This window comes from Heptranchias perlo, unplaced genomic scaffold, assembly GCF_035084215.1.
Source record: "Heptranchias perlo isolate sHepPer1 unplaced genomic scaffold, sHepPer1.hap1 HAP1_SCAFFOLD_360, whole genome shotgun sequence".
In the NCBI taxonomy this organism is placed as follows: domain Eukaryota; kingdom Metazoa; phylum Chordata; class Chondrichthyes; order Hexanchiformes; family Hexanchidae; genus Heptranchias; species Heptranchias perlo.
The window spans coordinates 1-144,179 of NW_027139372.1; the positions used below are offsets into that span (position 1 = coordinate 1).

The 144,179-nt window shown below is 48.5% G+C and overlaps 2 protein-coding genes across 2 annotated transcripts in view; one reads left to right on the forward strand and one right to left on the reverse strand.

Moving 5' to 3' along the window:
• Window positions 1-3,816: 3,816 nt before the first annotated feature.
• LOC137311571 (oxysterols receptor LXR-alpha-like) lies at window positions 3,817-98,259 on the forward strand (the record flags this gene model as incomplete). Its single annotated transcript, XM_067978703.1, has 6 exons — window positions 3,817-4,022; window positions 16,732-16,911; window positions 22,894-22,993; window positions 79,036-79,149; window positions 96,164-96,258; window positions 97,398-98,259. Coding segments are annotated over 6 exons (842 nt in total), but the record flags the coding sequence as incomplete, so codon positions are not given.
• A 14,416-nt stretch (window positions 98,260-112,675) lies between these two features.
• The window catches only part of LOC137311569 (MAP kinase-activating death domain protein-like), a 150,407-nt gene continuing 118,903 nt past the window's right edge, over window positions 112,676-144,179 (reverse strand). The window contains 1 exon segment of the mRNA XM_067978700.1: window positions 112,676-112,830. Within this exon segment, the coding sequence (XP_067834801.1) occupies window positions 112,676-112,830 (155 nt within the window).

Sequence of the window (144,179 nt, forward strand, 5' to 3'; positions counted from 1 at the left end):
TATCTGTGATGTGATTAATGAGTGACTGTATTATACAGGCTGTGTGTCTGTCTGTGATGAGATTCATGAGTGTCTGTATTATACAGGCTGTGTGTCCATCTGTGATGTGATTATTGAGTGTCTGTATTATACAGGGCTGTGTGTCTATCTGTGATGTGATTAATGAGCGTCTGTATTATACAGGGCTGTGTGTCTATCTGTGATGAGATTAATGAGTGTCTGTATTATCCAGGGCTGTGTGTCTGTCTGTGATGATATTAATGAGTGTCTGTATTATACAGGGCTGTGTGTCTATCTGTGATGAGATTAATGAGTGCCTGTATTATACAGGCTGTGTGTCTATCTATGATGTGATTAATGAGTGACTGTATTATACAGGGCTGTGTGTCTATCTGTGACGTGATTATTGAGTGTCTGTATTATACAGGGCTGTGTGTCTATCTGTGATGAGATTAATGAGTGTCTGTATTATACAGGGCTGTGTGTCGATCTGTGATGTGATTATTGAGTGTCTGTATTATACAGGGCTGTGTGTCTATCTGTGCTGAGATTAATGAGTGACTTTATTATACAGGGCTGTGTGTCTATCTGTGATGAGATTAATGAGTGTCTGTATTATACAGGCTGTGTGTCTATCTGTGATGAGATTAATGAGTGTCTGTATTATACAGGCTGTGTGTCTATCTGTGATGTGATTAATGAGTGTCTGTATTATACAGGCTGTGTGTCTATCTGTGATGAGATTAATGAGTGTCTGTATTATACAGGCTGTGTGTCTATCTGTGATGTGATTAATGAGTGTCTGTATTATACAGGCTGTGTGTCTATCTGTGATGAGATTAATGAGTGTCTGTATTATACAGGCTGTGTGTCTATCTGTGATGTGATTAATGAGTGACTGTATTATACAGGGCTGTGTGTCTATCTGTGATGAGATTAATGAGTGTCTGTATTGTACAGGAATTTGTGTCTATCTGTGATGTGATTAATGAGTGTCTGTATCATACAGGGCTGTGTGTCTATCTGTGATGTGATTAATGCGTGTCTGTATTATACAGGCTGTGTGTCTATCTGTAATGAGATTAATGAGTGACTGTATTATGCAGGGCTGTGTGTCTATCTGTGATGAGATTAATGAGTGTCTGTATTATACAGGGCTGTGTGTCTATCTGTGCTGTGATTAATGAGTGTCTGTATTATACAGGCTGTGTGTCTATCTGTGATGTGATTAATGAGTGACTGTATTATACAGGGCTGTGTGTCTATCTGTGATGAGATTAATGAGTGTCTGTATTATACAGGGCTGTGTGTCTATCTGTGATGAGATTAATGAGTGACTGTATTATACAGGCTGTGTGTCTATCTGTGATGTGATTCATGAGTGACTGTATTATACAGGGCTGTGTGTCTATCTGTGATGAGATTAATGAGTGACTGTATTATACAGGCTGTGTGTCTATCTGTGATGTGATTCATGAGTGACTGTATTATACAGGGCTGTGTGTCTATCTGTGATGTGATTCATGAGTGACTGTATTATACAGGGCTGTGTGTCTATCTGTGATGAGATTAATGAGTGACTGTATTATACAGGCTGTTTGTCTATCTGTGATGAGATTATTGAGTGTCTGTATTATACAGGGCTGTGTGTCTATCTGTGATGTGATTATTGAGTGTCTGTATTATACAGGGCTGTGTGTCTATCTGTGATGTGATTAATGAGTGTCTGTATTATACAGGGCTGTGTGTCTATCTGTGATGAGATTAATGAGTGACTGTATTATACAGGGCTGTGTGTCTATCTGTGATGTGATTCATGAGTGACTGTATTATACAGGCTGTGTGTCTATCTGTAATGAGATTAATGAGTGACTGTATTATACAGGCTGTGTGTCTATCTGTGATGAGATTAATGAGTGACTGTATTATACAGGCTGTGTGTCTATCTGTGATGTGATTAACGAGTGTCTGTATTATACAGGGCTGTGTGTCTATCTGTGATGAGATTAATGAGTGACTGTATTATACAGGGCTGTGTGTCTATCTGTGATGTGATTCATGAGTGACTGTATTATACAGGCTGTGTGTCTATCTGTGATGACATTAATGAGTGACTGTATTATACAGGCTGTGTGTCTATCTGTGATGAGATTAATGAGTGACTGTATTATACAGGCTGTGTGTCTATCTGTGATGTGATTAATGAGTGTCTGTATTATACAGGGCTGTGTGTCTATCTGTGCTGAGATTAATGAGTGAATGTATTATACAGGGCTGTGTGTCTATCTGTGATGAGTTTAATGAGTGTCTGTATTATAAAGGCTGTGTGTCTGTCTGTGATGTGATTATTGAGTGTCTGTATTTCCAGGGCTGTGTGTCTATCTGTGATGTGATTAATGAGTGTCTGTATTATACAGGCTGTGTGTCTGTCTCTGATGAGATTAATGAATGTCTGTATTATAAAGGCTGTGTGTCTATCTGTGATGTGATTAATGAGTGTCTGTATTATACAGGCTGTGTGTCTGTCTGTGATGAGATTAATGAGTGACTGTATTATACAGGCTGTGTGTCTATCTGTGATGTGATTATTGAGTGACTGTTTTATGCAGGGCTGTGTGTCTATCTGTGATGTGATTAATGAGTGACTGTATTATACAGGGCTGTGTGTCTATCTGTGATGTGATTAATGAGTGACTGTATTATACAGGGCTGTGTGTCTATCTGTGATGTGATTAATGAGTGACTGTATTATACAGGGCTGTGTGTCTATCTGTGATGTGATTAATGAGTGATTGTATTATACAGGGCTGTGTGTCTATCTGTGATGTGATTAATGAGTGACTGTATTATACAGGGCTGTGTGTCTATCTGTGATGAGATTATTGAGTGACTGTATTATACAGGCTGTGTGTCTATCTGTGATGAGATTATTGAGTGACTGTATTATACAGGCAGTGTGTCTATCTGTGATGTGATTAATGAGTGTCTGTATCATACAGGCTGTGTGTCTATCTGTGCTGAGATTAATGAGTGTCTGTATTGTACAGGCTGTGTGTCTATCTGTGCTGAGATTAATGAGTGTCTGTATTATGCAGGGCTGTGTGTCTCTCTGTGCTGAGATTAATGCGTGTCTGTATTATACAGGGCTGTGTGTCTATCTGTGATGAGATTAATGCGCGTCTGTATTATACAGGGCTGTGTGTCTATCTGTGATGAGATTATTGAGTGACTGTATTATACAGGCTGTGTGTCTATCTGTGATGAGATTATTGAGTGACTGTATTATACAGGGCTGTGTGTCTATCTGTGATGAGATTATTGAGTGTCTGTATTATACAGGGCTGTGTGTCTCTCTGTGATGAGATTATTGAGTGTCTGTATTATACAGGGCTGTGTGTCTATCTGTGATGAGATTATTGAGTGTCTGTATTATGCAGGCTGTGTGTCTATCTGTGATGAGATTAATGCGTGTCTGTATTATACAGGGCTGTGTGTCTATCTGTGCTGAGATTAATGAGTGACTGTATTATCCAGGCTGTGTGTCTATCTGTGATGTGATTAATGAGTGTCTGTATTATACAGGCTGTGTGTCTATCTGTGATGTGATTAATGAGTGTCTGTATTATACAGGCTGTGTGTCGATCTGTGCTGAGATTAATGAGTGACTGTATTATCCGGGCTGTGTGTCTATCTGTGCTGAGTTTAATGAGTGACTGTATTATACAGGCTGTGTGTCTATCTGTGATGTGATTAATGAGTGTCTGTATTATACAGGCTGTGTGTCTATCTGTGATGTGATTAATGCGTGTGTTCCAGGTGTCCTCTCAGAGGAACAGATCCGACTGAAGAAGATGAAGAAGCTGGAGGAAGAGGTGACGAAGACAGTCAGGCTGACCCCAAGTGCCCTGTCTGACTGGGCGATTCCCAGACTCAATGGGGCACAGGTTGAGATGATCAGAATGCTGGTGGTTGCTCAGCAACAGTGTAACAAGCGGTCACTGAGTGACCGATTGAAAGTGACGGTTAGTGTTTCGGTTGACGACCTCTGAACTGAACCCAGCAAAGACAGTCAGGCGTACACTGTCACTGGGCTCACAGGACGGGCGATACACCGACACCAAAATTCAGCTTCCTCCAGTTTAGACTTCAAAGAACTACTTGGACATACTTCACTGGTCATTGTCGCTGTCGCTCACGGTTATCATCCTCACCTCTGAGGCAGAAAGGACAAGCTCCACTCCAGAGATATGAGCACAAAATCTAGGTTGACACTGGAGCAGTCCTGAGGGAGCGCTGCACTGTCGGAGGGTCAGTCCTGAGGGAGCGCTGCACTGTCGGAGGGTCAGTACTGAGGGAGCGCTGCACTGTCGGAGGGTCAGTACTGAGGGAGCGCTGCACTGTCGGAGGGTCAGTACTGAGGGAGGGCTGCACTGTCGGAGGGTCAGTACTGAGGGAGTGCTGCACTGTCGGAGGGTCAGTACTGAGGGAGTGCTGCACTGTCGGAGGGTCAGTACTGAGGGAGTGCTGCACTGTCGGAGGGTCAGTACTGAGGGAGAGCTGCACTGTCGGAGGGTCAGTACTGAGGGAGCGCTGCACTGTCGGAGGGTCAGTACTGAGGGAGTGCTGCACTGTCGGAGGGTCAGTACTGAGGGAGTGCTGCACTGTCGGAGGGTCAGTACTGAGGGAGTGCTGCACTGTCGGAGGGTCAGTACTGAGGGAGGGCTGCACTGTCGGAGGGGCAGTACTGAGGGAGCGCTGCACTGTCGGAGGGGCAGTACTGAGGGAGCGCTGCACTGTCGGAGGGTCAGTACTGAGGGAGCGCTGCACTGTCGGAGGGTCAGTACTGGGGGAGCGCTGCACTGTCGGAGGGTCAGTCCTGAGGGAGCGCTGCACTGTCGGAGGGTCAGTACTGAGGGAGCGCTGCACTGTCGGAGGGTCAGTACTGAGGGAGCGCTGCACTGTCGGAGGGTCAGTACTGAGGGAGCACTGCACTGTCGGAGGGTCAGTACTGAGGGAGCGCTGCACTGTCGGAGGGTTAGTACTGAGGGAGTGCTGCACTGTCGGAGGGTCAGTACTCGGGGAGCGCTGCACTGTCGGAGGGTCAGTACTGAGGGAGCGCTGCACTGTCGGAGGGGCAGTACTGAGGGAGCGCTGCACTGTCGGAGGGTCAGTACTGAGGGAGCGCTGCACTGTCGGAGGGGCAGTACTGAGGGAGCGCTGCACTGTCGGAGGGTCAGTACAGGGGGAGCGCTGCACTGTCGGAGGGTCAGTACTGAGGGAGCGCTGCACTGTCGGAGGGTCAGTACTGAGGGAGCACTGCACTGTCGGAGGGTCAGTACTGAGGGAGGGCTGCACTGTCAGAGGGTCTGTACTGAGGGAGCGCTGCACTGTCGGAGGGTCAGTACTGAGGGAGCGCTGCACTGTCGGAGGGTCAGTACTGAGGGAGCGCTGCACTGTCGGAGGGCCAGTGCTGGGGGAGCGCTGCACTGTCGGAGGGTCAGTACTGAGGGAGCGCTGCACTGTCGGAGGGTCAGTACTGAGGGAGCGCTGCACTGTCGGAGGGTCAGTACTGAGGGAGTGCTGCACTGTCGGAGGGTCAGTACTGAGGGAGAGCTGCACTGTCGGAGGGTCAGTACTCAGGGAGAGCTGCACTGTCGGAGGGTCAGTACTGAGGGAGAGCTGCACTGTCGGAGAGTCAGTACTGGGGGAGCGCTGCACTGTCGGAGGGTCAGTACTGAGGGAGCGCTGCACTGTCGGAGGGTCAGTACTGAGGGAGGGCTGCACTGTCGGAGGGTCAGTACTGAGGGAGTGCTGCACTGTCGGAGGGTCAGTACTGAGGGAGTGCTGCACTGTCGGAGGGTCAGTACTGAGGGAGTGCTGCACTGTCGGAGGGTCAGTACTGAGGGAGAGCTGCACTGTCGGAGGGTCAGTACTGAGGGAGCGCTGCACTGTCGGAGGGTCAGTACTGAGGGAGTGCTGCACTGTCGGAGGGTCAGTACTGAGGGAGTGCTGCACTGTCGGAGGGTCAGTACTGAGGGAGTGCTGCACTGTCGGAGGGTCAGTACTGAGGGAGGGCTGCACTGTCGGAGGGGCAGTACTGAGGGAGCGCTGCACTGTCGGAGGGGCAGTACTGAGGGAGCGCTGCACTGTCGGAGGGTCAGTACTGAGGGAGCGCTGCACTGTCGGAGGGTCAGTACTGGGGGAGCGCTGCACTGTCGGAGGGTCAGTCCTGAGGGAGCGCTGCACTGTCGGAGGGTCAGTACTGAGGGAGCGCTGCACTGTCGGAGGGTCAGTACTGAGGGAGCGCTGCACTGTCGGAGGGTCAGTACTGAGGGAGCACTGCACTGTCGGAGGGTCAGTACTGAGGGAGCGCTGCACTGTCGGAGGGTTAGTACTGAGGGAGTGCTGCACTGTCGGAGGGTCAGTACTCGGGGAGCGCTGCACTGTCGGAGGGTCAGTACTGAGGGAGCGCTGCACTGTCGGAGGGGCAGTACTGAGGGAGCGCTGCACTGTCGGAGGGTCAGTACTGAGGGAGCGCTGCACTGTCGGAGGGGCAGTACTGAGGGAGCGCTGCACTGTCGGAGGGTCAGTACAGGGGGAGCGCTGCACTGTCGGAGGGTCAGTACTGAGCGAGCGCTGCACTGTCGGAGGGTCAGTACTGAGGGAGCACTGCACTGTCGGAGGGTCAGTACTGAGGGAGGGCTGCACTGTCAGAGGGTCTGTACTGAGGGAGCGCTGCACTGTCGGAGGGTCAGTACTGAGGGAGCGCTGCACTGTCGGAGGGTCAGTACTGAGGGAGCGCTGCACTGTCGGAGGGCCAGTGCTGGGGGAGCGCTGCACTGTCGGAGGGTCAGTACTGAGGGAGCGCTGCACTGTCGGAGGGTCAGTACTGAGGGAGCGCTGCACTGTCGGAGGGTCAGTACTGAGGGAGTGCTGCACTGTCGGAGGGTCAGTACTGAGGGAGAGCTGCACTGTCGGAGGGTCAGTACTCAGGGAGAGCTGCACTGTCGGAGGGTCAGTACTGAGGGAGAGCTGCACTGTCGGAGAGTCAGTACTGAGGGAGCGCTGCACTGTCGGAGGGTCAGTACTGAGGGAGCGCTGCACTGTCGGAGGGTCAGTACTGAGGGAGAGCTGCACTATCGGAGGGTCAGTACTGAGGGAGCGCTGCACTGTCAGAGGGTCAGTACTGGGGGAGCGCTGCACTATCGGAGGTATCGTCTTTTGGATGAGATGTTAAACCGAGGCCCCGTCTGCCCTTTCAGGTGGATGTAAAAGATCCCACAGCACTATTGTAAAAAGAGCAGGGCAGTACTGTCCTTTGATCTGGTCAATATTTATCCATCAGCCAACTTCACGAAAATAAATTACCCCTGTCCTGCTTGTGGGATCTTGCTGTGTGTAAATTCCCTGCCCTGTTTGCCTGCATTACAACAGTGACCGGTGAGGTGCCACTGGGGCCGTGCCCGTAGCTCGCCCGTGCTCTCCTGATGGGGCCGGTGGACCAGCTAGCCGCGATCCTGCCGCCTCCAGCTTCATTCGGGGCGAGCCCAGCGTTCACTGCACCAGAATCGGGGCCCCAACTCGGGCAGCGTCCAATTTGTCGGCCCTGGTGTCGGGGTGTCGTGGATTGGACTGATTTGTTTGCCCTGCCTGTCCTGTCCCGAAGATTGCCGACTCTGACCGGGGCAACCGTCCCACAGCTTCGAGTGGTTCATCTTGATGTGCGAGCCGAGATGGTGACTCTCGCTGGACATGTTCCTCCTCACCCAGCACCCACACTCGCCAGATGTGGGAATCCAGGCTGATTTCCCCATCTCCCCTCTGATCCAGGGGTACTGAGGTCGATTGTCGCCCTCCTGTTGTTACCCTGGTGAGTCCAACTAACTCAGACCAGGGCTGAAGCCTGCGGCCTTTTGATCTGGCCATTTCCAGTCTGACGTGGGCCGTGATGTCATCACCGAGCCTTCGATGGGTGCGGATACTGTTTTGCTTTTGATGATCATTCGATCATTTCCTGACCGTCCAGCTTCGTCTCCCTCGCCGATAAAGAGTTTTTCTCTTTTTCCATTGTTCACCAATCACATTCCTCAATATCTTTCTCTCCTCTCAGTCCAATAAAAATACTTCTTTCCAGTCATATTGGAGGAAAAGAAAAATCTGTCCATTCACATTGGAGAATGAAATTTCTACCCAATCATATTAGGGGAAAAAATGTCTCCCCACTCGCATCATCCAAACCAATTCTTGGTGATCCAGTTATCACAGTTCGTCAAGATAAACACACAGAAATAACACCCATTCAAAAATTCATCAATTCACAGATAAATGAATTACAAACCAAGTTACGTGCAGCATTATTGAGGAACTGGCTGGTAGCTGGTCTGAAGTCATTTCACGTAGGTCCTTACAGCCAGGAGATACTGGGCATTCCATCCCATCACTCTGCGCTGGATTTGAACCCAAGTCCCAGAGGTGAAAGGCCAGTGTCCAACCTAAAGCACGAGCAACCCATACATTAAAATTACTCACCGAATGGACACGCCAAAGGTCAGCGGATCAAATCCCAACCAATGGCCAGATGCCAACTGGAAGATAACAAAGTCAGGGAAGAGAAACAAAACAGTGCTGTAAATACCAAGGCAGAGCTGAAGATTCCAAGCAAAACCATCGAGCCAGCCATGTGAACAAAGAAACCAACGCCCTCCCCAACACAGCTCGCGAGCCGTGAACACAGGAGGAGAGCTTGGCGGCTGCCATGTTGGTGTTGCATGGTCACACACAAAGTTTCTGAGATGGATGAGTTCAGTGTCTTACGTCCTTTATCCTATTGGTGGATTCAGTGTTATACATCCTTTATCACATAAGAACATAAGATCATAAGAAATAGGAGCAGGAGTGGGCCATTCGGCCCCTCGAGCCTGCTCCGCCATTCAATCAGATCATGGCTGATCTTCAACCTCAACTCCACTTTCCTGCCTGATCCCCATATCCCTTGATTCCCCGAGAGTCCAAAAATCTATCAATCTCAGCCTTGAATATACTCAGTGACTCAGCATCCACAGCCCTCTGGGGTTGAGAATTCCAAAGATTCACAACCCTCTGAGTGAAGAAATTCCTCCTCATCTCAGTCTTAAATGTCCGACCCCTTATCCTAAGACTATGCCCCCGAGTTCCAGACTCTCCAACCAGGGGAAACATCCTCTCAGCATCTACCCTGTCAAGCCCCCTCATAATCTTATATGTTTCAATGAGATCACCTCTCATTCTTCTAAACTCCAGAGAGTATAGGCCCATTCTACTCAATCTCTCCTCATAGGACAACCCTCTCATCCCAGGAATCAATCTAGTGAACCTTTGTTGCACTCCCTCTAAGGCAAGTATATCCTTCCCTAGATAAGGAGATCAAAACTGTACACAGTACTCCAGGTGAGGTCTCACCAAAGCCCTGTACAATTGTAGTAAGACTTCCTTACTCTTGTACTCCAACCCCTTTGCAATAAAGGCCAAGATGCCATTTCCCTTCCTAATTGCTTGCTGTACCTGCATGTTAACTTTCTGTGTTCCTTGTACAAAGACACCCAAATCTCTCTGAATACCAACATTTAATAATTTCTCACCATTTAAAAAATGTTCTGTTTTTCTATTCTTCCTACCAAAGTGAATAACCTCACATTTCCCCACATTATACTCCATCTGCCACCTTCTTGCCCACTCACTTAACCTGACTCTATCCCTTTGCAGACTCTTTGTGTCCTCCTCACAGCTTATTTTCCCACCTAGCTTTGTATCGTCAGCAAACTTGGATACATTACACTCGGTCCCTTCATCTAAGTCATTAATATAGATTGTAAATAGCTGAGGCCCAAGCACTGATCCCTGCGGCACCCCACTAGTTACTGCCTGCCATCCTGAAAATGACCCATTTATTCCTACTCTCTCTTTTCTGTCTGTTATCCAATCCTCTATCCATGCTGATTTATTACCCCCAACCCCATGAGCCCTTATCTTGTGTAACCACCTTATCGAATGCATTTTGAAAATCCAAATATACTACATCCACTGGTTCCCCTTTATCTACCCTGCTAGTTACACCCTCAAAAGACTCCCATAAATTTGTCATACACGATTTCCCTTTCATAAAACTATGTTGACTCTGCCTAATCATATTATGATTTTCGAAGTGCCCTGTTACCACTTCCTTAACAATGGATTCCAGCATTTTCCTGATGACTGATGTCAGGCTAACTGACCTATAGTTCCCTGTTTTCTCTCTCCCTCCTTTCTTGAATCTCATCACATTGATGGATTCAAATCTTACGTTCTCTCTCCCATTGACGTGTTCAGTATCTTACGTCCTTTATCCTATTAGAATCATGGAAAGTTACGGCACAGAAGGAGGCCATTCGGCCCATTGTGTCCGTGCCGGCCGAAAAAGAGCTATCCAACTTAATCCCACTTGCCAGCACTTGGTCTGTAGCCCTGTAGGTTTCGGCTCTTCAGGTGCACATCCAAGTACTTTTTAAATGAGTTGAGGGTTTCTGCCTCTCCCACCCTCTCAGGCAGTGAGTTCCAGACCCCCACCACCCTCTGGGTGAAAAAAATCTCTCCTCAGCTCCCCTCTAATCCTTCTACCAATTACTTTAAATCTATGCCCCCCGGTCACTGACCCCTCCGCAAAGGGAAATAGGTCCTCCCTATCCTAATCCCATCATAATTTTATATACCTCATTTAAATCTCCCCTCAGCCTCCTTTGTTCCAAGGAAAACAACCCCAGCCTATCCAATCTTTCCTCATAGCTAAAATTCTCCAGCCCTGGCAACATCCTCGTAAATCTCCTCTGTACCCTCTCTCGTGCAATCACATCTTTCCTGTAATGTGGTGACCAGAACTGTACACTGTACTCAAGCTGTGGCCTAACTAGTGTTTTATACTGTTCCAGCATAACCTCCCTGCTCTTATATTCTATGCCTCAGCTAATAAAGGAAAATATTCCCTATGCCTTCTTAACCACCTTATCTACCTGTCCTGCTACCTTCAGGGATCTGTGGACATACACTCCAAGGTCCCTCACTTTCTCTACACCTCTCAGTATCCTCCCATTTATTGTGTATTCCCTTGCCTTGTTTGCCCTCCCCAAATGCATCACCTCACACTTCTGTGGATTGAATTCCATTTCCCACTTTTCTGCCCATCTGACCAGCCCATTGATATCTTCCTGCAGTCTACAGCTTTCCTCCTCACTATCAACCACATGGCTAATTTTTGTATCATCTGCAAACTTCTTGATTAAGTCCTCCACATTCAAGTCCAAATCATTAATATATATATCACAAAAAGCAAGTGATCTAGTACTGAGCCCTGCGGTACCCCACTGGAAACAGCCTTCCAGTTGCAAAAACACCCGTCGACCATTACCCTTTGCTTCCTGCCACTGAGCCAATTTTGGATCCAACTTGCCACTCTCCCTTGGATCCCATGGACCTTAACTTTTCTGATCAGTCTGACATGTGGGACCTTGTCAAATGCGTTACCATCATTGATCCTCCTCAAAAAATTCAATCAAGTTAGTCAGACACGACCTCCCCTTAACAAATCCATGCTGACTGCCCTTGATTAACCTGTGCCTTTCTAAATGACGATTTATGCTGTCCCTCAGAATTGTTTCCAATAATTTGCCCACCACCGAGGTTAGACTGACTGGCCTGTAATTACTCGGTCTATCCCTTTCTCCCTTTTTAAACAACGGTACGTTAGCAGTCCTCCAATCCACCGGCACCACGCCTGTAGCCAGGGAGGATTGGAAAATGATGGTCAGAGCCTCCGCTATTTCATCCCTGGCTTCTCTTAACAGCTGGGATACAATTCATCTGGACCTGGTGACGGATTCAGTGTCTTACATCCGTTATCCTATTGGTGGATTCAGTGTCTTACGTCCTTTATCCTATTGGTGGATTCAGTGTCTTACGTCCTTTATCCTATTGGTGGATTCAGTGTCTTACGTCCTTTCTCCTATTGGTGGATTCAGTGTCTTACATCCGTTATCCTATTGGTGGATTCAGTGTCTTACGTCCTTTATCCTATTGGTGGATTCAGTGTCTTACGTCCTTTATCCGATTGGTGGATTCAGTGTCTTACGTCCTTTCTCCTATTGGTGGATTCAGTGTCTTACGTCCTTTCTCCTATTGGTGGATTCAGTGTCTTACGTCCTTTATCCTATTGGTGGATTCAGTGTCTTACGTCCTTTATCCTATTGGTGGATTCAGTGTCTTACGTCCTTTGTCCTATTGGTGGATTCAGTGTCTTACGTCCTTTATCCTATTGGTGGATTCAGTGTCTTACGTCCTTTATCCTATTGGTGGATTCAGTGTCTTACGTCCTTTATCCTATTGGTGGATTCAGTGTCTTACGTCCTTTATCCTATTGGTGGATTCAGTGTCTTACGTCCTTTCTCCTATTGGTGGATTCAGTGTCTTACGTCCTTTGTCCTATTGGTGGATTCAGTGTCTTACGTCCTTTGTCCTATTGGTGGATTCAGTGTCTTACGTCCTTTATCCTATTGGTGGATTCAGTGTCTTACGTCCTTTCTCCTATTGGTGGATTCAGTGTCTTACGTCCTTTACCCTATTGGTGGATTCAGTGTCTTACGTCCTTTCTCCTATTGGTGGATTCAGTGTCTTACGTCCTTTACCCTATTGGTGGATTCAGTGTCTTACGTCCTTTCTCCTATTGGTGGATTCAGTGTCTTACGTCCTTTCTCCTATTGGTGGATTCAGTGTCTTACGTCCTTTATCCTATTGGTGGATTCAGTGTCTTACGTCCTTTTTCCTATTGGTGGATTCAGTGTCTTACGTCCTTTCTCCTATTGGTGGATTCAGTGTCTTACGTCCTTTATCCTATTGGTGGATTCAGTGTCTTACGTCCTTTCTCCTATTGGTGGATTCAGTGTCTTACATCCTTTATCCTATTGGTGGATTCAGTGTCTTACATCCTTTATCCTATTGGTGGATTCAGTGTCTTACGTCCTTTCTCCTATTGGTGGATTCAGTGTCTTACGTCCTTTATCCTATTGGTGGATTCAGTGTCTTACGTCCTTTCTCCTATTGGTGGATTCAGTGTCTTACGTCCTTTATCCTATTGGTGGATTCAGTGTCTTACATCCTTTATCCTATTGGTGGATTCAGTGTCTTACGTCCTTTCTCCTATTGGTGGATTCAGTGTCTTACATCCTTTATCCTATTGGTGGATTCAGTGTCTTACATCCTTTACCCTATTGGTGGATTCAGTGTCTTACGTCCTTTCTCCTATTGGTGGATTCAGTGTCTTACGTCCTTTCTCCTATTGGTGGATTCAGTGTCTTACGTCCTTTATCCTATTGGTGGATTCAGTGTCTTACGTCCTTTCTCCTATTGGTGGATTCAGTGTCTTACGTCCTTTCTCCTATTGGTGGATTCAGTGTCTTACGTCCTTTATCCTATTGGTGGATTCAGTGTCTTACGTCCTTTCTCCTATTGGTGGATTCAGTGTCTTACATCCTTTATCCTATTGGTGGATTCAGTGTCTTACATCCTTTATCCTATTGGTGGATTCAGTGTCTTACGTCCTTTCTCCTATTGGTGGATTCAGTGTCTTACGTCCTTTATCCTATTGGTGGATTCAGTGTCTTACGTCCTTTCTCCTATTGGTGGATTCAGTGTCTTACATCCTTTATCCTATTGGTGGATTCAGTGTCTTACATCCTTTATCCTATTGGTGGATTCAGTGTCTTACGTCCTTTATCCTATTGGTGGATTCAGTGTCTTACATCCTTTATCCTATTGGTGGATTCAGTGTCTTACATCCTTTATCCTATTGGTGGATTCAGTGTCTTACGTCCTTTATCCTATTGGTGGATTCAGTGTCTTACGTCCTTTATCCTATTGGTGGATTCAGTGTCTTACGTCCTTTATCCTATTGGTGGATTCAGTGTCTTACGTCCTTTCTCCTATTGGTGGATTCAGTGTCTTACGTCCTTTCTCCTATTGGTGGATTCAGTGTCTTACGTCCTTTGTCCTATTGGTGGATTCAGTGTCTTACGTCCTTTCTCCTATTGGTGGATTCAGTGTCTTACGTCCTTTATCCTATTGGTGGATTCAGTGTCTTACGTCCTTTGTCCTATTGGTGGATTCAGTGTCTTACGTCCTTTCTCCTATTGGTGGATTCAGTGTCTTACGTCCTTTCTCCTATTGGTGGATTCAGTGTCTTACGTCCTTTCTCCTATTGGTGGATTCAGTGTCTTACGTCCGTTATCCTATTGGTGGATTCAGTGTCTTACGTCCTTTCTCCTATTGGTGGATTCAGTGTCTTACGTCCTTTGTCCTATTGGTGGATTCAGTGTCTTACGTCCTTTATCCTATTGGTGGATTCAGTGTCTTACGTCCTTTGTCCTATTGGTGGATTCAGTGTCTTACGTCCTTTCTCCTATTGGTGGATTCAGTGTCTTACGTCCTTTACCCTATTGGTGGATTCAGTGTCTTACGTCCTTTATCCTATTGGTGGATTCAGTGTCTTACGTCCTTTCTCCTATTGGTGGATTCAGTGTCTTACGTCCTTTATCCTATTGGTGGATTCAGTGTCTTACGTCCTTTCTCCTATTGGTGGATTCAGTGTCTTACGTCCTTTATCCTATTGGTGGATTCAGTGTCTTACGTCCTTTCTCCTATTGGTGGATTCAGTGTCTTACGTCCTTTATCCTATTGGTGGATTCAGTGTCTTACGTCCTTTATCCTATTGGTGGATTCAGTGTCTTACGTCCTTTCTCCTATTGGTGGATTCAGTGTCTTACGTCCTTTCTCCTATTGGTGGATTCAGTGTCTTACGTCCTTTATCCTATTGGTGGATTCAGTGTCTTACGTCCTTTATCCGATTGGTGGATTCAGTGTCTTACGTCCTTTCTCCTATTGGTGGATTCAGTGTCTTACATCCTTTATCCTATTGGTGGATTCAGTGTCTTACGTCCTTTATCCTATTGGTGGATTCAGTGTCTTACGTCCTTTCTCCTATTGGTGGATTCAGTGTCTTACGTCCTTTCTCCTATTGGTGGATTCAGTGCCTTACGTCCTTTATCCTATTGGTGGATTCAGTGTCTTACGTCCTTTGTCCTATTGGTGGATTCAGTGTCTTACGTCCTTTACCCTATTGGTGGATTCAGTGTCTTACGTCCTTTGTCCTATTGGTGGATTCAGTGTCTTACGTCCTTTACCCTATTGGTGGATTCAGTGTCTTACGTCCTTTCTCCTATTGGTGGATTCAGTGTCTTACGTCCTTTGTCCTATTGGTGGATTCAGTGTCTTACGTCCTTTATCCTATTGGTGGATTCAGTGTCTTACGTCCTTTCTCCTATTGGTGGATTCAGTGTCTTACGTCCTTTATCCTATTGGTGGATTCAGTGTCTTACGTCCTTTACCCTATTGGTGGATTCAGTGTCTTACGTCCTTTCTCCTATTGGTGGATTCAGTGTCTTACGTCCTTTATCCTATTGGTGGATTCAGTGTCTTACGTCCTTTATCCTATTGGTGGATTCAGTGTCTTACGTCCTTTGTCCTATTGGTGGATTCAGTGTCTTACGTCCTTTATCCTATTGGTGGATTCAGTGTCTTACATCCTTTGTCCTATTGGTGGATTCAGTGTCTTACGTCCTTTATCCTATTGGTGGATTCAGTGTCTTACGTCCTTTATCCTATTGGTGGATTCTGTGTCTTACATCCTTTGTCCTATTGGTGGATTCAGTGTCTTACGTCCTTTGTCCTATTGGTGGATTCAGTGTCTTACGTCCTTTGTCCTATTGGTGGATTCAGTGTCTTACGTCCTTTGTCCTATTGGTGGATTCAGTGTCTTACGTCCTTTACCCTATTGGTGGATTCAGTGTCTTACGTCCTTTGTCCTATTGGTGGATTCAGTGTCTTACGTCCTTTATCCTATTGGTGGATTCAGTGTCTTACGTCCTTTATCCTATTGGTGGATTCAGTGTCTTACATCCTTTATCCTATTGGTGGATTCAGTGTCTTACATCCTTTCTCCTATTGGTGGATTCAGTGTCTTACGTCCTTTATCCTATTGGTGGATTCAGTGTCTTACGTCCTTTATCCTATTGGTGGATTCAGTGTCTTACGTCCTTTCTCCTATTGGTGGATTCAGTGTCTTACGTCCTTTATCCTATTGGTGGATTCAGTGTCTTACGTCCGTTATCCTATTGGTGGATTCAGTGTCTTACGTCCTTTATCCTATTGGTGGATTCAGTGTCTTACGTCCGTTATCCTATTGATGAATTCAGGGGGAAAAATTCGATACGGGTCCGTTTTTGGGCGGTGGTAACGCGATGCGCTCACACCCCTGATCCGACGGACCCTGCACAGGCAAGACCCTAGTTTGGACCCGAGGGAGCTCTTCCCTGCAATCAGCGTCCCATTCCAGGCCTTGCACATGGAATCAATGTAATTCACACTTTCCACCACCAGGGGGAGCTCAATCTCTTAAAGGGAGGAGGTTTCTTCGAAATCTCTTTAAGGTAGCTGGTACCCGTTATTTGCTGAAAATAACAGTCCACTGTCTGCACGGAGTCTGAACAGAGATCAGACATCGCACACATAAAACACAGAAGCAGGTCCCATCCTTATGTTTACACACTGATGAGTTATGTTAAAACATTGAATAAAGGTTGCACACTACTAAATCCCACCTCCTTTCTCCCACAGCCGTGGCCACAGAGTGTCGATTCACACAATCGAGAAATGAGGCAGCAGAGGTTTGCACACTTCACCGAACTGGCTATTATTTCCGTCCAGGAAATTGTTGACTTCGCAAAACTGGTGCCGGGTTTCCTGGACCTCACCCGTGAAGATCAGATCGCTCTGCTGAAGACTTCGACCATTGAGGTACGATCCCAATTCTAATTCCAGCAGCACTCGTTAGTACTGCCGATAAAGATCCCGATTGGCCGAGAATCGACAAAAATGCTCAGTTTGCAAATCTCTTTCATTCACTGAACCACATCCAGAACTGAGCACAAAGCGAGAATATAAACTGGGAACTGGCACATGGGTGAGTGTGTTTAACACTGGGATTATCACTGTGTCCTGACACGTGGGTGAGTGTGTTTAACACTGGGATTATCACTGTGTCCTGACACGTGGGTGACTGTGTTTAACACTGGTATTATCACTGTGTCCTGACACGTGGGTGAGTGTGTTTAACACTGGGATTATTACTGTGTCCTGACACGTGGTGACTGTGTTTAACACTGGGATTGTCACTGTGTCCTGACACGTGGGTTAGTGTGTTTAACACTGGGATTATCACTGTGTCCTGACACGTGGTGACTGTGTTTAACACTGGGATTGTCACTGTGTCCTGACACGTGGGTTAGTGTGTTTAACACTGGGATTATCACTGTGTCCTGACACGTGGGGGAGTGTGTTTAACACTGGGATTATCACTGTGTCCTGACACGTGGGTGAGTGTGTTTAACACTGGGATTATCACTGTGTCCTGACACGTGGGTGAGTGTGTTTAACACTGGGATTATCACTGTGTCCTGACACGTGGGTGAGTGTGTTTAACACTGGGATTATCACTGTGTCCTGACACGTGGGTGAGTGTGTTTAACACTGGGATTATCACTGTGTCCTGACACGTGGGTGAGTGTGTTTAACACTGGGATTATCACTGTGTCCTGACACGTGGTGACTGTGTTTAACACTGGTATTGTCACTGTGTCCTGACACGTGGGGGAGTGTGTTTAACACTGGGATTATCACTGTGTCCTGACACGTGGGTGAGTGTGTTTAACACTGGGATTATCACTGTGTCCTGACACGTGGGTGAGTGTGTTTAACACTGGTATTATCACTGTGTCCTGACACGTGGGTGAGTGTGTTTAACACTGGGATTATTACTGTGTCCTGACACGTGGTGACTGTGTTTAACACTGGGATTGTCACTGTGTCCTGACACGTGGGTTAGTGTGTTTAACACTGGGATTATCACTGTGTCCTGACACGTGGTGACTGTGTTTAACACTGGGATTGTCACTGTGTCCTGACACGTGGGTTAGTGTGTTTAACACTGGGATTATCACTGTGTCCTGACACGTGGGTGAGTGTGTTTAACACTGGGATTATCACTGTGTCCTGACACGTGGGTGAGTGTGTTTAACACTGGGATTATCACTGTGTCCTGACACGTGGGTGAGTGTGTTTAACACTGGGATTATCACTGTGTCCTGACACATGGGTGACTGTGTTTAACACTGGGATTATCACTGTGTCCTGACACGTGGGTGAGTGTGTTTAACACTGGGATTATCACTGTGTCCTGACACGTGGGTGAGTGTGTTTAACACTGGGATTATCACTGTGTCCTGACACGTGGGTGACTGTGTTTAACACTGGTATTGTCACTGTGTCCTGACACGTGGGTGAGTGTGTTTAACACTGGGATTATCACTGTGTTCTGACACGTGGGTGAGTGTGTTTAACACTGGGATTATCACTGTGTCCTGACACGTGGGTGAGTGTGTTTAACACTGGGATTATCACTGTGTCCTGACACGTGGGTGAGTGTGTTTAACACTGGGATTATCACTGTGTCCTGACACGTGGGTGAGTGTGTTTAACACTGGGATTATCACTGTGTCCTGACATGTGGGTGAGTGTGTTTCACACTGAGATTATCACTGTGTCCTGACACGTGGGTGAGTGTGTTTAACACTGGGATTATCACTGTGTCCTGACACGTGGGTGAGTGTGTTTAACACTGAGATTATCACTGTGTCCTGACACGTGGGTGACTGTGTTTAACACTGGGATTATCACTGTGTCCTGACACGTGGGTGGGCGTGTTTAACACTGGGATTATCACTGTGTCCTGACACGTGGGGGAGTGTGTTTAACACTGGTATTGTCACTGTGTCCTGACATGTGGGTGAGTGTGTTTAACACTGGGATTATCACTGTGTCCTGACACATGGGGGAGTGTGTTTAACACTGGGATTATCACTGTGTCCTGACACGTGGGGGAGTGTGTTTAACACTGGTATTGTCACTGTGTCCTGACATGTGGGTGAGTGTGTTTAACACTGGGATTATCACTGTGTCCTGACACGTGGGTGAGTGTGTTTAACACTGGGATTATCACTGTGTCCTGACACGTGGGTGGGCGTGTTTAACACTGGGATTATCACTGTGTCCTGACATGTGGGTGAGTGTGTTTAACACTGGTATTGTCACTGTGTCCTGACATGTGGGTGAGTGTGTTTAACACTGGGATTATCACTGTGTCCTGACACGTGGGTGACTGTGTTTAACACTGGTATTGTCACTGTGTCCTGACACGTGGGTGAGTGTGTTTAACACTTGGATTATCACTGTGTCTTGACACGTGGGTGAGTGTGTTTAACACTGGGATTATCACTGTGTCCTGACACGTGGGTGAGTGTGTTTAACACTGGGATTATCACTGTGTCCTGACACGTGGTGACTGTGTTTAACACTGGGATTATCACTGTGTCCTGACACGTGGGGGAGTGTGTTTAACACTGGGATTGTTACTGTGTCCTGACACGTGGGTGAGTGTGTTTAACACTGGGATTATCACTGTGTCCTGACACGTGGTGACTGTGTTTAACACTGGGATTATCACTGTGTCCTGACACGTGGGTGAGTGTGTTTAACACTGGTATTGTAACTGTGTCCTGACACGTGGGTGAGTGTGTTTAACACTGGGATTATCACTGTGTCCTGACACGTGGGTGACAGTGTTTAACACTGGGATTATCACTGTGTCCTGACACGTGGGTGAGTGTGTTTAACACTGGGATTTTTACTGTGTCCTGACACGTGGGTGAGTGTGTTTAACACTGGTATTGTCACTGTGTCCTGACACGTGGGTGAGTGTGTTTAACACTGGGATTATCACTGTGTCCTGACACGTGGGTGAGTGTGTTTAACACTGGGATTATCACTGTGTCTTGACACGTAGGTGAGTGTGTTTAACACTGGTATTGTCACTGTGTCCTGACACGTGGGTGAGTGTGTTTAACACTGGGATTATCACTGTCTCCTGACACGTGGGTGACTGTGTTTAACACTGATATTGTCACTGTGTCCTGACATGTGGGTGAGTGTGTTTAACACTGGGATTATCACTGTGTCCTGACACGTGGGTGAGTGTGTTTAACACTGGGATTATCACTGTGTCCTGACACGTGGGTGACTGTGTTTAACACTGGTATTGTCACTGTGTCCTGACACGTGGGTGAGTGTGTTTAACACTGGGATTATCACTGTGTTCTGACACGTGGGTGAGTGTGTTTAACACTGGGATTATCACTGTGTCCTGACACGTGGGTGAGTGTGTTTAACACTGGGATTATCACTGTGTCCTGACATGTGGGTGAGTGTGTTTAACACTGGGATTATCACTGTGTCCTGACACGTGGGTGAGTGTGTTTAACACTGGGATTATCACTGTGTCCTGACATGTGGGTGAGTGTGTTTCACACTGAGATTATCACTGTGTCCTGACACGTGGGTGAGTGTGTTTAACACTGGGATTATCACTGTGTCCTGACACGTGGGTGAGTGTGTTTAACACTGGGATTATCACTGTGTCCTGACACGTGGGTGAGTGTGTTTAACACTGGGATTATCACTGTGTCCTGACATGTGGGTGAGTGTGTTTAACACTGGGATTATCACTGTGTCCTGACACGTGGGTGAGTGTGTTTAACACTGGGATTATCACTGTGTCCTGACACGTGGGTGAGTGTGTTTAACACTGGTATTGTCACTGTGTCCTGACATGTGGGTGAGTGTGTTTAACACTGGGATTATCACTGTGTCCTGACACATGGGTGACTGTGTTTAACACTGGGATTATCACTGTGTCCTGACATGTGGGTGAGTGTGTTAAACACTGGGATTATCACTGTGTCCTGACACGTGGGGGAGTGTGTTTAACACTGGGATTATCACTGTGTCCTGACACGTGGGTGAGTGTCTTTAACACTGGTATTGTCACTGTGTCCTGACATGTGGGTGAGTGTGTTTAACACTGGGATTATCACTGTGTCCTGACACGTGGGTGTGTGTGTTTAACACTGGTATTGTCACTGTGTCCTGACACGTGGGTGAGTGTGTTTAACACTGGGATTATCACTGTGTCCTGACATGTGGGTGAGTGTGTTTAACACTGGTATTGTCACTGTGTCCTGACACGTGGGTGACGGTGTTTAACACTGGGATTATCACTGTGTCCTGACACGTGGGTGAGTGTGTTTAACACTGGTATTGTCACTGTGTCCTGACACGTGGGTGAGTGTGTTTAACACTGGGATTATCACTGTGTCTTGGCACGTGGGTGAGTGTGTTTAACACTGGGATTATCACTGTGTCCTGACACGTGGGTAAGTGTGTTTAACACTGGGATTATCACTGTGTCCTGACACGTGGGTGAGTGTGTTTAACACTGGGATTATCACTGTGTCCTGACACGTGGGTGAGTGTTTTTAACACTGGTATTGTCACTGTGTCCTGACATGTGGGTGAGTGTGTTTAACACTGGGATTATCACTGTGTCCTGACACGTGGGTGACTGTGTTTAACACTGGGATTATCACTGTGTCCTGACACGTGGGTGACTGTGTTTAACACTGGGATTATCACTGTGTCCTGACACGTGGGTGAGTTTGTTTAACACTGGGATTATCACTGTGTCCTGACACGTGGGTGAGTGTGTTTAACACTGGGATTATTACTGTGTCCTGACACGTGGGTGAGTGTGTTTAACACTGGGATTATCACTGTGTCCTGACACGTGGGTGAGTGTGTTTAACACTGGGATTATCACTGTGTCCTGACACGTGGGTGAGTGTGTTTAACACTGGGATTATCACTGTGTCCTGACACGTGGGTGAGTGTGTTTAACACTGGGATTATCACTGTGTCTTGGCACGTGGGTGAGTGTGTTTAACACTGGGATTATCACTCTATCCTGACAGCTAGTTAGGGGTCCAAAAATGAGATTATCACTTGGGAGGATACTGAGAGGTGTAGAGAAAGTGAGGGACCTTGGAGTGCATGTCCACAGATCCCTGAAGGTAGCAGGACAGGTAGATAAGGTGGTTAAAAAGGCATACGGGATACTTTCCTTTATTAGCTGAGGCATAGAATATAAGAGCGGGGAGGTTATGCTGGAACTGTATAAAACATTAGTTAGGCCACAGCTTGAGTACTGCGTACAGTTCTGGTCACCACATTACAGGAAAGATGTGATTGCACTAGAGAGGGTACAGAGGAGATTTACGAGGATGTTGCCAGGACTGGAGAATTTTAGCTATGAGGAAAGATTGGATAGACTGGGGTTGTTTTCCTTGGAACAAAGGAGGCTGAGGGGAGATTTAATTGAGGTGTATAAAATTATGAGGGGCCCAGATAGAATGGATAGCGAGGACCTATTTCCCTTAGCAGAGGGGTCAGTGACCGGGGGGCATAGATTTAACGTAATTGGTAGAAGGATTAGAGGGGAGCTGAGGAGAGATTTTTTTCACCCAGAGGGTGGTGGGGGTCTGGAACTCACTGCCTGAGAGGGTGGGAGAGGCAGAAACCCTCAACTCATTTAAAAAGTACCTGGATGTGCCCCAGAAGAGCCGAAACCTACAGGGCTACGGACCAAGTGCTGGAAAGTGGGATTAGGCTGGGTGGCTCATTTTCGGCCGGCACGGACACGATGGGCCGAATGGCCTCCTTCTGTGTCGCAAATTTTCTCTGACTCTTGTCTCCTCACTTATGTCCTAACGTAAATTTCTGTTGATAAACTTTGATATATCTTTGTGATTTGATTTTTCTCCTCTTTCTAAGATCATGCTGCTGGAAACATCGCGAAGGTATGACCCACGGATAGAGGGCATCACCTTTCTCAAGGACTTCAGTTACACCAGGGACGACTTTGCCAGGGCGGGTGTGTACTTATTGTAGTGTCACAATGCCTTGTTACTGTCATGGCGTATCCTAACTCACACCATGTCCCGTTCACCCATCACCCCCCGTGCTCGCTGACCCACATTGGCTCCCGGTCCGGGAACGCCTCGATTTTAAAATTCTCATCCTTGTTTTCAAATCCCTCCGTGGCCTCGCCCCTTCCTATCTCTGTAACCTCCTCCAGCCCTACGACCCTCCGAGATCTCTGTAACCTCCTCCAGCCCTACAACCCTCCGAGATCTCTGTAACCTTCTCCAGCCCTACAACCCTCCGAGATCTCTGTAACCTCCTCCAGCCCTACAACCCTCCGAGATCTCTGTCACCTCCTCCAGCCCTACAACCCTCAGAGATCTCTGTAACCTCCTCCAGCCCTACGACCCTCCGAGATCTCTGTAACCTCCTCCAGCCCTACGACCCTCCGAGATCTCTGTAACCTCCTCCAGCCCTACGACCCTCCGAGATCTCTGTAACCTCCTCCAGCCCTACAACCCCCCGAGATCTCTGTAACCTCCTCCAGCCCTACAACCCTCCGAGATCTCTGTAACCTCCTCCAGCCCTACAACCCTCCGAGATCTCTGTAACCTCCTCCAGCCCTATGACCCGAGATCTCTGTAACCTCCTCAAGCCCTACAACCCTCCGAGATCTCTGTAACCTCCTCCAGCCCTACAACCCTCCGAGATCTCTGTAACCTCCTCCAGCCCTACAACCCTCCGAGATCTCTGTAACCTCCTCCAGCCCTACAACCCCCCGAGATCTCTGTAACCTCCTCCAGCCCTACGACCCTCCGAGATCTCTGTAACCTCCTCCAGCCCTACAACCCTCCGAGATCTCTGTAACCTCCTCCAGCCCCACAACCCTCAGAGATCTCTGTAACCTCCTCCAGCCCTACAACCCTCCGAGATCTCTGTAACCTCCTCCAGCCCTACGACCCTCAGAGATCTCTGTAACCTCCTCCAGCCCTACGACCCTCCGAGATCTCTGTAACCTCCTCCAGCCCTACGACCCTCCGAGATCTCTGTAACCTCCTCCAGCCCTACGACCCTCCGAGATCTCTGTAACCTCCTCCAGCCCTACGACCCTCCGAGATCTCTGTAACCTCCTCCAGCCCTACGACCCTCCGAGATCTCTGTAACCTCCTCCAGCCCTACGACCCTCCGAGATCTCTGTAACCTCCTCCAGCCCTACGACCCTCCGAGATCTCTGTAACCTCCTCCAGCCCTATGACCCGAGATCTCTGTAACCTCCTCCAGCCCTACAACCCTCCGAGATCTCTGTAACCTCCTCCAGCCCTATGACCCGAGATCTCTGTAACCTCCTCCAGCCCTACGACCCTCCGAGATCTCTGTAACCTCCTCCAGCCCTACGACCCTCCGAGATCTCTGTAACTTCCTCCAGCCCTACAACCCTCCGAGATCTCTGTAACCTCCTCCAGCCCTATGACCCGAGATCTCTGTAACCTCCTCCAGCCCTACAACCCTCCGAGATCTCTGTAACCTCCTCCAGCCCTATGACCCGAGATCTCTGTAACCTCCTCCAGCCCTACGACCCTCCGAGATCTCTGTAACCTCCTCCAGCCCTACGACCCTCCAAGATCTCTGCAACCTCCTCCAATTCAGGCCTCTTGTACATCCCCCATTTCCTTCGCTCCACCATTGGCGGCCGTGCCTTCAGCTGCCTGGGCCCTAAGCTCTGGAATTCCCTCCCTAAACCTCTCCACTTCCCTCACTCTCTCTCTTCCTTTAAGACGCTCCTTAAAACCTACCTCTTTGACCAAGCTTTTGGTCACCTGTCCTAATATCTCCTTATGTGGCTCGGTGTCAAATTTAGTTTGGTAATCGCTCCTGTGAAGCACCTTGGGACGTTTTACTACATTAAAGACGCTGTATAAATGGGAGTTGTTGTAATGTTCTATCATTGTTGGGGTGTTACTGACAGGAGGAGTCCCCCTGTTGTAATGTTCTATCATTGTCATTTTTTTACACAGTGAGTTGTGATGATCTGGAACTCACTGCCTGAACGGGCGGTGGAAGCAGATTCAATAATAACTTTCAAAAGGGAATTGGATAAATACTTGAAGGGAAAAAATTTACAGGGTTAAGGGGAAAGAGGAGGGGAATGGGACTAATTGGATAGCTCTTTCAAAGAGCTGGCACAGGCACGATGGGCCGAATGGCCTCTTTCTGTGCAGTAAGATTGTATGATTCTATTGGTGAAAGAAACGAGGTTAGTATTTATAAACCTGGCAAGTTTTTCAGAGCACTTGATATAATATAAATCAGGTCTGTAGTGAAAAATAAGAAGCATTTCAGCAAAGTGCTGCGTTAAAAGGAATCTCAGTGAACACAAAGGATCTGTACTTTGTAAACAGCAGTGAATAATGGGACCTGCTCATCAGGGAATTGAAATGTGGTTAAACCTGCCAAAGGCACTTGTTCTCACTGGGATCCACACAATAGAATAGGAGCCTCTCGGCTGTTGTCTTGGGTCCAGTGGGAGCCAGGCAGCACCGAGGACAATCGAGTGGATATGGTCTTTGTACAATGAGGGGCCGCACACTCACTCACTCACATTCCCACTGTGGTTTAACACTCTCAGTACTTCAAAACTGTACCTTCCCCGGCACAGAGGTACCCAGTCAAGCTTACCATTGGTGAACAAGTACTGAGGCACACTGTGCAGGTACGCTCTGTCCAGTCTCTCCTCAGACCACAGGTGTCCAACCCAGGCCGAAATCACCCTCTCCCCAGTCCCCACATATCCCACCCAGGCCGAAGTCACCCTCTCCCCAGTCCCCACATATCCCACCCAGGCCGAAGTCACCCTCTCCCCAGTCCCCACATATCCCACCCAGTCCGAAGTCACCCTCTCCCCAGTCCCCACATATCCCACCCAGTCCCAACTCACTCTCCTCAGTCCCCAAATATCCCACCCAGTCCGGAGTCACCCTCTCCCCAGTCCCCACATAGCCCACCCAGTCCAAAGTCACCCTCTCCCCAGTCCCCACATATCCCACCCAGTCCCAACTCACTCTCCTCAGTCCCCAAATATCCCACCCAGTCCGGAGTCACCCTCTCCCCAGTCCCCACATAGCCCACCCAGTCCAAAGTCACCCTCTCCCCAGTCCCCACATATCCCACCCAGTCCCAACTCTCTCTCCTCAGTCCCCAAATATCCCACCCAGTCCCAACTCTCTCTCCTCAGTCCCCACATATCCCACCCAGTCCCAACTCTCTCTCCTCAGTCCCCACATATCCCACCCAGTCCCAGCTCACTCTCCTCAGTCCCCACATATCCCACCCAGTCCCAACTCTCTCTCTTCAGTCGCCACATATCCCACCCAGTCCCAACTCTCTCTCCTCAGTCCCCACATATCCCACCCAGTCCCAACTCTCTCTCCTCAGTCCCCACATATCCCACCCAGTCCCAACTCTCTCTCCTCAGTCCCCACATATCCCACCCAGTCCCAACTCTCTCTCCTCAGTCCCCACATATCCCACCCAGTCCCAACTCTCTCTCCCCATCCCCACATATCCCACCCAGTCCCAACTCTCTCTCCTCAGTCCCCACATATCCCACCCAGTCCCACTCTCTCTCCCCATCCCCACATATCCCACCCAGTCCCAACTCTCTCTCCTCAGTCCCCACATATCCCACCCAGTCCCAACTCTCTCTCCTCAGTCCCCACATATCCCACCCAGTCCCAACTCTCTCTCCTCAGTCCCCACATATCCCACCCAGTCCCAACTCTCTCTCCCCATCCCCACATATCCCACCCAGTCCCAACTCTCTCTCCTCAGTCCCCACATATCCCACCCAGTCCCACTCTCTCTCCTCAGTCCCCACATATCCCACCCAGTCCCAACTCTCTCTCCTCAGTCCCCACATATCCCACCCAGTCCCAACTCTCTCTCCTCAGTCCCCACATATCCCACCCAGTCCCAACTCTCTCTCCTCAGTCCCCACATATCCCACCCAGTCCCAACTCTCTCTCCCCATCCCCACATATCCCACCCAGTCCCAACTCTCTCTCCCCATCCCCACATATCCCACCCAGTCCCAACTCTCTCTCCCCATCCCCACATATCCCACCCAGTCCCAACTCTCTCTCCCCATCCCCACATATCCCACCCAGTCCCAACTCTCTCTCCTCAGTCCCCACATATCCCACCCAGTCCCAACTCTCTCTCCCCATCCCCACATATCCCACCCAGTCCCAACTCTCTCTCCCCATCCCCACATATCCCACCCAGTCCCAACTCTCTCTCCCCATCCCCACATATCCCACCCAGTCCCAACTCTCTCTCCCCATCCCCACATATCCCACCCAGTCCCAACTCTCTCTCCTCAGTCCCCACATATCCCACCCAGTCCCAACTCTCTCTCCTCAGTCCCCACATATCCCACCCAGTCCCAACTCTCTCTCCTCAGTCCCCACATATCCCACCCAGTCCCAACTCTCTCTCCTCAGTCCCCACATATCCCACCCAGTCCCAACTCTCTCTCCTCAGTCCCCACATATCCCACCCAGTCCCAACTCTCTCTCCCCATCCCCACATATCCCACCCAGTCCCAACTCTCTCTCCTCAGTCCCCACATATCCCACCCAGTCCCAACTCTCTCTCCTCAGTCCCCACATATCCCACCCAGTCCCAACTCTCTCTCCTCAGTCCCCACATATCCCACCCAGTCACAACTCTCTCTCCCCATCCCCACATATCCCACCCAGTCCCAACTCTCTCTCCCCATCCCCACATATCCCACCCAGTCCCAACTCTCTCTCCCCATCCCCACATATCCCACCCAGTCCCAACTCTCTCTCCTCAGTCCCCACATATCCCACCCAGTCCCAACTCTCTCTCCCCATCCCCACATATCCCACCCAGTCCCAACTCTCTCTCCCCATCCCCACATATCCCACCCAGTCCCAACTCTCTCTCCTCAGTCCCCACATATCCCACCCAGTCCCAACTCTCTCTCCTCAGTCCCCACATATCCCACCCAGTCCCAACTCTCTCTCCCCATCCCCACATATCCCACCCAGTCCCAACTCTCTCTCCTCAGTCCCCACATATCCCACCCAGTCCCAACTCTCTCTCCTCAGTCCCCACATATCCCACCCAGTCCCAACTCTCTCTCCTCAGTCCCCACATATCCCACCCAGTCCCAACTCTCTCTCCTCAGTCCCCACATATCCCACCCAGTCCCAACTCTCTCTCCCCATCCCCACATATCCCACCCAGTCCCAACTCTCTCTCCTCAGTCCCCACATATCCCACCCAGTCCCAACTCTCTCTCCCCATCCCCACATATCCCACCCAGTCCCAACTCTCTCTCCCCATCCCCACATATCCCACCCAGTCCCAACTCTCTCTCCCCATCCCCACATATCCCACCCAGTCCCAACTCTCTCTCCTCAGTCCCCACATATCCCACCCAGTCCCAACTCTCTCTCCCCATCCCCACATATCCCACCCAGTCCCAACTCTCTCTCCTCAGTCCCCACATATCCCACCCAGTCCCAACTCTCTCTCCTCAGTCCCCACATATCCCACCCAGTCCCAACTCTCTCTCCTCAGTCCCCACATATCCCACCCAGTCCCAACTCTCTCTCCTCAGTCCCCACATATCCCACCCAGTCCCAACTCTCTCTCCTCAGTCCCCACATATCCCACCCAGTCCCAACTCTCTCTCCTCAGTCCCCACATATCCCACCCAGTCCCAACTCTCTCTCCCCATCCCCACATATCCCACCCAGTCCCAACTCTCTCTCCTCAGTCCCCACATATCCCACCCAGTCCCAACTCTCTCTCCTCAGTCCCCACATATCCCACCCAGTCCCAACTCTCTCTCCTCAGTCCCCACATATCCCACCCAGTCCCAACTCTCTCTCCCCATCCCCACATATCCCACCCAGTCCCAACTCTCTCTCCCCATCCCCACATATCCCACCCAGTCCCAACTCTCTCTCCCCATCCCCACATATCCCACCCAGTCCCAACTCTCTCTCCTCAGTCCCCACATATCCCACCCAGTCCCAACTCTCTCTCCCCATCCCCACATATCCCACCCAGTCCCAACTCTCTCTCCCCATCCCCACATATCCCACCCAGTCCCAACTCTCTCTCCTCAGTCCCCACATATCCCACCCAGTCCCAACTCTCTCTCCTCAGTCCCCACATATCCCACCCAGTCCCAACTCTCTCTCCCCATCCCCACATATCCCACCCAGTCCCAACTCTCTCTCCTCAGTCCCCACATATCCCACCCAGTCCCAACTCTCTCTCCTCAGTCCCCACATATCCCACCCAGTCCCAACTCTCTCTCCTCAGTCCCCACATATCCCACCCAGTCCCAACTCTCTCTCCTCAGTCCCCACATATCCCACCCAGTCCCAACTCTCTCTCCCCATCCCCACATATCCCACCCAGTCCCAACTCTCTCTCCTCAGTCCCCACATATCCCACCCAGTCCCAACTCTCTCTCCCCATCCCCACATATCCCACCCAGTCCCAACTCTCTCTCCCCATCCCCACATATCCCACCCAGTCCCAACTCTCTCTCCCCATCCCCACATATCCCACCCAGTCCCAACTCTCTCTCCTCAGTCCCCACATATCCCACCCAGTCCCAACTCTCTCTCCCCATCCCCACATATCCCACCCAGTCCCAACTCTCTCTCCCCATCCCCACATATCCCACCCAGTCCCAACTCTCTCTCCTCAGTCCCCACATATCCCACCCAGTCCCAACTCTCTCTCCTCAGTCCCCACATATCCCACCCAGTCCCAACTCTCTCTCCTCAGTCCCCACATATCCCACCCAGTCCCAACTCTCTCTCCTCAGTCCCCACATATCCCACCCAGTCCCAACTCTCTCTCCCCATCCCCACATATCCCACCCAGTCCCAACTCTCTCTCCTCAGTCCCCACATATCCCACCCAGTCCCAACTCTCTCTCCTCAGTCCCCAAATATCCCACCCAGTCCCAACTCTCTCTCCCCATCCCCACATATCCCACCCAGTCCCAACTCTCTCTCCTCAGTCCCCACATATCCCACCCAGTCCCAACTCTCTCTCCCCATCCCCACATATCCCACCCAGTCCCAACTCTCTCTCCTCAGTCCCCACATATCCCACCCAGTCCCAACTCTCTCTCCCCATCCCCACATATCCCACCCAGTCCCAACTCTCTCTCCCCATCCCCACATATCCCACCCAGTCCCAACTCTCTCTCCCCATCCCCACATATCCCACCCAGTCCCAACTCTCTCTCCCCATCCCCACATATCCCACCAAGTCCCAACTCTCTCTCCTCAGTCCCCACATATCCCACCAAGTCCCAACTCTCTCTCTTCAGTCCCCACATATCCCACCCAGTCCCAACTCTCTCTCCTCAGTCCCCACATATCCCACCAAGTCCCAACTCTCTCTCCCCATCCCCACATATCCCACCCAGTCCCACTCTCTCTCCTCAGTCCCCACATATCCCACCCAGTCCCAACTCTCTCCCCTCAGTCCCCACATATCCCACCCAGTCCCAACTCTCTCTCCTCAGTCCCCACATATCCCACCCAGTCCCAACTCTCTCTCCTCAGTCCCCACATATCCCACCCAGTCCCAACTCTCTCTCCTCAGTCCCCACATATCCCACCCAGTCCCAACTCTCTCTCCTCAGTCCCCACATATCCCACCCGGTCCCAACTCTCTCTCCCCATCCCCACATATCCCACCCAGTCCCAACTCTCTCTCCTCAGTCCCCACATATCCCACCCAGTCCCAACTCTCTCTCCTCAGTCCCCACATATCTCACCCAGTCCCAACTCTCTCTCCCCAGTCCCCACATATCCCACCCAGTCCCAACTCTCTCTCCTCAGTCCCCAAATATCCCACCCAGTCCCAACTCTCTCTCCTCAGTCCCCACATATCCCACCCAGTCCCAACTCTCTCTCCTCAGTCCCCAAATATCCCACCCAGTCCCAACTCTCTCTCCTCAGTCCCCACATATCCCACCCAGTCCCAACTCTCTCTCCTCAGTCCCCAAATATCCCACCCAGTCCCAACTCTCTCTCCTCAGTCCCCACATATCCCACCCAGTCCCAACTCTCTCTCCTCAGTCCCCACATATCCCACCCAGTCCCAACTCTCTCTCCTCAGTCCCCAAATATCCCACCCAGTCCCAACTCTCTCTCCTCAGTCCCCACATATCTCACCCAGTCCCAACTCTCTCTCCCCAGTCCCCACATATCCCACCCAGTCCCAACTCTCTCTCCTCAGTCCCCAAATATCCCACCCAGTCCCAACTCTCTCTCCTCAGTCCCCACATATCCCACCCAGTCCCAACTCTCTCTCCCCATCCCCACATATCCCACCCAGTCCCAACTCTCTCTCCTCAGTCCCCACATATCCCACCCAGTCCCAGCTCTCTCTCCTCAGTCCCCACATATCCCACCCAGTCCCAACTCTCTCTCCCCATCCCCACATATCCCACCCAGTCCCAACTCTCTCTCCTCAGTCCCCAAATATCCCACCCAGTCCCAACTCTCTCTCCTCAGTCCCCACATATCCCACCCAGTCCCAACTCTCTCTCCTCAGTCCCCAAATATCCCACCCAGTCCCAACTCTCTCTCCTCAGTCCCCACATATCCCACCCAGTCCCAACTCTCTCTCCTCAGTCCCCACATATCCCACCCAGTCCCAACTCTCTCTCCTCAGTCCCCACATATCCCACCCAGTCCCAACTCTCTCTCCTCAGTCCCCACATATCCCACCCAGTCCCAACTCTCTCTCCTCAGTCCCCAAATATCCCACCCAGTCCCAACTCTCTCTCCTCAGTCCCCACATATCCCACCCAGTCCCAACTCTCTCTCCTCAGTCCCCACATATCCCACCCAGTCCCACTGTCTCTCCTCAGTCCCCACATATCCCACCCAGTCCCAGCTCACTCTCCTCAGTCCCCACATATCCCACCCAGTCCCAACTCTCTCTCCTCAGTCCCCACATATCCCACCCAGTCCCAACTCTCTCTCCTCAGTCCCCACATATCCCACCCAGTCCCAACTCTCTCTCCTCAGTCCCCACATATCCCACCCAGTCCCAACTCTCTCTCCTCAGTCCCCACATATCCCACCCAGTCCCAACTCTCTCTCCTCAGTCCCCACATATCCCACCCAGTCCCAACTCTCTCTCCCCATCCCCACATATCCCACCCAGTCCCAACTCTCTCTCCTCAGTCCCCACATATCCCACCCAGTCCCACTCTCTCTCCTCAGTCCCCACATATCCCACCCAGTCCCAACTCTCTCTCCTCAGTCCCCACATATCCCACCCAGTCCCAACTCTCTCTCCTCAGTCCCCACATATCCCACCCAGTCCCAACTCTCTCTCCTCAGTCCCCACATATCCCACCCAGTCCCAACTCTCTATCCTCAGTCCCCACATATCCCACCCAGTCCCAACTCTCTCTCCTCAGTCCCCACATATCCCACCCAGTCCCAACTCTCTCTCCTCAGTCCCCACATATCCCACCCAGTCCCACTCTCTCTCCTCAGTCCCCAAATATCCCACCCAGTCCCAACTCTCTCTCCTCAGTCCCCACATATCCCACCCAGTCCCAACTCTCTCTCCTCAGTCCCCACATATCCCACCCAGTCCCAACTCTCTCTCCTCAGTCCCCACATATCCCACCCAGTCCCAACTCTCTCTCCTCAGTCCCCACATATCCCACCCAGTCCCAACTCTCTCTCCCCATCCCCACATATCCCACCCAGTCCCAACTCTCTCTCCCCAGTCCCCACATATCCCACCCAGTCCCACTGTCTCTCCCCAGTCCCCACATATCCCACCCAGTCCCAACTCTCTCTCCTCAGTCCCCACATATCCCACCCAGTCCCACTCTCTCTCTTCAGTCCCCACATATCCCACCCAGTCCCACTCTCTCTCCTCAGTCCCCACATATCCCACCCAGTCCCAACTCTCTCTCCCCATCCCCACATATCCCACCCAGTCCCAACTCTCTCTCCTCAGTCCCCACATATCTCACCCAGTCCCAACTCTCTCTCCTCAGTCCCCACATATCCCACCCAGTCCCAACTCTCTCTCCTCAGTCCCCACATATCCCACCCAGTCCCAACTCTCTCTCCCCATCCCCACATATCCCACCCAGTCCCAACTCTCTCTCCTCAGTCCCCACATATCCCACCCAGTCCCAAGTCTCTCTCTTCAGTCCCCACATATCCCACCCAGTCCCAACTCTCTCTCCTCAGTCCCCACATATCCCACCCAGTCCCAACTCTCTCTCTTCAGTCCCCACATATCCCACCCAGTCCCAACTCTCTCTCCTCAGTCCCCACATATCCCACCCAGTCCCAACTCTCTCTCCTCAGTCCCCACATATCCCACCCAGTCCCAACTCTCTCTCCTCAGTCCCCACATATCCCACCCAGTCCCAACTCTCTCTCCTCAGTCCCCACATATCCCACCCAGTCCCAACTCTCTCTCCCCATCCCCACATATCCCACCCAGTCCCAACTCTCTCTCCTCAGTCCCCACATATCCCACCCAGTCCCACTCTCTCTCCCCAGTCCCCACATATTCCACCCAGTCCCACTCTCTCTCCTCAGTCCCCACATATCTCACCCAGTCCCAACTCTCTCTCCTCAGTCCCCACATATCCCACCCAGTCCCAACTCTCTCTCCCCATCCCCACATATCCCACCCAGTCCCAACTCTCTCTCCTCAGTCCCCACATATCCCACCCAGTCCCAACTCTCTCTCCTCAGTCCCCACATATCTCACCCAGTCCCAACTCTCTCTCCCCAGTCCCCACATATCCCACCCAGTCCCAACTCTCTCTCCTCAGTCCCCACATATCCCACCCAGTCCCAACTCTCTCTCCCCATCCCCACATATCCCACCCAGTCCCAACTCTCTCTCCTCTCTCCCCACATATCCCACCAAGTCCCATCTCTCTCTCCCCATCCCCACATATCCCACCCAGTCCCAACTCTCTCTCCTCAGTCCCCACATATCCCACCCAGTCCCACTCTCTCTCCCCATCCCCACATATCCCACCCAGTCCCAACTCTCTCTCCTCAGTCCCCACATATCCCACCCAGTCCCAACTCTCTCTCTCCTCAGTCCCCACATATCCCACCCAGTCCCAGCTCACTCTCCTCAGTCCCCACATATCCCACCCAGTCCCAACTCTCTCTACTCAGTCCCCACATATCCCACCCAGTCCCAACTCTCTCTCTTCAGTCCCCACATATCCCACCCAGTCCCAACTCTCTCTCCTCAGTCCCCACATATCCCACCCAGTCCCAACTCTCTCTCCCCATCCCCACATATCCCACCCAGTCCCAACTCTCTCTCCTCAGTCCCCACATATCCCACCCAGTCCCAACTCTCTCTCCCCATCCCCACATATCCCACCCAGTCCCACTCTCTCTCCTCAGTCCCCACATATCCCACCCAGTCCCAACTCTCTCTCCTCAGTCCCCACATATCCCACCCAGTCCCAACTCTCTCTCCTCAGTCCCCACATATCCCACCAAGTCCCAGCTCACTCTCTTCAGTCCCCACATAGAGATAATGATGTTGGTCTTTAACGAGTAAATGTGAGTGGGATGGAAGGGGACCCAGGACAGAAGAACTGGGAGATCGAACAGTGGGCCCGGACTGGGACAAATTTAAATACAAGATGCGGCAGGTTTGGGGGGATACACTTAGCCCATGGGAGTACATCAAATGCAGGACTTCCATGGATAAATAGAGAGGGTAGAACAAAGAGACCTGTGATAGATAGCGGGGGGAACGTATTGGAGACAACGTAGAAATATAAAAAGTATAGAAGGGCAACCAAAGGGAGATTGGGAAGTAAGGGGAATATGAAAGGAGACTGGTGTCCACATAAAGGGAAATACTGGGAGATTTTATAAACATATCAGTAAAACGATGGTCAACGAAAGGGTGGGAGCACGTAGAGAGGAAGGGCCATCTTGTACTGAGAACGAGCAATGTGAGAGATGATGACTATTTCAGCTCAGTTTTACAGAGGAAGGTGACAGACTTGCAACATCTGAGGGGCTTATGGGAGAGAGAAATATTCAAAAGGAAACTGCATTAGAATCGGATATAAATAGGGCCAGATGGGCCCATCCCATAATACTGAAGGAGGTTGGGGACGAGACAGGAATTGAGCCAAAAGTCCTAAAGCCTGACATGGGTCACTCCCTGTTCAAGAAAGGGTACAGGATGACCATGAAAGTACGGCCCAGTTAGTGTCCCCTCAGTTGTCGGGTAATTTCTCGAGTCTATATCAGAGAATAAAATGAGCCATTCAGCATGGATTTATAAAGGGCAGGTCATGCTTAGCTGGTTTATTTGAAAATTTTGAGGAGGTCACAGGGTGTATAGATAAAGAGGTTGCTGTGGATGGTATATGTGTGGACTTTTAGAAAGCATTCGATAAAGTTCCCCATAAGAGACTTATGAAAATGAAGTAAAGGCGGGTAAATGTTGTGTGTTGGTATTACTGACATGGTACCACGCAGAGAGCGTCAAAAAGGGTAGGCTATTGAAGAGCATGTCGCCACATGGATAGAGAGATGGCCAGGAAACATCAGAACACAGGAAACCCGAGGAGGCCATTCAGCCCCTTCATCCTGTTCCACCATTCAATTCGATCATGATTGATCTGTATCTTAACTCCATTTCCCCGCCTTTGTTCTATTTCCCTCGATACCCTTACCCAATAAAAATCTAGTGATCTCGGTCTTAAAAATTTCACTTGACCCCCAGCATCTACAGCCTTTTGTGGAGAGAGTTCCTGATTTCCACTCCCCTTTGTGTAATGAAGTGCTTCCTGATTTCCCTCCTGAACGGCCTCGCTCTGATTCGAAGATTGTGCTTCCTCGTTCTGTATTCTCCCACCACAGGAAATAGTTTCTCTCTATCTACCCTATCGAATCCTTTAACACTTTGAACTCTTTGATTAGATCACCCCTCAACCTTCTAAACTCAAGGGAATAAAAGCCATGTTTACAACACCTGTCCTTATAATGTAACCCAACAGAAAGCAAAGCGAAGGGTTTTGGATTGGCAGGAAATGGGGAGTAATCAGCTCCACAGATCTGTGCTGGGACATCTTTTGTTTTACATTGAAATCAACGATTTGCAGACAGACACAAGACTGATATTGAAGTTTACTGATGATACCAAATTAGAGGGCATGGCAAACTGTGACAAATCAGATGGACAGGGACACCATTCTAATACTGTGTGTAATGGTTGGATATACAGAGGGACAGGGACACCATTCTAATACTGTGTGTAATGGTTAGATATACAGAGGGACAGGGATACCATTCTAATACTGTGTGTAATGGTTAGATATACAGAGGGACAGGGACACCATTCTAATACTGTGTGTAATGGTTAGATATACAGAGGGACAGGGATACCATTCTAATACTGTGTGTAATGGTTAGATATACAGAGGGACAGGGATACCATTCTAATACTGTGTGTAATGGTTAGATATACAGAGGGACAGGGATACCATCCGAATACTGTGTGTAATGGTTAGATATACAGAGGGACAGGGATACCATCCTAATACTGTGTGTAATGGTTAGATATACAGAGGGACAGGGATACCATCCTAATACTGTGTGTAATGGTTAGATATACAGAGGGACAGGGATACCATCCTAATACTGTGTGTAATGGTTAGATATACAGAGGGACAGGGATACCATCCTAATACTGTGTGTAATGGTTAGATATACAGAGGGACAGGGATACCATTCTAATACTGTGTGTGATGGTTGGATATACAGAGGGACAGGGATACCATTCTAATACTGTGTGTGATGGTTGGATATACAGAGGGACAGGGACACCATTCTAATACTGTGTGTAATGGTTAGATATACAGAGGGACAGGGATACCATTCTAATACTGTGTGTAATGGTTAGATATACAGAGGGACAGGGATACCATCCTAATACTGTGTGTAATGGTTGGATATACAGAGGGACAGGGATACCATCCTAATACTGTGTGTAATGGTTAGATATACAGAGGGACAGGGATACCATTCCAATACTGTGTGTAATGGTTAGATATACAGAGGGACAGGGATACCATTCCAATACTGTGTGTAATGGTTAGATATACAGAGGGACAGGGATACCATCCTAATACTGTGTGTAATGGTTAGATATACAGAGGGACAGGGATACCATTCTAATACTGTGTGTAATGGTTAGATATACAGAGGGACAGGGATACCATTCCAATACTGTGTGCAATGGTTAGATATACAGAGGGACAGGGATACCATTCCAATACTGTGTGTAATGGTTAGATATACAGAGGGACAGGGATACCATTCCAATACTGTGTGTAATGGTTAGATATACAGAGGGACAGGGATACCATTCTAATACTGTGTGTAATGGTTAGATATACAGAGGGACAGGGACACCATTCTAATACTGTGTGTAATGGTTAGATATACAGAGGGACAGGGATACCATCCTAATACTGTGTGTAATGGTTAGATATACAGAGGGACAGGGATACCATTCCAATACTGTGTGTAATGGTTAGATATACAGAGGGACAGGGATACCATTCTAATACTGTGTGTAATGGTTAGATATACAGAGGGACAGGGATACCATTCTAATACTGTGTGTAATGGTTAGATATACAGAGGGACAGGGATACCATCCTAATACTGTGTGTAATGGTTGGATATACAGAGGGACAGGGACACCATTCTAATACTGTGTGTAATGGTTGGATATACAGAGGGACAGGGATACCATCCTAATACTGTGTGTAATGGTTAGATATACAGAGGGACAGGGACACCATCCTAATACTGTGTGTAATGGTTAGATATACAGAGGGACAGGGATACCATTCTAATACTGTGTGTAATGGTTGGATATACAGAGGGACAGGGATACCATTCGAATACTGTGTGTAATGGTTGGATATACAGAGGGACAGGGATACCATTCCAATACTGTGTGTAATGGTTAGATATACAGAGGGACAGGGATACCATTCCAATACTGTGTGTAATGGTTAGATATACAGAGGGACAGGGATACCATTCCAATACTGTGTGTAATGGTTGGATATACAGAGGGACAGGGATACCATTCGAATACTGTGTGTAATGGTTGGATATACAGAGGGACAGGGATACCATTCCAATACTGTGTGTAATGGTTGGATATACAGAGGGACAGGGATACCATTCCAATACTGTGTGTAATGGTTGGATATACAGAGGGACAGGGATACCATTCCAATACTGTGTGTAATGGTTAGATATACAGAGGGACAGGGATACCATTCCAATACTGTGTGTAATGGTTAGATATACAGAGGGACAGGGACACCATTCCAATACTGTGTGTAATGGTTGGATATACAGAGGGACAGGGATACCATTCCAATACTGTGTGTAATGGTTAGATATACAGAGGGACAGGGATACCATTCCAATACTGTGTGTAATGGTTAGATATACAGAGGGACAGGGATACCATTCTAATACTGTGTGTAATGGTTAGATATACAGAGGGACAGGGATACCATTCTAATACTGTGTGTAATGGTTAGATATACAGAGGGACAGGGATACCATTCCAATACTGTGTGTAATGGTTAGATATACAGAGGGACAGGGACACCATCCTAATACTGTGTGTAATGGTTAGATATACAGAGGGACAGGGATACCATTCCAATACTGTGTGTAATGGTTAGATATACAGAGGGACAGGGATACCATTCTAATACTGTGTGTAATGGTTAGATATACAGAGGGACAGGGATACCATTCCAATACTGTGTGTAATGGTTAGATATACAGAGGGACAGGGATACCATCCTAATACTGTGTGTAATGGTTAGATATACAGAGGGACAGGGATACCATCCTAATACTGTGTGTAATGGTTAGATATACAGAGGGACAGGGATACCATTCTAATACTGTGTGTAATGGTTGGATATACAGAGGGACAGGGATACCATTCTAATACTGTGTGTAATGGTTAGATATACAGAGGGACAGGGATACCATCCTAATACTGTGTGTAATGGTTAGATATAGAGAGGGACAGGGATACCATTCTAATACTGTGTGTAATGGTTGGATATACAGAGGGACAGGGATACCATTCTAATACTGTGTGTAATGGTTAGATATACAGAGGGACAGGGATACCATCCTAATACTGTGTGTAATGGTTAGATATACAGAGGGACAGGGATACCATCCTAATACTGTGTGTAATGGTTGGATATACAGAGGGACAGGGACACCATTCTAATACTGTGTGTAATGGTTAGATATACAGAGGGACAGGGACACCATTCTAATACTGTGTGTAATGGTTAGATATACAGAGGGACAGGGATACCATCCTAATACTGTGTGTAATGGTTAGATATAGAGAGGGACAGGGATACCATTCTAATACTGTGTGTAATGGTTAGATATACAGAGGGACAGGGATACCATTCTAATACTGTGTGTAATGGTTAGATATACAGAGGGACAGGGATACCATTCCAATACTGTGTGTAATGGTTAGATATACAGAGGGACAGGGATACCATTCCAATACTGTGTGTAATGGTTAGATATACAGAGGGACAGGGATACCATTCTAATACTGTGTGTAATGGTTGGATATACAGAGGGACAGGGATACCATTCTAATACTGTGTGTAATGGTTAGATATAGAGAGGGACAGGGATACCATTCTAATACTGTGTGTAATGGTTAGATATACAGAGGGACAGGGATACCATTCTAATACTGTGTGTAATGGTTAGATATACAGAGGGACAGGGATACCATCCTAATACTGTGTGTAATGGTTAGATATACAGAGGGACAGGGATACCATTCCAATACTGTGTGTAATGGTTAGATATACAGAGGGACAGGGATACCATCCTAATACTGTGTGTAATGGTTGGATATACAGAGGGACAGGGACACCATCCTAATACTGTGTGTAATGGTTAGATATACAGAGGGACAGGGACACCATCCTAATACTGTGTGTAATGGTTAGATATACAGAGGGACAGGGATACCATTCCAATACTGTGTGTAATGGTTAGATATACACAGGGACAGGGATACCATTCCAATACTGTGTGTAATGGTTAGATATACAGAGGGACAGGGATACCATTCTAATACTGTGTGTGATGGTTGGATATACAGAGGGACAGGGATACCATCCTAATACTGTGTGTAATGGTTAGATATACAGAGGGACAGGGATACCATTCTAATACTGTGTGTAATGGTTAGATATACAGAGGGACAGGGATACCATTCTAATACTGTGTGTAATGGTTGGATATACAGAGGGACAGGGATACCATTCTAATACTGTGTGTAATGGTTAGATATACAGAGGGACAGGGATACCATTCCAATACTGTGTGTAATGGTTAGATATACAGAGGGACAGGGATACCATTCTAATACTGTGTGTGATGGTTGGATATACAGAGGGACAGGGATACCATCCTAATACTGTGTGTAATGGTTAGATATACAGAGGGACAGGGATACCATTCCAATACTGTGTGTAATGGTTAGATATACAGAGGGACAGGGATACCATTCTAATACTGTGTGTGATGGTTGGATATACAGAGGGACAGGGATACCATCCTAATACTGTGTGTAATGGTTAGATATACAGAGGGACAGGGATACCATTCTAATACTGTGTGTAATGGTTAGATATACAGAGGGACAGGGATACCATTCTAATACTGTGTGTAATGGTTGGATATACAGAGGGACAGGGATACCATTCTAATACTGTGTGTAATGGTTAGATATACAGAGGGACAGGGATACCATTCTAATACTGTGTGTAATGGTTAGATATACAGAGGGACAGGGATACCATCCTAATACTGTGTGTAATGGTTAGATATACAGAGGGACAGGGATACCATTCTAATACTGTGTGTAATGGTTAGATATACAGAGGGACAGGGATACCATTCTAATACTGTGTGTGATGGTTGGATATACAGAGGGACAGGGATACCATCCTAATACTGTGTGTAATGGTTAGATATACAGAGGGACAGGGATACCATTCTAATACTGTGTGTAATGGTTAGATATACAGAGGGACAGGGATACCATTCCAATACTGTGTGTAATGGTTAGATATACAGAGGGACAGGGATACCATCCTAATACAGTGTGTAATGGTTAGATATAGAGAGGGACAGGGATACCATTCTAATACTGTGTGTAATGGTTAGATATACAGAGGGACAGGGATACCATCCTAATACTGTGTGTAATGGTTAGATATACAGAGGGACAGGGATACCATTCTAATACTGTGTGTAATGGTTAGATATACAGAGGGACAGGGATACCATTCCAATACTGTGTGTAATGGTTAGATATACAGAGGGACAGGGATACCATTCCAATACTGTGTGTAATGGTTAGATATACAGAGGGACAGGGATACCATCCTAATACTGTGTGTAATGGTTGGATATACAGAGGGACAGGGATACCATTCTAATACTGTGTGTAATGGTTAGATATACAGAGGGACAGGGATACCATTCCAATACTGTGTGTAATGGTTAGATATACAGAGGGACAGGGATACCATTCTAATACTGTGTGTAATGGTTAGATATACAGAGGGACAGGGATACCATTCCAATACTGTGTGTAATGGTTAGATATACAGAGGGACAGGGATACCATCCTAATACTGTGTGTAATGGTTAGATATACAGAGGGACAGGGATACCATTCTAATACTGTGTGTAATGGTTAGATATACAGAGGGACAGGGATACCATTCCAATACTGTGTGTAATGGTTAGATATACAGAGGGACAGGGATACCATTCCAATACTGTGTGTAATGGTTAGATATACAGAGGGACAGGGATACCATCCTAATACTGTGTGTAATGGTTGGATATACAGAGGGACAGGGATACCATTCCAATACTGTGTGTAATGGTTAGATATACAGAGGGACAGGGATACCATTCTAATACTGTGTGTAATGGTTAGATATACAGAGGGACAGGGATACCATTCCAATACTGTGTGTAATGGTTAGATATACAGAGGGACAGGGATACCATCCTAATACTGTGTGTAATGGTTGGATATACAGAGGGACAGGGACACCATCCTAATACTGTGTGTAATGGTTAGATATACACAGGGACAGGGATACCATTCCAATACTGTGTGTAATGGTTAGATATACAGAGGGACAGGGATACCATTCTAATACTGTGTGTGATGGTTGGATATACAGAGGGACAGGGATACCATTCTAATACTGTGTGTAATGGTTAGATATACAGAGGGACAGGGATACCATTCTAATACTGTGTGTAATGGTTAGATATACAGAGGGACAGGGATACCATCCTAATACTGTGTGTAATGGTTAGATATAGAGAGGGACAGGGATACCATCCTAATACAGTGTGTAATGGTTAGATATAGAGAGGGACAGGGATACCATCCTAATACTGTGTGTAATGGTTAGATATACAGAGGGACAGGGATACCATTCCAATACTGTGTGTAATGGTTAGATATAGAGAGGGACAGGGATACCATCCTAATACTGTGTGTAATGGTTAGATATAGAGAGGGACAGGGATACCATCCTAATACAGTGTGTAATGGTTAGATATAGAGAGGGACAGGGATACCATCCTAATACTGTGTGTAATGGTTAGATATACAGAGGGACAGGGATACCATTCCAATACTGTGTGTAATGGTTAGATATACAGAGGGACAGGGATACCATTCTAATACTGTGTGTAATGGTTGGATATACAGAGGGACAGGGATACCATTCCAATACTGTGTGTAATGGTTAGATATACAGAGGGACAGGGATACCATTCTAATACTGTGTGTAATGGTTAGATATACAGAGGGACAGGGATACCATTCTAATACTGTGTGTAATGGTTAGATATACAGAGGGACAGGGATACCATCCTAATACTGTGTGTAATGGTAAGATATACAGAGGGACAGGGATACCATTCTAATACTGTGTGTAATGGTTAGATATACAGAGGGACAGGGATACCATTCTAATACTGTGTGTAATGGTTAGATATACAGAGGGACAGGGATACCATTCCAATACTGTGTGTAATGGTTAGATATACAGAGGGACAGGGATACCATTCTAATACTGTGTGTAATGGTTAGATATACAGAGGGACAGGGATACCATCCTAATACTGTGTGTAATGGTTGGATATACAGAGGGACAGGGATACCATTCTAATACTGTGTGTAATGGTTAGATATACAGAGGGACAGGGATACCATTCTAATACTGTGTGTAATGGTTAGATATACAGAGGGACAGGGATACCATTCTAATACTGTGTGTAATGGTTGGATATACAGAGGGACAGGGACACCATTCTAATACTGTGTGTAATGGTTAGATATACAGAGGGACAGGGATACCATTCTAATACTGTGTGTAATGGTTGGATATACAGAGGGACAGGGATACCATTCTAATACTGTGTGTAATGGTTAGATATACAGAGGGACAGGGATACCATTCTAATACTGTGTGTAATGGTTAGATATACAGAGGGACAGGGATACCATCCTAATACTGTGTGTAATGGTTGGATATACAGAGGGACAGGGACACCATTCTAATACTGTGTGTAATGGTTAGATATACAGAGGGACAGGGATACCATTCCAATACTGTGTGTAATGGTTGGATATACAGAGGGACAGGGATACCATTCTAATACTGTGTGTAATGGTTGGATATACAGAGGGACAGGGACACCATTCTAATACTGTGTGTAATGGTTAGATATACAGAGGGACAGGGATACCATTCTAATACTGTGTGTAATGGTTGGATATACAGAGGGACAGGGATACCATTCTAATACTGTGTGTAATGGTTAGATATACAGAGGGACAGGGATACCATTCTAATACTGTGTGTAATGGTTAGATATACAGAGGGACAGGGATACCATTCTAATACTGTGTGTAATGGTTGGATATACAGAGGGACAGGGACACCATTCTAATACTGTGTGTAATGGTTAGATATACAGAGGGACAGGGATACCATTCTAATACTGTGTGTAATGGTTAGATATACAGAGGGACAGGGATACCATTCTAATACTGTGTGTAATGGTTAGATATACAGAGGGACAGGGATACCATTCTAATACTGTGTGTAATGGTTGGATATACAGAGGGACAGGGACACCATTCTAATACTGTGTGTAATGGTTAGATATACAGAGGGACAGGGATACCATTCCAATACTGTGTGTAATGGTTAGATATACAGAGGGACAGGGATACCATTCTAATACTGTGTGTAATGGTTAGATATACAGACGGACAGGGACACCATTCTAATACTGTGTGTAATGGTTAGATATACAGAGGGACAGGGACACCATCCTAATACTGTGTGTAATGGTTTGATATACAGAGGGACAGGGATACCATTCCAATACTGTGTGTAATGGTTAGATATACAGAGGGACAGGGATACCATCCTAATACTGTGTGTGATGGTTAGATATACAGAGGGACAGGGACACCATTCTAATACTGTGTGTAATGGTTAGATATACAGAGGGACAGGGATACCATTCTAATACTGTGTGTGATGGTTGGATATACAGAGGGACAGGGATACCATTCTAATACTGTGTGTAATGGTTAGATATACAGAGGGACAGGGATACCATTCTAATACTGTGTGTAATGGTTAGATATACAGAGGGACAGGGACACCATTCTAATACTGTGTGTGATGGTTGGATATACAGAGGGACAGGGATACCATCCTAATACTGTGTGTAATGGTTAGATATACAGAGGGACAGGGATACCATCCTAATACTGTGTGTAATGGTTGGATATACAGAGGGACAGGGATACCATTCCAATACTGTGTGTAATGGTTAGATATACAGAGGGACAGGGATACCATTCTAATACTGTGTGTAATGGTTAGATATACAGAGGGACAGGGATACCATTCCAATACTGTGTGTAATGGTTAGATATACAGAGGGACAGGGATACCATTCTAATACTGTGTGTGATGGTTGGATATACAGAGGGACAGGGATACCATTCTAATACTGTGTGTAATGGTTGGATATACAGAGGGACAGGGATACCATTCTAAAACTGTGTGTAATGGTTAGATATACAGAGGGACAGGGATACCATTCTAATACTGTGTGTAATGGTTAGATATACAGAGGGACAGGGATACCATTCCAATACTGTGTGTAATGGTTAGATATACAGAGGGACAGGGATACCATCCTAATACTGTGTGTAATGGTTAGATATACAGAGGGACAGGGATACCATCCTAATACTGTGTGTAATGGTTAGATATACAGAGGGACAGGGATACCATTCTAATACTGTGTGTAATGGTTAGATATACAGAGGGACAGGGATACCATTCTAATACTGTGTGTAATGGTTAGATATACAGAGGGACAGGGACACCATTCTAATACTGTGTGTAATGGTTAGATATACAGAGGGACAGGGATACCATCCTAATACTGTGTGTAATGGTTGGATATACAGAGGGACAGGGATACCATCCTAATACTGTGTGTAATGGTTAGATATACAGAGGGACAGGGATACCATTCTAATACTGTGTGTAATGGTTAGATATACAGAGGGACAGGGATACCATTCTAATACTGTGTGTAATGGTTAGATATACAGAGGGACAGGGATACCATTCTAATACTGTGTGTAATGGTTAGATATACAGAGGGACAGGGACACCATTCTAATACTGTGTGTAATGGTTGGATATACAGAGGGACAGGGATACCATCCTAATACTGTGTGTAATGGTTAGATATAGAGAGGGACAGGGATACCATCCTAATACTGTGTGTAATGGTTAGATATACAGAGGGACAGGGATACCATTCCAATACTGTGTGTAATGGTTAGATATACAGAGGGACAGGGATACCATTCCAATACTGTGTGTAATGGTTGGATATACAGAGGGACAGGGATACCATTCTAATACTGTGTGTAATGGTTAGATATACAGAGGGACAGGGATACCATCCTAATACTGTGTGTAATGGTTGGATATACAGAGGGACAGGGACACCATTCTAATACTGTGTGTAATGGTTAGATATACAGAGGGACAGGGATACCATCCTAATACTGTGTGTAATGGTTAGATATACAGAGGGACAGGGATACCATTCTAATACTGTGTGTGATGGTTGGATATACAGAGGGACAGGGATACCATTCTAATACTGTGTGTAATGGTTAGATATACAGAGGGACAGGGATACCATTCTAATACTGTGTGTAATGGTTAGATATAGAGAGGGACAGGGATACCATCCTAATACTGTGTGTAATGGTTAGATATAGAGAGGGACAGGGATACCATCCTAATACTGTGTGTAATGGTTAGATATAGAGAGGGACAGGGATACCATCCTAATACTGTGTGTAATGGTTAGATATACAGAGGGACAGGGATACCATTCCAATACTGTGTGTAATGGTTAGATATACAGAGGGACAGGGATACCATTCCAATACTGTGTGTAATGGTTAGATATACAGAGGGACAGGGATACCATTCTAATACTGTGTGTAATGGTTAGATATACAGAGGGACAGGGATACCATCCTAATACTGTGTGTAATGGTTGGATATACAGAGGGACAGGGATACCATTCTAATACTGTGTGTAATGGTTAGATATACAGAGGGACAGGGATACCATTCTAATACTGTGTGTAATGGTTGGATATACAGAGGGACAGGGATACCATTCTAATACTGTGTGTAATGGTTAGATATACAGAGGGACAGGGATACCATTCCAATACTGTGTGTAATGGTTAGATATACAGAGGGACAGGGATACCATTCTAATACTGTGTGTAATGGTTAGATATACAGAGGGACAGGGATACCATTCTAATACTGTGTGTAATGGTTGGATATACAGAGGGACAGGGATACCATTCCAATACTGTGTGTAATGGTTAGATATACAGAGGGACAGGGATACCATTCTAAAACTGTGTGTAATGGTTAGATATACAGAGGGACAGGGATACCATCCAATACTGTGTGTAATGGTTAGATATACAGAGGGACAGGGATACCATTCCAATACTGTGTGTAATGGTTAGATATACAGAGGGACAGGGATACCATTCCAATACTGTGTGTAATGGTTGGATATACAGAGGGACAGGGATACCATTCCAATACTGTGTGTAATGGTTAGATATACAGAGGGACAGGGATACCATTCTAATACTGTGTGTAATGGTTAGATATACAGAGGGACAGGGATACCATTCTAATACTGTGTGTAATGGTTGGATATACAGAGGGACAGGGATACCATTCTAAAACTGTGTGTAATGGTTAGATATACAGAGGGACAGGGATACCATCCAATACTGTGTGTAATGGTTAGATATACAGAGGGACAGGGATACCATTCCAATACTGTGTGTAATGGTTAGATATACAGAGGGACAGGGATACCATTCCAATACTGTGTGTAATGGTTGGATATACAGAGGGACAGGGATACCATTCTAATACTGTGTGTAATGGTTAGATATACAGAGGGACAGGGATACCATTCCAATACTGTGTGTAATGGTTGGATATACAGAGGGACAGGGATACCATTCTAATACTGTGTGTAATGGTTAGATATACAGAGGGACAGGGATACCATTCTAATACTGTGTGTAATGGTTGGATATACAGAGGGACAGGGATACCATTCTAATACTGTGTGTAATGGTTAGATATACAGAGGGACAGGGATACCATTCTAATACTGTGTGTAATGGTTGGATATACAGAGGGACAGGGATACCATTCTAATACTGTGTGTAATGGTTAGATATACAGAGGGACAGGGATACCATCCAATACTGTGTGTAATGGTTAGATATACAGAGGGACAGGGATACCATTCTAATACTGTGTGTAATGGTTAGATATACAGAGGGACAGGGATACCATTCTAATACTGTGTGTAATGGTTAGATATACAGAGGGACAGGGATACCATTCTAATACTGTGTGTAATGGTTAGATATACAGAGGGACAGGGATACCATTCCAATACTGTGTGTAATGGTTAGATATACAGAGGGACAGGGATACCATTCTAATACTGTGTGTAATGGTTAGATATACAGAGGGACAGGGATACCATTCTAATACTGTGTGTAATGGTTAGATATACAGAGGGACAGGGATACCATTCCAATACTGTGTGTAATGGTTGGATATACAGAGGGACAGGGATACCATTCTAATACTGTGTGTAATGGTTGGATATACAGAGGGACAGGGATACCATTCTAATACTGTGTGTAATGGTTAGATATACAGAGGAACAGGGATACCATTCTAATACTGTGTGTAATGGTTGGATATACAGAGGGACAGGGATACCATTCTAATACTGTGTGTAATGGTTAGATACACAGAGGGACAGGGATACCATTCTAATACTGTGTGTAATGGTTGGATATACAGAGGGACAGGGATACCATTCTAATACTGTGTGTAATGGTTAGATACACAGAGGGACAGGGATACCATTCTAATACTGTGTGTAATGGTTGGATATACAGAGGGACAGGGATACCATTCTAATACTGTGTGTAATGGTTGGATATACAGAGGGACAGGGATACCATTCTAATACTGTGTGTAATGGTTAGATATACAGAGGAACAGGGATACCATCCAATACTGTGTGTAATGGTTAGATATACAGAGGGACAGGGATACCATTCTAATACTGTGTGTAATGGTTAGATATACAGAGGGACAGGGATACCATTCTAATACTGTGTGTAATGGTTAGATATACAGAGGGACAGGGATACCATTCTAATACTGTGTGTAATGGTTAGATATACAGAGGGACAGGGATACCATTCCAATACTGTGTGTAATGGTTAGATATACAGAGGGACAGGGATACCATCCTAATACTGTGTGTAATGGTTGGATATACAGAGGGACAGGGATACCATTCTAATACTGTGTGTAATGGTTAGATATACAGAGGGACAGGGATACCATTCCAATACTGTGTGTAATGGTTAGATATACAGAGGGACAGGGATACCATTCTAATACTGTGTGTGATGGTTGGATGTACAGAGGGACAGGGATACCATTCTAATACTGTGTGTAATGGTTAGATATACAGAGGGACAGGGATACCATTCTAATACTGTGTGTAATGGTTAGATATACAGAGGGACAGGGATACCATCCTAATACTGTGTGTAATGGTTAGATATACAGAGGGACAGGGATACCATCCTAACACTGTGTGTAATGGTTAGATATACAGAGGGACAGGGATACCATTCCAATACTGTGTGTAATGGTTAGATATACAGAGGGACAGGGATACCATTCTAATACTGTGTGTAATGGTTAGATATACAGAGGGACAGGGATACCATTCCAATACTGTGTGTAATGGTTAGATATACAGAGGGACAGGGATACCATCCTAACACTGTGTGTAATGGTTAGATATACAGAGGGACAGGGATACCATTCTAATACTGTGTGTAATGGTTGGATATACAGAGGGACAGGGATACCATTCTAATACTGTGTGTAATGGTTAGATATACAGAGGGACAGGGATACCATTCTAATACTGTGTGTAATGGTTAGATATACAGAGGGACAGGGACACCATTCCAATACTGTGTGTGATGGTTGGATATACAGAGGGACAGGGATACCATTCTAATACTGTGTGTAATGGTTAGATATACAGAGGGACAGGGATACCATTCCAATACTGTGTGTGATGGTTGGATATACAGAGGGACAGGGATACCATTCTAATACTGTGTGTAATGGTTGGATATACAGAGGGACAGGGATACCATTCTAATACTGTGTGTAATGGTTGGATATACAGAGGGACAGGGATACCATTCTAATACTGTGTGTAATGGTTGGATATACAGAGGGACAGGGATACCATTCCAATACTGTGTGTAATGGTTAGATATACAGTGGGACAGGGATACCATTCCAATACTGTGTGTAATGGTTAGATATACAGAGGGACAGGGATACCATTCTAATACTGTGTGTAATGGTTGGATATACAGAGGGACAGGGATACCATTCCAATACTGTGTGTAATGGTTAGATATACAGAGGGACAGGGATACCATTCTAATACTGTGTGTAATGGTTAGATATACAGAGGGACAGGGATACCATTCTAATACTGTGTGTAATGGTTAGATATACAGAGGGACAGGGATACCATTCCAATACTGTGTGTAATGGTTGGATATACAGAGGGACAGGGATACCATTCTAATACTGTGTGTAATGGTTAGATATACAGATGGACAGGGATACCATTCCAATACTGTGTGTAATGGTTAGATATACAGAGGGACAGGGATACCATTCTAATACTGTGTGTAATGGTTGGATATACAGAGGGACAGGGATACCATTCCAATACTGTGTGTAATGGTTAGATATACAGAGGGACAGGGATACCATTCTAATACTGTGTGTGATGGTTGGATATACAGAGGGACAGGGATACCATTCTAATACTGTGTGTAATGGTTAGATATACAGAGGGACAGGGACACCATTCTAATACTGTGTGTAATGGTTAGATATACAGAGGGACAGGGATACCATTCTAATACTGTGTGTAATGGTTGGATATACAGAGGGACAGGGATACCATTCCAATACTGTGTGTAATGGTTAGATATACAGAGGGACAGGGATACCATCCTAATACTGTGTGTAATGGTTAGATATACAGAGGGACAGGGATACCATTCCAATACTGTGTGTAATGGTTAGATATACAGAGGGACAGGGATACCATTCCAATACTGTGTGTAATGGTTAGATATACAGAGGGACAGGGATACCATTCTAATACTGTGTGTAATGGTTAGATATACAGAGGGACAGGGATACCATTCTAATACTGTGTGTAATGGTTAGATATACAGAGGGACAGGGATACCATTCTAATACTGTGTGTAATGGTTAGATATACAGAGGGACAGGGATACCATTCTAATACTGTGTGTAATGGTTAGATATACAGAGGGACAGGGATACCATTCTAATACTGTGTGTAATGGTTAGATATACAGAGGGACAGGGATACCATCCTAATACTGTGTGTAATGGTTAGATATACAGAGGGACAGGGATACCATCCTAACACTGTGTGTAATGGTTAGATATACAGAGGGACAGGGATACCATTCCAATACTGTGTGTAATGGTTAGATATACAGAGGGACAGGGATACCATTCTAATACTGTGTGTAATGGTTAGATATACAGAGGGACAGGGATACCATTCCAATACTGTGTGTAATGGTTAGATATACAGAGGGACAGGGATACCATCCTAACACTGTGTGTAATGGTTAGATATACAGAGGGACAGGGATACCATTCTAATACTGTGTGTAATGGTTGGATATACAGAGGGACAGGGATACCATTCTAATACTGTGTGTAATGGTTAGATATACAGAGGGACAGGGATACCATTCTAATACTGTGTGTAATGGTTAGATATACAGAGGGACAGGGACACCATTCCAATACTGTGTGTGATGGTTGGATATACAGAGGGACAGGGATACCATTCTAATACTGTGTGTAATGGTTAGATATACAGAGGGACAGGGATACCATTCCAATACTGTGTGTGATGGTTGGATATACAGAGGGACAGGGATACCATTCTAATACTGTGTGTAATGGTTGGATATACAGAGGGACAGGGATACCATTCTAATACTGTGTGTAATGGTTGGATATACAGAGGGACAGGGATACCATTCTAATACTGTGTGTAATGGTTGGATATACAGAGGGACAGGGATACCATTCCAATACTGTGTGTAATGGTTAGATATACAGTGGGACAGGGATACCATTCCAATACTGTGTGTAATGGTTAGATATACAGAGGGACAGGGATACCATTCTAATACTGTGTGTAATGGTTGGATATACAGAGGGACAGGGATACCATTCCAATACTGTGTGTAATGGTTAGATATACAGAGGGACAGGGATACCATTCTAATACTGTGTGTAATGGTTAGATATACAGAGGGACAGGGATACCATTCTAATACTGTGTGTAATGGTTAGATATACAGAGGGACAGGGATACCATTCCAATACTGTGTGTAATGGTTGGATATACAGAGGGACAGGGATACCATTCTAATACTGTGTGTAATGGTTAGATATACAGATGGACAGGGATACCATTCCAATACTGTGTGTAATGGTTAGATATACAGAGGGACAGGGATACCATTCTAATACTGTGTGTAATGGTTGGATATACAGAGGGACAGGGATACCATTCCAATACTGTGTGTAATGGTTAGATATACAGAGGGACAGGGATACCATTCTAATACTGTGTGTGATGGTTGGATATACAGAGGGACAGGGATACCATTCTAATACTGTGTGTAATGGTTAGATATACAGAGGGACAGGGACACCATTCTAATACTGTGTGTAATGGTTAGATATACAGAGGGACAGGGATACCATTCTAATACTGTGTGTAATGGTTGGATATACAGAGGGACAGGGATACCATTCCAATACTGTGTGTAATGGTTAGATATACAGAGGGACAGGGATACCATCCTAATACTGTGTGTAATGGTTAGATATACAGAGGGACAGGGATACCATTCCAATACTGTGTGTAATGGTTAGATATACAGAGGGACAGGGATACCATTCCAATACTGTGTGTAATGGTTAGATATACAGAGGGACAGGGATACCATTCTAATACTGTGTGTAATGGTTAGATATACAGAGGGACAGGGATACCATTCTAATACTGTGTGTAATGGTTAGATATACAGAGGGACAGGGATACCATTCTAATACTGTGTGTAATGGTTAGATATACAGAGGGACAGGGATACCATTCTAATACTGTGTGTAATGGTTAGATATACAGAGGGACAGGGATACCATTCTAATACTGTGTGTAATGGTTAGATATACAGAGGGACAGGGACACCATTCCAATACTGTGTGTAATGGTTAGATATACAGAGGGACAGGGATACCATTCTAATACTGTGTGTAATGGTTAGATATACAGAGGGACAGGGATACCATTCTAATACTGTGTGTAATGGTTAGATATACAGAGGGACAGGGATACCATTCTAATACTGTGTGTAATGGTTAGATATACAGAGGGACAGGGACACCATTCTAATACTGTGTGTAATGGTTAGATATACAGAGGGACAGGGATACCATTCTAATACTGTGTGTAATGGTTGGATATACAGAGGGACAGGGATACCATTCCAATACTGTGTGTAATGGTTAGATATACAGAGGGACAGGGATACCATCCTAATACTGTGTGTAATGGTTAGATATACAGAGGGACAGGGATACCATTCCAATACTGTGTGTAATGGTTAGATATACAGAGGGACAGGGATACCATTCCAATACTGTGTGTAATGGTTAGATATACAGAGGGACAGGGATACCATTCTAATACTGTGTGTAATGGTTAGATATACAGAGGGACAGGGATACCATTCTAATACTGTGTGTAATGGTTGGATATACAGAGGGACAGGGATACCATTCCAATACTGTGTGTAATGGTTAGATATACAGAGGGACAGGGATACCATCCTAATACTGTGTGTAATGGTTGGATATACAGAGGGACAGGGATACCATTCCAATACTGTGTGTAATGGTTAGATATACAGAGGGACAGGGATACCATTCTAATACTGTGTGTAATGGTTAGATATACAGAGGGACAGGGATACCATTCTAATACTGTGTGTAATGGTTGGATATACAGAGGGACAAGGATACCATTCTAATACTGTGTGTAATGGTTGGATATACAGAGGGACAGGGATACCATTCCAATACTGTGTGTGATGGTTGGATATACAGAGGGACAGGGATACCATTCTAATACTGTGTGTAATGGTTGGATATACAGAGGGACAGGGATACCATTCTAATACTGTGTGTAATGGTTGGATATACAGAGGGACAGGGATACCATTCCAATACTGTGTGTAATGGTTAGATATACAGAGGGACAGGGATACCATCCTAATACTGTGTGTAATGGTTGGATATACAGAGGGACAGGGATACCATTCCAATACTGTGTGTAATGGTTAGATATACAGAGGGACAGGGATACCATCCTAATACTGTGTGTAATGGTTAGATATACAGAGGGACAGGGATACCATTCCAATACTGTGTGTAATGGTTAGATATACAGAGGGACAGGGATACCATTCCAATACTGTGTGTAATGGTTAGATATACAGAGGGACAGGGATACCATTCTAATACTGTGTGTAATGGTTGGATATACAGAGGGACAGGGATACCATTCCAATACTGTGTGTAATGGTTAGATATACAGAGGGACAGGGATACCATTCTAATACTGTGTGTAATGGTTAGATATACAGAGGGACAGGGATACCATTCTAATACTGTGTGTAATGGTTGGATATACAGAGGGACAGGGATACCATCCTAATACTGTGTGTAATGGTTGGATATACAGAGGGACAGGGATACCATTCTAATACTGTGTGTAATGGTTGGATATACAGAGGGACAGGGATACCATTCTAATACTGTGTTTAATGGTTGGATATACAGAGGGACAGGGATACCATCCTAATACTGTGTGTAATGGTTAGATATACAGAGGGACAGGGATACCATTCCAATACTGTGTGTAATGGTTAGATATACAGAGGGACAGGGATACCATCCTAATACTGTGTGTAATGGTTGGATATACAGAGGGACAGGGATACCATTCTAATACTGTGTGTAATGGTTAGATATACAGAGGGACAGGGATACCATTCTAATACTGTGTGTAATGGTTAGATATACAGAGGGACAGGGATACCATCCTAATACTGTGTGTAATGGTTGGATATACAGAGGGACAGGGATACCATTCTAATACTGTGTGTAATGGTTCGATATACAGAGGGACAGGGATACCATTCCAATACTGTGTGTAATGGTTAGATATACAGAGGGACAGGGATACCATTCTAATACTGTGTGTAATGGTTAGATATACAGAGGGACAGGGATACCATTCTAATACTGTGTGTAATGGTTAGATATACAGAGGGACAGGGATACCATTCGAATACTGTGTGTAATGGTTAGATATACAGAGGGACAGGGATACCATTCCAATACTGTGTGTAATGGTTAGATATACAGAGGGACAGGGATACCATTCCAATACTGTGTGTAATGGTTAGATATACAGAGGGACAGGGATACCATTCTAATACTGTGTGTAATGGTTCGATATACAGAGGGACAGGGATACCATTCCAATACTGTGTGTAATGGTTAGATATACAGTGGGACAGGGATACCATTCTAATACTGTGTGTAATGGTTAGATATACAGAGGGACAGGGATACCATTCTAATACTGTGTGTAATGGTTAGATATACAGAGGGACAGGGATACCATCCTAATACTGTGTGTAATGGTTGGATATACAGAGGGACAGGGATACCATTCTAATACTGTGTGTAATGGTTAGATATACAGAGGGACAGGGATACCATTCCAATACTGTGTGTAATGGTTAGATATAGAGAGGGACAGGGATACCATCCTAATACTGTGTGTAATGGTTAGATATACAGAGGGACAGGGATACCATTCTAATACTGTGTGTAATGGTTAGATATACAGAGGGACAGGGATACCATTCTAATACTGTGTGTAATGGTTAGATATACAGAGGGACAGGGATACCATTCCAATACTGTGTGTAATGGTTAGATATAGAGAGGGACAGGGATACCATCCTAATACTGTGTGTAATGGTTGGATATACAGAGGGACAGGGATACCATTCTAATACTGTGTGTAATGGTTAGATATACAGAGGGACAGGGATACCATCCTAATACTGTGTGTAATGGTTAGATATACAGAGGGACAGGGATACCATTCTAATACTGTGTGTAATGGTTAGATATACAGAGGGACAGGGATACCATCCTAATACTGTGTGTAATGGTTAGATATACAGAGGGACAGGGATACCATCCTAATACTGTGTGTAATGGTTGGATATACAGAGGGACAGGGATACCATTCTAATACTGTGTGTGATGGTTGGATATACAGAGGGACAGGGATACCATCCTAATACTGTGAGTAATGGTTAGATATACAGTGGGACAGGGATACCATTCCAATACTGTGTGTAATGGTTAGATATACAGAGGGACAGGGATACCATTCCAATACTGTGTGTAATGGTTAGATATACAGAGGGACAGGGATACCATTCCAATACTGTGTGTAATGGTTAGATATACAGAGGGACAGGGATACCATTCTAATACTGTGTGTAATGGTTAGATATACAGAGGGACAGGGATACCATCCTAATACTGTGTGTACTGGTTGGATATACAGAGGGACAGGGATACCATTCCAATACTGTGTGTAATGGTTAGATATACAGAGGGACAGGGATACCATCCTAATACTGTGTGTAATGGTTGGATATACAGAGGGACAGGGACACCATTCTAATACTGTGTGTAATGGTTGGATATACAGAGGGACAGGGATACCATTCTAATACTGTGTGTAATGGTTGGATATACAGAGGGACAGGGATACCATTCTAATACTGTGTGTAATGGTTAGATATACAGAGGGACAGGGATACCATTCTAATACTGTGTGTAATGGTTAGATATACAGAGGGACAGGGATACCATTCCAATACTGTGTGTAATGGTTAGATATACAGAGGGACAGGGATACCATCCTAATACTGTGTGTAATGGTTGGATATACAGAGGGACAGGGATACCATTCCAATACTGTGTGTAATGGTTAGATATAGAGAGGGACAGGGACACCATTCTAATACTGTGTGTAATGGTTGGATATACAGAGGGACAGGGATACCATTCTAATACTGTGTGTAATGGTTGGATATACAGAGGGACAGGGATACCATCCTAATACTGTGTGTAATGGTTAGATATACAGAGGGACAGGGATACCATTCTAATACTGTGTGTAATGGTTGGATATACAGAGGGACAGGGATACCATTCCAATACTGTGTGTAATGGTTAGATATACAGAGGGACAGGGATACCATTCTAATACTGTGTGTAATGGTTAGATATACAGAGGGACAGGGATACCATTCTAATACTGTGTGTAATGGTTGGATATACAGAGGGACAGGGATACCATTCCAATACTGTGTGTAATGGTTAGATATACAGAGGGACAGGGATACCATTCTAATACTGTGTGTAATGGTTGGATATACAGAGGGACAGGGATACCATTCCAATACTGTGTGTAATGGTTAGATATACAGAGGGACAGGGATACCATTCTAATACTGTGTGTAATGGTTAGATATACAGAGGGACAGGGATACCATTCCAATACTGTGTGTAATGGTTAGATATACAGAGGGACAGGGATACCATTCTAATACTGTGTGTAATGGTTGGATATACAGAGGGACAGGGATACCATTCCAATACTGTGTGTAATGGTTGGATATACAGAGGGACAGGGATACCATCCTAATACTGTGTGTAATGGTTAGATATACAGAGGGACAGGGATACCATTCTAATACTGTGTGTAATGGTTAGATATACAGAGGGACAGGGATACCATCCTAATACTGTGTGTAATGGTTGGATATACAGAGGGACAGGGATACCATTCCAATACTGTGTGTAATGGTTAGATATACAGAGGGACAGGGATACCATTCTAATACTGTGTGTAATGGTTAGATATACAGAGGGACAGGGATACCATTCTAATACTGTGTGTAATGGTTAGATATACAGAGGGACAGGGATACCATTCTAATACTGTGTGTAATGGTTGGATATACAGAGGGACAGGGATACCATTCCAATACTGTGTGTAATGGTTGGATATACAGAGGGACAGGGATACCATTCCAATACTGTGTGTAATGGTTGGATATACAGAGGGACAGGGATACCATTCTAATACTGTGTGTAATGGTTAGATATACAGAGGGACAGGGATACCATTCTAATACTGTGTGTAATGGTTAGATATACAGAGGGACAGGGATACCATTCTAATACTGTGTGTAATGGTTGGATATACAGAGGGACAGGGATACCATTCCAATACTGTGTGTAATGGTTGGATATACAGAGGGACAGGGATACCATTCCAATACTGTGTGTAATGGTTAGATATACAGAGGGACAGGGATACCATTCTAATACTGTGTGTAATGGTTAGATATACAGAGGGACAGGGATACCATTCCAATACTGTGTGTAATGGTTGGATATACAGAGGGACAGGGATACCATTCTAATACTGTGTGTAATGGTTAGATATACAGAGGGACAGGGATACCATTCTAATACTGTGTGTAATGGTTAGATATACAGAGGGACAGGGATACCATTCTAATACTGTGTGTAATGGTTAGATATACAGAGGGACAGGGATACCATTCTAATACTGTGTGTAATGGTTGGATATACAGAGGGACAGGGATACCATTCCAATACTGTGTGTAATGGTTGGATATACAGAGGGACAGGGATACCATTCTAATACTGTGTGTAATGGTTAGATATACAGAGGGACAGGGACACCATCCTAATACTGTGTGTAATGGTTAGATATACAGAGGGACAGGGATACCATCCTAATACTGTGTGTAATGGTTAGATATACAGAGGGACAGGGATACCATTCTAATACTGTGTGTAATGGTTGGATATACAGAGGGACAGGGATACCATTCCAATACTGTGTGTAATGGTTGGATATACAGAGGGACAGGGATACCATTCCAATACTGTGTGTAATGGTTGGATATACAGAGGGACAGGGATACCATTCTAATACTGTGTGTAATGGTTGGATATACAGAGGGACAGGGATACCATTCCAATACTGTGTGTAATGGTTAGATATACAGATGGACAGGGATACCATTCCAATACTGTGTGTAATGGTTAGATATACAGATGGACAGGGATACCATTCCAATACTGTGTGTAATGGTTAGATATACAGAGGGACAGGGATACCATCCTAATACTGTGTGTAATGGTTAGATATACAGTGGGACAGGGATACCATTCTAATACTGTGTGTAATGGTTAGATATACAGAGGGACAGGGATACCATTCCAATACTGTGTGTAATGGTTAGATATACAGAGGGACAGGGATACATCCTAATACTGTGTGTAATGGTTAGATATACAGATGGACAGGGATACCATTCTAATACTGTGTGTAATGGTTAGATATACAGAGGGACAGGGATACCATTCCAATACTGTGTGTAATGGTTGGATATACAGAGGGACAGGGATACCATTCCAATACTGTGTGTAATGGTTAGATATACAGAGGGACAGGGATACCATTCTAATACTGTGTGTAATGGTTAGATATAGAGAGGACAGGGATACCATTCTAATACTGTGTGTAATGGTTAGATATACAGAGGGACAGGGACACCATTCCAATACTGTGTGTAATGGTTAGATATACAGAGGGACAGGGATACCATTCTAATACTGTGTGTAATGGTTAGATATACAGAGGGACAGGGATACCATTCTAATACTGTGTGTAATGGTTAGATATACAGAGGGACAGGGATACCATCCTAATACTGTGTGTAATGGTTAGATATACAGAGGGACAGGGATACCATTCTAATACTGTGTGTAATGGTTGGATATACAGAGGGACAGGGATACCATTCTAATACTGTGTGTAATGGTTGGATATACAGAGGGACAGGGATACCATTCCAATACTGTGTGTAATGGTTAGATATACAGAGGGACAGGGATACCATTCTAATACTGTGTGTAATGGTTAGATATACAGAGGGACAGGGATACCATTCTAATACTGTGTGTAATGGTTAGATATACAGAGGGACAGGGATACCATTCCAATACTGTGTGTAATGGTTAGATATACAGAGGGACAGGGATACCATCCTAATACTGTGTGTAATGGTTAGATATACAGAGGGACAGGGATACCATTCCAATACTGTGTGTAATGGTTAGATATACAGAGGGACAGGGATACCATTCTAATACTGTGTGTAATGGTTAGATATACAGAGGGACAGGGATACCATTCCAATACTGTGTGTAATGGTTAGATATACAGAGGGACAGGGATACCATTCTAATACTGTGTGTAATGGTTAGATATACAGAGGGACAGGGATACCATTCTAATACTGTGTGTAATGGTTAGATATACAGAGGGACAGGGATACCATTCCAATACTGTGTGTAATGGTTGGATATAGAGAGGGACAGGGATACCATTCCAATACTGTGTGTAATGGTTGGATATACAGAGGGACAGGGATACCATTCTAATACTGTGTGTAATGGTTAGATATACAGAGGGACAGGGATACCATTCTAATACTGTGTGTAATGGTTGGATATACAGAGGGACAGGGACACCATTCCAATACTGTGTGTAATGGTTAGATATACAGAGGGACAGGGATACCATTCTAATACTGTGTGTAATGGTTGGATATACAGAGGGACAGGGACACCATTCCAATACTGTGTGTAATGGTTAGATATACAGAGGGACAGGGACACCATTCCAATACTGTGTGTAATGGTTAGATATACAGAGGGACAGGGATACCATTCTAATACTGTGTGTAATGGTTGGATATACAGAGGGACAGGGACACCATTCCAATACTGTGTGTAATGGTTAGATATACAGAGGGACAGGGATACCATTCTAATACTGTGTGTAATGGTTGGATATAGAGAGGGACAGGGATACCATTCTAATACTGTGTGTAATGGTTAGATATACAGAGGGACAGGGATACCATTCTAATACTGTGTGTAATGGTTAGATATACAGAGGGACAGGGATACCATTCTAATACTGTGTGTAATGGTTAGATATACAGAGGGACAGGGATACCATTCTAATACTGTGTGTAATGGTTAGATATACAGAGGGACAGGGATACCATTCTAATACTGTGTGTAATGGTTGGATATACAGAGGGACAGGGATACCATTCTAATACTGTGTGTAATGGTTAGATATACAGAGGGACAGGGATACCATTCTAATACTGTGTTTAATGGTTAGATATACAGAGGGACAGGGACACCATTCCAATACTGTGTGTAATGGTTAGATATACAGAGGGACAGGGATACCATTCCAATACTGTGTGTAATGGTTAGATATACAGAGGGACAGGGATACCATTCTAATACTGTGTGTAATGGTTAGATATACAGAGGGACAGGGATACCATTCCAATACTGTGTGTAATGGTTAGATATACAGAGGGACAGGGATACCATTCTAATACTGTGTGTAATGGTTAGATATACAGAGGGACAGGGATACCATTCTAATACTGTGTGTAATGGTTAGATATACAGAGGGACAGGGACACCATTCTAATACTGTGTGTAATGGTTAGATATACAGAGGGACAGGGACACCATTCCAATACTGTGTGTAATGGTTAGATATACAGAGGGACAGGGATACCATTCCAATACTGTGTGTAATGGTTAGATATACAGAGGGACAGGGACACCATTCCAATACTGTGTGTAATGGTTAGATATACAGAGGGACAGGGATACCATTCTAATACTGTGTGTAATGGTTAGATATACAGAGGGACAGGGACACCATTCTAATACTGTGTGTAATGGTTAGATATACAGAGGGACAGGGATACCATCCTAATACTGTGTGTAATGGTTGGATATACAGAGGGACAGGGACACCATCCTAATACTGTGTGTAATGGTTAGATATACAGAGGGACAGGGATACCATCCTAATACTGTGTGTAATGGTTAGATATACAGAGGGACAGGGATACCATCCTAATACTGTGTGTAATGGTTAGATATACAGAGGGACAGGGACACCATTCTAATACTGTGTGTAATGGTTAGATATACAGAGGGACAGGGACACCATTCTAATACTGTGTGTAATGGTTGGATATACAGAGGGACAGGGATACCATTCTAATACTGTGTGTAATGGTTAGATATACAGAGGGACAGGGATACCATTCTAATACTGTGTGTAATGGTTAGATATACAGAGGGACAGGGATACCATTCCAATACTGTGTGTAATGGTTAGATGTACAGAGGGACAGGGACACCATTCCAATACTGTGTGTAATGGTTAGATATACAGAGGGACAGGGACACCATTCCAATACTGTGTGTAATGGTTAGATATACAGAGGGACAGGGATACCATCCTAATACTGTGTGTAATGGTTAGATATACAGAGGGACAGGGATACCATTCTAATACTGTGTGTAATGGTTAGATATACAGAGGGACAGGGATACCATTCTAATACTGTGTGTAATGGTTAGATATACAGAGGGACAGGGATACCATTCTAATACTGTGTGTAATGGTTAGATATACAGAGGGACAGGGATACCATTCTAATACTGTGTGTAATGGTTAGATATACAGAGGGACAGGGATACCATTCTAATACTGTGTGTAATGGTTGGATATACAGAGGGACAGGGATACCATTCTAATACTGTGTGTAATGGTTAGATATACAGAGGGACAGGGATACCATTCTAATACTGTGTGTAATGGTTAGATATACAGAGGGACAGGGATACCATTCTAATACTGTGTGTAATGGTTGGATATACAGAGGGACAGGGATACCATTCTAATACTGTGTGTAATGGTTAGATATACAGAGGGACAGGGACACCATTCCAATACTGTGTGTAATGGTTAGATATACAGAGGGACAGGGACACCATTCTAATACTGTGTGTAATGGTTAGATATACAGAGGGACAGGGACACCATTCCAATACTGTGTGTAATGGTTAGATATACAGAGGGACAGGGACACCATTCCAATACTGTGTGTAATGGTTAGATATACAGAGGGACAGGGATACCATCCTAATACTGTGTGTAATGGTTGGATATACAGAGGGACAGGGATACCATTCCAATACTGTGTGTAATGGTTAGATGTACAGAGGGACAGGGACACCATTCCAATACTGTGTGTAATGGTTAGATATACAGAGGGACAGGGACACCATTCCAATACTGTGTGTAATGGTTAGATATACAGAGGGACAGGGATACCATCCTAATACTGTGTGTAATGGTTAGATATACAGAGGGACAGGGATACCATTCTAATACTGTGTGTAATGGTTAGATATACAGAGGGACAGGGATACCATTCTAATACTGTGTGTAATGGTTAGATATACAGAGGGACAGGGATACCATTCTAATACTGTGTGTAATGGTTAGATATACAGAGGGACAGGGATACCATTCTAATACTGTGTGTAATGGTTAGATATACAGAGGGACAGGGATACCATTCTAATACTGTGTGTAATGGTTGGATATACAGAGGGACAGGGATACCATTCTAATACTGTGTGTAATGGTTAGATATACAGAGGGACAGGGATACCATTCTAATACTGTGTGTAATGGTTAGATATACAGAGGGACAGGGATACCATTCTAATACTGTGTGTAATGGTTGGATATACAGAGGGACAGGGATACCATTCTAATACTGTGTGTAATGGTTGGATATACAGAGGGACAGGGATACCATTCTAATACTGTGTGTAATGGTTAGATATACAGAGGGACAGGGATACCATCCTAATACTGTGTGTAATGGTTAGATATACAGAGGGACAGGGATACCATTCTAATACTGTGTGTAATGGTTAGATATACAGAGGGACAGGGATACCATTCTAATACTGTGTGTAATGGTTAGATATACAGAGGGACAGGGATACCATTCCAATACTGTGTGTAATGGTTAGATGTACAGAGGGACAGGGACACCATTCCAATACTGTGTGTAATGGTTAGATATACAGAGGGACAGGGACACCATTCCAATACTGTGTGTAATGGTTAGATATACAGAGGGACAGGGATACCATCCTAATACTGTGTGTAATGGTTAGATATACAGAGGGACAGGGATACCATCCTAATACTGTGTGTAATGGTTAGATATACAGAGGGACAGGGATACCATTCTAATACTGTGTGTAATGGTTAGATATACAGAGGGACAGGGATACCATTCTAATACTGTGTGTAATGGTTAGATATACAGAGGGACAGGGATACCATTCTAATACTGTGTGTAATGGTTAGATATACAGAGGGACAGGGATACCATTCTAATACTGTGTGTAATGGTTAGATATACAGAGGGACAGGGACACCATTCCAATACTGTGTGTAATGGTTAGATATACAGAGGGACAGGGATACCATTCTAATACTGTGTGTAATGGTTAGATATACAGAGGGACAGGGATACCATTCTAATACTGTGTGTAATGGTTAGATATACAGAGGGACAGGGATACCATTCCAATACTGTGTGTAATGGTTAGATATACAGAGGGACAGGGATACCATTCCAATACTGTGTGTAATGGTTAGATATACAGAGGGACAGGGATACCATTCCAATACTGTGTGTAATGGTTAGATATACAGAGGGACAGGGATACCATTCCAATACTGTGTGTAATGGTTAGATATACAGAGGGACAGGGATACCATTCTAATACTGTGTGTAATGGTTAGATATACAGAGGGACAGGGATACCATTCTAATACTGTGTGTAATGGTTAGATATACAGAGGGACAGGGATACCATCCTAATACTGTGTGTAATGGTTAGATATACAGAGGGACAGGGATACCATTCTAATACTGTGTGTAATGGTTAGATATACAGAGGGACAGGGATACCATCCTAATACTGTGTGTAATGGTTAGATATACAGAGGGACAGGGATACCATTCTAATACTGTGTGTAATGGTTGGATATACAGAGGGACAGGGATACCATTCTAATACTGTGTGTAATGGTTGGATATACAGAGGGACAGGGATACCATTCCAATACTGTGTGTAATGGTTAGATATACAGAGGGACAGGGATACCATTCTAATACTGTGTGTAATGGTTAGATATACAGAGGGACAGGGATACCATTCTAATACTGTGTGTAATGGTTAGATATACAGAGGGACAGGGATACCATTCCAATACTGTGTGTAATGGTTAGATATACAGAGGGACAGGGATACCATCCTAATACTGTGTGTAATGGTTAGATATACAGAGGGACAGGGATACCATTCCAATACTGTGTGTAATGGTTAGATATACAGAGGGACAGGGATACCATTCTAATACTGTGTGTAATGGTTAGATATACAGAGGGACAGGGATACCATTCCAATACTGTGTGTAATGGTTAGATATACAGAGGGACAGGGATACCATTCTAATACTGTGTGTAATGGTTAGATATACAGAGGGACAGGGATACCATTCTAATACTGTGTGTAATGGTTAGATATACAGAGGGACAGGGATACCATTCCAATACTGTGTGTAATGGTTGGATATAGAGAGGGACAGGGATACCATTCCAATACTGTGTGTAATGGTTGGATATACAGAGGGACAGGGATACCATTCTAATACTGTGTGTAATGGTTAGATATACAGAGGGACAGGGATACCATTCTAATACTGTGTGTAATGGTTGGATATACAGAGGGACAGGGACACCATTCCAATACTGTGTGTAATGGTTAGATATACAGAGGGACAGGGATACCATTCTAATACTGTGTGTAATGGTTGGATATACAGAGGGACAGGGACACCATTCCAATACTGTGTGTAATGGTTAGATATACAGAGGGACAGGGACACCATTCCAATACTGTGTGTAATGGTTGGATATACAGAGGGACAGGGATACCATTCCAATACTGTGTGTAATGGTTAGATATACAGAGGGACAGGGATACCATTCTAATACTGTGTGTAATGGTTAGATATACAGAGGGACAGGGATACCATTCTAATACTGTGTGTAATGGTTAGATATACAGAGGGACAGGGATACCATTCTAATACTGTGTGTAATGGTTAGATATACAGAGGGACAGGGATACCATTCTAATACTGTGTGTAATGGTTGGATATAGAGAGGGACAGGGATACCATTCTAATACTGTGTGTAATGGTTAGATATACAGAGGGACAGGGATACCATTCCAATACTGTGTGTAATGGTTAGATATACAGAGGGACAGGGATACCATTCCAATACTGTGTGTGATGGTTAGATATACAGAGGGACAGGGATACCATTCTAATACTGTGTGTAATGGTTAGATATACAGAGGGACAGGGATACCATTCTAATACTGTGTGTAATGGTTAGATATACAGAGGGACAGGGATACCATTCTAATACTGTGTGTAATGGTTAGATATACAGAGGGACAGGGATACCATTCTAATACTGTGTGTAATGGTTAGATATACAGAGGGACAGGGATACCATTCTAATACTGTGTGTAATGGTTAGATATACAGAGGGACAGGGATACCATTCTAATACTGTGTGTAATGGTTAGATATACAGAGGGACAGGGATACCATTCTAATACTGTGTGTAATGGTTGGATATACAGAGGGACAGGGATACCATTCTAATACTGTGTGTAATGGTTAGATATACAGAGGGACAGGGATACCATTCTAATACTGTGTGTAATGGTTAGATATACAGAGGGACAGGGATACCATTCTAATACTGTGTGTAATGGTTAGATATACAGAGGGACAGGGATACCATTCTAATACTGTGTGTAATGGTTAGATATACAGAGGGACAGGGATACCATTCTAATACTGTGTGTAATGGTTGGATATACAGAGGGACAGGGATACCATTCTAATACTGTGTGTAATGGTTAGATATACAGAGGGACAGGGATACCATTCTAATACTGTGTTTAATGGTTAGATATACAGAGGGACAGGGACACCATTCCAATACTGTGTGTAATGGTTAGATATACAGAGGGACAGGGATACCATTCTAATACTGTGTGTAATGGTTAGATATAGAGAGGGACAGGGATACCATTCCAATACTGTGTGTAATGGTTAGATATACAGAGGGACAGGGATACCATTCTAATACTGTGTGTAATGGTTAGATATACAGAGGGACAGGGATACCATTCTAATACTGTGTGTAATGGTTAGATATACAGAGGGACAGGGATACCATTCTAATACTGTGTGTAATGGTTAGATATACAGAGGGACAGGGATACCATTCTAATACTGTGTGTAATGGTTGGATATACAGAGGGACAGGGATACCATTCTAATACTGTGTGTAATGGTTAGATATACAGAGGGACAGGGATACCATTCTAATACTGTGTTTAATGGTTAGATATACAGAGGGACAGGGACACCATTCCAATACTGTGTGTAATGGTTAGATATACAGAGGGACAGGGATACCATTCCAATACTGTGTGTAATGGTTAGATATACAGAGGGACAGGGATACCATTCTAATACTGTGTGTAATGGTTAGATATACAGAGGGACAGGGATACCATTCCAATACTGTGTGTAATGGTTAGATATACAGAGGGACAGGGATACCATTCTAATACTGTGTGTAATGGTTAGATATACAGAGGGACAGGGATACCATTCTAATACTGTGTGTAATGGTTAGATATACAGAGGGACAGGGACACCATTCTAATACTGTGTGTAATGGTTAGATATACAGAGGGACAGGGACACCATTCCAATACTGTGTGTAATGGTTAGATATACAGAGGGACAGGGATACCATTCCAATACTGTGTGTAATGGTTAGATATACAGAGGGACAGGGACACCATTCCAATACTGTGTGTAATGGTTAGATATACAGAGGGACAGGGATACCATTCTAATACTGTGTGTAATGGTTAGATATACAGAGGGACAGGGACACCATTCTAATACTGTGTGTAATGGTTAGATATACAGAGGGACAGGGATACCATCCTAATACTGTGTGTAATGGTTGGATATACAGAGGGACAGGGACACCATCCTAATACTGTGTGTAATGGTTAGATATACAGAGGGACAGGGATACCATCCTAATACTGTGTGTAATGGTTAGATATACAGAGGGACAGGGATACCATCCTAATACTGTGTGTAATGGTTAGATATACAGAGGGACAGGGACACCATTCTAATACTGTGTGTAATGGTTAGATATACAGAGGGACAGGGACACCATTCTAATACTGTGTGTAATGGTTGGATATACAGAGGGACAGGGATACCATTCTAATACTGTGTGTAATGGTTAGATATACAGAGGGACAGGGATACCATTCTAATACTGTGTGTAATGGTTAGATATACAGAGGGACAGGGATACCATTCCAATACTGTGTGTAATGGTTAGATGTACAGAGGGACAGGGACACCATTCCAATACTGTGTGTAATGGTTAGATATACAGAGGGACAGGGACACCATTCCAATACTGTGTGTAATGGTTAGATATACAGAGGGACAGGGATACCATCCTAATACTGTGTGTAATGGTTAGATATACAGAGGGACAGGGATACCATTCTAATACTGTGTGTAATGGTTAGATATACAGAGGGACAGGGATACCATTCTAATACTGTGTGTAATGGTTAGATATACAGAGGGACAGGGATACCATTCTAATACTGTGTGTAATGGTTAGATATACAGAGGGACAGGGATACCATTCTAATACTGTGTGTAATGGTTGGATATACAGAGGGACAGGGATACCATTCTAATACTGTGTGTAATGGTTAGATATACAGAGGGACAGGGATACCATTCTAATACTGTGTGTAATGGTTGGATATACAGAGGGACAGGGATACCATTCTAATACTGTGTGTAATGGTTGGATATACAGAGGGACAGGGATACCATTCTAATACTGTGTGTAATGGTTAGATATACAGAGGGACAGGGATACCATCCTAATACTGTGTGTAATGGTTAGATATACAGAGGGACAGGGATACCATTCTAATACTGTGTGTAATGGTTAGATATACAGAGGGACAGGGATACCATTCTAATACTGTGTGTAATGGTTAGATATACAGAGGGACAGGGATACCATTCCAATACTGTGTGTAATGGTTAGATGTACAGAGGGACAGGGACACCATTCCAATACTGTGTGTAATGGTTAGATATACAGAGGGACAGGGACACCATTCCAATACTGTGTGTAATGGTTAGATATACAGAGGGACAGGGATACCATCCTAATACTGTGTGTAATGGTTGGATATACAGAGGGACAGGGATACCATTCCAATACTGTGTGTAATGGTTAGATGTACAGAGGGACAGGGACACCATTCCAATACTGTGTGTAATGGTTAGATATACAGAGGGACAGGGACACCATTCCAATACTGTGTGTAATGGTTAGATATACAGAGGGACAGGGATACCATCCTAATACTGTGTGTAATGGTTAGATATACAGAGGGACAGGGATACCATTCTAATACTGTGTGTAATGGTTAGATATACAGAGGGACAGGGATACCATCCTAATACTGTGTGTAATGGTTAGATATACAGAGGGACAGGGATACCATTCTAATACTGTGTGTAATGGTTAGATATACAGAGGGACAGGGATACCATTCTAATACTGTGTGTAATGGTTAGATATACAGAGGGACAGGGATACCATTCTAATACTGTGTGTAATGGTTAGATATACAGAGGGACAGGGATACCATCCTAATACTGTGTGTAATGGTTAGATATACAGAGGGACAGGGATACCATTCTAATACTGTGTGTAATGGTTAGATATACAGAGGGACAGGGATACCATTCTAATACTGTGTGTAATGGTTAGATATACAGAGGGACAGGGATACCATTCTAATACTGTGTGTAATGGTTAGATATACAGAGGGACAGGGATACCATTCTAATACTGTGTGTAATGGTTAGATATACAGAGGGACAGGGATACCATTCTAATACTGTGTGTAATGGTTGGATATACAGAGGGACAGGGATACCATTCTAATACTGTGTGTAATGGTTAGATATACAGAGGGACAGGGATACCATTCTAATACTGTGTGTAATGGTTAGATATACAGAGGGACAGGGATACCATTCTAATACTGTGTGTAATGGTTGGATATACAGAGGGACAGGGATACCATTCTAATACTGTGTGTAATGGTTGGATATACAGAGGGACAGGGATACCATTCTAATACTGTGTGTAATGGTTGGATATACAGAGGGACAGGGATACCATTCTAATACTGTGTGTAATGGTTAGATATACAGAGGGACAGGGATACCATCCTAATACTGTGTGTAATGGTTAGATATACAGAGGGACAGGGATACCATTCTAATACTGTGTGTAATGGTTAGATATACAGAGGGACAGGGATACCATTCTAATACTGTGTGTAATGGTTAGATATACAGAGGGACAGGGATACCATTCCAATACTGTGTGTAATGGTTAGATGTACAGAGGGACAGGGACACCATTCCAATACTGTGTGTAATGGTTAGATATACAGAGGGACAGGGACACCATTCCAATACTGTGTGTAATGGTTAGATATACAGAGGGACAGGGATACCATCCTAATACTGTGTGTAATGGTTAGATATACAGAGGGACAGGGATACCATCCTAATACTGTGTGTAATGGTTAGATATACAGAGGGACAGGGATACCATTCTAATACTGTGTGTAATGGTTAGATATACAGAGGGACAGGGATACCATTCTAATACTGTGTGTAATGGTTAGATATACAGAGGGACAGGGATACCATTCTAATACTGTGTGTAATGGTTAGATATACAGAGGGACAGGGATACCATTCTAATACTGTGTGTAATGGTTAGATATACAGAGGGACAGGGACACCATTCCAATACTGTGTGTAATGGTTAGATATACAGAGGGACAGGGATACCATTCTAATACTGTGTGTAATGGTTAGATATACAGAGGGACAGGGATACCATTCCAATACTGTGTTTAATGGTTCGATATACAGAGGGACAGGGATACCATTCTAATACTGTGTGTAATGGTTCGATATACAGAGGGACAGGGATACCATTCTAATACTGTGTGTAATGGTTAGATATACAGAGGGACAGGGATACCATTCTAATACTGTGTGTAATGGTTAGATATACAGAGGGACAGGGATACCATTCCAATACTGTGTGTAATGGTTAGATATACAGAGGGACAGGGATACCATTCCAATACTGTGTGTAATGGTTAGATATACAGAGGGACAGGGATACCATTCCAATACTGTGTGTAATGGTTAGATATACAGAGGGACAGGGATACCATTCCAATACTGTGTGTAATGGTTAGATATACAGAGGGACAGGGATACCATTCTAATACTGTGTGTAATGGTTAGATATACAGAGGGACAGGGATACCATTCTAATACTGTGTGTAATGGTTAGATATACAGAGGGACAGGGATACCATCCTAATACTGTGTGTAATGGTTAGATATACAGAGGGACAGGGATACCATTCTAATACTGTGTGTAATGGTTAGATATACAGAGGGACAGGGATACCATTCTAATACTGTGTGTAATGGTTAGATATACAGAGGGACAGGGATACCATCCTAATACTGTGTGTAATGGTTAGATATACAGAGGGACAGGGATACCATCCTAATACTGTGTGTAATGGTTAGATATACAGAGGGACAGGGATACCATTCTAATACTGTGTGTAATGGTTAGATATACAGAGGGACAGGGATACCATTCTAATACTGTGTGTGATGGTTAGATATACAGAGGGACAGGGATACCATTCCAATACTGTGTGTGATGGTTAGATATACAGAGGGACAGGGATACCATTCCAATACTGTGTGTAATGGTTGGATATACAGAGGGACAGGGATACCATTCTAATACTGTGTGTAATGGTTAGATATACAGAGGGACAGGGATACCATTCCAATACTGTGTGTAATGGTTAGATATACAGAGGGACAGGGATACCATCCTAATACTGTGTGTAATGGTTAGATATACAGAGGGACAGGGATACCATTCCAATACTGTGTGTAATGGTTAGATATACAGAGGGACAGGGATACCATTCCAATACTGTGTGTAATGGTTAGATATACAGAGGGACAGGGATACCATTCTAATACTGTGTGTAATGGTTGGATATACAGAGGGACAGGGATACCATTCCAATACTGTGTGTAATGGTTAGATATACAGAGGGACAGGGATACCATTCTAATACTGTGTGTAATGGTTGGATATACAGAGGGACAGGGACACCATTCTAATACTGTGTGTAATGGTTCGATATACAGAGGGACAGGGATACCATCCTAATACTGTGTGTAATGGTTAGATATACAGAGGGACAGGGATACCATTCTAATACTGTGTGTAATGGTTGGATATACAGAGGGACAGGGATACCATTCCAATACTGTGTGTAATGGTTAGATATACAGAGGGACAGGGATACCATTCTAATACTGTGTGTAATGGTTGGATATACAGAGGGACAGGGACACCATTCTAATACTGTGTGTAATGGTTAGATATACAGAGGGACAGGGATACCATTCCAATACTGTGTGTGATGGTTGGATATACAGAGGGACAGGGATACCATTCTAATACTGTGTGTAATGGTTAGATATACAGAGGGACAGGGATACCATTCCAATACTGTGTGTAATGGTTGGATTTCCAGAGGGACAGGGATACCATTCTAATACTGTGTGTAATGGTTAGATATACAGAGGGACAGGGATACCATTCTAATACTGTGTGTAATGGTTAGATATACAGAGGGACAGGGATACCATTCCAATACTGTGTGTAATGGTTAGATATACAGAGGGACAGGGATACCATCCTAATACTGTGTGTAATGGTTAGATATACAGAGGGACAGGGATACCATTCCAATACTGTGTGTAATGGTTAGATATACAGAGGGACAGGGATACCATCCTAATACTGTGTGTAATGGTTAGATATACAGAGGGACAGGGATACCATTCTAATACTGTGTGTAATGGTTAGATATACAGAGGGACAGGGATACCATTCTAATACTGTGTGTAATGGTTAGATATACAGAGGGACAGGGATACCATTCTAATACTGTGTGTAATGGTTAGATATACAGAGGGACAGGGATACCATTCCAATACTGTGTGTAATGGTTAGATATACAGAGGGACAGGGACACCATTCTAATACTGTGTGTAATGGTTGGATTTCCAGAGGGACAGGGACACCATTCTAATACTGTGTGTAATGGTTAGATATACAGAGGGACAGGGATACCATCCTAATACTGTGTGTAATGGTTAGATATACAGAGGGACAGGGATACCATTCTAATACTGTGTGTAATGGTTAGATATACAGAGGGACAGGGATACCATTCTAATACTGTGTGTAATGGTTAGATATACAGAGGGACAGGGATACCATTCCAATACTGTGTGTAATGGTTAGATATACAGAGGGACAGGGATACCATCCTAATACTGTGTGTAATGGTTGGATATACAGAGGGACAGGGATACCATTCCAATACTGTGTGTAATGGTTAGATATACAGAGGGACAGGGATACCATTCCAATACTGTGTGTAATGGTTAGATATACAGAGGGACAGGGATACCATCCTAATACTGTGTGTAATGGTTAGATATACAGAGGGACAGGGATACCATTCCAATACTGTGTGTAATGGTTAGATATACAGAGGGACAGGGATACCATTCTAATACTGTGTGTAATGGTTAGATATACAGAGGGACAGGGATACCATTCCAATACTGTGTGTAATGGTTAGATATACAGAGGGACAGGGATACCATCCTAATACTGTGTTGAATGGTTGGATATACAGTGTCCCATTAATAGTACAGACAGTCAATGCACAGTGTCTCGTTAATAGTGCAGTCAATGCACAGTGTCCTGTTAATTGTACAGACAGCCAATATACAGTGTCCCATTAATTGTACAGATAGTCAATGTACAGTGCCCCGTTAATTGTACAGACAGTCAATGCACAGTGTCCCATTAATAGTACAGACAGTCAATGCACAGTGTCTCATTAATAGTACAGTCAATGCACAGTGTCCTGTTAATTGTACAGACAGCCAATATACAGTGTCCCATTAATTGTACAGACAGTCAATGCACAGTGTCCTGTTAATTGTACAGACAGTCAATGTACAGTGTCCCATTAATAGTACAGACAGTCAATGCACAGTGTCTCGTTAATAGTACAGTCAATGCACAGTGTCCTGTTAATTGTACAGACAGTCAATGTACAGTGTCCCATTAATAGTACAGACAGTCAATGCACAGTGTCTCGTTAATAGTACAGTCAATGCACAGTGTCCTGTTAATTGTACAGACAGTCAATGTACAGTGTCCCATTAATAGTACAGACAGTCAATGCACAGTGTCTCGTTAATAGTACAGTCAATGCACAGTGTCCTGTTAATTGTACAGACAGTCAATGTACAGTGTCCCATTAATTGTACAGATAGTCAATGTACAGTGTCCCATTAATTGTACAGACAGTCAATGTACAGTGTCCCATTAATTGTACAGACAGTCAATGTACAGTGTCCCATTAATTGTACAGATAGTCAATGTACAGTGTCCCATTAATTGTACAGACAGTCAATGTACAGTGTCCCATTAATTGTACAGATAGTCAATGTACAGTGTCCCATTAATTGTACAGACAGTCAATGTACAATGTCCCATTAATTGTACAGATAGTCAATGTACAGTGTCCCATTAATTGTACAGATAGTCAATGTACAGTGTCCCATTAATTGTACAGACAGTCAATGTACAGTGTCCCATTAATTGTACAGATAGTCAATGTACAGTGTCCCATTAATTGTACAGATAGTAAATGTACAGTGTCCCATTAATTGTACAGACAGTCAATGTACAGTGTCCCATTAATTGTACAGACAGTCAATGTACAGTGTCCCATTAATTGTACAGACAGGAAACAGAGAGTAGGAATAAATGGGTCTTTTTCGGGGTGGCAAGCAGTGACTAGTGGGGTACCACAGGGATCAGTGCTTGGGCCCCAGCTATTCACAATATATATCAATAGGAACATAGGAACAGGAGTAGGCCATTCAGCCCCTCGTGCCTGCTCTGCCATTTGATAAGATCATGGCTGATCTGTGATCTAACTCCATATACCTGCCTTTGGCCCATATCCCTTAATACCTTTGGTTGCCAAAAAGCTATCTATCTCAGATTTAAATTTAGCAATTGAGCTAGTATCAATTGCCGTTTGCGGAAGACAGTTCCAAACTTCTACCACCCTTTGTGTGTAGAAATGTTTTCTAATCTCGCTCCTGAAAGGTCTGGCTCTAATTTTTAGACTGTGCCCCCTACTCCTAAAATCCCCAACCAGCGTAAATAGTTTCTCTCTATCCACCCTATCTGTTCCCCTTAATATCTTATAAACTTCGATCAGATCGCCCCTTAACCTTCGAAACTCTAGAGAATACAACCCCAATTTGTGTAATCTCTCCTCGTAACTTAACCCTTGAAGTCCGGGTATCATTCTAGTAAACCTACGCTGCACTCCCTCCAAGGCCAATATGTCCTTCCGAAGGTGCGGTGCCCTGAACTGCTCACAGTACTCCAGGTGCGGTCTAACCAGGGTTTTGTATAGCTGCAGCATAATTCTGCCCCCTTGTACTCTAGTCCTCTAGATATAAAGGCCAGCATTCCATTTGCCTTCTTGATTATTTTCTGCACCTGTTCATGACCCTTCACTGATCTATGTACCTGAACCCCCAAGTCCCTTTGGACATCCACTGTTTTTAACTTTTTACCATTTAGAAAGTACCCTGTTCTATCCTTTTTTGATCCAAAGTGGATGACCTCACATTTGTCTCCATTGAATTCCATTTGCCACAGTTTTGCCCATTCACCTAATCTATCAATATCCCTTTGTAATTTTATGTTTTCATCTACACTGCTTACAATGCCACCAATCTTTGTGTCATCGGCAAACTTAGATATAAGACTTTCTATGCCTTCATTTAAGTCGTTAATAAATATTGTGAATAATTGAGGCCCCAAGACAGATCCCTGCAGGACTCCACTAGTCACATCCTGCCAATATGAGTACCTTCCCATTATCCCTACTCTCTGTCGCCTTTCGCTCAGCCAACTTCCTAACCAAGTCCATACTTTTCCCTCGCTCCATGGGCTTCTATCTTAGCTAACAGTCTCTTATGTGGGACCTTATCAAATGCCTTCTGGAAGTCCATATAAATAACATCCATTGACATTCCCCTGTCCACTACTTTGGTCACCTCTTCAAAAAATTCAATCAGGTTTGTCAGGCACGACCTACCTTTCACAAATCCATGCTGGCTCTCTCTGATTAACTGAAAATTCTCGAGGTGTTCAGTCACCCTATCCTTAATTATAGACTCCAGCATTTTCCCCACAACAGATGTTAGGCTAACTGGTCTATAATTCCCCGGTTTCCCTCTCTCTCCTTTCTTAAAAAGCGGAGTGACATGTGTAATTTTCCAATCTAGAGGGACAGTTCCTGAATCTAGAGAACTTTGAAAGATTATAGTTAGGGCATCTGCAATGTGCTCACCTACTTCCTTTAAAACCCTGGGATGGAAACCATCTGGTCCTGGGGATTTGTCACTCTTTAGTGCTATTATTTTCTTCATTACTGTTGCTTTACTTATGTTAATTTTATCGAGTCCCTGTCCCCGATTCAGTATTAGTTTTCTTTTGATTTCCGGCATGCTATCCTCTTTTTCTACTGTAAATACTGACGCAAAGTAATTATTCAACATGTCCGCCATTTCCCCATTGTCAATGACAATATCCCCACTTTCAGTTTTTAAGGGGCCAACACTGCTCCTGACCACCCTCTTTTTCCTAATATAACTATAAAAGTTCTTTGTATTGGTTTTGATATCCCTTGCAAGTTTCTTTTCATACTCTCTTTTTGTAGCTCCAACTATCTGTTTTGTGACCCTTTGTTGATCTTTGTATCTTTCCCATTCGCCAGGATCTGTGCCATTTTTTGCCTTTTTGTATGCCCTTTCCTTATGTCTTATACTGTCCCTTACCTCTTTAGTTGTCCATGGCTGTTTTTTTGGCAAGTAGAGTTCTTGCCCCTCAGGGGTATAAACCGATTCTGTATCACGTTAAATGTTTCTTTAAACATTTCCCACTGATCATCAGTCGTTTTACCCATTAACAGATTTGCCCAGTTTACTGTGGACAGTCTCTGTCTCATCCCATTGAAGTCGGCCTTACCAAGTCTAGAATCTTAGCAGCTGATTCACTTTTTTCCTTTCAAACACTACATTGAACTCGATCATGTTATGATCACTATTGGATAGATGTTCACGCACAGTTAAGCTGTTAACTAAATCTGGTTCATTACTCATTACTAAATCTAGTATGGCTTGCCCCCTTGTTGCCTCTAGGACATACTGCTGTAGAAAACTATCCCGGACTCACTCAAGAATTTCACTACCTTTCTGACAGTTGCTAGTCTGCTTTTCCCAATCGATGTGAAGGTTAAAGTCCCCCATTAAGACCACTATGCCTTTCTTACACGCTTGTCTAATCTCTGCATTTATACAATCTAGCACTTCAGAGCTGCTGCTAGGGCTCCTATACACAACTCCCACTATAGTCTTAGATCCTTTCCTATTTCTCAATTCAACGCATAAGGTCTCTGTTGTCTGCTTACCTCTCGTTATATCCTCCTTTATCATTGAAGTGATTTCATCTCTAATCATTAAGGCTACTCCTCCCCCTCTTCCATTTTCCCTATCTCTCCTGTAGACCTTATAACCTGGTATATTTAGTTCCCAATCCTGACCATCCTGCAGCCATGTCTCAGTAATAGCTATCATGTCATACCCTCCAAATTGAATTTGAACCTGTAGTTCATTTAATTTATTCCTTATACTCCGTGCATTTGTATATAGAACTCTTAGTTGGGCCACACACCCGAGCCTGACCTTCAGCTTTGATGCTGGGTTAATCGCCTTATGCCTTCTAGTTTTTATTTTATCTGTCATGCCTAAAGTACACTTTCTTTCTGCTGCTCTACGCTTTTCCCTTTCACTTGTTCTTGAACAACTGTTTGTACTATTTGTATTGTAAATTTCCCCTGGGTCTTCCCCTCTCTTGCTGCTCTCAACTTTACTCCCTTCTGACTCCCCGCTCAGGTTCCCATCCCCCTGCCACTCTAGTTTAAACCTTCCCCAACAGCACTAGCAAACACCCCCGCGAGGACATTGGTCCCGGTCCTGCTCGGGATGAGGGAACCAAATGTAATATTTCCAAGTTTGCCGATGACACAAAACTAGGTGGGATCGTGAGTTGTGAGGAGGATGCAAAGAGGCTTCAAGGCGATTTAGACAAGTTGAGTGAGTGGGCACATATGTGGCAGATGCAGTATAATGTGGATAAATGTGAAGTTATCCACTTCGGAAGGAAAAACAAAAAGGCAGAGCATTATTTAAATAGTGATAGATTGGGAAATGTTGATGTGCAAAGGGACCTGGGATACCATTCTAATACTGTGTGTAATTCTATTTCCCTCTTTGTCCTTGCCTGCCTTAGGACTACAGTTTGAGTTTATCAATCCCATCTTTGAGTTCTCCAAGGGGATGAACGATCTACACTTGGATGATGCCGAATATGCTCTTCTCATTGCCATCAATCTCTTCTCAGCAGGTATGGGACTTTGTCAGTCTGTACAATTAATGGGACACTCCACAATTAACTGTACAATTCACTGGACTCTGCATTGTCTGTACGATAAATGGGACACTCCGCATTGACCGTCTGTACAATTAATGGGACACTCCGCATTGACTGTCTGTACAATTAATGGGACACTCCGCATTGACTGTCTGTACAATTAATGGGACACTACACATTGACCGTCTGTACAATTAATGGGACACTCCGCATTGACTGTCTGTACAATTAATGGGACACTCCGCATTGACTGTCTGTACAATTAATGGGACACTCCACATTGACCGTCTGTACAATTAATGGGACACTCCGCATTGACCGTCTGTACAATTAATGGGACACTCCGCATTGACTGTCTGTACAATTAATGGGACACTCCGCATTGACCGTCTGTACAATTAATGGGACACTCCGCATTGACCGTCTGTACAATTAATGGGACACTCCACGTTGACTGTACAATTAATGGGACAGTCCGCATTGACCGCCTGTACAATTAATGGGACACTCCGCATTGACTGTCTGTACAATTAATGGGACAGTCCGCATTGACTGTCTGTACAATTAATGGGACACTCCGCATTGACCGCCTGTACAATTAAAGGGACACTCCGCATTGACCGTCTGTACAATTAAAGGGACACTCCGCATTGACTGTCTGTACAATTGACGGGACTTTCCGCATTGACTGTCTGTACAATTAATGGGACACTCCGCATTGACCGTCTGTACAATTAAAGGGACACTCCGCATTGACTGTCTGTACAATTATAGAGTCATAGAGTCATAGAGTTATACAGCACGGATAGAGGCCCTTCGGCCCATCGTGTCCGCGCCGGCCATCAGCCCTGTCTACTCTAATCCCATATTCCAGCATTTGGTCCGTAGCCTTGTATGCTATGGCATTTCAAGTGCTCATCCAAATGCTTCTTGAATGTTGTGAGGGTTCCTGCCTCCACAACCCTTTCAGACAGTGAGTTCCAGACTCCAACCACCCTCTGGGTGAAAAAGTTCTTTCTCAAATCCCCTCGAAACCTCCCGCCTTTTACCTTGAATCTATGTCCCCTTGTTATAGAACCCTCAACGAAGGGAAAAAGCTCCTTAGTATCCATCCTATCTGTGCCCCTCATAATTTTGTACACCTCAATCATGTCCCCCCTCAGCCTCCTCTGCTCCAAGGAAAACAAACCCAATCTTCCCAGTCTCTATTCATAGCTGAAGCGCTCCAGCCCTGGTAACATCCTGGTGAATCTCCTCTGCACCCTCTCCAAAGCGATCACATCCTTCCTGTAGTGTGGCGACCAGAACTGCACACAGTATTCCAGCTGTGGCCTAACCAGTGTTTTATACAGCTCCATCATAACCTCCTTGCTCTTATATTCTATGCCTCGGCTAATAAAGGCAAGTATCCCATATGCCTTCTTTACCACCTTATCTACCTGTTCCGCCGCCTTCAGGGATCTGTGAACTTGCACACCAAGATCCCTCTGACCCTCTGTCTTGCCTAGGGTCCTCCCATTCATTGTGTATTCCCTTGCCTTGTTCGTCCCTCCAAAGTGCATCACCTCGCACTTTTCCAGGTTAAATTCCATTTGCCACTGTTCCGCCCATCTGACCAACCCATCTATATCGTCCTGCAGACTGAGGCTATCCTCCTCGCTATTTACCACCCTACCAATTTTTGTATCATCAGCGAACTTACTGATCATACCTTTTACATTCATATCCAAGTCGTTAATGTAGACCACAAACAGCAAGGGACCCAGCACCGATCCCTGTGGTACCCCACTGGCCACAGGCTTCCAGTCACAAAAACAACCTTCGACCATCACCCTCTGCCTTCTGCCACTAAGCCAGTTTTGTATCCAAAGTGCCAAGGCACCCTGGATTCCATGGGCTCGTACCTTCTTGACCAGTCTCCTGTGGGGGACTTTATCGAAGGCCTTACTGAAATCCATGTATACCACATCCACTGCGTTACCCTCATCCACACGCCTAGTCACCCCCTCAAAAAATTCAATCAAATTAGTCAGACATGATCTTCCCTTGACAAAGCCATGTTGACTATCCCTGATTAATCCTTGCTTCTCCAAGTGGAGACTAATTTTGTCCTTCAGAATTTTTTCCAATAATTTTCCTACCACTGATGTTAGGCTCACTGGCCTGTAGTTCCCCGGTTTTTCCCTACTCCCCTTCTTGAATAATGGTACTACATTAGCAGTTCTCCAGTCCTCTGGCACATCCCCTGTGGCCAGAGAGGTTCTGAATATATGTGTCAGAGCCCCCGCAATCTCCTCCTTTGCCTCACACAGTAATCTGGGATACATTTCGTCCGGGCCTGGGGATTTATCCATTTTTAGGCCTGCTAAAACCGCCAATACCTCCTCCCGCTCGATGTTAATATGTTCAAGTATATCACAGTCCCCCTGCCGAATTTCTATGTCTACATCGTCCTTCTCCATAGTGAAAACAGATGCAAAAAATTCATTTAGAACCCCTCCTACATCTGCCGGCTCCACACACAGATTGCCATTTTTGTCCCTAATGGGCCCTATTTTTTCCCTAGTCATCCTCTTACCCTTAATATACTTATAAAACATCTTAGGATTTTCCTTTATTTTGCTCGCCAGTGTTATTTCATGGCCCCTCCTTGATCTCCTAATTTCTTTTTTAAGTATCCCCCTGCACTTTTTGTACTCCTCTAGGGCTTCCTCCGTCTTTAGCCTTTTGTATCTGCCAAAAGCCCTCCTTTTTTTCCTAATCCATTCTCGTATATCCCCTGACATCCAAGGTTCCCTGGAGTTCTTGGAACCACCCTTGACCTTTACGGGAACATGTTGCCATTGTATGGTCTCAATCTCCCTTCTGAAAGACTCCCATTGCTCCGATGCGGATTTTCCTACAAGCAGCTGATCCCAGTCCATTTTGGCCAGATCCTGCCTTATCCTATTAAAATCGGCCTTCCCCCAATTTAGAACCTTTATTTCCGGCCCCTCCCTGTCCTTTTCCATGACCACCTTAAATCTCACCGAATTATGGTCACTGTCACCAAAGTGCTCACCGACTAGCACTTCTTCCACTTGGCCGGCCACATTCCCTAGAATTAGGTCCAGTACCGCCCCCTCTCTTGTAGGACTTTCTACATGCTGGCTCAAAAAGCTCTCCTGGATGCACGTTAAGAATTTTGTACCCTCTAAGCCTTTTACACTCTGAGTATCCCAGTTAATATTGGGGAAGTTGAAATCCCCCACTATTATTACCCTATTATTTGCACAATTTTCTGAGATTTGCCTACATATCTGTTCCTCGATCTCCCCCTGACTGTTTGGGGGCCTATAGTACACTCCCATCAAAGTGCTTGCCCCCTTTTTGTTTTTAAGCTCCACCCATATGGCCTCATTAGAGGAACCTGCTAATATATCATCCCTCCTTATGGCAGTAATTGATTCTTTAATTAATATTGCGACCCCCCCCTCCTCTTATACCTCCCCCTCTGTCTCGCCTGAAGATTCTGTACCCCGGAATATTGAGCTGCCAGTCTTGCCCCTCCCTCAACCATGACTCTGTGACAGCAACAATATCATACTCCCATGTGTTTATCAACACCTTCAGTTCATCCACCTTATTCGCAAGACTCCTTGCATTAAAATAGATGCCATCCAGCCTTGCCCTCACATATTTGCCCTGTCTTCCAAGCTGACTTGTTTTTTTCTCTATATTTGGCTGCACATCACCCCCTATTGTAGCTCCACTCTGTATCCCATCCCCCTGCCAAGTTAGTTTAAACCCCCCCCAACAGTGCTGGCAAACCTCCCCGCAAGGATATTTGTCCCGCTGTGGTTCAGGTGCAACCCGTCCGACTTGTACAAGTCCCACCTTCCCCAGAAGCAGGCCCAGTGATCCAGGAAACTGAAACCCTCCCTCCTGCACCAACTCTTTAGCCACGCATTCATCTGTTCTATCCTCCTATTTCTATACTCACTAGCCCGTGGCACTGGGAGTAATCCAGAGATTACAACCTTTGAGGTCCTGCATCAAGAATTTAGGGAGCTCGGTAGCAGATTAAAGAGCAGGACAGTCAATGCGGACTGTCCCATTAATTGTACAGACGGTCAATGCGGAGGGTGAGCAGGCAGAGGTCGTGGTCCACATTGGGACCAACGACATAGGTAGGAAGGGAGATGAGGTCCTGCATCAAGAATTTAGGGAGCTAGGTAGCAGATTAAAGAGCAGGACCTCATCTCCCTTCCTATCTATGTCGTTGGTCCCAATGTGGACCACGACCTCTGCCTGCTCACCCTCCGCATTGACCGTCTGTACAATTAATGGGACAGTCCGCATTGACTGTCCGTACAATTGACGGGACACTCCGCATTGACTGTCTGTACAATTAATGGGACACTCCGCATTGACTGTCTGTACAATTAATGGGACACTCCACATTGACCGTCTGTACAATTAATGGGACACTCCACATTGACTGTCTGTACAATTAATGGGACACTCCACATTGACTGTCTGTACAATTAATGGGACACTCCGCATTGACTGTCTGTACAATTAATGGGACACTCCACATTGACCGTCTGTACAATTAATGGGACACTCCACATTGACCGTCTGTACAATTAATGGGACAGTCCGCATTGACTGTCTGTACAATTAATGGGACACTCCGCATTGACTGTCTGTACAATTGACGGGACACTCCGCATTGACCGTCTGTACAATTAAAGGGACACTACACATTGACTGTACAATTAATGGGACACTCCGCATTGACTGTCTGTACAATTAAAGGGACACTCCGCATTGACTGTCTGTACAATTAATGGGACACTCCACATTGACTGTACAATTAATGGGACACTCCGCATTGACTGTCTGTACAATTAAAGGGACACTCTGCATTGACTGTCTGTACAATTAACGGGACACTCCACATTGACTGTACAATTAATGGGACAGTCCGCATTGACTGTACAATTAATGGGACACTCCACATTGACTGTCTGTACAATTGACGGGACACTCCGCATTGACTGTCTGTACAATTAAAGGGACACTACACATTGACTGTACAATTAATGGGACACTCCGCATTGACTGTCTGTACAATTAAAGGGACACTCCGCATTGACTGTCTGTACAATTAAAGGGACACTACACATTGACTGTACAATTAAAGGGACATTCCGCATTGACTGTCTGTACGATTAATGCGACACTCCGCATTGACCGTCTGTACAATTAACGGGACACTCCGCATTGACTGTCTGTACAATTAAAGGGACACTCCGCATTGACCGTCTGTGGAATTAATGGGACACTCCGCATTGACTGTCTGTACAATTAACGGGACACTCCGCATTGACTGTCTGTACAATTAAAGGGACACTCCGCATTGACTGTCTGTACAATTAAAGGGACACTCCGCATTGACTGTCTGTACAATTAAAGGGACACTACACATTGACTGTACAATTAACGGGACACTCTGCATTGACTGTCTGTACAATTAAAGGGACACTCCACATTGACTGTACAATTAATGGGACACTCCGCATTGACTGTCTGTACAATTGACGGGACACTCAGCATTGACTGTCTGTACAATTAAAGGGACACTCCGCATTGACTGTCTGTACAATTGACGGGACACTCCACATTGACCGTCTGTACAATTAATGGGACACTCCGCATTGACCGTCTGTACAATTAATGGGACACTCCGCATTGACTGTCTGTACGATAAACGGGACACTCCACATTGACCGTCTGTACAATTAATGGGACACTCCGCATTGACTGTCTGTACAATTAAAGGGACACTACACATTGACTGTACAATTAATGGGACACTCCGCATTGACCGTCTGTACAATTAAAGGGACACTACACATTGACTGTACAATTAATGGGACACTCCGCATTGACCGTCTGTACAATTAATGGGACACTCCGCATTGACTGTCTGTACAATTAAAGGGACACTCCGCATTGACTGTACAATTAAAGGGACACTCCGCATTGACTGTCTGTACAATCCACGGGACACTCCGCATTGACTGTCTGTACAATTAAAGGGACACTCTGCATTGACTGTCTGTACAATTAAAGGGACACTCCGCATTGACTGTCTGTACAATTAATGGGACACTACACATTGACAGAACAATTAATGGGACACTCTACAATGACTGTCGGTACAATTGACGGGACTTTCCGCATTGACTGCCTGTACATTTAAAGGGACACTCTGCATTGATTGTACAATTGACGGGACACTCTGCATTGACAGTACAATTAAAGGGACACTCTGCATTGACTGTCTGTACCATTAACAGGACACTCCACATTGACTGTCGGTACAATTAACAGGAATTTCTGCATTGACTGCCTGTACAATTAACGGGAATTTCTGCATTGACTGTCGGTGCAATTCATGGGACACTCCACATTGACTGTCTGTACAATTAATGGGACACTCCACATTGACTGTACAATTATAGGGAGACTGTGCATTGACTGTACAATTAACGGGACACTCCGCATTGACTGTACAATTATAGGGAGACTGTGCATTGACTGTACAATTAATGGGACACTCCGCATTGACTGTACAATTAAAGGGACACTCTGCATTGACTGTCTGTACAATTAATGGGACTTTCCGCATTGACTGTCTGTACAATTTATGGGACACTCCACAATGACTGTCTGTACTATTAATGGGACACTGTACATTGACTGTCTGTACTATTAACGGGACACTGTACATTTACTGTCTGTACAATTACCGGGACACTGTACATTGACTGTCTGTACAATTAACGGGACACTCCACGTTGACTGTACAATTAAAGGGACACTGTGCATTGACTGTACAATTAATGGGACACTCCGCATTGACTGTGTACAATTAACGGGACACTCCGCATTGACTGTCTGTACAATTAAAGGAACACTCCACATTGACTGCCTGTACAATTAACGGGACACTACGCATTGACAGAACAATTAAAGCGACACTCTGCATTGACTGTCTGTACAATTAACGGGACACTACGCATTGACAGAACAATTAAAGCGACACTCCGCATTGACTGTCTGTACAATTAACGGGACTTTCCACATTGACTGTCTGTACAATTAACAGGACATTCCACATTGACTGTACAATTAAAGGGACACTCCGCCTTGACTGTCTGTACAATTAAAGGGACACTCCGCCTTGACTGTCTGTACAATTAATGGGACACTCCACATTGACTGTCTGTACAATTAATGGGACACTCCGCATTGACTGTCTGTACAATTAACGGGACACTGTACATTGACTGTACAATTATAGGGAGACTGTGCATTGACTGTACAATTAAAGGAACACTCCGCATTGACTGCCTGTACAATTAACGGGACACTACGCATTGACAGAACAATTAAAGCGACACTCTGCATTGACTTCCTGTACAATTAACGGGACACTACGCATTGACAGAACAATTGAAGCGACACTCTGCATTGACTGTCTGTACAATTAACGGGACTTTCCACATTGACTGTCTGTACAATTAACAGGACATTCCACATTGACTGTACAATTAAAGGGACACTCCGCCTTGACTGTCTGTACAATTAAAGGGACACTCCGCCTTGACTGTCTGTACAATTAATGGGACACTCCACATTGACTGTCTGTACAATTAATGGGACACTCCGCATTGACTGTCTGTACAATTAACGGGACACTGTACATTGACTGTACAATTATAGGGAGACTGTGCATTGACTGTACAATTAACGGGACACTCCGCATTGACTGTACAATTATAGGGAGACTGTGCATTGACTGTACAATTAATGGGACACTCCGCATTGACTGTCTGTACAATTAATGGGACACTCCACATTGACTGTACAATTATAGGGAGACTGTGCATTGACTGTACAATTAACGGGACACTCCGCATTGACTGTACAATTATAGGGAGACTGTGCATTGACTGTACAATTAATGGGACACTCCGCATTGACTGTACAATTAAAGGGACACTCTGCATTGACTGTCTGTACAATTAATGGGAATTTCCGCATTGACTGTCTGTACAATTTAAGGGACACGCCACAATGACTGTCTGTACAATTAACGGGGCACTGTACATTGACACTCTGTACTATGAACAGGAATCTATGCATTGACTGTCTGTACAATTAACAGGACACTGTGCATTGACTGTACTATTAACAGGACACTGTGCATTGACTGTCTGTACTATTAATGGGACACTGTACATTTACTGTCTGTACAATTACCGGGACACTGTACATTGACTGTCTGTACAATTAACGGGACACTGTACATTGACTGTCTGTACAATTAACAGGACACTGTGCATTGACTGTACTATTAACGAGACACTGTACATTGACTGTCTGTACTATTAACAGGACACTGTGCATTGACTGTCTGTACTATTAACGGGACACTGTGCATTGACTGTCTGTACTATTAACAGGACACTGTGCATTGACTGTACTATTAACGAGACACTGTACATTGACTGTCTGTACTATTAACGGGACACTGTACATTGACTGTCTGTACTATTCACGGGGCACTGTACATTGACTGTCTGTACAATTAACGGGACACTGTACATTGACACTCTGTACTATTAACGGGACACTATGCATTGACTGTCTGTACAATTAACGGGACACTGTACATTGACTATCTGTACAATAAATGGGACACTGAACATTGACTGTCTGTACAATTAACAGGACACTGTGCATTGACTGTACTATTAACGAGACACTGTGCATTGACTGTCTGTACTATTAATGGGACACTGAACATTGACTGTCTGTACAATTAACAGGACACTGTGCATTGACTGTACTATTAACGAGACACTGTGCATTGACTGTCTGTACTATTAACGGGACACTGTGCATTGACTGTCTGTCCAATTAATGGGACACTGTACATTGACTGTCTGTACTATTAACGGGACACTGTGCATTGACTGTACTATTAACGAGACACTGTGCATTGACTGTCTGTACTATTAACGGGACACTGCATTGACTGTCTGTACTATTAACAGAGCACTGTACATTGACTATCTGTACAATTAATGGGACACTGTACATTGACTATCTGTACTATTAACGGGACACTGTACATTGACTGTACAATTAACAGGACACTGTGCATTGACTGTACTATTAACGAGACACTGCATTGACTGTCTGTACTATTAACGGGACACTGTGCATTGACTGTACTATTAACGAGACACTGTGCATTGACTGTCTATACTATTAACGAGACACTGTGCATTGACTGTCTATACTATTAACGGGACACTGTGCATTGACTGTCTGTACTATTAACAGGGCACTGTACATTGACTATCTGTACAATTAATGGGACACTGTACATTGACTGTCTGTACAATTAACGGGGCACTGTACATTGACTGTCTGTACAATTAACAGGACACTGTGCATTGACTGTCTGTACTATTAATGGGATACTGTACATTGACTGTCTGTACTATTAACGGTACACTGTTCATTGACTGTCTGTACTATTAACGGGACACTGTACATTGACAGTCTGTACTATTAACGGGACACTGTGCATTGACTGTCTGTACTGTTAACGGGACACTGTTCATTGACTGTCTGTACTATTAACGGGACACTGTACATTGACAGTCTGTACTATTAACGGGACACTGTACATTGACAGTCTGTACTATTAACGGGACACTGTACATTGACTGTCTGTACTATTAACGGGACACTGTACATTGACAGTCTGTACTATTAACGGGACACTGTGCATTGACTGTCTGTACTATTAACGGGACACTGTGCATTGACAGTCTGTACTATTAATGGGACACTGTACATTGACAGTCTGTACTATTAATGGGACACTGTGCATTGACAGTCTGTACTATTAATGGGACACTGTACATTGACTGTCTGTACTATTAACGGGTCACTGTATATTGACTGTACTATTAATGGGACACTGTATATTGGCTGTCTGTACTATTAATGGGACACTGTATATTGACTGTACTATTAATGGGACACTGTGCATTGACTGTCTGTACTATTAATGGGACACTGTATATTGACTGTACTATTAATGGGACACTGTATATTGACTGTAATATTAATGGGACACTGTGCATTGACTGTCTGTACTATTAATGGGACACTGTATATTGACTGTACTATTAATGGGACACTGTATATTGACTGTACTATTAACGGGACACTGTATATTGACTGTCTACTATTAACGGGGCACTGTTTATTGACTGTCTGTACTATTAACGGGATACTGTATATTGACTGTCCGTACTATTAACGGGACACTGTACATTGACTGTCTGTACTATTAACGGGACACTGTACATTGACTGTCTGTACTATTAACGGGACACTGTACATTGACTGTCTGTACTATTAACGGGATACTGTATATTGACTGTCTGTACTATTAACGGGACACTGTACATTGACTGTCTGTACTATTAACGGGGCACTGTATATTGACTGTACAATTAACGGGACACTGTACATTGACTGTCTGTACTATTAATGGGACACTGTACATTGACTGTCTGTACTATTAACGGGGCACTGTATATTGACTGTACTATTAACGGGACACTGTATATTGACTGTACTATTAACGGGGCACTGTATATTGACTGTACAATTAATGGGACACTGTACATTGACTGTCTGTACTATTAACGGGACACTGTATATTGACTGTACTATTAACAGGACACTGTACATTGACTGTCTGTACTATTAACGGGGCACTGTATATTGACTGTACTATTAACGGGACACTGTACATTGACTGTCTGTACTATTAACGGGACACTGTATATTGACTGTCTGTACAATTAACGGGACACTGTGCATTGACTGTCTGTACTATTAACCGGGCACTGTATATTGACTGTCTGTACTATTAACGGGACACTGTATATTGACTGTCTGTACAATTAACGGGACACTGTGCATTGACTGTCTGTACTATTAACCGGGCACTGTATATTGACTGTCTGTACTATTAACGGGACACTGTTTATTGACTGTCTGTACTATTAACCGGGCACTGTATATTGACTGTCTGCCTCCTGCACTGCTCTTTAATGATGACTACAATTCTGAAATGAGTTGATATTTTCTATCGATCTTGGTGATGGGCCAATGCCCATAGTGCATGACTAAAGATTGACCAGAGTGGAAGACAAGCTCTGCCGAGATCTCCCTGCTGTGGTTTGGACTTTTACCCCAAATTTTCTCTTATGTTCAGCAGCACAAGCCCTCTGACACTTCAGAAAGTGATTGAATGAACACTATCAGATTGTGGTGTGGGCTCGAAACTCTGCAAAGAGACAGATAAGCAAAACCATGTGACACTGCAGTTGATTATATTAGTTCACCTTGATACAGAAATGCACACAGCACAACCCTGCACTCATTCTTGTGAGAATACGAGACCTCAGTCTGCACCTGCAGCTTCATTGATCCAATGAAATCATTGGAAATGAATTTCAGGTGATTTCGGGCCCGGGTGTCTGGTCCCGTAATACCAGTTGTGCACCCAGATGGCAAGTTTAAAATCCATCCCATGGTGATTTAGCAGATCCTCTGTCTCTGGCCTCTCTCAGTGCCCTCGGAAATAAAAAAAAACGACAGCAAGGTTGTCTGAGCTATGCTTTACACTCTCTTCAAAGTTCAACCAAGAGCAAAGGAAATCAAATGTGCATCTCTCACACTTTCATCGGACAGTCAAATGTCAACAGGATTTCAAACGTGAGATATTTGCTGGCCAGAGGGATCCGCCTGATAATTATATGTACAGCTGTAGGGGAATATGTTCTGAGGCACCAATTGAACACCCCAACAGGGGCAGCATCCCACCCAGTAGATGCTGGATTCAAAGCCATTTTTTATACTCATTCATGGGATGTGGGCGTCGCTGGCGAGGCCGGCATTTATTGCCCATCCCTAATTGCCCTTGAGAAGGTGGTAGTGAGCCGCCTTCTTGAACCGCTGCAGTCCGTGTGGTGACGGTTCTCCCACAGTGCTGTTAGGAAGGGAGTTCCAGGATTTTGACCCAGCGACAATGAAGGAACGGCGATATATTTCCAAGTTGGGATGGTGTGTGACTTGAAGGGGAACGTGCAGGTGGTGTTGTTCCCATGTACCTGCTGCTCTTGTCCTTCTAGGTGGTAGAGGTCGCGGGTTTGGGAGGTGCTGTTGAAGAAGCCTTGGCGAGTTGCTGCAGTGCATCCTGTGGATGGTGCACACTGCAGCCACGGTGCGCCGGTGGTGAAGGGAGTGAATGTTTAGTGTGGTGGATGGGGTGCCAATCAAGTGGACTGCTTTATCTTGGATGGTGTCGAGCTTCTTGAGTATTGTTGGAGCTGCACTCATCCAGGCAAGTGGAGAGTATTCCATCACACTCCTGACTTGTGCCTTGTAGATGGTGGAAAGGCTTTGGGGAGTCAGGAGGTGAGTCACTCGCCACAGAATACCCAGCCTCTGACCTGCTCTTGCAGCCACAGTATTTATATGGCTGGTCCAGTTAAGTTTCTGGTCAATGGTGACTCCCAGAATGTTGATGGTGGGGGATTCGGTGATGGTAATGCCGTTGAATGTCAAGGGGAGGTGGTCATTGCCTGGCACTTGACTGGCGTGAATGTTACTTGCCACTTATCAGCCCAAGCCTGGATGTTGTCCAGGTCTTGCTGCATGCGGGCTCAGACTGCTTCATTATCTGAGGGGTTGCGAATGGAACTGAACACTGTGCAATCGTCAGCGAACATCCCCATTTCTGACCTTATGATGGAGGGTAGGTTATTGATGAAGCAGCTGAAGATGGTTGGGCCTAGGACACTGCCCTGAGGAACTCCTGCAGTAATGTCCTGTGGCTGAGATGATTGGCCTCCAACAACCACTACCACCTTCCTTTGCGCTAGGTATGTCTCCAGCCACTGGAGAGTTATCCCCCTATCCGATAGAATCACTCTGGATTCAATAAATAAAGCCAGCAGGTAAATAAGGCTGCAATTAAAGCATTGAAGAAAGACATTTTTTATCATCCCTTATCACACCTCATGTCCAATGAACTGTTCAAAGTGCAGTCACTGTTGTTATGTAGGCAAATGTGGCAGCCAGTTTGTGCACAGCAAAACCAACAGCTGGGATTTCCTGATCCTGCTCACTATCTCGTGAGCCCTGATGGGAAACCCATGCCCTTCCAGCCTGGGAAACCTCCACTGTTTAGGCTCTGACATGAGGATTGCCTCGTTGGGCACGAGGAGGGCGCATGGCACCTGCAAAACCGAATCCCAGCAAGGAGTTGATTCATTTAAGTGTCAGTCACAGCTCAGCGGGTAGCACTCTCACCTCTGAGTCAGAGCTCGTGGGTTCAAGTCCCAGTCCAGAGATTTAAGAACATAATCCAGGCTCACACTCCTGTACAGTACTGAGGGAGCGCTACACTGTCGGAGGGGCAGTACTGAGGGAGTGCTGCACTGTCGGAGGGTCAGTACTGAGGGAGAGCTGCACTGTCGGAGGGTCAGTACTGAGGGAGCGCTGTACTGTCGGAGGGTCAGTACTGAGGGAGTGCTGCACTGTCGGAGGGTCAGTACTGAGGGAGAGCTGTACTGTCCGAGGGTCAGTACTGAGGGAGCGCTGCACTGTCGGAGGGTCAGTACTGAGGGAGTGCTGGACTGTCGGAGGATCAGTACTGAGGGAGTGCTGCACTTTCGGAGGGGCAGCACTGAGGGAGTGCTGCACTTTCGGAGGGTCAGGACTGAGGGAGCGCTGCACTGTCGCAGGGTCAGTACTGAGGGAGTGCTGCACTGTCGGAGGGTCAGTCCTGAGGGAGTGCTGCACTGTCAGAGGGTCAGTACTGAGGGAGCGCTGCACTGTCGGAGGGTCAGTACTGAAGGAGCGCTGCACTGTCGGAGGGGCAGTACTGAGGGAGCGCTGCACTGTCAGAGGGTCAGTACTGAGGGAGCGCTGCACTGTCGGAGGGTCAGTACTGAGGGAGTGCTGCACTTTAGGAGGGTCGGTACTGAGGGAGTTCTGCCCGGTGTCCTGGGCCAATACCTATCCTTAACCAATATCAATAAAGTCATGATGTGGAGATGCCGGTGATGGACTGGGGTTGAAAATTGTAAACAATTTTACAACACCAAGTTATAGTCCAGCAATTTTATTTTAAATTCACAAGCTTTCGGAGGCTTCCTCCTTCCTCAGGTAAATGTTCAGGAGCTCCTCGAAGCCTACGCATTTATACATATAGAACAATACATGGTGTTTACAGAATGCCCCTGCAACTGCCCGTTGCCAAGGCAATCACCGTGTTCAGACAGAGAGGTGTCACCTGCAGAACCCCCGAATACACATTCAACAAAAAAACAAACAGGAAAAAAAAACAGAGAGAGGCAGAAACATCCGGAAGGCAGAGAAAGCCAGCAAATGACCCATTATATTAAAAACAGATAACATTTGTTCGCTGGTGGGGTAACGTGTAGCGTGACATGAACCCAAGATCCCGGTTGAGGCCGTCCTCATGGGTGCGGAACTTGGCTATCAATTTCTGCTCGACGATTTTGCGTTGTCGTGTGTCTCGAAGGCCGCCTTGGAGTACGCTTACCCGAAGGTCGGTGGATGAATGTCCATGACTGCTGAAGTGTTCCCCGACTGGGAGGGAACCCTCCTGTTTGGCGATTGTTGCGCGGTGTCCGTTCATCCGTTGTCGCAGCGTCTGCATGGTCTCGCCAATGTACCATGCTCTGGGGCATCCTTTCCTGCAACGTATGAGGTAGACAACGTTGGCCGAGTCACAGGAGTATGAACCATGCACCTGGTGGGTGGTGTCCTCTCGTGTGATGGTGGTATCTCTGTTGATGATCTGGCATGTCTTGCAGAGGTTACCGTGGCAGGGTTGTGTGGTGTCGTGGACGCTGTTCTCCTGAAAGCTGGGTAATTTGCTGCGAACGATGGTCTGTTTGAGGTTGGGTGGCTGTTTAAAGGCGAGTAGTGGAGGTGTGGGGATGGCCATAGCGAGGTGTTTGTCCTCATTGATGACATGTTGAAGGCTGCGGAGAACATGGCGTAGTTTCTCCGCTCCGGGGAAGTACTGGACGACAAATAGATCCCCTATGGACAGGCCCTGCGAATACACAGGGTCTGCTCAGACGAGGAGGAACGCGATGGACACCTACAGACGCTGTAAGACGCCCTAGTAAGAACGGGATATGACGCTCGACTCATCGATCGACAGTTCCGACGGGCCACAGCAAAAAATCGCATAGACCTCCTCAGGAGACTAACACGGGACGCAACCAACAGAGTACCCTTTGTCGTCCAGTACTTTCCCGGAGCGGAGAAACTACGCCATGTTCTCCGCAGCCTTCAACATGTCATCAATGAGGACAAACACCTCGCTATGGCCATCCCCACACCTCCACTACTCGCCTTTAAACAGCCACCCAACCTCAAACAGACCATCGTTTGCAGCAAATTACCCAGCTTTCAAGAGAACAGCGTCCACGACACCACACAACCCTGCCACGGTAACCTCTGCAAGACATGCCAGATCATCGACACAGATACCACCATCACACGAGAGGACACCACCCACCAGGTGCATGGTTCATACTCCTGTGACTCGGCCAACGTTGTCTACCTCATACGTTGCAGGAAAGGATGCCCCAGAGCATGGTACATCGGCGAGACCATGCAGACACTGCGACAACAGATGAACGGACACCGCGCAACAATCGCCAGACAGGAGGGTTCCCTCCCAGTCGGGGAACACTTCAGCAGTCATGGACATTCATCCACCGATCTTCGGGTAAGCGTACTCCAAGGCGGCCTTCGAGACACACGACAACGCAAAATCGTCGAGCAGAAATTGATAGCCAAGTTCCGCACCCATGAGGACGGCCTCAACCGGGATCTTGGGTTCATGTCACGCTACACGTTACCCCACCAGCGAACAAATGTTATCTGTTTTTAATATAATGGGTCATTTGCTGGCTTTCTCTGCCTTCCGGATGTTTCTGCCTCTCTCTGTTTTTTTTTCCTGTTTGTTTTTTTGTTGAATGTGTATTCGGGGGTTCTGCAGGTGACACCTCTCTGTCTGAACACGGTGATTGCCTTGGCAACGGGCAGTTGCAGGGGCATTCTGTAAACACCATGTATTGTTCTATATGTATAAATGCGTAGGCTTCGAGGAGCTCCTGAAACATTTACCTGAGGAAGGAGGAAGCCTCCGAAAGCTTGTGAATTTAAAATAAAATTGCTGGACTATAACTTGGTGTTGTAAAATTGTTTACAAATATCAATAAAACAGATGATCTGGTCATTATCACATTGCTGTTTGTGGGATCTTGCTGTGCACAAGTTGCCTGCCACATTATAACAGCGACTTCAAAAGCACTTCATTGGTTGTAAAGCACTTTAGGATGTCCAGAAGTGGTGAAAGGGGCTGAGGAAACGCAAGGTCTTTCTTTGTTCTTTCATTAAGGAGAGGACGGGAGATAACGGCCAGGATGCAGAATGCTGACAATATGGAGAAGGAAAGTTGATGGAGCCTCTTAAGCCCGTAGGTGGGCTGCTATCAGCTGCTGGCTCACAGCAGCCCTGGCAATGGCCACTCAGTCACGGCTGGGGTACGGGTGAGAGAGGCGGGGTACTGGCGGGACTGGTACCCTTGGGGACAGAAACCACGCCACTGCAGATTGTACGTCATACCTGGATGTGCTGAGCTGTGCCTCAACCGACCTGTGGTGCTGCAATCCCCAGTGTCAGTGCTCGATACCCATTCTGCCCATACGAATGGTCGGTTAGCTGTGGTGTTCTGGGGTGACCGCACCGGGCCTTCTGTACTCAATCTCACTGTTTCTTCCCCCAGACCGCCCGAACGTGGAAGACCACGAGCTGGTGGATAGGCTGCGGCAGCCCTACGTCGAGGCTCTCCACTCCTACATACGGATAAAGAGACCGAACGTGAGTGAAGGAGGCTGGGTCTGGACCATCGGATCCACCATCCTCCATTTCATTACAGAGTATCGGCGTTAAATACAGGCAATACGAGCTCGCCCTTCACCATTCCAATAATTACTGCAGTGAACCCCGAACCCTGAATATCTCACCTCGCACATCAACGAGAGCCACAACGATGGCCATCATTATACATATTAGAAAATATCACTCCGTAAAGCCCCACCTCGACCTCCATTCCCAGTCTGACCAGTCCAGGGCCCCCACCCAGGGGTCTGACAATCTCCATTCCCAGTATGACCAGTCCAGGGCCCCCACCCAGGGGTCTGACTATCTCCATTCCCAGTCTGACCAGTCCAGGGCCCCCACCCAGGGATCTGACTATCTCCATTCCCAGTCTGACCAGTCCAGGGCCCCCACCCAGGGGTCTGACTACCTCCATTCCCAGTATGACCAGTCCAGGGCCCCCACCCAGGGGTCTGACTATCTCCATTCCCAGTATGACCAGTCTAGGGCCCCCACCCAGGGGTCTGACTATCTCCATTCCCAGTATGACCAGTCCAGGGCCCCCACCCAGGGGTCTGACTATCTCCATTCCCAGTATGACCAGTCCAGGGCCCCCACCCAGGGGTGTGACTATCTCCATTCCCAGTATGACCAGTCCAGGGCCCCCACCCAGGGGTCTGACTATCTCCATTCCCAGTATGACCAGTCCAGGGCCCCCACCCAGGGGTCTGACTACCTCCATTCCCAGTATGACCAGTCCAGGGCCCCCACCCAGGGGTCTGACAATCTCCATTCCCAGTCTGACCAGTCCAGGGCCCCCACCCAGGGGTCTGACAATCTCCATTCCCAGTATGACCAGTCCAGGACCCCCACCCAGGGGTCTGACTACCTCCATTCCCAGTATGACCAGTCTAGGGCCCCCACCCAGGGGTCTGACTATCTCCATTCCCAGTATGACCAGTCCAGGGCCCCCACCCAGGGGTCTGACTATCTCCATTCCCAGTATGACCAGTCCAGGGCCCCCACCCAGGGGTCTGACTATCTCCATTCCCAGTATTGACCAGCACTGCCCTGCCCTTACCTTTGAAGTGCTGAGTGTCCAGTGATCATACTCACTCCGCACCGTCTCTCTGTTGCAGGACCACCTGATGTTCCCGCGGATGCTGATGAAGCTGGTTTGCCTGCGGACTCTGAGCAGCGTCCATTCCGAGCAAGTCTTTGCACTACGACTTCAGGATAAAAAATTGCCGCCCCTCCTTTCAGAAATCTGGGACGTCCACGAATGACCCCCGAGCTCCAACCCCCTCCCCCCTCCCCCCCCTCCCACTTTCCCGCGGACGGTCACTCGGTGTGGCCTTCCCAATGTGTGCGTCACCGTGCGGGGCTCGTCTGACAGAGCCAGACACACCGTCTCGAGTAAGAAACTTCCCTCAGTGTCAACTGGGTGGGGCGGGGGGGTTGGAAATAAAACCAATTGAGGAAGGGGTCAGTTCACAGGAGTTGCAAAGAGCACCGACCGCAATCATCAATGCAACAGTCTGACGGTGTCCAGGCGCTTGGTGGGGATTTTCTGTGCTGGATCTGGAGAGGTCCCATTTTGCAAAGCTTTGTTTTTAACTTGTTAACAGTGGGTACCTGGCTGTCTGTTTATGTTTGTTGTACCAATCTTTAACCAACTGGCTTTAGTTTCACGTTGTGGTGTCTCTGTGCGCTGGGACCCGCCGGGACAGGCTGGTATCAGTCTGGGAGCAGCATGACCTGAAACCGGTGCCAGGAGCAGGAGAGGCAGCAGCTCCTGTGTTTGTGACGGGGGGGCGCTCTCACCGGCTCCGGGGGGTCACCTGAGGGAATGCACTTTGTCAGTGAATGGCAGCAGGACAGCGAGGGAGCGCACAGACATCTATCACTGGGAGACCTGCGGCCGAGGAATGAAGGCCGCTGGGTGTGCCTCTACACATCTTTATATTTGTACTAATGCACTAAAACCAAAATGACAACTCACTCAAATTGCTATCTGTTTACAGTGTCTGTCTGTCCCAGACTATAACTCACACGAGAGTATCTGTTATTCTATATATAAACCCCCCGAACCCCTCGATTAGATTCCAGCCTGTAACTCACTCCCGGGTATCTGTTATTCTATATATAAACCCCCCGAACCCCTCGATTAGATTCCAGCCTGTAACTCACTCCCGGGTATCTGTTATTCTATATATAAACCCACCGAACCCCTCGATTAGATTCCAGCCTGTAACTCACTCCCGGGTATCTGTTATTCTATATATAAACCCCCCGAACCCCTCGATTAGATTCCAGTCTGTAACTCACTCCCGGGTATCTGTTATTCTATATATAAACCCCCCGAACCCCTCGATTAGATTCCAGTCTGTAACTCACTCCCGGGTATCTGTTATTCTATATATAAACCCCCCGAACCCCTCGATTAGATTCCAGTCTGTAACTCACTCCCGGGTATCTGTTATTCTATATATAAACCCCCCGAACCCCTCGATTAGATTCCAGCCTGTAACTCACTCCCGGGTATCTGTTATTCTGTATATAAACCACCCGAACCCCTCGATTAGATTCCAGTCTGTAACTCACTCCCGGGTATCTGTTATTCTATATATAAACCCCCCGAACCCCTCGATTAGATTCCAGCCTGTAACTCACTCCCGGGTATCTGTTATTCTATATATAAACCCCCCGAACCCCTCGATTAGATTCCAGCCTGTAACTCACTCCCGGGTATCTGTTATTCTATATATAAACCACCCGAACCCCTCAATGAGATTCCAGCCTGTAACTCACTCCCGGGTATCTGTTATTCTATATATAAACCCCCCGAACCCTTCAATTAGATTCCAGTCTGTAACTCACTCCCGGGTATCTGTTATTCTATATATAAACCACCCGAACCCCTCGATTAGATTCCAGCCTGTAACTCACTCCCGGGTATCTGTTATTCTATATATAAACCCCCCGAACCCCTCGATTAGATTCCAGCCTGTAACTCACTCCCGGGTATCTGTTATTCTATATATAAACCCCCCGAACCCCTCGATTAGATTCCAGCCTGTAACTCACCCCCGGGTATCTGTTATTCTATATATAAACCCCCCGAACCACTCGATTAGATTCCAGTCTGTAACTCACTCCCGGGTATCTGTTATTCTATATATAAACCCCCGAACCCCTCGATTAGATTCCAGCCTGTAACTCACTCCCGGGTATCTGTTATTCTATATATAAACCCCCCGAACCCCTCGATTAGATTCCAGCCTGTAACTCACTCCCGGGTATCTGTTATTCTATATATAAACCACCCGAACCCCTCGATTAGATTCCAGTCTGTAACTCACTCCCGGGTATCTGTTATTCTATATATAAACCCCCCGAACCCCTCGATTAGATTCCAGCCTGTAACTCACTCCCGGGTATCTGTTATTCTATATATAAACCACCCGAACCCCTCGATTAGATTCCAGTCTGTAACTCACTCCCGGGTATCTGTTATTCTATATATAAACCCCCCGAACCCCTCGATTAGATTCCAGCCTGTAACTCACTCCCGGGTATCTGTTATTCTATATATAAACCACCCGAACCCCTCGATTAGATTCCAGCCTGTAACTCACTCCCGGGTATCTGTTATTCTATATATAAACCACCCGAACCCCTCGATTAGATTCCAGCCTGTAACTCACTCCCGGGTATCTGTTATTATATATATAAACCCCCCGAACCCCTCGATTAGATTCCAGCCTGTAACTCACTCCCGGGTATCTGTTATTCTATATATAAACCCCCCGAACCCCTCGATTAGATTCCAGCCTGTAACTCACTCCCGGGTATCTGTTATTCTATATATAAACCCCCCGAACCACTCGATTAGATTCCAGTCTGTAACTCACTCCCGGGTATCTGTTATTCTATATATAAACCCCCGAACCCCTCGATTAGATTCCAGCCTGTAACTCACTCCCGGGTATCTGTTATTCTATATATAAACCCCCCGAACCCCTCGATTAGATTCCAGCCTGTAACTCACTCCCGGGTATCTGTTATTCTATATATAAACCACCCGAACCCCTCGATTAGATTCCAGTCTGTAACTCACTCCCGGGTATCTGTTATTCTATATATAAACCCCCCGAACCCCTCGATTAGATTCCAGCCTGTAACTCACTCCCGGGTATCTGTTATTCTATATATAAACCACCCGAACCCCTCGATTAGATTCCAGCCTGTAACTCACTCCCGGGTATCTGTTATTCTATATATAAACCACCCGAACCCCTCGATTAGATTCCAGTCTGTAACTCACTACTGGGTATCTGTTATTCTATATATAAACCACCCGAACCCCTCGATTAGATTCCAGCCTGTAACTCACTCCCGGGTATCTGTTATTATATATATAAACCCCCCGAACCCCTCGATTAGATTCCAGCCTGTAACTCACTCCCGGGTATCTGTTATTCTATATATAAACCCCCCGAACCCCTCGATTAGATTCCAGCCTGTAACTCACTCCCGGGTATCTGTTATTCTATATATAAACCCCCCGAACCACTCGATTAGAATCCAGTCTGTAACTCACTCCCGGGTATCTGTTATTCTATATATAAACCACCCGAACCCCTCGATTAGATTCCAGTCTGTAACTCACTCCCGGGTATCTGTTATTCTATATATAAACCACCCGAACCCCTCGATTAGATTCCAGCCTGTAATTCACTCCCGGGTATTTGTTATTCTATATATAAACCACCCGAACCCCTCGATTAGAATCCAGTCTGTAACTCACTCCCGGGTATCTGTTATTCTATATATAAACCACCCGAACCCCTCGATTAGATTCCAGCCTGTAACTCACACGAGAGTATCTGTTATTCTATATATAAACCACCCGAACCCCTCGATTAGATTCCAGTCTGTAACTCACTCCTGGGTATCTGTTATTCTATATATAAACCACCCGAGCCCCTCGATTAGATTCCAGCCTGTAACTCACTCCCGGGTATCTGTTATTCTATATATAAACCCCCCGAACCCCTCGATTAGATTCCAGCCTGTAACTCACTCCCGGGTATCTGTTATTCTATATATAAACCCCCCGAACCCCTCGATTAGATTCCTGCCTGTAACTCACTCCCGGGTATCTGTTATTCTATATATAAACCCCCCGAACCCCACGATTAGATTCCAGCCTGTAACTCACTCCCGGGTATCTGTTATTCTATATATAAACCACCCGAGCCCCTCGATTAGATTCCAGCCTGTAACTCACTCCCGGGTATCTGTTATTCTATATATAAACCCCCCGAACCCCTCGATTAGATTCCAGCCTGTAACTCACTCCCGGGTATCTGTTATTCTATATATAAACCCCCCGAACCCCTCGATTAGATTCCTGCCTGTAACTCACTCCCGGGTATCTGTTATTCTATATATAAACCCCCCGAACCCCTCGATTAGATTCCAGCCTGTAACTCACTCCCGGGTATCTGTTATTCTATATATAAACCCCCCGAACCCCTCGATTAGATTCCTGCCTGTAACTCACTCCCGGGTATCTGTTATTCTATATATAAACCACCTGAACCCCTCGATTAGATTCCAGCCTGTAACTCACTCCCGGGTATCTCTTCGAATGTTAGTAAACCACACTGCTTCACTGATGTCCTAACCCGGTCTGACCTGTACGTGACTCCAGTCCCACACTTATCTGCCACCACCAAACAGCTCCCATTTAAACAGCGCCTTTAATGTAGTAAAACGTCCCAAGGTGCTTCACAGGAGCGATTATCAAACAAAATTTGACACTGAGCCACATAAGGAGATATTAGGACAGGTGACCAAAAGCCTGGTCAAAGAGATAGGTTTTAAGGAGTGTCTTAAAGGAGTAGAGAGACAGAGAGGTTTAGGGAGGGAATTCCAGAGCTTAGAGCCGAGGCAGCTGAAGGCACGGCCACCAATGGTGGAGCGATTAAAATCGGGGATGGACAAGAGGCCAGAATTGGAGGAGGTTCCAGAGATCTCGGAGGGTTGTAGGGCTGGAGGAGGTTACAGAGATCTCGGAGGGTTGTAGGGCTGGAGGAGGTTACAGAGATCTCGGAGGGTTGTAGGGCTGGAGGAGGTTACAGAGATCTCGGAGGGTTGTAGGGCTGGAGGAGGTTACAGAGATCTCGGAAGGTTGTAGGGCTGGTGGAGGTTACAGAGATCTCGGAGGGTTGTAGGGCTGGAGGAGGTTACAGAGATCTCGGGGGGTTGTAGGGCTGGAGGAGGTTACAGAGATCTCGGAAGGTTGTAGGGCTGGTGGAGGTTACAGAGATCTCGGAGGGTCGTAGGGCTGGTGGAGGTTACAGAGATCTCGGAGGGTCGTAGGGCTGGAGGAGGTTACAGAGATCTCGGGGGGTTGTAGGGCTGGAGGAGGTTACAGAGATCTCGGAGGGTTGTAGGGCTGGAGGAGGTTACAGAGATCTCGGAAGGTTGTAGGGCTGGTGGAGGTTACAGAGATCTCGGAGGGTTGTAGGGCTGGAGGAGGTTACAGAGATCTCGGAGGGTCGTAGGGCTGGAGGAGGTTACAGAGATCTCAGAGGGTTGTAGGGCTGGAGGAGGTTAAACAGATAGGAAGGGGCGAGGCCATGGAGGGATTTGAAAAAAAGGATGAACATTTTAAAATCGAGGCATTCCCGGACCAGGAGCCAATGTCGGTCAGTGAGCACAGGGGGTGATGGGGGAACGGGACTTGGTGCGAGTTAGGATACGGGCAGCAGAGTTTTGGATGAGCTCAAGTTTATGGAGGGTGGAAGATGTGGCCGGCCAGGAGAGCATTGGAATAGTCGAGTCTGGAGGTAACAAAGGCATGCATGAGGGTTTCAGGAGTAGATGAGCTGAGGCAGGGGGCGGAGACGGGCGATGTTACAGAGGTGGGAGTAGGCGGTCTTGGTGATGGAGCGGATATGAGGTCAGAAGCTCATCTCAGGGCTGAATAGGACACCAAGGTTGTGAACGGCCTGGTTCAGCCTCAGACAGTGGCCGGGGAGAGGGATGGAGTCGGTGGCTCGGGAATGGAGTTTGTGGCGGGGACTGAAGACAATGGCTTCAGTCTTCCCAATATTTAGTTGGAGGAAAGTTCTGCTCATCCAATTCATGGGGGACTCCAGAGGTAACGGTGCGGGAGTGGGAAGAGAAGCCATTGCAGGTGATTCTCTGACTATGACGGGATTGATAAGATTGGAACCAGGCGAGGGCAGTCCCACCCAGCTGGACGATGGAGGAGAGGCGTTGGAGGAGGATGGTGTGGTCAACCGTGTCAAAGGCTGCAGACAGGTGGAGAAGGATGAGGAGGGAGAGTTCACCACGGTCACTGTCACATGGGATGTCATTTGTGACTTTGATAAGGGCCGTTTCAGGACTGTGGCAGGGACGGAAACCTGATTGGAGGGATTCAAACATGGGGTTGGGGGAAAGATGGGCACGGATTTGGGAGGCGACAAAACGTTCAAGGATTTGGAGAGGAAAGGGAGGTTGGAGATGGGGCGGTAGTTTGCAAGGACAGAGGGGTCAAGGGTGGGCTTTTTGAGGAGGGGGTGATGACAGCAGATTTGAAGGGGAGGGGAACAGTACCTGAGGAGAGGGAACCATTAACAATATCATCTGACACAGGGGGCCAGGACGGGAAGTTGGGTGGTCAGCAGTTTGGTGGGAATAGGGTCGAGGGAGCAGGAGATGGGTCTCACGGTCAAGATGAGCTCGGAGAGGGCAAAGGGCAGATAGGAGAGAAACTAGAGAAAGATGCAAGTTCAGGGCTAAGGCAGGGGGGAACCTTAGAGGAAGTTTGGTGTGGTGGGATAGGGGGAGGAAGGGAAGAGGCAGAGGCAGCTGAACGGATGGTCTCAATCTTTGTGACAAAGTAGTCCATGAGCTCCTTGCATTTGTTGTTGGAGGTGAGGGTGGAGGAGGCAGGGGAGAGGGGTTTAAGAAGATGGTTTGTGGTGAAGAAGAGAAGCCGGGGGTAAAACCTCCTTCTTTGACCAAGTTTTGGTCACCTGTCCTCATGTCTCCGTCTTTGGCTCAGTGCGCATTGTTTTTGCTTGATAATCGTTCCTGTGAAGCACCTTGGGATATTTTATATGTTAAAGGCATTATATAAATGCATGTTGTTGTTTACTGACAGCACTATCAGTAGCCCTATAAAGTATCAAGTAAAAGGGCATATTTACCAGTCCGAGAACAGATCACTGTGCAGCCACCTCTCGAGCCTTTTCTAACAATCTGGTGACTATGTGTGCCTCATATACGTAACTTGTTGACAAGAATCAAGCAGTTGTCCTTGTACATAGTGACCATGGGACGTCCGTGCTACGACCATTTGAACTCTCATCTCAAATATAGTTACCAATTTCACTTTGTTCAGAAAACTCAGCGAGGCCTTGCAGTTACACATTCATACAATAAAGTCTAAGGGATACAAGCTCATCAGTTATCATAATTACACAAGCAGACATCATTCAAGATATCTGTTATTTAAAGGAACACATTGAGGTATCTATCATACCTAGCACAAAGGAAGATGGTAGTGGTTGTTGGAGGCCAATCATCTCAGCCCCAGGACATTGCTGCAGGAGTTCCTCAGGGCAGTGCCCTGGGCCCAACCATCTTCAGCTGCTTCATCAATGACCTTCCCTCCATCATAAGGTCAGAAGTGAGGCTGTTCGCTGTGTTCAGCTCCATTCGCAATTCCTCAGATAATGAAGCAGTCCGTATCCGTAATATCCAGGTTTGGGCTGGTAAATGGCAAGTAACATTCGAATGACCGTCTCCAACAAGAGAGAGAGCCTAACCACCTCATCTTGACATTCAACGGCATTGCCACCTTGCAGAGTTAACAAACTTGCAGAATGGGCGTGTAATTGGCAAATGAATTTCAATATAGGTAAGTGTGAGATGGTGCATTTTGGTAGGAGGAATGAGGAGGCCACCTACTGCTTGGAAAATAAGAGTCCAAATGGGGTAGAGGAGCAAAGGGATCGAGGGGTAGCAACGCAGGTTAACAAAGCCATACTGGGGTTCATTTCCAGCAAGACCTGGACAACATCCAGGCTTGGGCTGATAAGTGGCAAGTAACATTTGCACCAGACAAGTGCTAGGCAATGACCATCTCCAACAAGAGAGAGTCTAACCACCTCCCCTTGACATTCAACGGCATTACCATCGCCGAATCCCCCACCATCAACACCATTGACCAGAAACTTAACTGGACCAGCCACATAAATACTGTGGCTACAAGAGCACGTCAGAAGTGAAGGCTGGGTATTCTGCAGCAAGTGACTCACCTCCTGACTCCCCAAAGCCTTTCCACCATCTACAAAGGCACAAGTCAGGAGTGTGATGGAATACTCTCCACTTGCCTGGATGAGTGCAGCTCCAACAACACTCAAGAAGCTTGATACCATCCAGGAAAGCCCGCTTGATTGGCACCCCATCCACCACCCTAAACATTCACTCCCTTCACCACTGGCGCACCGTGGCTGCAGTGTGCACCATCCACAGGATGCACTGCAGCAACTCACCAAGGCTTCTTCGACAGCACCTCCCAAACCCGCGACCTCTACCACCGAGAAGGACAAGAGCAGCAGGCACATGGGAACAACACCACCTGAACGTTCCCCTCCAAGTCACACACCATCCCGACTTGGAAATATATCACCGTTCCTTCATTGTTGCTGGGTCAAAATCCTGGAACTTCCTTCCTAACAGCACTGTGGGAGAACCGTCACCACACGGACTGCAGCGGTTCAAGAAGGCGGCTCACCACCACCTTCTCAAGGGCAATTAGGGATGGGCGTTAAATGCCGGCCTTGCCAGCGATGCCCACATCCCCAAAATGAAAAAAAAGCAGCTACCGCCAATGATTCTTGATGGGAGCCGTATTATTGGTAAAGTTTAACCTCCCTACGTATGTCACACATACAATCTTTGCATATGGACCTGCCACAATGGCAAAATCACACTCACAGTAATAACTCATGAATACCAAGTTATATACACCCAGCAATCTGTAGGCTACATTATATATATATATATTATCACAACACAGTTAGCTACATACAAACCGTCACTTAGTGTACAAATTTTAATGCATAATTAGTGAATGATTATCTTTCGGTGTCGAGGGCCACAGGAAGAGACTGTGCAAAATGTCAGTATTGTACAGAGTGAAAAGCCCGGTCGGGGTATCAGAGAGCGGGACCTTCCATCAGATCTTTCAGGTGACCTCCTCGACTCAGCATCCAACCAACCCACTCTGTGCCAAACAATTTAACTCTGCATTCTCAACTAACGATGGACCATACGCTCTCAGTGTCAGTCTCCCTGCACAATGCTTCAATCACTTCAGGCCTCTTGATGTCACAAAGAAAACCTTGTTTCAACCCTTCAAAAATCTTATTTCAAGATGTCTCAAGTCCAACCAACAGCCCCACCCTCAGTCCTCCATCTCCTGCCCTCACTATCTCCCCTCTCTCTGATAGCCCCACTCTCAGTCCTCCATCTCCTGCCCTCACTATCTCCCCTCCCTCTGATAGCCCCACCCTCAGTCCTCCATCTCCTGCCCTCACTGTCTCCCCTCCCTCTGATAGCCCCACCCTCAGTCCTCCATCTCCTGCCCTCACTGTCTCCCCTCCCTCTGATAGCCCCACCCTCAGTCCTCCATCTCCTGCCCTCACTATCTCCCCTCCCTCTGATAGCCCCACCCTCAGTCCTCCATCTCCTGCCCTCACTATCTCCTCTCCCTCTGATAGCCCCACCCTCAGTCCTCCATCTCCTGCCCTCACTATCACCCCTCTCTCTGATAGCCCCACCCTCAGTCCTCCATCTCCTGCCCTCACTGTCTCCCCTCCCTCTGATAGCCCCACCCTCAGTCCTCCATCTCCTGCCCTCACTATCTCCTCTCCCTCTGATAGCCCCACCCTCAGTCCTCCATCTCCTGCCCTCACTATCTCCCCTCCCTCTGATAGCCCCACCCTCAGTCCTCCATCTCCTGCCCTCACTGTCTCCCCTCCCTCTGATAGCCCCACCCTCAGTCCTCCATCTCCTGCCCTCACTATCTCCTCTCCCTCTGATAGCCCCACCCTCAGCCCTCCATCTCCTGCCCTCACTATCTCCTCTCCCTCTGATAGCCCCACCCTCAGTCCTCCATCTCCTGCCCTCACTATCTCCCCTCCCTCTGATAGCCCCACCCTCAGCCCTCCATCTCCTGCCCTCACTATCACCTCTCCCTCTGATAGCCCCACCCTCAGCCCTCCATCTCCTGGCCTCACTATCTCCCCTCTCTCTGATAGCCCCACCCTCAGTCCTCCATCTCCTGCCCTCACTATCTCCCCTCCCTCTAATAGCCCCACCCTCAGTCCTCCATCTCCTGCCCTCACTATCTCCTCTCCCTCTGATAGCCCCACCCTCAGTCCTCCATCTCCTGCCCTCACTATCTCCCCTCCCCCTCTGATAGCCCCACCCTCAGTCCTCCATCTCCTGCCCTCACTATCTCCTCTCCCTCTGATAGCCCCACCCTCAGTCCTCCATCTCCTGCCCTCACTATCTCCCCTCCCTCTGATAGCCCCACTCTCAGTCCTCCATCTCCTGCCCTCACTATCTCCCCTCCCTCTGATAGCCCCACCCTCAGTCCTCCATCTCCTGCCCTCACTATCTCCTCTCCCTCTGATAGCCCCACCCTCAGTCCTCCATCTCCTGCCCTCACTATCTCCCCTCCCTCTGATAGCCCCACTCTCAGTCCTCCATCTCCTGCCCTCACTATCTCCCCTCCCTCTGATAGCCCCACCCTCAGTCCTCCATCTCCTGCCCTCACTATCTCCTCTCCCTCTGATAGCTCCACCCTCAGTCCTCCATCTCCTGCCCTCACTATCTCCTCTCCCTCTGATAGCCCCACCCTCAGTCCTCCATCTCCTGCCCTCACTATCTCCTCCCCCTCTGATAGCCCCACCCTCAGTCCTCCATCTCCTGCCCTCACTATCTCCCCTCCCTCTGATAGCCCCACCCTCAGTCCTCCATCTCCTGCCCTCACTATCTCCCCTCCCTCTGATAGCCCCACCCTCAGTCCTCCATCTCCTGCCCTCTCTATCTCCCCTCCCTCTGATAGCCCAACCCTCAATCCTCCATCTCCTGCCCTCACTATCTCCCCTCCCTCTGATAGCCCCACCCTCAGTCCTCCATCTCCTGCCCTCTCTATCTCCCCTCCCTCTGATAGCCCCACTCTCAGTCCTCCATCTCCTGCCCTCACTATCTCCCCTCCCTCTGATAGCCCCACCCTCAGTCCTCCATCTCCTGCCCTCACTATCTCCCCTCCCTCTGATAGCCCCACCCTCAGTCCTCCATCTCCTGCCCTCACTATCTCCTCTCTCTCTGATAGCCCCACCCTCAGTCCTCCATCTCCTGCCCTCACTATCTCCTCTCCCTCTGATAGCCCCACCCTCAGCCCTCCATCTCCTGCCCTCACTATCTCCCCTCCCCCTCTGATAGCCCCACCCTCAGTCCTCCATCTTCTGCCCTCACTATCTCCCCTCCCTCTGATAGCCCCACCCTCAGTCCTCCATCTCCTGCCCTCACTATCTCCTCTCCCTCTGATAGCCCCACCCTCAGTCCTCCATCTCCTGCCCTCACTATCTCCCCTCCCTCTGATAGCCCCACCCTCAGTCCTCCATCTCCTGCCCTCACTATCTCCCCTCCCTCTGATAGCCCCACCCTCAGTCCTCCATCTCCTGCCCTCACTATCTCCCCTCCCTCTGATAGCCCCACTCTCAGTCCTCCATCTCCTGCCCTCACTATCTCCTCCCCCTCTGATAGCCCCACCCTCAGTCCTCCATCTCCTGCCCTCACTATCTCCTCTCTCTCTGATAGCCCCACCCTCAGTCCTCCATCTCCTGCCCTCACTATCTCCTCTCTCTCTGATAGCCCCACCCTCAGTCCTCCATCTCCTGCCCTCACTATCTCCCCTCCCCCTCTGATAGCCCCACCCTCAGTCCTCCATCTTCTGCCCTCACTATCTCCTCTCTCTCTGATAGCCCCACCCTCAGTCCTCCATCTCCTGTCCTCACTATCTCCTCCCCCTCTGATAGCCCCACCCTCAGTCCTCCATCTCCTGTCCTCACTATCTCCTCCCCCTCTGATAGCCCCACCCTCAGTCCTCCATCTCCTGCCCTCACTATCTCCCCTCTCCCTCTGATAGCCCCACCCTCAGTCCTCCATCTCCTGCCCTCACTATCTCCCCCTCCCTCTGATAGCCCCACCCTCAGTCCTCCATCTCCTGCCCTCACTATCTCCTCTCTCTCTGATAGCCCCACCCTCAGTCCTCCATCTCCTGCCCTCACTATCTCCCCTCCCCCTCTGATAGCCCCACCCTCAGTCCTCCATCTTCTGCCCTCACTATCTCCCCTCCCTCTGATAGCCCCACTCTCAGTCCTCCATCTCCTGCCCTCACTATCTCCCCCTCCCTCTGATAGCTCCACCCTCAGTCCTCCATCTCCTGCCCTCACTATCTCCTCTCCCTCTGATAGCCCAACCCTCAATCCTCCATCTCCTGCCCTCACTATCTCCCCCTCCCTCTGATAGCCCCACCCTCAGTCCTCCATCTCCTGCCCTCACTATCTCCCCTCCCTCTGATAGCCCCACCCTCAGCCCTCCATCTCCTGTCCTCACTATCTCCCCTCCCTCTGATAGCCCCACCCTCAGTCCTCCATCTCCTGCCCTCACTATCTCCTCTCCCTCTGATAGCCCCACCCTCAGTCCTCCATCTCCTGCCCTCACTATCTCCTCTCCCTCTGATAGCCCCACCCTCAGTCCTCCATCTCCTGCCCTCACTATCTCCTCTCCCTCTGATAGCCCCACCCTCAGCCCTCCATCTCCTGCCCTCACTATCTCCCCTCCCTCTGATAGCCCCACCCTCAGTCCTCCATCTCCTGCCCTCACTATCTCCTCTCCCTCTGATAGCCCCACCCTCAGTCCTCCATCTCCTGCCCTCTCTATCTCCCCTCCCTCTGATAGCCCAACCCTCAGTCCTCCATCTCCTGCCCTCACTATCTCCTCTCCCTCTGATAGCCCCACCCTCAGTCCTCCATCTCCTGCCCTCACTATCTCCTCTCCCTCTGATAGCCCCACCCTCAGTCCTCCATCTCCTGCCCTCACTATCTCCTCTCCCTCTGATAGCCCCACCCTCAGTCCTCCATCTTCTGCCCTCACTATCTCCCCTCCCTCTGATAGCCCCACCCTCAGTCCTCCATCTCCTGCCCTCACTATCTCCCCTCCCTCTGATAGCCCCACCCTCAGTCCTCCATCTCCTGCCCTCACTATCTCCCCTCCCTCTGATAGCCCCACCCTCAGCCCTCCATCTCCTGTCCTCACTATCTCCCCTCCCTCTGATAGCCCAACCCTCAGTCCTCCATCTCCTGCCCTCACTATCTCCTCGCCCCCTCAATGTGGGGAAGTGAGGTGAGCTGAGGAGAAATTTTTTCACCCAGAGGGGCTCTGGAACTCACTGCCTTAAAAAGTACTTTGATGTGCACCTGAAATGCTGTGACCTGCAGGGCTACGGACCAAGACCTGGAACGTGGGATTCGGCTGGGTGGCTCATTTTCTGGTGGCGCGGTCACAATGGGCCGAAAATGAGCCTTCTATGCTGTAAGTTTTCTATGATTCTCTCATCCCTGAATAGCCTAGCTCTAATTTTTGGACTCTTGGGGAATCAAGGGATATGGGAATTGGGCGGGAAAGTGGAGTTGAGGTTGAAGATCAGCCATGATCTGATTGAACGGTGGAGCAGGCTCGAGGGGCCGAATGGCCTACTCCTGCTCCTATTTCTTATGTTCCTAATTTTAAGTTTATGCCCTCTTGTTCTGGACTCCTCTACCCCTTTACCGGCTGCTCCTCCCTCCGTGCCGCTCCCACTCACCGCATTGCTACTACTGCTCTCGGCCGTGCAGGAAATGCTGGTTCCTGTGCTCACCACGCTCCCCCCGAGCCCCGGTTCCTTTCTCTCCTCCGACTCTCAGTCCACTTCTCTCCCCCAATACCCCATCTCCTGATCCCTCATCCACAATCCTCCTCTCTCTTCCTGCCCCATCCTCCAGCCTCCCTCTCCCCGGCTCCCATTCCTATTTCCCCCTCTCCCCATCCCCTATGCCCCAGTCTCCCTCTCTTTCTGACCCCCATTTCCAAGTCTCCCTCTCCCGAGCCCCGTCTTCCTCCCTCCCTGACCCCCATTCCCCAGTCTCCCTCTCTCCCTGACCCCCATTCCCCAGTCTCCCTCTCTGCCTGACCCCCATTCCCCTCTCTCCCTGACCCCCATTCCCCAGTCTCTCTCTCTCCCTGACCCCCATTCCCCTCTCTCCCTGACCCCCATTCCCCAGTCTCCCTCTCTGCCTGACCCCCATTCCCCTCTCTCCCTGACCCCCATTCCCCAGTCTCCCTCTCTGCCTGACCCCCATTCCCCTCTCTCCCTGACCCCCATTCCCCAGTCTCCCTCTCTGCCTGACCCCCATTTCCCTCTCTCCCTGACCCCCATTCCCCAGTCTGCCTCTCTGCCTGACTCCCATTCCCCTCTCTCCCTGACCCCCATTCCCCAGTCTCCCTCTCTGCCTGACTCCCATTTCCCTCTCTCCCTGACCCCCATTCCCCAGTCTCCCTCTCTGCCTGACTCCCATTTCCCTCTCTCCCTGACCCCCATTCATAGGAACAAGAGCCCCTCGAGCTTGTTTCAACATTCAATTAGATAATGGCTGACCTTAACTCTTAATCTTAACTCCATCCACCTGCATTGATTCCATATCCCTTAATACCCTTGACTAACAAATCGATCAAACTCAGTTTTGACATTTCCAATTGACCCCCAGCCTCAACAGCTTTTTGGGGGAGAGAGTTCCAGATTTCCACTCCCCTTTGTGTGAAGTGCTCCCTCACATCACCCCTGAACGGCCCAGCTCTAATTTTAAGGTTCTGCCCCCTTGTTCTGGACTCCCCCCACCAGAGGAAATAGTTTCTCTCCATCCATCCTATCAAATCCTTTAATCATCTTAAACACCTCAATTAGATCACCCCTTAATCTTCTATATCCGAGGGAATACAAGCCTAGTCTGTGCAACCTGTCTGCGTAATTTAACCCTTTTAGCCCCGGTATCATTCCTGAATCTGCACTGCACCCCCTCCGAGGCCCATATATCCTTCCTGAGGTGCGGTGCCCAGAACTGAACACAATACTCCAGGTGGGGTCTAACCAGAGCCCTGTCCAGGTGGAACATCACTCCCCCCCCCCTTAGTATTCCAGCCCCCAAGAGAAAGGACAACATTCCAATAGTCTTTTTCATTATTTTGTGTACCTGTCCTCGAGCTTTTAGTGATTTCTCTACTTGGCCCCCACCTTTCTCTGCTCCTCCACAGTTCCTGGCTTCTCACCATTTCGAAAATACTCTGATTTATCTTTCCTGGATCCAAAGTGGGTGACCTCAGACTTCCCCACATTGAACTCCATCTGCCCCAGATTTGTTCCACTCGCTGAATCTGTCAAGGGTTGATGAGGGTAGTTCAGTAGGGTGGTTGGAGTCTGGAACTCACTGCCTGAAAGGGTTGTGGAGGCAGGAACCCTCACAACATTCAAGAAGCATTTGGATGAGCACTTGAAATGCCATAGCATACAAGGCTACGGACCAAATGCTGGAATATGGGATTAGAGTAGACAGGGCTTGATGGCCGGCGCGGACACGATGGGCCGAAGGGCCTCTATCCGTGCTGTATAACTTTATGACTATGACTCTATGACTCTATGTTGTATATATGGACTTTCAAAGGCATTTGATAAAGTGCCACATAACAGAATTATTCAGAAAATAGAAACACATGGGATTAAAGGGACGGTGGTAACTTGGGGACGTAATTGGCTAAGGTTTAGGAGGCAGAGAGTAATGGTGAACTGATGTTATTCTGATTGGAGTGAACTATGCAGTGGGCTCCCCCAGGGATCAGTATTAGGACCATTGCTTTTCTTATATATAAATGACATGGACTTGAGTATAGGGAGGACAATTTCAAAGATTGCGGATGATACAAAACTTGGCAACGTAGTAAATGGTGAGGAGGATAGTAACAGACTTCAGGAGGACATGGACAGACTGATGAAATGGGAGCTACATGGCAGATGCAATTTAATGAGGATAAGTGTGAAGTGATGCACTTTGGGAGGAGCAACATGGAGGCAGTATAATCTAAATGGTATTATTTAGCTTAACAAAGGGCAGGACTGGGTACTAAACATTCCTGGATACAAGGTGTTCAGGGAAGATAGGGAAGGAAAGAAAGGAGGGAAGGTGGGAGTATTGATTAAAGAGAATATTGCAGTCCTGGAGAGGGAGGATGTCCTGGAGGGGTCAAGGACAGAATCTATTTGGTTAGAGTTAAGAAACAATAGAAGTGTCATTACACTACTGGGTGTATTCTATAGGCCACCAACTAGTGGGAAGGAGATAAAGGAGCAAATTTGCAGGGAAATTACAGAGAGGTGCAAGAACTATAGAGTAGTGATAATGGGGGACTTCAACTATCCTAATATAGACAGGGATAGTAATAGTGTAAAGGGCAAAGAGAGGGAGGAATTTCTGAAGTGTGTTCAGGAGAACTTTGTTGATCAGTGTGTTTCCAGCCCAGTGAGGAAGGAGGCATTGCTGGATCTGGTTCTGGGGAATGAGGTGGGTCAAGTGGAGCGAGAGTCAGTGGGGGAGCATTTAGGGAACAGTGATCATAGTATCATAAGGTTTAGATTAGTTATGGAAAAGGACAAGGAGCAATCTAGAGTAAAAATACTTAATTGGAGGAGGGCCAATTTCAATGGGATGAGAACAGATCTGGCCCGGGTAAATTGGAATCAAAGATTGGCAGGCAAAACTGTAACTGAACCGTGGGTGACCTTTAAAGAGGAGGTGATTCGGGTACAGTCTAGGTACATTCCCATGAGGGGGAAAGATAGGGCAACTAAAGCCAGAGCTCCCTGGATGACAAAAGAGATGAGGCAGAAAAAGGGGGCGTATGACAGATGTCAGCTTGATAATACAAGTGAGAACCAGACAGAATATAGAAAGGTCAGAGAGGAAGTGAAAAGGGAAATAAAAGAGACAAAGAGAGAGTATGAGAATAGACTGGCGGCCAACATAAAAGGGAATCCAAAAGTCTTCTACAGGCATGTAAACAGTAAACGGGTAGTGAGGAGGGGTGGGGCCGATTAGGGACCATAAGGGAGATCTACTCATGGAGGCAGAGGGGATGGCCGAGGTACTAAATGAGTACTTTGCATCTGTCTTTACCAAGGAAGAAGATGCTGCCAAAGTCACAGTAAAAGGGGAGGTAGTTGAGATACTGGATGGGCTAAAAATTGATAAAGAGGAGGTACTAGAAAGGCTAGCTGTACTTAAAGTAGATAAGTCACCCGGTCCGGATGGGATGCATCCTAGGTTGCTGAGGGAAGTAAGGGTGGAAATTGCGGAGGTACTGGCCATAATCTTCCAAACATCCTTAGAGGTGGTGCCAGAGGGCTGGAGAATTGCAAATGTTACAACCATGTTCAAAAAAGGGTGTAAGGATAAACCCAGCAACTATAGGCCACTACAGTGGTGTTCCCCAGGGGTCAGTGCTGGGACCACTGCTTTTCTTGATATATATTAATGACTTGGACTTGGATTTACAGGACACAATTTCAAAATTTGCAAATGACACAAATCTTGGAAGTGTAGTGAACAGTGAGGAGGATAGTGATAGACTTCAAGAGGACATAGACAGGCTGGTGGAATGGGCGGACACGTGGCAGATGAAATTTAACGCAGAGAAGTGTGAAGTGATACATTTTGGCAGGAAGAACGAGGAGAGGCAATATAAACTAAAGGGTACAAGTCTAAAGGGGGTTCAGGAACAGAGAGAACTGGGGGTATATGTGCACAAATCTTTGAAAATGGCAGGACAGGTTGAGAAAGTGGTTAAAAAAGCATGTGGGATCCTGGGCTTTATAAATAGAGGCATAGAGTACAAAAGCAAGGAAGTTATGATGAACCTTTATAAAACACTGGTTCGACCACAATTGGAGTATTCTGGGTACTGCACTTTAGGAAAGATGTCAAGGCCTTAGAGAGGGTGCAGAAGAGATTTACTAGAATGATTCCAGGGATGAGGGACTTTAGTTATTTGGAGAGACTGGAGAAGCTGGGGTTGTTCTCCTTAGAACAGAGAAGGTTAAGGGGAGACCTACTGGAAGTATTCAAAATTATGAGGGGTTTTGTTAGAGCAAGTAGGGAGAAACTGTTTCCTCTGGCCAGTGGGTCGGTAACCAGAGGTTATAGATTTAAAATAATTGGCAGAAGAACTAGAGGGGAAATGAAGAGAAGCTTTTTCACACAGAGCGTTGTTAAGATCTGGAACACATGACATGAAAGAGCAGTGGAATGAGATTCCATAGGAAGTTTCAAAACGTAATTGGACATGTATTTGAAGAGGACGAATTTGCAGGGTTATGGGGACAAAGCTGGGGTGTGGGACTAAATTGGACAGGTCTTTCAAAGAGCAGGCACAGGCACGACGGGCCGAATGGCCTCCTTCTGTAAGATTCTATGATTCCACGATCAAAGTCCCTTTGAAACTTTCTGCTCCCATCTCCACTATTTACTATGCCACCTAACTTGATGTTATCAGTAAACTTAGATATACAACTCTCTATTCGTTCATCCAAGTCATTTATAAATATGGTGGAAAGCTGTGGCCCCAGTACAGATCCCTGGGGGACACCGCTAGTCACATCCTGTCAATTGGAGTACATCCCCATTATCCCTACTCTCTGTCTCCTATCTACTAACCAATTCCCTGCCCATGTCAATAGGTTGCCCCCAATTCCTTGTGACTCATTTTTGTTAACAGTCTCTTATTACATAGAATTGCATCGTATGTACAGCACAGAAACAGGCCATTCGGCCCAACTGGTCCATGCCGGTCTTTATGCTCCCACGAGCCTCCTCCCACCCTTCTTCATCTCACCCTATCAGCATACCCTTCTATTCCTTTCTCCCTCATGTGTTTATCCAGCTTCCCCTTAAATGCCTCTATGTTATTCGTCTCAACTACTCCTTGTGGTAGTGAGTTCCATATTCTCACCACTCTCTGGGTAAAGAAGTTTCTCCTGAATTCCCTATTGGATTTATTAATGACTATCTTATATTAATGACCCCTAGTTCTGGTCTCCCCCACAAGTGGAAACATCTTCTCTACGTCTATCCAATCAAACCCTTTCACAATCTTAAAGACCTCTATCAGGTCACCCCTCAGTCTTCTCTTTTCTAGAGAAAAGAGCCCCAGCCTGTTCAATCTTTCCTGATAGGTATAACCTCTCAGTTCTGGTATCATCCGAGTCAATCTTTTTTGCACCTTCTCCAGTGCCTCTATATCCTTTCTATAATATGGAGACCAGAACTGTTCACAATACTCCAAGTGTGGTCTAACCAAGGTTCTATATAAGTTTAACATAACTTCTCTGCTTTTCAATTCTATCCCTCTAGAAATGACCCCAGTGCTTGGTTTGGTTTTTTATGACCTTATTAACTTGCGTTGCTACTTTTAGAGATTTGTGTATCTGTCCCCCCAGATCCCTCTGATCCTCTATCCTATTTAGACTCTTATTATCCGAGCAGTATGTGGCCTCCTTATTCTTCTTACCAAAATGTACCACCTCACACTTATCTATATTGAAATTCATTTGCTAATTACATGCCCATTCTGGACGTTTATTAGAGTCTTCCTGTATTTTGTCACAGTCCTCCTCAGTATTAAATATATCCCACAATTTCGTGTCATCCGCAAATTTGAAATTGTACTTCTGATTCTTGAGTCCAAATTGTTTGTGTAAATGGTGAACAACAGTGGTCCCAGCACCGATCCCTGAGGAACACCACACGCCACCGTCCGCCAGTCTGAGTAACTTCCTTTAACCCCTACTCTCTGTTTTCTGTTCTGTATCCAGCTTGCTATCCATTCTGCTAATTGTCTCCTGACTCCACATAACTTCCTTGCTTTTGTACTCTGTGTCTCTATTTATAAAGCCCAGGATCCCACATGCTTTTTTAACCGCTTTCTCAACCTGTCCTGCCACTTTCAAAGATTTGTGCACATCCACCCCCAGATCTCTCTGTTCCTGCACCCCCTATAGAATTGTACCATTTAGTTTATATTGCCTCTCCTTGTTCTTCCTGCCAAAATGTATCATGAGTCATGAGCCTACAATGCGGCACGTTATCGAAGGACTTTTGAAAATCTAAATATATTAAATCCACTGCATTACCCTTATCTACACTTTCTGTTACTTCTTCAAAGAATTCAATCAGTTTGATCAAGCATGACCTTCCCTTCTGAAATCTGTGCTGACTATTTATTATATTTTCAGTTTCCAGATGTTTTTCTATCACATCTGTGAGTAAAGATTCCATTATCTTTCCTACCACCGACGTTAAGCTAATTGGTCTAGAGTTCCCTGGACTGGTTCTATCTCCCTTTTTAAATATCGGAGTCACATTAACTGTCCGCCAATCCTCTGGCACTATTCCCTTTTCTAGTGAATTTTTATATATATGTAATAGTGCCTCTGCTATCTCCTCCCTAACTTCTTTAAAATGCGCGGATACAATCCATCTGGACCAGGGGTCTTATCCTCTCTAAGTTTGATTAGTTCATCAATTATCTCCCCCCTTTCTATCTTAAATGTCTTTATATCGTTTTTGATCTCTTCTTCTTCTTCGAATCTCCTGCCCACCATGTTAGTCTCCCTGGTAAATACTGAGGCAAAGTTACTATTCAATGTTTCTGCCATTTCGCTGTCATTACCTGTGAGTTTATCGTGTGTTTCCCTTAGTGGCCCTTTCCCTATCCCTATCCCTTTCCCTATCCCTATCCCTATCCCTATCCATTTCCCTATCACTTTCCCTATCCCTTTCCCTATCCCTATCCCTATCCCTATCCCGATCCCTTTCCCTATCCCTTTCCCTATCCCTTTCCCTTTCCCTATCCCTATCCCTTTCCCTATCCCTATCCCTTAGTGGCCCTTTCCCTATCCCTATCCCTATCCATTTCCCTATCCCTATCCCTATCCCTTTCCCTATCCCTATCCCTATCCCTATCCCTATCCATTTCCCTATCCCTATCCCTATCCCTTTCCCTTTCCCTATCCCTATCCCTATCCCTATCCATTTCCCTATCCCTATCCCTATCCCTATCTCTATCCCTATCCCTTAGTGGCCCTATCCCTATCCCTATCCCTATCCCTATCCATTTCCCTATCCCTATCCCTATCCCTATCCCTATCCCTATCCCTTTCCCTATCCCTATCCCTATCCCTTAGTGGCCCTATCCCTATCCCTATCCCTATCCCTATCCATTTCCCTATCCCTATCCCTATCCCTTTCCCTTTCCCTTTCCCTATCCCTATCCCTATCCCTATCCATTTCCCTATCCCTATCCCTATCCCTATCTCTATCCCTATCCCTTAGTGGCCCTATCCCTATCCCTATCCATTTCCCTATCCCTATCCCTATCCCTTTCCCTTTCCCTATCCCTATCCCTATCCCTATCCCTATCCATTTCCCTATCCCTATCCCTTTCCCTTTCCCTATCCCTATCCCTATCCCTATCCATTTCCCTATCCATTTCCCTTTCCCTATCCCTATCCCTTTCCCTTTCCCTATCCCTATCCCTTTCCCTTTCCCTATCCCTATCCCTATCCCTATCCCTATCCATTTCCCTATCCATTTCCCTTTCCCTATCCCTATCCCTATCCCTATCCATTTCCCTATCCCTATCCCTATCCCTATCTCTATCCCTATCCCTTAGTGGCCCTATCCCTATCCCTATCCCTATCCATTTCCCTATCCCTATCCCTATCCCTATCTCTATCCCTATCCCTATCTCTATCCCTATCCCTATCCCTATCTCTATCCCTGTCCCTTAGTGGCCCTATCCCTATCCCTATCCATTTCCCTATCCCTATCCCTATCTCTATCCCTATCCCTATCCCTATCCATTTCCCTATCCCTATCCCTATCCCTATCTCTATCCCTATCCCTATCCATTTCCCTATCCCTATCCCTATCCCTATCCCTATCTCTATCCCTATCCCTATCCCTATCAATTTCCCTATCCCTATCCCTATCCCTATCCCTATCTCTATCCCTATCCCTTAGTGGCCCTATCCCTATCCCTATCCCTATCTCTATCTCTATCTCTATCCCTATCCCTATCCCTATCCCTTAGTGGCCCTATCCCTATCCCTATCCCTATCCCTTTCCCTATCCCTGTCCCTATCCCTATCCCTATCCCTTAGTGGCCCTATCCCTATCCCTATCCCTATCCCTTTCCCTATCCCTATCCCTATCCCTTAGTGGCCCTATCCCTATCCCTATCCCTTTCCCTTTCCCTATCCCTATCCCTATCCCTTTCCCTTTCCCTATCCCTATCCCTATCCCTATCCCTTAGTGGCCCTATCCCTATCCCTTTCCCTATCCCTATCCCTATCCCTTAGTGGCCCTATCTCTATCCCTATCCCTATCCCTTTCCCTTTCCCTATCCCTATCCCTATCCCTTAGTGGCCCTATCCCTATCCCTTTCCCTTTCCCTATCCCTATCCCTATCCCTTAGTGGCCCTATCCCTATCCCTTTCCCTTTCCCTATCCCTATCCCTATCCCTTAGTGGCCCTATCCCTATCCCTATCCCTATCTCTATCTCTATCCCTATCCCTTAGTGGCCCTATCCCTATCCCTTTCCCTATCCCTATCCCTATCCCTATCTCTATCCCTATCCCTTAGTGGCCCTATCCCTATCCCTATCCCTATCTCTATCCCTATCCCTTAGTGGCCCTATCCCTATCCCTATCCCTATAAGAACATAAGAAATTGAAGCAGGAGTAGGCCAATCGGCCCCTCGAGCCTGCTCCGCCATTCACTAAGATCATGGCTGATCTGATCCTAACCTCAAATCTAAAGAACACAAGAAGTCGGAGCAGGACCCGGCCACTCAGCCCCTGGGCCCTCTCCGCCACCCACAGGGCCTTGACCGATCCGAACTCAGCTTCATGTCCAATTTCCTGCCCGCTCCCCGTAACCCCTAATTCCCTTTACTTCCAGGAAACTGTCGATTTCTGTTTTAAATTTATTTATCCCTATCCCTATCCCTATCCCTTTCCCTTTCCCTATCCCTTTCCCTATCCCTATCCCTTTCCCTATCCCTTTCCCTATCCCTTTCCCTATCCTGATTTTTCTTTTGTTATTTGTGTGTCTGTAGAATACTTCACTATTTCTTTTTATATTCCTTGATTACTTAATTTTCTAGTTTCTCTTTGCCTTCCTAATTATTCTTTTTTAAACTTCTTTCCTAACCTCTCTGTTCCCTTTTGTCCTCCTCTCCTTTACTGTCCATGTACTCAGTGTGTGCCTTTTTCTTTAGTTTCAAATTTACCCTTATCTCTTTATCCATCCATGGTGTATCATTACTGGCGAGTTTGTTCCTGCTTTTAGTGGGATATATTTCTCCTGGACTCTATTGATCACCCGTTTAAATGTTTCCCATTGCTGTTCTCTCTCTTTGTCTGACAGTAAGTATCACCAGTTTATTTTGTGGATCTTTATCGAATGCCTTCTGGACGTCCATATAAATAACATCCACAGACACTCTCTTATCTACCACGTTAGTGACCCCCTCACAAAATTCAACGAGGTTCGTTAGATCTGAGTTACCCATTATAAATCCATAGTTCATGCTCAGTCACTGTGTCTCTAATAATAGATTCTAGAACATCCTCAGAGGGAGTGTCTCTCTCCCTGACTCCCTTTCCTGTCTCCTTCTCTCCCCCCGAGCCCCCATTTCCCAACCTCCTTCTCTCTCCCCGAGCCGCCATTTCCCAATCTCCCTCTCTCTCCCCGAGCCGCCATTTCCCAATCTCCCTCTCTCTCCCTGAGCCCCCATTTCCCAATCTCCCCCTCTCCCCGAGCCCCCATTTCCCAATCTCCCTCTCTCTCCCCGAGCCCCCAATTCCCAAACTCCCCCTCTGCCCGAGCCCCCATTTCCCAATCTCCCTCTCTCTCCCCGAGCCCCCAATTCCCAATCTCCCCCTCTCCCCGAGCCCCCATTTCCCAATCTCCCTCTCTCTCCCCGAGCCCCCATTTCTCAATCTCCCTCTCTCTCCCCGAGCCCCCATTTCCCAATCGCCCTCTCTCTCCCCGAGCCCCCATTTCCCAATCGCCCTCTCTCTCCCCGAGCCCCCATTTCCCAATCGCCCTCTCTCCGCGAGCCCCCATTTCCCAATCTCCCTCTCTTCCCGAGCCCCCATTTCCCAATCTCCCTCTCTCTCCCCGAATCCCCATTTCCCAATCGCCCTCTCTCTCCCCGAGCCCCCATTTCCCAATCGCCCTCTCTCTCCCCGAATCCCCATTTCCCAATATCCCTCTCTCCCCGAGCCCCCATTTCCCAATCGCCCTCTCTCTCCCCGAGCCCCCATTTCCCAATCTCCCTCTCTCCCCGAGCCCCCATTTCCCAATCTCCCTCTCTCCCCGAGCCGCCATTTCCCAATCTCCCTCTCTCTCCCCGAGCCCCCATTTCCCAATCTCCCTCTCTCTCCCCGAGCCCCCAATTCCCAATCTCCCCCTCTCCCCGAGCCCCCATTTCCCAATCTCCCTCTCTCTCCCCGAGCCCCCATTTCCCAATCTCCCTCTCTCTCCCCGAGCCCCCATTTCCCAATCTCCCTCTCTCTCCCCGAGCCCCCATTTCCCAATCTCCCTCTCTTCCCGAGCCCCCATTTCCCAATCTCCCCCTCTCTCCCCGAGCCCCCATTTCCCAATCTCCCTCTCTCTCCCCGAGCCCCCATTTCCCAATCTCCCTCTCTCTCCCCGAGCCCCCATTTCCCAATTGCCCTCTCTCCCCAGCCCCCATTTCCCAATCTCCCTCTCTCTCCTCGAGCCCCCATTTCACAATCTCCCTCTCTCTCCCCGAGCCCCCATTTCCCAATCTCCCTCTCTCTCCCCGAATCCCCATTTCCCAATCTCCCTCTCTCTCCCCGAGCCCCCATTTCCCAATCTCCCTCTCTCTCCCCGAGCCCCCATTTCACAATCTCCCTCTCTCTCCCCGAGCCCCCAATTCCCAATCTCCCCCTCTCCCCGAGCCCCCATTTCCCAATCTCCCTCTCTTCCCGAGGCCCCATTTCCCAATCTCCCCCTCTCTCCCCGAATCCCCATTTCCCAATCTCCCTCTCTCTCCCCGAGTCCCCATTTCTCAATCTCCCTCTCTCTCCCTGAGCCCCCAATTCCCAATATCCCTCTCTCCCCGAGCCCCCATTTCCCAATCTCCCTCTCTCTCCCCGAGTCCCCATTTCTCAATCTCCCTCTCTCTCCCTGAGCCCCCAATTCCCAATATCCCTCTCTCCCCGAGCCCCCATTTCCCAATCTCCCTCTCTCCCCGAGCCCCCATTTCACAATCTCCCTCTCTCTCCCCGAATCCCCATTTCCCAATCTCCCTCTCTCTCCCCGAGCCCCCATTTCCCAATCTCCCTCTCTCTCCCCGAGCCCCCAATTCCCAATCTCCTCCTCTCCCCGAGCCCCCATTTCCCAATCTCCCTCTCTTCCCGAGCCCCCATTTCCCAATCTCCCCCTCTCTCCCCGAGCCCCCATTTCCCAATCTCCCTCTCTCCCCGAGCCCCCATTTCCCAATCTCCCTCTCTCTCCCCGAGCCCCCAATTCCCAATCTCCCCCTCTCCCCGAGCCCCCATTTCCCAATCTCCCTCTCTTCCCGAGCCCCCATTTCCCAATCTCCCCCTCTCTCCCCGAGCCCCCATTTCTCAATCTCCCTCTCTCTCCTCGAGCCCCCAATTCCCAATCTCCCTCTCTCTCCCCGTATCCCCATTTCCCAATCTCCCTCTCTCTCCCCGAGTCCCCATTTCTCAATCTCCCTCTCTCTCCCTGAGCCCCCAATTCCCAATCTCCCTCTCTCCCCGAGCCCCCATTTCCCAATCTCCCTCTCTCTCCCCGAATCTCCATTTCCCAATCTCCCTCTCTCTCCCTGAGCCCCCATTTCACAATCTCCCTCTTTCTCCCCGAGCCCCCATTTCACAATCTCCCTCTCTCTCCCCGAGCCCCCATTTCACAATCTCCCTCTCTCTCCCCGAGCCCCCATTTCCCAATCGCCCTCTCTCTCCCCGAGCCCCTATTTCCCAATCTCCCTCTCTCCCCGAGCCCCCATTTCCCAATCTCCCTCTCTCTCCCCGAGCCCCCATTTCCCAATCTCCCACTATCTCCCCGAGCCCCCATTTCCCAATCGCCCTCTCTCTCCCCGAGCCCCCATTTCCCAATCTCCCCCTCTCCCCAGCCCCCATTTCCCAATCTCCCTCTCTTACCCCGAGCCCCCATTTCCCAATCTCCCTCTCTCTCCCCAAGCCCCCATTTCCCAATCTCCCTCTCTCTCCCCGAATCCCCATTTCCCAATCTCCCTCTCTCCCCGAGCCCCCATTTCCCAATCTCCCCCTCTCCCCGAGCCCCCATTTCACAATCTCCCCCTCTCTCTCCGAGCCCCCATTTCCCAATCTCCCTCTCTCTCCCCGAGCCCCCATTTCCCAATTGCCCTCTCTCCCCGAGCCCCCATTTCTCAATCTCCCTCTCTCCCCGAGCCCCCATTTCCCAATCTCCCCCTCTCTCCCCGAGGCCCCATTTCCCAATCTCCCTCTCTCTCCCCGAATCCCCATTTCACAATCTCCCTCTCTCTCCCCGAGCCCCCATTTCCCAAACTCCCTCTCTTGCCCAGAGCCCCCATTTCCCAATCTCCATCTCTCTTCCCGAGCCCCCATTTCCCAATCTCCCTCTCTCCCCGAGCCCCCAGTTCCCAATCTCCCTCTCTCTCCCCGAGCCCCCATTTCCCAATCTCCCTCTCTCTCCCCGAGCCCCCATTTCCCAATCTCCATCTCTCTTCCCGAGCCCCCAATTTCCAATCTCCCCCTCTCCCCGAGCCCCCATTTCCCAATCTCCCTCTCTCCCCGAGCCCCCATTTCACAATCTCACTATCTCTCCCCGAGCCCCCATTTCCCAATCTCCCCCTCTCTCTCCGAGCCCCCATTTCCCAATCTCACTCTCTCTCCCCGAGCCCCCATTTCCCAATCTCCCTCTCTCTCCCCGAGCCCCCATTTCCCAATCTCCCTCTCTCTCCCCAAGCCCCCATTTCCCAATCTCCCTCACTCCCCGAGCCCCCATTTCCCAATCTCCCTCTCTCCCCGAGCCCCCATTTCCCATTCTCCCCCTCTCTCCCCGAGCCCCCATTTCCCAATCTCCCCCTCTCTCCCCGAGCCCCCATTTCCCAATCTCCCTCTCTTCCCGAGCCCCCATTTCCCAATCTCCCCCTCTCTCCCCGAGCCCCCATTTCCCAATCTCCCTCTCTCTCCCCGAGCCCCCATTTCCCAATCTCCCTCTCTCTCCCCGAGCCCCCATTTCCCAATCTCCCTCTCTCTCCCCGAGCCCCCATTTCCCAATCTCCCTCTCTTCCCGAGCCCCCATTTCCCAATCTCCCCCTCTCTCCCCGAGCCCCCATTTCCCAATCTCCCTCTCTCTCCCCGAGCCCCCATTTCCCAATCTCCCTCTCTCTCCCCGAGCCCCCATTTCCCAATTGCCCTCTCTCCCCAGCCCCCATTTCCCAATCTCCCTCTCTCTCCTCGAGCCCCCATTTCACAATCTCCCTCTCTCTCCCCGAGCCCCCATTTCCCAATCTCCCTCTCTCTCCCCGAATCCCCATTTCCCAATCTCCCTCTCTCTCCCCGAGCCCCCATTTCCCAATCTCCCTCTCTCTCCCCGAGCCCCCATTTCACAATCTCCCTCTCTCTCCCCGAGCCCCCAATTCCCAATCTCCCCCTCTCCCCGAGCCCCCATTTCCCAATCTCCCTCTCTTCCCGAGGCCCCATTTCCCAATCTCCCCCTCTCTCCCCGAATCCCCATTTCCCAATCTCCCTCTCTCTCCCCGAGTCCCCATTTCTCAATCTCCCTCTCTCTCCCTGAGCCCCCAATTCCCAATATCCCTCTCTCCCCGAGCCCCCATTTCACAATCTCCCTCTCTCTCCCCGAATCCCCATTTCCCAATCTCCCTCTCTCTCCCCGAGCCCCCATTTCCCAATCTCCCTCTCTCTCCCCGAGCCCCCAATTCCCAATCTCCTCCTCTCCCCGAGCCCCCATTTCCCAATCTCCCTCTCTTCCCGAGCCCCCATTTCCCAATCTCCCCCTCTCTCCCCGAGCCCCCATTTCCCAATCTCCCTCTCTCCCCGAGCCCCCATTTCCCAATCTCCCTCTCTCTCCCCGAGCCCCCAATTCCCAATCTCCCCCTCTCCCCGAGCCCCCATTTCCCAATCTCCCTCTCTTCCCGAGCCCCCATTTCCCAATCTCCCCCTCTCTCCCCGAGCCCCCATTTCTCAATCTCCCTCTCTCTCCTCGAGCCCCCAATTCCCAATCTCCCTCTCTCTCCCCGTATCCCCATTTCCCAATCTCCCTCTCTCTCCCCGAGTCCCCATTTCTCAATCTCCCTCTCTCTCCCTGAGCCCCCAATTCCCAATCTCCCTCTCTCCCCGAGCCCCCATTTCCCAATCTCCCTCTCTCTCCCCGAATCTCCATTTCCCAATCTCCCTCTCTCTCCCTGAGCCCCCATTTCACAATCTCCCTCTTTCTCCCCGAGCCCCCATTTCACAATCTCCCTCTCTCTCCCCGAGCCCCCATTTCACAATCTCCCTCTCTCTCCCCGAGCCCCCATTTCCCAATCGCCCTCTCTCTCCCCGAGCCCCTATTTCCCAATCTCCCTCTCTCCCCGAGCCCCCATTTCCCAATCTCCCTCTCTCTCCCCGAGCCCCCATTTCCCAATCTCCCACTATCTCCCCGAGCCCCCATTTCCCAATCGCCCTCTCTCTCCCCGAGCCCCCATTTCCCAATCTCCCCCTCTCCCCAGCCCCCATTTCCCAATCTCCCTCTCTTACCCCGAGCCCCCATTTCCCAATCTCCCTCTCTCTCCCCAAGCCCCCATTTCCCAATCTCCCTCTCTCTCCCCGAATCCCCATTTCCCAATCTCCCTCTCTCCCCGAGCCCCCATTTCCCAATCTCCCCCTCTCCCCGAGCCCCCATTTCACAATCTCCCCCTCTCTCTCCGAGCCCCCATTTCCCAATCTCCCTCTCTCTCCCCGAGCCCCCATTTCCCAATTGCCCTCTCTCCCCGAGCCCCCATTTCTCAATCTCCCTCTCTCCCCGAGCCCCCATTTCCCAATCTCCCCCTCTCTCCCCGAGGCCCCATTTCCCAATCTCCCTCTCTCTCCCCGAATCCCCATTTCACAATCTCCCTCTCTCTCCCCGAGCCCCCATTTCCCAAACTCCCTCTCTTGCCCAGAGCCCTCATTTCCCAATCTCCATCTCTCTTCCCGAGCCCCCATTTCCCAATCTCCCTCTCTCCCCGAGCCCCCAGTTCCCAATCTCCCTCTCTCTCCCCGAGCCCCCATTTCCCAATCTCCCTCTCTCTCCCCGAGCCCCCATTTCCCAATCTCCATCTCTCTTCCCGAGCCCCCAATTTCCAATCTCCCCCTCTCCCCGAGCCCCCATTTCCCAATCTCCCTCTCTCCCCGAGCCCCCATTTCACAATCTCACTATCTCTCCCCGAGCCCCCATTTCCCAATCTCCCCCTCTCTCTCCGAGCCCCCATTTCCCAATCTCACTCTCTCTCCCCGAGCCCCCATTTCCCAATCTCCCTCTCTCTCCCCGAGCCCCCATTTCCCAATCTCCCTCTCTCTCCCCAAGCCCCCATTTCCCAATCTCCCTCACTCCCCGAGCCCCCATTTCCCAATCTCCCTCTCTCCCCGAGCCCCCATTTCCCATTCTCCCCCTCTCTCCCCGAGCCCCCATTTCCCAATCTCCCCCTCTCTCCCCGAGCCCCCATTTCCCAATCTCCCTCTCTTCCCGAGCCCCCATTTCCCAATCTCCCCCTCTCTCCCCGAGGCCCCATTTCCTAATCTCCCTCTCTCTCCCCGAGCCCCCAATTCCCAATCTCCCTCTCTCCCCGAGCCCCCATTTCTCAAACTCCCTCTCTCTCCCCGAGCCCCCATTTCCCAATTGCCCTCTCTCCCCGAGCCCCCATTTCTCAATCTCCCTCTCTCCCCGAATCCCCATTTCACAATCTCCCTCTCTCTCCCCGAGCCCCCATTTCCCAAAATCCCTCTCTCGCCCAGAGCCCCCATTTCCCAATCTCCATCTCTCTTCCCGAGCCCCCATTTCCCAATCTCCCTCTCTCCCCGAGCCCCCATTTCCCAATCTCCCTCTCTCCCCGAGCCCCCATTTCCCAATCTCCCTCACTCCCCGAGCCCCCATTTCCCAATCTCCCTCTCTCCCCGAGCCCCCATTTCACAATCTCACTATCTCTCCCCGAGCCCCCATTTCCCAATCTCCCCCTCTCTCTCCGAGCCCCCATTTCCCAATCTCACTCTCTCTCCCCGAGCCCCCATTTCCCAATCTCCCTCTCTCTCCCCGAGCCCCCATTTCCCAATCTCCCTCTCTCTCCCCAAGCCCCCATTTCCCAATCTCCCTCACTCCCCGAGCCCCCATTTCCCAATCTCCCTCTCTCCCCGAGCCCCCATTTCCCATTCTCCCCCTCTCTCCCCGAGCCCCCATTTCCCAATCTCCCCCTCTCTCCCCGAGCCCCCATTTCCCAATCTCCCTCTCTCTCTCCGAGCCCCCATTTCCCAATCTCCCTCTCACTCCCCGAGCCCCCATTTCCCAATCTCCCTCTCTCTCCCCGAGCCCCCATTTCCCAATCTCCCTCTCTCCCCGAGCCCCCATTTCCCAATCTCCCTCTCTCTCCCCGAGCCCCCATTTCCCAATCTCCCCCTCTCTCTCCGAGCCCCCATTTCCCAATCTCCCTCTCTCTCCCCGAGCCCCCATTTCCCAATCTCCCTCTCTCTCCCCGAGCCCCCATTAACAATCTCCCTCTCTCCCCGAGCCCCCATTTCCCAATCTCCCTCTCTCTCCCCGAGCCCCCATTTCCCATTCTCCCTCTCTCTCCCCGAGCCCCCATTAACAATCTCCCTCTCTCCCCGAGCCCCCATTTCCCAATCTCCCTCACTCCCCGAGCCCCCATTTCCCAATCTCCCTCACTCCCCGAGCCCCCATTTCACAATCTCCCTCTCTCTCCTCGAGCCCCCATTTCCCAATCTCCCTCTCTCTCCCCGAGCCCCCATTTCCCAATCTCCCTCTCTCCCCGAGCCCCCATTTCCCAATCTCCCTCTCTCCCCAAGCCCCCATTTCCCAATCTCCCTCTCACTCCCCGAGCCCCCATTTCCCAATCTCCCTCTCTCTCCCCGAGCCCCCATTTCCCAATCTCCCTCTCTCCCCGAGCCCCCATTTCCCAATCTCCCTCTCTCCCCGAGCCCCCATTTCCCAATCTCCCTCTCTTTCCCCGAGCCCCCATTTCCCAATCTCCCTCTCTCCCCGAGCCCCCATTTCTCAATCTCCCTCTCTCTCCCCGAGCCCCCATTTCCCAATCTCCCTCTCTCTCCCCGAGCCCCCATTTCACAATCTCCCTCTCTCTCCCCGAGCCCCCAATTTCACAATCTCCCTCTCTCTCCCCGAATCCCCATTTCCCAATCACCCTCTCTCTCCCAGAGCCCCCATTTCCCAATCTCCCTCTCTCTCCCCGAGCCCCCATTTCACAATCTCCCTCTCTCTCCCCGAGCCCCCATTTCCCAATCGCCCTCTCTCTCCCCGAGCCCCCATTTCCCAATCTCCCTCTCTCCCCGAGCCCCCATTTCCCAATCTCCCTCTCTCTCCCCGAGCCCCCATTTCCCAATCGCCCACTCTCCCCGAGCCCCCATTTCCCAATCTCCCTCTCTTTCCCCGAGCCCCCATTTCCCAATCTCCCTCTCTCTCCCCAAGCCCCCATTTCCCAATCTCCCTCTCTCTCCCCGAGCCCCCATTTCCCAATCTCCCTCTCTCTCCCCGAGCCCTCATTTCTCAATCTCCCTCTCTCCCCGAGCCCCCATTTCCCAATGTCCCTCTCTCTCACCGAGCCCCCATTTCCCAATTGCCCTCTCTCCCCGAGCCCCCATTTCTCAATCTCCCTCTCTCCCCGAATCCCCATTTCACAATCTCCCTCTCTCTCCCAGAGCCCCCATTTCCCAAACTCCCTCTCTCGCCCAGAGCCCCCATTTCCCAATCTCCATCTCTCTTCCCGAGCCCCCATTTCCCAATCTCCCTCTCTCCCCGAGCCCCCATTTCCCAATCTCCCTCTCTCCCCAAGCCCCCATTTCCCAATCTCCCTCTCTCTCCCCGAGCCCCCATTTCCCAATCTCCCTCACCCCCCGAGCCCCCATGTCCCAATCTCCCTCTCTCCCCGAGCCCCCTTTTCTCAATCTCCCTCTCTCTCCCCGAGCCCCCATTTCCCAATCTCCCTCTCTCCCCGAATCCCCATTTCCCAATCTCCCTCTCTCCCCGAATCCCCATTTCCCAATCTCCCTCTCTCTCCCCGAGCCCCCATTTCCCAATCTCCCCCTCTCCCCGAGCCCCCATTTCACAATCTCCCTCTCTCTCCCCGAGCCCCCATTTCCCAATCTCCCCCTCTCTCTCCGAGCCCCCATTTCCCAATCTCCCTCTCTCTCCCCGAGCCCCCATTTCCCAATCTCCCTCTCTCTCCCCGAGCCCCCATTAACAATCTCCCTCTCTCCCCGAGCCCCCATTTCCCAATCTCCCTCTCTCTCCCCGAGCCCCCATTTCCCAATCTCCCTCACTCCCCGAGCCCCCATTTCCCAATTTCCCTCACTCCCCGAGCCCCCATTTCACAATCTCCCTCTCTCTCCCCGAGCCCCCATTTCCCAATCTCCCTCTCTCTCCCTGAGCCCCCATTTCCCAATCTCCCTCTCTCTCCCCGAGCCCCCATTTCCCAATCTCCCTCTCTCCCCGAGCCCCCATTTCCCAATCTCCCTCTCTCTCCCCGAGCCCCCATTTCCCAATCTCCCTCTCTCCCCGTGCCCCCATTTCCCAATCGCCCTCTCTCCCCGAGCCCCCATTTCCCAATCTCCCTCTCTCTCCCCAAGCCCCCATTTCCCAATCTCCCTCTCTCTCCCCGAGCCCCCATTTCTCAATCTCCCTCTCTCCCCGAGCCCCCATTTCCCAATCTCCCTCTCTCTCCCCGAGCCCCCATTTCCCAATCTCTCTCTCTCCCCGAGCCCCCATTTCCCAATCTCCCTCTCTCCCCGAATCCCCATTTCCCAATCTCCCTCTCTCTCCCCGAGCCCCCATTTCCCAATCTCCCCCTCTCTCCCCGAGCCCCCATTTCCAAATCTCCCTCTGTCCCCGAATCCCCATTTCCCAATCTCCCTCTCCCTCCCCGAGCCCCCATTTCCCAATCTCTCTCTCTCCCCGAGCCCCCATTTCCCAATCTCCCTCTCTCCCCGAATCCCCATTTCCCAATCTCCCTCTCTCTCCCCGAGCCCCCATTTCCCAATCTCCCTCTCTCCCCGAATCCCCATTTCCCAATCTCCCTCTCTCTCCCCGAGCCCCCATTTCCCAATCTCCCTCTCTCTCCCCGAGCCCCCATTTCCCAATCTCCCTCTCTCTCCCCGAGCCCCCATTTCCCAATCTCCCTCTCTCCCCGAATCCCCATTTCCCAATCTCCCTCTCCCTCCCCGAGCCCCCATTTCCCAATCTCTCTCTCTCCCCGAGCCCCCATTTCCCAATCTCCCTCTCTCCCCGAATCCCCATTTCCCAATCTCCCTCTCTCTCCCCGAGCCCCCATTTCCCAATCTCCGCCTCTCTCCCCGAGCCCCCATTTCCCAATCTCCCTCTCTCCCCGAATCCCCATTTCCCAATCTCCCTCTCCCTCCCCGAGCCCACATTTCCCAATCTCTCTCTCTCCCCGAGCCCCCATTTCCCAATCTCCCTCTCTCCCCGAATCCCCATTTCCCAATCTCCCTCTCTCTCCCCGAGCCCCCATTTCCCAATCTCCCTCTCTCTCCCCGAGCCCCCATTTCCCAATTGCCCTCTCTCCCCGAGCCCCCATTTCCCAATCTCCCTCTCTCTCGCCGAGCCCCCATTTCCCAATCTCCATCTCTCTCCCCGAGCCCCCATTTCCCAATCTCCCTCTCCCTCCCCGAGCCCCCATTTCCCAATCTCCCTCTCTCGCCCCGAGCCCCCATTTTTCAATCTCCTCCTCTCTCCCCGAGCCCCCATTTCCCAATCTCCCTCTCTCTCCCCAAGCCCCCATTTCCCAATCTCCCTCTCTCTCCCCGAATCCCCATTTCCCAATCTCCCTCTCTCCCCGAGCCCCCATTTCCCAATCTCCCTCTCTCTCCCCGAGCCCCCATTTCCCAATTGCCCTCTCTCCCCGAGCCCCCATTTCCCAATCTTCCTCTCTCCCCGAGCCCCCATTTCCCAATCTCCCTCTCTCTCCCCGAGCCCCCATTTCCCAAACTCCCTCTCTCTCCCCGAGCCCCCATTTCCCAATCTCCCTCTCTCCCCGAGCCCCCATTTCCCAATCTCCCTCTCTCTCCTTGAGCCCCCATTTCCCAATCTCCCTCTCTCCCCGAGCCCCCATTTCCCAATTGCCCTCGCTCCCCGAGCCCCCATTTCCCAATCTCCCTCTTTCTCCCCGAGCCCCCATTTACCAATTGCCCTCTCTCCCCGAGCCCCCATTTCCCAATCTCCCTCTCTCTCCCCGAGCCCCCATTTCCCAATCTCCCTCTCTCTCCCCGAGCTCCCATTTCCCAATCTCCCTCTCTCTCCCCGAGCCCCCATTTCCCAATCTCCCTCTCTCTCCCCGAGCCCCCATTTCCCAATCTCCCTCTCTCCCCGAGCCCCCATTTCCCAATCTCCCTCTCTCTCCCCGAGCCCCCATTTCCCAATTGCCCTCTCTCCCCGAGCCCCCATTTCCCAATCTCCCTCTCTCCCCGAGCCCCCATTTCCCAATCTCCCTCTCTCTCCCCGAGCCCCCATTTCCCAATCTCCCTCTCTCTCCCCGAGCCCCCATTTCCCAATCTCCCTCTCTCTCCCCGAGCCCCCATTTCCCAATTGCCCTCTCTCCCCGAGCCCCCATTTCCCAATCTCTCTCTCTCCCCGAGCCCCCATTTCCCAATCTCCCTCTCTCCCCGAGCCCCCATTTCCCAATCTCCCTCTCTCTCCCCGAGCCCCCATTTCCCAATCTCCCCCTCTCTCCCCGAGCCCCCATTTCCCAATCTCCCTCTCTCTCCCCGAGCCCCCATTTCCCAATCTCCCTCTCTCTCCCCGAGCCCCCATTTCCCAATCTCCCTCTCTCTCCCCGAGCCCCCATTTCCCAATCTCCCTCTCTCTCCCCGAGCCCCCATTTCCCAATCTCCCTCTCTCTCCCCGAGCCCCCATTTCCCAATCTCCCTCTCTCTCCCCGAGCCCCCATTTCCCAATCTCCCTCTCTCTCCCCGAGCCCCCATTTCCCAATCTCCCTCTCTCTCCCCGAGCCCCCATTTCCCAATCTCCCTCTCTCTCCCCGAGCCCCCATTTCCCAATTGCACTCTCTCCCCGAGCCCCCATTTCCCAATCTCCCTCTCTCTCCCCGAGCCCCCATTTCCCAATCTCCCTCTCTCTCCCCGAGCCCCCATTTCCCAATTGCCCTCTTTCCCCGAGCCCCCATTTCCCAATCTCACTCTCTCTCCCCGAGCCCCCATTTCCCAATCTCCCTCTCTCTCCCCGAGCCCCCATTTCCCAATCTCCCTCTCTCTCCCCGAGCCCCCATTTCCCAATCTCCCTCTCTCTCCCCGAGCCCCCATCTCCCAATCTCCCTCTCTCTCCCCGAGCCCCCATTTCTCAATCTCCCTCTCTCTCCCCGAATCCCCATTTCACAATCTCCCTCTCTCTCCCCGAGCCCCCATTTCCCAATCTCCCCCTCTGTCCCCGAGCCCCCATTTCCCAATCTCCCTCTCTCCCCGAATCCCCATTTCCCAATCTCCCTCTCCCTCCCCGAGCCCCCATTTCCCAATCTCTCTCTCTCCCCGAGCCCCAATTTCCCAATCTCCCTCTCTCCCCGAATCCCCATTTCCCAATCTCCCTCTCTCTCCCCGAGCCCCCATTTCCCAATCTCCCTCTCTCTCCCCGAGCCCCCATTTCCCAATCTCCCTCTCTCCCCGAATCCCCATTTCCCAATCTCCCTCTCTCTCCCCGAGCCCCCATTTCCCAATCTCCCCCTCTCTCCCCGAGCCCCCATTTCCCAATCTCCCTCTCTCCCCGAATCCCCATTTCCCAATCTCCCTCTCTCTCCCCGAGCCCCCATTTCCCAATCTCCCCCTCTCTCCCCGAGCCCCCATTTCCCAATCTCCCTCTCTCTCCCCGAGCCCCCATTTCACAATCTCCCTCTCTCCCCGAATCCCCATTTCCCAATCTCCCTCTCCCTCCCCGAGCCCCCATTTCCCAATCTCTCTCTCTCCCCGAGCCCCCATTTCCCAATCTCCCTCTCTCCCCGAATCCCCATTTCCCAATCTCCCTCTCTCTCCCCGAGCCCCCATTTCCCAATCTCCCCCTCTCTCCCCGAGCCCCCATTTCCAAATCTCCCTCTGTCCCCGAATCCCCATTTCCCAATCTCCCTCTCCCTCCCTGAGCCCCCATTTCCCAATCTCTCTCTCTCCCCGAGCCCCCATTTCCCAATCTCCCTCTCTCCCCGAATCCCCATTTCCCAATCTCCCTCTCTCTCCCCGAGCCCCCATTTCCCAATCTCCCTCTCTCCCCGAATCCCCATTTCCCAATCTCCCTCTCTCTCCCCGAGCCCCCATTTCCCAATCTCCCTCTCTCTCCCCGAGCCCCCATTTCCCAATCTCCCTCTCTCTCCCCGAGCCCCCATTTCCCAATCTCCCTCTCTCCCCGAATCCCCATTTCCCAATCTCCCTCTCTCTCCCCGAGCCCCCATTTCCCAATCTCTCTCTCTCCCCGAGCCCCCATTTCCCAATCTCCCTCTCTCCCCGAATCCCCATTTCCCAATCTCCCTCTCTCTCCCCGAGCCCCCATTTCCCAATCTCCCCCTCTCTCCCCGAGCCCCCATTTCCCAATCTCCCTCTCTCCCCGAATCCCCATTTCCCAATCTCCCTCTCCCTCCCCGAGCCCACATTTCCCAATCTCTCTCTCTCCCCGAGCCCCCATTTCCCAATCTCCCTCTCTCCCCGAATCCCCATTTCCCAATCTCCCTCTCTCTCCCCGAGCCCCCATTTCCCAATCTCCCTCTCTCTCCCCGAGCCCCCATTTCCCAATTGCCCTCTCTCCCCGAGCCCCCATTTCCCAATCTCCCTCTCTCTCGCCGAGCCCCCATTTCCCAATCTCCCTCTCTCTCCCCGAGCCCCCATTTCCCAATCTCCCTCTCTCTCCCCGAGCCCCCATTTCCCAATCTCCCTCTCTCTCCCCGAGCCCCCATTTTTCAATCTCCTCCTCTCTCCCCGAGCCCCCATTTCCCAATCTCCCTCTCTCTCCCCGAGCCCCCATTTCCCAATCTCCCTCTCTCTCCCCGAATCCCCATTTCCCAATCTCCCTCTATCTCCCCGAGCCCCCATTTCCCAATCTCCCTCTCTCTCCCCGAGCCCCCATTTCCCAATCTCCCTCTCTCTCCCCGATCCCCCATTTCCCAATCTCCCTCTCCCCCGAATCCCCATTTCCCAATCTCCCTCTCCCTCCCCGAGCCCCCATTTCCCAATCTCTCTCTCTCCCCGAGCCCCCATTTCCCAATCTCCCTCTCTCCCCGAATCCCCATTTCCCAATCTCCCTCTCTGTCCCCGAGCCCCCATTTCCCAATCTCCCCCTCTCTCCCCGAGCCCCCATTTCCCAATCTCCCTCTCTCCCCGAATTCCCATTTCCCAATCTCCCTCTCCCTCCCCGAGCCCACATTTCCCAATCTCTCTCTCTCCCCGAGCCCCCATTTCCCAATCTCCCTCTCTCCCCGAATCCCCATTTCCCAATCTCCCTCTCTCTCCCCGAGCCCCCATTTCGCAATGTCCCTCTCTCTCCCCGAGCCCCCATTTCCCAATTGCCCTCTCTCCCCGAGCCCCCATTTCCCAATCTCCCTCTCTCTCCCCGAGCCCCCATTTCCCAATCTCCCTCTCTCTCTCCGAGCCCCCATTTCCCAATCTCCCTCTCTCTCCCCGAGCCCCCATTTCGCAATCTCCCTCTCTCTCCCCGAGCCCCCATTTTTCAATCTCCCCCTCTCTCCCCGAGCCCCCATTTCCCAATCTCCCTCTCTCTCCCCGAGCCCCCATTTCCCAATTGCCCTCTCTCCCCGTGCCCCCATTTCCCAATCTCCCTCTCTCTCCCCGAGCCCCCATTTCCCAATCTCCCTCTCTCTCCCCGAGCCCCCATTACCCAATTGCCCTCTCTCCCCGAGCCCCCATTTCCCAATCTCACTCTCTCTCCCGAGCCCCCATTTCCCAATCTCCCTCTCTCTCCCCGAGCCCCCATTTCACAATCTCCCTCTCTCTCCCCGAGCCCCCATTTCCCAATCTCCCTCTCTCTCCCCGAGCCCCCATCTCCCAATCTCCCTCTCTCTCCCCGAGCCCCCATTTCTCAATCTCCCTCTCTCTCCCCGAATCCCCATTTCCCAATCTCCCTCTCTCTCCCCGAGCCCCCATTTCCCAATCTCCCCCCTCTGTCCCCGAGCCCCCATTTCCCAATCTCCCTCTCTCCCCGAATCCCCATTTCCCAATCTCCCTCTCCCTCCCCGTGCCCCCATTTCCCAATCTCTCTCTCTCCCCGAGCCCCCATTTCCCAAGCTCCCTCTCTCCCCGAATCCCCATTTCCCAATCTCCCTCTCTCTCCCCGAGTCCCCATTTCCCAATCTCCCTCTCTCCCCGAATCCCCATTTCCCAATCTCCCTCTCTCTCCCCGAGCCCCCATTTCCCAATCTCCCTCTCTCCCCGAATCCACATTTCCCAATCTCCCTCTCTCTCTCCAAGCCCCCATTTCCCAATCTCCCCCTCTCCCCGAATCCCCATTTCCCAAACTCCCTCTCTCTCCCCGAGCCCCCATTTCCCAATCTCCCTCTCTCTCCCCGAGCCCCCATTTCCCAATCTCCCTCTCTCCCCGAATCCCCATTTCCCAATCTCCCTCTCTCTCCCCGAGCCCCCATTTCCCAATCTCCCCCTCTCTCCCCGAGCCCCCATTTCCCAATCTCCCTCTCTCCCCGAATCCCCATTTCCCAATCTCCCTCTCCCTCCCCGAGCCCCCATTTCCCAATCTCTCTCTCTCCCCGAGCCCCCATTTCCCAATCTCCCTCTCTCCCCGAATCCCCATTTCCCAATCTCCCTCTCTCTCCCGGAGCCCCCATTTCCCAATCTCCCCCTCTCTCCCCGAGCCCCCATTTCCCAATCTCCCTCTCTCCCCGAATCCCCATTTCCCAATCTCCCTCTCCCTCCCCGAGCCCCCATTTCCCAATCTCTCTCTCTCCCCGAGCCCCCATTTCCCAATCTCCCTCTCTCCCCGAATCCCCATTTTCCAATCTCCCTCTCTCTCCCCGAGCCCCCATTTCCCAATCTCCCTCTCTCCCCGAATCCCCATTTCCCAATCTCCCTCTCTCTCCCCGAGCCCCCATTTCCCAATCTCCCTCTCTCTCCCCGAGCCCCCATTTCCCAATCTCCCTCTCTCTCCCCGAGCCCCCATTTCCCAATCTCCCTCTCTCCCCGAATCCCCATTTCCCAATCTCCCTCTCCCTCCCCGAGCCCCCATTTCCCAATCTCTCTCTCTCCCCGAGCCCCAATTTCCCAATCTCCCTCTCTCCCCGAATCCCCCATTTCCCAATCTCCCTCTCTCTCCCCGAGCCCCCATTTCCCAATCTCCCCTCTCTCTCCCCGAGCCCCCCATTTCCCAATCTCCCTCTCTCCCCGAATCCCCATTTCCCAATCTCCCTCTCCCTCCCCGAGCCCACATTTCCCAATCTCTCTCTCTCCCCCGAGCCCCCATTTCCCAATCTCCCTCTCTCCCCGAATCCCCATTTCCCAATCTCCCTCTCTCTCCCCGAGCCCCCATTTCCCAATCTCCCCCCTCTCTCCCCGAGCCCCCATTTCCCAATCTCCCTCTCTCCCCCGAATCCACATTTCCCAATCTCCCTCTCTCTCCCCGAGCCCCCCATTTCCCAATCTCCCCCCTCTCTCCCCGAGCCCCCCCATTTCCCAATCTCCCCTCTCTCCCCGAATCCCCATTTCCCAATCTCTCTCTCCTCCCCGAGCCCCCATTTCCCAATCTCCCTCTCTCTCCCCGAGCCCCCATTTCCCAATCTCCCTCTCTCCCCTGAGCCCCCCATTTCCCAATCTCCCCTCCCTCCCCGAGCCGCCATTTCCCAATCTCCCTCCCTCCCCGAGCCCCCATTTCCCAATCTCCCTCTCTCTCCCCGACCCCCATTTCCCAATCTCCCTCTCCCTCCCCGAGCCCCCCATTTCCCAATCTCCTCTCTCCTCTCCCCGAGCCCCCCATTTCCCAATCTCCCTCTCTCCCCCGAATCCCCATTTCCCAATCTCCCTCTCTCTCCCCGAGCCCCCATTTCCCAATCTCCCCCTCTCTCCCCCGAGCCCCCATTTCCCAATCTCCCTCTCTCCCCGAATCCCCCATTTCCCCAATCTCCCTCTCCCTCCCCGAGCCCCCATTTCCCAATCTCTCTCTCTCCCCGAGCCCCCATTTCCCAATCTCCCTCTCTCCCCGAATCCCCATTTCCCAATCTCCCTCCCTCCCCGAATCCCCCATTTCCCAATCTCCCTCTCCCTCCCCGAGCCCCCATTTCCCAATCTCTCTCTCTCCCCGAATCCCCATTTCCCAATCTCCCTCTCTCTCCCCAAGCCCCCATTTCCCAATCTCCCCTCTCTCCCCGAGCCCCCATTTCCCAATCTCCCTCCCTCCCCGAGCCCCCCATTTCCCAATCTCCCTCTCTCTCCCCGAGCCCCCATTTCCCAATCTCTCTCTCTCTCCCCGAGCCCCCCATTTCCCAATCTCCCTCTCTCTCCCCGAGCCCCCATTTCCCAATCTCCCTCTCTCCCCGAGCCCCCATTTCCCAATCTCCCTCCCTCCCCGAGCCCCCATTTCCAAATCTCCCTCCCTCCCCGAGCCCCCATTTCCCAATCTCCCTCTCTCTCCCCGAGCCCCCCATTTCCCAATCTCCCTCCCTCCCCGAGCCCCCATTTCCCAATCTCCCCTCTCTCTCCCCGAGCCCCCATTTCCCAATCTCCCTCTCCCTCCCCGAGCCCCCATTTCCCAATCTCTCTCTCTCCCCGAGCCCCCATTTCCCAATCTCCCTCTCTCCCCGAATACCCATTCCCAATCTCCCTCTCTCTCCCCGAGCCCCCATTTCCCAATCTCCCCCTCTCTCCCCGAGCCCCCCATTTCCCAATCTCCCTCTCTCCCCGAATCCCCATTTCCCAATCTCCCTCTCCCTCCCCCGAGCCCCCCATTTCCCAATCTCTCTCTCTCCCCGAGCCCCCATTTCCCAATCTCCCTCTCTCCCCCGAACCCCCATTTCCCAATCTCCCTCTCTCTCCCCGAGCCCCCCATTTCCCAATCGCCCTCTCTCTCCCCGAGCCCCCCATTTCCCAATCTCCCTCTCTCCCCGAATCCCCATTTCCCAATCTCCCTCTCCCTCCCCGAGCCCCCATTTCCCAATCTCCCTCTCTCCCCGAGCCCCCCATTTCCCAATCTCCCTCTCTCCCCGAGCCCCCATTTCCCAATCTCCCTCTCTCCCCGAGCCCACATTTCCAAATCTCTCTCTCTCCCCGAGCCCCCATTTCCCAATCTCCCTCTCTCCCCAAATCCCCATTTCCCAATCTCCCTCTCCTCCCCGAGCCCCCCATTTCCCATCTCCCTCTCTCCCGAGCCCCGATTTCCCAATCTCCCCTCTCTCCCCGAGCCCACATTTCCCAATCTCCCTCTCTCCCCGAGCCCCAATTTCCCAATCTCCCTCTCTCTCCCCGAGCCCCCATTTCCCAATCTCCCTCTCCCTCCCCGAGCCCCCATTTCCCAATCTCCCTCTCTCCCCGAGGCCCCCCATTTCTCAATCTCCCTCTCTCTCCCCCGAGCCCCCCATTTCCCAATCTCCCCCTCTCTCCCCGAGCCCCCATTTCCCAATCTCCCTCTCTCCCCGAATCCCCATTTCCCAATCTCCCTCTCCCTCCCCCGAGCCCCCATTTCCCAATCTCTCTCTCTCCCCGAGCCCCCATTTCCCAATCTCCCTCTCTCCCCGAATCCCCCATTTCCCAATCTCCCTCTCTCTCTCCCCGAGCCCCCATTTCCCAATCTCCCCCTCTCTCCCCGAGCCCCCCATTTCCCAATCTCCCTCTCTCCCCCGAATCCCCATTTCCCAATCTCCCTCTCCCTCCCTGAGCCCCCATTTCCCAATCTCCCTCTCTCCCCGAGCCCCCATTTCCCAATCTCCCCTCTCTCCCCGAGCCCCCATTTCCCAATCTCACTCTCTCCCCGAGCCCCCATTTCCCAATCTCCCTCCTCCTCCCCGAGCCCCCCATTTCCCAATCTCTCTCTCTCCCCGAGCCCCCATTTCCCATTCTCCCTCTCTCTCCCCGAGCCCCCATTTCCCAATCTCCCCCTCTCTCCCCGTGCCCCCATTTCCCAATCTCCCTCTCTCCCCGAATCCCCATTTCCCAATCTCCCTCTCCCTCCCCGAGCCCCCATTTCCCAATCTCCCTCTCTCCCCGAGCCCCCATTTCCCAATCTCCCTCTCTCCCCGAGCCCCCATTTCCCAATCTCCCTCTCTCCCCTAGCCCCCCATTTCCCAATCTCTCTCTCTCCCCGAGCCCCCATTTACCAATCTCCCCTCTCTCCCCCGAATCCCCATTTCTCAATCTCCCTCTCCCTCCCCGAGCCCCCATTTCCCAATCTCCCTCTCTCCCCGAGCCCCCATTTCCCAATCTCCCTCTCTCCCCGAGCCCCCATTTCCCAATCTCCCTCTCTCCCCGAGCCCCCATTTCCCAATCTCCCTCTCCCTCCCCGAGCCCCCATTTCCCAATCTCCCTCTCTCTCCCCCGAGCCCCCATTTCCCAATCTCCCTCTCCTCCCCGAGCCCCCATTTCTCAATCTCCCTCTCTCTCCCCGAGCCCCCATTTCCCAATCTCCCCCTCTCTCCCCGAGCCCCCATTTCAAAATCTCCCCTCTCTCCCCAAGCCCCCATTTCCCAATCTCCCTCTCTCCCCGAGCCCCCATTTCTCAATCTCCCTCTCTCTCCACGAGCCCCCCATTTCCCAATCTCCCTCTCTCCCCGAGCCCCCATTTCCCAATCTCCCTCTCTCCCCGAGCCCCCATTTCCCAATCTCCCTCTCTCCCCGAGCCCTCTTTTCTCAATCTCCTTCTCTCCCCGAGCCCCCATTTCCCAATCTCCCTCTCTCTCCCCCGAATCCCCATTTCCCAATCTCCCTCTCTCCCCGAGCCCCCATTTCCCAATCACCCTCTCTCTCCCCGAGCCCCCATTTCCCAATTGCCCTCTCTCCCCGAGCCCCCATTTCCCAATCTCCCTCTCTCCCCGAGCCCCCATTTCCCAATCTCCCTCTCTCTCCCCGAGCCCCCATTTCCCAATCGCCCTCTCTCTCCCCGAGCCCCCATTTCCCAATCTCCCTCTCTCTCCCCGAGCCCCCATTTCCCAATCTCCCTCTCTCTCCCCGAGCCCCCATTTCCCAATCACCCCTCTCTCTCCCCAAGCCCCCATTTCCCAATGCCCTCTCTCACCCGAGCCCCCATTTCCCAATCTCCCTCTCTCCCCGAGCCCCCATTTCCCAATCTCCCTCTCTCTCCCCGAGCCCCATTTCCCAATCGCCCTCTCTCTCCCCGAGCCCCCATTTCCCAATCTCCCTCTCTCTCCCCGAGCCCCCATTTCCCAATCTCCCTCTCTCTCCCCGAGCCCCCATTTCCCAATCGCCCTCTCTCTCCCCGAGCCCCCCATTTCCCAATCTCCCTCTCTCCCCGAGCCCCCATTTCCCAATCTCCCTCTCTCCCCGAATCCCCATTTCACAATCTCCCAATCTCTCCCCGAGCCCCTATTTCCCAATCTCTCTCTCTCCCCGAGCCCCCATTTCCCAATCTCCCTCTCTCCCCGAGCCCCCATTTCCCAATCTCCCTCTCTCTCCCCGAGCCCCCATTTCCCAATCGCCCTCTCTCTCCCCGAGCCCCCATTTCCCAATCTCCCTCTCTCTCCCCGAGCCCCCATTTCCCAATCGCCCTCTCTCTCCCCGAGCCCCCATTTCCCAATCTCCCTCTCTCCCCGAGCCCCCATTTCCCAATCTCCCTCTCTCCCCGAGCCGCCATTTCCCAATCTCCCTCTCTCTCCCCCGAGCCCCCATTTCCCAATCTCCCTCTCCCTCCCCGAGCCCCCATTTCCCAATCGCCCTCTCTCTCCCCGAGCCCCCATTTCCCAATCTCCCTCTCTCCCCGAGCCCCCATTTCCCAATCTCCCTCTCTCTCCCCGGAATCCCCATTTCCCAATCGCCCTCTCTCTCCCCGAGCCCCCATTTCCCAATCTCCCTCTCTCCCCGAGCCCCCATTTCCCAATCTCCCTCTCTCCCCCGAGCCCCCATTTCCCAATCTCCCTCTCTCCCCGATCCCCATTTCACAATCCTCCTGTCAGTCTGGGGGTGGAGTGGAGGCGGAGCCTCCTCCTGTCAGTCAGGGGGTGGAGTGGAGGCGGTGCCTCCTCCTGTCAGTCTGGGGGTGGAGTGGAGGCGGTGCCTCCTCCTGTCAGTCAGGGGGTGGAGTGGAGGCGGTGCCTCCTCCTGTCAGTCAGGGGGTGGAGTGGAGGCGGTGCCTCCTCCTGTCAGTCAGGGGGTGGAGTGGAGGCGGAGCCTCCTCCTGTCAGTCAGGGGGTGGAGTGGAGGCGGTGCCTCCTCCTGTCAGTCAGGGGGTGGAGTGGAGGCGGTGCCTCCTCCTGTCAGTCAGGGGGTGGAGTGGAGGCGGTGCCTCCTCCTGTCAGTCAGGGGGTGGAGTGGAGGCGGGTGCCTCCTACTGTCAGTCAGGGGGTGGAGTGGAGGCGGTGCCTCCTCCTGTCAGTCAGGGGGTGGAGTGGAGGGCGGTGCCTCCTCCTGTCAGTCAGGGGGGTGGAGTGGAGGCGGTGCCTCCTCCTGTCAGTCAGGGGTGGAGTGGAGGCGGTGGCCTCCTCCTGTCAGTCAGGGGGTGGAGTGGAGGCGGTGCCTCCTCCTGTCAGTCTGGGGGTGGAGTGGAGGCGGTGCCTCCTCCTGTCAGTCAGGGGTGGAGTGGAGGCGGTGCCTCCTCCTGTCAGTCAGGGGGTGGAGTGGAGGCGGTGCCTCCTCCTGTCAGTCAGGGGGTGGAGTGGAGGCGGTGCCTCCTCCTGTCAGTCAGGGGTTGGAGTGGAGGCGGTGCCTCCTCCTGTCAGTCAGGGGGTGGAGTGGAGGCGGTGCCTCCTCCTGTCAGTCAGGGGTTGGAGTGGAGGCGGTGCCTCCTCCTGTCAGTCAGGGGGTGGAGTGGAGGCGGTGCCTCCTCCTGTCAGTCAGGGGGTGGAGTGGAGGCGGTGCCTCTCCTGTCAGTCAGGGGTTGGAGTGGAGGCGGTGCCTCCTCCTGTCAGTCAGGGGGTGGAGTGGAGGCGGTGCCTCCTCCTGTCAGTCAGGGGGTGGAGTGGAGGCGGTGCCTCCTCCTGTCAGTCTGGGGGTGGAGTGGAGGCGGTGCCTCCTCCTGTCAGTCAGAGGGTGGAGTGGAGGCGGAGCCTCCTCCTGTCAGTCAGGGGGTGGAGTGGAGGCGGTGCCTCCTCCTGTCAGTCAGGGGGTGGAGTGGAGGCGGTGCCTCCTCCTGTCAGTCAGGGGGTGGAGTGGAGGCGGTGCCTCCTCCTGTCAGTCAGGGGGTGGAGTGGAGGCGGTGCCTCCTCCTGTCAGTCTGGGGGTGGAGTGGAGGCGGTGCCTCCTCCTGTCAGTCAGGGGGGTGGAGTGGAGGCGGTGCCTCCTCCTGTCAGTCAGGGGGTGGAGTGGAGGCGGTGCCTCCTCCTGTCAGTCAGGGGGTGGAGTGGAGGCGGTGCCTCCTCCTGTCAGTCAGGGGTTGGAGGGGAGGCGTGCCTCCTCCTGTCAGTCTGGGGGTGGAGTGGGAGGCGGTGCCTCCTCCTGTCAGTCAGGGGGTGGAGGGGAGGCGGTGCCTCCTCCTGTCAGTCTGGGGGTGGAGTGGAGGCGGTGCCTCCTCCTGTCAGTCAGGGGGGTGGAGTGGAGGCGGTGCCTCCTCCTGTCAGTCAGGGGGTGGAGTGGAGGCGGTGCCTCTACCTGTCAGTCAGGGGGTGGAGTGGAGGCGGTGCCTCCTCCTGTCAGTCAGGGGGTGGAGTGGAGGCGGTGCCTCCTCCTGTCAGTCAGGGGGTGGAGTGGAGGCGGTGCCTCCTCCTGTCAGTCAGGGGGTGGAGTGGAGGCGGAGCCTCCTCCTGTCAGTCTGGGGGTGGAGTGGAGGCGGTGCCTCCTCCTGTCAGTCAGGGGGTGGAGTGGAGGCGGTGCCTCTCCTGTCAGTCAGGGGGTGGAGTGGAGGCGGTGCCTCCTCCTGTCAGTCAGGGGGTTGGAGTGGAGGCGGTGCCTCCTCCTGTCAGTCAGGGGGTGCGAGTGGAGGCGGTGCCTCCTCCTGTCAGTCAGGGGGTGGAGTGGAGGCGGTGCCTCCTCCTGTCGGTCAGGGGGTGGAGTGGAGGCGGTGCCTCCTCCTGTCAGTCAGGGGGTGGAGTGGAGGCGGTGCCTCCTCCTGTCAGTCTGGGGGGTGGAGTGGAGGCGGAGCCTCCTCCTGTCAGTCAGGGGGTGGAGTGGAGGCGGAGCCTCCTCCTGTCAGTCAGGGGGGTGGAGTGGAGGCGGTGCCCTCCTCCTGTCAGTCAGGGGGTGGAGTGGAGGCGGTGCCTCCTCCTGTCA